Source organism: Balaenoptera borealis, assembly GCF_965194805.1.
Source record: "Balaenoptera borealis genome assembly, chromosome: 11".
Taxonomy (NCBI): domain Eukaryota; kingdom Metazoa; phylum Chordata; class Mammalia; order Artiodactyla; family Balaenopteridae; genus Balaenoptera; species Balaenoptera borealis.
Window position 1 is genome coordinate 103,246,485 of NC_138868.1, and position 101,867 is coordinate 103,348,351.

Sequence of the window (101,867 nt, forward strand, 5' to 3'; positions counted from 1 at the left end):
GCACTGTCTGCTGAAAGCCTGCTGCCTGAAGCTGCCGCCTCCTGACTCCACTCTCCTGGGACCCCTCCTGCCACCCCCGTGCCCAAGCTCGGGGCATCATGTCGCTTGCACACACAGCTGCAGAGTACATGCTCTCGGATGCCCTGCTGCCCGACCGCAGGGGCCCCCGCCTCAAAGGACTGCGCCTGGAACTGCCCCTGGACCGCATGGTCAAGTTCGTAGCCGTGGGCTTCCCCTTGTTGCTGATGTCACTGGCATTTGCCCAGGAGTTCTCCTCTGGTAAGTGGCTTCCAAGACCCAGTGGGCCCTGAAGTGAGTCAGCCCCCACTGTCTAGATCGCATGACTCGGGCCGGGCATCACCCAAAAGGCAGACTATGCATCTGTTTGGGGCACCAGCAAAGCAGAGGTGTTAAAAAACTTTGAAAGTCATTTCTAAAATTTTCCAATAAGAAATATTTAGTCTTAATTTCAGTATTCATATGTTCTGTGTCATTGCAATGACTAAACTTTTATTTTGATTTTCATGTGGATGAAAGAGATTAGGATCCTATAATCTTTCCAGGACTTATGACCTCTAAAGGTCTTAATTAGCCAAGCTTCAGATAAATCTCCTATCTTCTTGGAGTCTTCTTCCTACTCCCCACCTCCAGGATTATTGACTTGAGAACATATTAAGTTAAGTGCCTGACAGAGTCTGGCGCATCACAGGTGCTGAATAAATCCACTCCTTCCTCTCCAAGAGCCCCAGCCCCGTGCACGAGCACTAACAAACACGTATACCCAGTGTTCTAGGTGCTAGATGAACACAGCAAATCTGCCACCTCTATTAAAGACAACGTGGACTTTCCCGAGAACTGGGATCGCTGGCTTTCTTTTCTGGCTGTGTGCTGAGCTCACCACCTTTCCCAGGGAGGTGTGTCAGCCTCCCACTGCCTCTTCGTTCACCCACAGTGCAGACCCAGAAACCTAGGGCCTGGGAAATGGCCAGAAAGCTCTTAGCTGCTTGTGCCCTGGATCCCCATTCCTCCACCCCCACTCAGGGCTGCCTCAAAGCTGTGTTCCTGTTCCAGGGTCTCCCATCAGCTGCTTCTGTCCCAGTAACTTCAGCATCCGGCAGGCTGCCTACGTGGACAGTTCCTGCTGGGACGCACTGGTTCACCATGAACAGGATGAGTCTGGCCAGTACAGGACGAAATCCCTCTGGCCTCACAAGGTAAAGCGGCAGGGGCTCTGTCAAGCCTGCCTCACGGCTGGGCGGAGGGGGGCAGAACTGCATCAAGAGGTTCTCTCCTGCCTGCCTCTGCTTTTTTATTTTGGTCATTGACTTTCACGTCTCAGGCATTCTTCAAATATCTGGTCATATTTGCTCACCCACTTTTATCTGATTGGAAGTTTTGTGCCTAGGGCTGAGGCTGTCAGTTCAAAGTAATCCCTTTGGGCCATTTCATTGGGAAAACCCCAGATATCAGCATCTGCAATCTGATATTCTGGGCTGGTCAGTTTTCCCAAGAAGAATCATTCAATCCCTAATTTGGGCGGAGGGGACAGCATGTGGTTGGTATCAAGCTCGTCTGCCAGCCCTCTGGGAACTCAGCCGTGGGTGTCAGCATTCACTACTCATTCAGCTCACCCCCGTTCTCAGTATGTTCCCCCTGCCCTCAATGGACCCAAGCGCAGAATCTGTCTGGTTTAACGTTTCCAAAGAATAAACCACAAGGGCGGTCGGCTGAGCGCACCATGTTTCAGAAAGGATCTGCGGGTCTGTTTTCTCGATATTCCTGTTTCCAGCCCCACCTGCAGCCCCATGTTCAGACGCACCTGGTACATCCCATCCCTGAGTCTTCCTGGTTCTGTGGTGAAAACAGCTTGGCTGTACCCACCTCAGCTCCTCATCCTCTCCGCGGGCTCGTACCTTCTATCACGCAGCGGCTTCCCAGCTTTCAGCACTTTGTTACTCTTGTCTCCTCTCCTGTTTCCTTTGTCCTTATAGGATTATGTCTTTTGGGTCCCTTTATTGTCATTCTAGTGGGGTTTCATGAGGGAGCAGAAGTAGTATGTATGTCCAAGGCGCAGTTTTAATCAGAAGTCACTCATAATGTTTTCTAGTTCTGTTCTAGTTCTAGTTTACAGGGCCTCAAAATGCCACAGTTCTAGGACCCAGACAAAACCAGAGACTTAATGGAAAGAGTTCATGAGGTGTCTGTCCCTGGAAGTGTTCAAGCAGGATCTAGATGGTAACAAGTTCAAAGTACTGCAGAGGGGATTCATATGTCAGAAAAGAGTCAAATTGTCGATCATCAGATGGCCTGAGTGCTCTTTCAGCCCAGATTCTCTGGCTCTGCTTTAAGCCTACTGAAACGGAAGCTCTAGGGTGAAAAGTTCATTTTCAAGAAACATCATTTCTTAGACAGGAGTGAAAAGGTTCTCATTTGCTCTCGTGGTCTAATATATCTTTCCTAGCCTGTCTCTCGTTTAGTTCAGAAACACACACACACGCACAGACACACACACACAAATCAAATAGCCTCCCTCTCTCTTTTTCTTCAAACTCTCCTCTAAACTAAAAAGCATCTATGGTTCAGGAGAAGCTATAGTCCAGCATTTCTTAAGGGAATAAGCCCCCAAATTGGACTGGCTGGTGCCAAACCCTGCTCACTCACCTGCTAGACACGTAGCCCTGTATCGGGCGCTTAACATTTTCATGCTTCAGTTTCTTGGTCTGTAAAACAGAGATACTGATAGTACCTGACTAAGAATGAATAATGCATGTTCAGTACCCAGCAAAAATGTAGCTTAACTGAGCCTCTACGAGTAGAGTTTTTACTGTGGGCAAAACAGTGGGTCCAACCTGTTAGGTGTGGTGAGTATGATAAGGAAACATAAGGAAAAGTCCTTTATCTAAGGTAGCAAATAGTGTAGTGGAGGACACCAGCTTTATGCATACCTCAATGTCAGCTTATACACATACAGACCAGAAACAGCCCCCAAGGATTCCAAGACAGTGCCTGATGGCGTAGTTTGGTCTTACCAAGAATCCAAAGATGAGAAAAGGCCATTGCCCATGAGAGAAGGCAGGGCAGGCTACGTGGAGGAAATGGGACCTGACCTCCTCTCTGGAGGGTCGCAGTAAAAGTCAGCCATGCCGGGGCCCCTGGCAGGACTTGGAAAGCTAATGGACTCTGGATGCCTGGAGCAGTCAGAGAAAGAAAAGTGGAAGATTGAGAATGAAGATGCTCTCCCCTAGGATGCCATGACCACCATTGGCCATGATCTCTAGTTAGCTACCCAGGCTAACATGCATGGAGAATGGGGACAGGTAGCTAGCGCTCCCTCTTGCTCTCTTTCTTTTCCTTCTTTCCTTCCTTCCTGTCTCTGTCTGTCTGTCTCTGTCTGTCTGTCTCTGTCTGTCTCTCTCTCTCTCGCTCTCTGCCCTCCCCTTCTGAGGCAGGAACCGGGGAATGAGAGCCCCTCACTCAGCACTCTGTCTGCAAGGTTGCAAGGTCTGGGCGCCCTGGGCCTCCCTCCTCAGCTCGCTCTCACCCTGCAGGCCCTCCCCTACTCCCTGCTGGCCCTGGCCGTGGCCATGTACCTGCCGGCTCTGCTGTGGCAGTACGCAGCCGTGCCGGCCCTCAGCTCAGATCTGCGGTTCATCATCAGCGAGCTGGACAAATCCTACAACCGCGCCATCCGCCTGGTGCAGCACATGCTGAAGATCTGGCAGGAGGACTCGGACCCGCATGCGTTCTGGGATGAGCTGGAGAAGTGAGTTGTCTCCTCCACTGCTTTCTGAAAGACTCGGTCGAGCCCTAAAATGGGAGCTTGCAGAGTAATCTTTAAACTATCCTCTGCGCCATGCTTCTCGAGAATTCAACGTTCTTAACACGTCACCGCATTGACTTTCTATCACCTCTGTACAGGGAGAGGGAAAGGACTCTGCCTCCAGTTTATAGGTGACTCCACTGAGTCACAGAGGGGTTAGCCTCTGAAAGACCACTTTTTCAGAACCCTGAATAGCTCCTCCCAGGCCTACAGAAAAAACATCCCAATTCTCCCAAATACTTTTCCTAGGCCCTCCACACACTGTCATCAACTACTTCCTCAGACTCCTGTCGAACAACTAAATGACAGAAACCTTCCACTCCACCTAGGCAGTCTCCTGCTTTCCTCCTGAACAAGCCATTCATTCATTTAAGCATTCATCTGTCATTTAGGAGCACCAGACACAGCTCTGGGTGCTGTGGACACGGGTGTGTGTGTGTGTGTGTGTGTGTGTGTGTGTGTGTGTGATGGGGGCGGGAGCTTATATTCTATTGAGGAAAAACAATCAGTGAATTAGCATAACACGTAAGTAAATTATATGGTAGAGGATAAGTGATATAAAGAAAACTAAGACAGGGGAAGGGGCTCAGGAAAGCTGGGAGGCGGAGGGGGGTGCAGTTTTAAATAGGGTGGCCAGGGCAGGCCCCCTCAGAGCACAGCTGAGCTAAGGTTAGAAACCATATTCTGCCTCAGGTTTGTGTACGTCTCTATCCTCTGAAAAGCTCCTCTCCTGTCTATCTTTCTGAACGCTGTCTACCTTTGGAAGGCCAATCTAAGACAATATTCTCTATAGAGGTTTCTGAACACTCCAGCTCACACTGTATGTCTGTCTCCTAACTTTTACAACTACCATGGTTTGTATCCATCATTTTAGCAACAGAACGAGCATTATTTTTATTTCCTATTTGCATGTTTCATCTGCCCCTTCCCTACAAGCCAGACTGCAAGCTTCTTCAGGGCAGAGACTGGATTACATCTACCTGAACACCACAGCTCTCAACGAACACTTGTTAGCAGATTTATTTCTATAAAATGAATGAACTGGCCTAAAAAAAAATCATACACAAAGGAAACAGACCAAGAACCAGAACGTGGTTATTTAGAATCCCAGTCCAGTGCTAAGTTAATAAGTCTTAATGCTTCTTAAGGATCCTGCTTCAGCTTAGAGATTTAGTCTGCCTTGCCAGGCAGAAATCCAGAGTGATCATTCATTATTCACTGATCATTCACTGGGTTTACTGCATTGCACTCATGTCTTGGAGAATTAAGATACACTCACACACCTCTTTTTGGGGAAAGGAGGGGTTATGCTCAAAGAAGGCAGATATTCCTGTGAGCCAATAATGTCGTGTTGCATACACAGATGCTGTTACTTCCCCACGTGGCTCTCTCAGGATACAGTTCTAAATGGTCCCTCCTAATCTTGCCTCCTTTCTTCCCCTGCCCAGGGCTCGGAAAGAACGATACTTTGAATTCCCCTTGCTAGAGCGGTACCTGGCCTGTAAGCAGCGCTCACACTCACTAGTGGCCGCCTACCTCCTGAGGAACTCCCTCTTGCTCTTCTTCACCTCGGCCACCTACCTATACCTTGGCCACTTCCACCTGGATGTCTTCTTCCAAGAGGAATTCAGCTGTTCCATCAAGACAGGGCTGCTACGTGGTGAGACCCACATCCCCGATCTGATCACATGCAGGCTGACCTCTTTGTCTGTCTTCCAGATTGTTAGTCTCTCCAGTGTAGCAATATACACCCTGTTGGTTCCAGTGATCATATACAACCTCACGCGGCTGTGTCGGTGGGACAAACGGCTCCTATCCATCTATGAGATGCTCCCGGCTTTTGACCTCCTCAGCAGAAAGATGCTGGGATGTCCCATCAATGATCTCAATGTGATCCTTCTTTTCCTCCGAGCCAACGTCTCTGAGCTCATCTCTTTTAGCTGGTTGAGTGTCCTGTGTGCGCTGAAGGACACAACCACCCAGAAGCACAACATTGACACAGTGGTGGATTTCATGACTTTATTGGCTGGCTTAGAACCCTCAAAACCTAAACATCTCACCCACGGGATGTGTGATGAAAATCCATAGTTAAGAAACCATGAAGCAAGAAGTTTTATGGAAAGTAAAAATCTCTCCCCTTCTTCACAAGTCTCACGCACTAATATACAAAAACACCCACTTTAGGATTGCTAAACTTGCATTTAGCTGAATCGAACATCCTGTATTATGTTATCCCAAAGGTGAGAAGATATAATCAATACATGGAAACAAATCTGAAAGTTGGAGCTGATGAGTCCAAAAGCTAAAAAAAATTAGATCTAGAGCTTAATATGAAGACAGAAGAAAAACTAAGACTAAAATTAAAATCTAGGGACTTCCCTGGCGGTCCAGTGGTTAAGACTCCGCACTCCCAATGCAGGGGGCATGGGTTCAATCCCTCGTCGGGGAACTAAGATCCCTCATGCTGCACAGCATGGCCAAAAAATAAAAAATTTAAAAATAAAAGTTACCATTATTTTTAAAAATTCAAAAAAATTAAAATCTAGACATTGTACAAAGGGAGAGGTTTCTACAGGCTATTAAATGGAGGAAGTTTCTTCTCACTGTATTTACGCCATGGCCTTCGTAGGATACACACTCAGTTTAGAGCAAGTGGGGTAATCTGGTAAGAGAATAAAGATATGAAATCCCTGGGAACCCTGTGGTGTGGCCTCAAACCCTAGGAATTCGCCCAGCTTGTTTTGTGGAAGTCACCAACTGTGCCCAGGGACCCTGTGGCCTGCAAGATGGGCCAAGAGATGCTGATGGCAGGAATTTGCCGTCTGCTCTTGGGGCTTAAGGAGAGCATAGAACAAGGCCAGGGCCGTGCATCAGCTGTGGGTGGAGCCTTGAGGTGTACAGATACGCTTTTTCATTGTGTAAACCAGGGACTCACTTCACCAAGGGCTGGGATTATGGGCTGCAGACTCCGTAATTCTTGATGGGCCCAGATATGCTTCTAATACCCCAGGGGATGCTCTACCTTCACTTACAGCCAATCACTGATAGCAACCATTTAGAACTAACCAGGATAAACAGTAAAGTGCTGTTGGGCCCCAACTCTCTCTTACCCATCTTAGCTTCTAACTCCCATTGCTATGCTTGGAACCTTGATCTGACTCCAAAGGCCATGCTTGGACCACAATACCATGCTGTCTCTCATTTGCTATTTCTTTGTAGAGCTGCACATTATGTATTTCTTCAGAGAATTTTTGCATAAGTCATTTAGACCCCTCTTCATATAGATAATTAGAAAAGTTAGACAAATTCAGATAAGTTTACCTAAAACAAGCAAAGGGGTCGATATACAGACATTCATCAATGGCTTCCTGTTGTCACCTGGTAAAAGCCTCACTCTTCAGTTGGTACACAAGACCTTCACAATCCAAGTCCTGCCTGCTCCTTCAGTTTCTCCTCTTGCCTCTGTCCACATACATCTTTCACTCTGATCAACAGCTTGCAGTTCCCACACTTCTCATGATGCTGAGCCTGTGAATATGCTGTCCCCACTGCCCAAGATGCCCTCCTCTGTCCTTCACTGGGCCGGCTGCTAGCTCTCCTTCAGAATCTGCCCAGGCATATTTCCTTCAGGAAGCCTTCCCAATCTCCCTCCTTCCCTAACTAGGTGCTGCCATATCATCCAATACCTACCTCTGAGATAAAACTTATTACACTTAATAATAATATTAATATAGCCCATGTATTTGTCTTTTCCTCTTAAATAAGTTTCCTAAAGGCTGTGTCATCATAGGCACTAATAAATAAATATTCTTCTGAATACATAGTGAATGAGTTGCTCAGGAACATTACATTGTCTGGAGAACACAAAACCAGCCACTAAAATACCCTGTATTGAAAAAGCTTTGTGCACAAACATGCACTTCACAGCAATTGATGACCAAAAAGTCAAACATGGAAATAAATAATTATGTAAAATTATTATGCCATAACTGCAATATTAAGCAGCCATCTAAAATAACATTTATAAAGAACTTATAATAGCACTACACAATGACTATGATAATGGTAAGTGAACAAATGAGGAAACATTCTGTTTGGTATGATCTAACCTATATAAAATGCGTTAAAATATTAAACATACAAACTACTACATATAAAATAGATAAGCAACAAGGATATATTGTCTAGCACAGGGAATCGTAGCCATTATCTTGTAATAACTTTGAATGGAGTATAATCTGCAAAAATACTGAATCACTATGCCCTACACCTGAAATTAATATTGTAAATCAACCATACTTCAATAAAAAACATACATGTTAAAAGTGATTCACTTCGTGTGGCAGCATTATGAATTTTAAAAAATCTTCTTTGCACTGTATTTTCTAAATTTCTAAATTTTGCATGAAATGTTTTAGAAATTGTGAGGAAATGTTTCTAATGAAATAAAGCCTGCAAGGACAAAATACAGCTGAACAGCAAATAAATCAGGCAGTTAGCAAATAAGGGTTAAAAAAAGAAGAAGAAGAAAGAAAGAAAATCTGTTAATCAGAACTACCTATATTTGGTTCCAAGGTAAAGTGCCAATCTATAGTATGAAAGGCATGATTATGGATATTTTGTAAACAAAGTATTCCTGGCAGTTTCCAAAAATGAATCTATATGGCTGCCTTGAGTATGTTTGTAAAAGCATACGGGAACCGTGAGTTCCAAAAGGACAGCTTTCAATATGAATGGACAAAAAGGACTCTCGTAATCTTTCTCTCTGTGTTAAAACCATTTTGTCAAGACTCTTGTCACTATTCTTACAATTCCAGAAATGAAGTACCTGGGTTATCGATTCTAAACCTCTTTTTTTGAACTGATTGTAAGTTACTTATTTTAGCGTTAGTTTTTTCTCCAGTAACTTACTGAACTTAGTGTTTTAACTCTGTACATATTTTCCTTAATTTCCGTATACAATTCTCGAAGTCTAAAATTTGAGTATATACAACAGTAATTATATATCAGTAGAGTACCTTTCAGTTTATAACTATCCACCTCATTATTCTAAAGACTATATTCAGTTTTGAGAGGAAAAACCTGTGACCCAGAGGCTCACTCAACTAGTTAGTGGCATTGCTGGGAGAAAAATGAATACTACAAGCCTCTGCCTTCCAGCCCAGCTCATTTACCAATACTGCATTCTAAAGAACTATTTATTTGATGATTAGACAGACCTTGGTTATAAAGTTAGAGCTATATACATATAAGTTTAGGTACAGAAACATATTTTTGGTTTCATTAGTCAAACATTTACTTGGTGCCTACTTAGTGCAAGCATGTTATTAAAAGTGCCGGTTAAATATTCCATCTTCCCTATTAAATCCTAATCTGAGAGCAGAGGATTTTTTTCTATTCACCACTGTAATCCCAGCTCCCAGTAAAAGGACAGCGTAACAGGCCCTCAAGAAACATCCATGCGAGCTGTACAAAGAAAGTAGGGAAAGCAGCAGTCCCAGCAATGCGTTGGAGTGCATCCTACAGTCGGGAAGGCCAGTCTGTAGCAAGTGCGTAAAAGTGGTGCTGAAACGCAGTGGGTGGGCTTCGGAAGCGTGTATGAGATTGGCTTCGGAAAGATTTTTGTGCGTTCCTCTTTAGCTCAACAATAACACGCCTCAGCTAAGCACACACACGCGAGTCTCAAGGAGTCGTTTCCAGCCGCCCTCCTCCTCACCAGGTTCTCCCCTTCCCCTCCCCTTCCTTTTCCCCTTCCCTTTCCCCTCCCATTCCCTTTCCCTCCCCTTTCTCCTCCCCTCCCCTTTCCCCTCCCCTTTCCTCCCCTTCCCCTCCCCTTTCCCCTCCCCTTCCCTCTCCCCTCCCCTTCCCTCTCCCCTCCCCTCCCCTCTCCCCTCCCCTTCCTTTTACCCTTTCCCCTCCCCTTTCCTTTACCCTTTCCCTCCCCTCCCCTTTCCCTCCCCTCCCCCCTTCCCCTCCCTCCCCTTTCCCCTCCCCTTTCCTTTACCCTTTCCCTCCCCTTCTCTTTCCCCTTCCCTCCCCTCTTCCCGAGCGGAGGATCGGCCGGACCGAGGGGACCCAGCTCCCAGCCCCGGAAGTTACGCGCGGCCGGCACCGTGACGTAAGTTCCGGTCACGGCTGACTTCCGAGGCAGACGCGGAAGTGCAGGGAGGCACCGGGAGCCGGGTTCAGTTGCAGGATTTCTGGCCCAGCCCTGCGCCTCGTGAATGTTCTAGAGAGGTCGATTCCTAGAGGCCCGCTTCCACCAGCCAAGACCACACAAAGCCGGCGCTAGGGGCCACTCCTCGGCCGAGGAGCTGATGCCGGCCGCTCCCTGGAGCCCCCGTAGCGGGGCCGGACCATGAGCCTGCTGGGCGGCCTGGCCTCCTCGCCGCGGGCCCCGCTGCAGTCCAGCAAGGCCAGGATGAAAAAGCTCCCGAAGAAGAGCCAGAACGAGAAGTACCGGCTCAAGTACCTGCGGCTGCGCAAAGCGGCCAAAGCCACGGTGTTTGTGAGTGTGACCGGCGCTCAGCCCCTCTCAGCCTCGAGCCTCTCCTAACTCGCGAAATCTTTCCCCGAACTGTTCCCCTTCCCAGAGTGACAGTATTAATATAGTGTTAGGTTTTACATTGTACATTACTTCTTGTTAGCCTCGTGCTTTGGACAAATTACGTAATTCCTGTAATCCTGTTTCCGCATCTGCAAATGAGAGCTAATAACTGCCTTGCAGACTTAATGAAGATTAAATGAGGAAAGTAAAGCGCTCGGTACCTAGAAGCTGTGCTAATAAGTTTTAGTCATTATCGTTATTACCGCAGAACTCTTGGAAATGCCTTTGAGCCTCCAGAGAAACCTGAGAATGAGGCTATTTTTAAAATAGCAGCACGGAAGCCCCGAGAGATGATTTGCTCGAGGGCACTATGTCAGAGCCCTGGCTCCAACTCAAACACCTGATTCTAGTTTCTTTAGTACTTCCATTACGCAGCCTGTTTCCCAAGCACCCCGCATACCCGTAACTGACCCCTTCCATGAACAGGCACATGAAGCTTTCAGTAATCCCCCTTTCTAACCTCTTTTGAGTCTTCCCGATCTTTTATTGTAGAGGCACTGGGTTTACTGAATGAATGAATGAAATGGTTTTCCAGCCGCAACTAAGTGTTATAATATTCTGGCTTGCTCAAGCTCACCTCAATGCTTGGAAGTAGCAGGTGTCTCAAATATCTCCCCACATCTGAATCACCACTACCATACCTCTTCTTCTACCAAAAGCTAGAACATCCCTCAGCTTTCTTGGAAGCATAAGGAAAGCTTTGGGAATCAGAGCATTCATTCCGAAAACATTTATTTGGCACTTGCCATGTACACTGGAGAGAAATAAGAAAAGCAGAATTGAGAGGATTTAGTATCTAATTATGTTACCTTTTATTCCCTAAATGTCAAAGGTACCTACAGCTTGGCACCTATGTTGTTAGGATACTGGTTCCACCAAGTCTAGGAAGAAGGTTTTGTGAAGAACAAGGATATTGTTTTGATCATTCAGAGTTTGAGGTCCCCACTCTGGCACATCCAGTTTGGAGCAGCCCCCTCAGGACTCATGCTTGGGAAATAGATTGAATCGTCAGTAGAGAAAGCTGATGCTTGAGTACACATAAATAGGTTATGAAATTTAAGAATTTTGTAGACTAGACTTGATTTTGTTCCATCCATATTTTCTCTTTAAGGTTCATACTGCATGGGATGCTTTGGGTTAGGTTCGCTTTGTAAGCTCCCCAAGAGTCAAGGCACTTGGGAATGGACCTTCCCCATATTTACAAGGGTTGAGTTTAAGCATCTATAATTTGAGCAGTATGCCCTTTTCTCTGCTAAAGGCTACCCTAATGAAGGTGACCATATGTCTTGGTTTGCCTAGGACAGCCCTACTTTGCCATATTGTTCTGGAAAAATCATTAATAGCTCCCCCTTTTCACTCGAAGGTGCACCAGTTTCTATAAATTATCTAATTACTCTGCCCACATTAGAACTTGACCCTACCTTTACTTATAGGTTTGTTTACAGTTTGTCTGCAAGGTAGACTAGCTCTTCCTTCTCACCCAGCAACACAGACTTCTTTGGTTTGGAATATAGCTCCTCTTCTCAGCATAATACTTTGATCTTTTATTCATTTTGTGTGACTATATTCAAAATTTTCTTCAAGGAAAATGCTGCTATTTGTGATGAAATTGCTCGTCTTGAGGAAAAATTTCTTAAAGCTAAAGAAGAAAGACGGTGAGCTGGTTCATGTTGTGTTCAGAATTACATTTTTTGGTGATTGATATGGTGTTACTGCTCCTAAGAATTTTCCTCCATCGGGATTTTTGTACTTTGCACAGCCCACTGGCCACTAATCTGGTACAGAGAAAGTCACAACCTATGGTACTGGTTCCTGTTTACCCAGGTCGTGTTGGACCATGATGATGAAACAGCTCTATTCATCTCTCTGACAAAACCCTCTTGCCACATCTTATAAGTAATTTTATTATAACTCTGCAGTTATAAAAGCCCAGGGATAAAAGAAACTGCATTTCATTCTACAGATGTTTATTCCATATGTAGTTCTCCGTGAGTATATGTACATGTGCAGTTCATGGTACGTGCCCTTCAGAAGCCTAACACCTTCCAACATCCAGTTAGAAGAGCTCTCCAGATGCAAAAGAGATATGCTATAATCTTTTATCCTTAGCTTTTTGAACTATTATTCTCTGGAGCTTCGTTTATCCCAGGGTCCAATAAGAACCTTATTTTTGTGAATGCAATAATCTTTGTATATAGTTCTGGCTTTTCGCAGTACTTGAATAAAATATGGAATTGTGATAAAACGGAAGCTCATACCTCTGCTCCCTTTCCTTCCCGACCTCAGGTACTTGCTAAAGAAGCTCCTCCAGCTCCAGGCTCTAACTGAAGGGGAAGCACAGGTTGCAGCTCCTTCCCACAGCTCCAGTTTGCCCCTGACTTACGGTGTGGCCAGCTCTGTGGGAACTATCCAGGGAGCTGGGCCGATTTCTGGGCCTAGCACTGGAGCTGAGGAACCATTTGGGAAGAAATCCAAGAAGGAGAAAAAAGAAAAAGGCAAAGAGAACAACAAACTGGAAGGTACCTTGGGGAGAGGATATCAGTTTCCCCAGTGGCTCAACGACTAATGATGAAGACCTGGTACTAACTGGTAGACACTCGGCCACAGAGATGACTTAAACTCTCACCCGGTCCTTAAGCAGCCCTGGTAGCCCTTGAAAACCAAGTGTCTTAAAGCCACTCCAGGTGGAGGAATTGCAGTTAGACCTGGTTAAACGTGATGGGAGCAGGCCAAGGCCTCCCCCTTCTCCTACACACCCGACTCTCTGGGTGCCTTCAGTTCAGTCTTTCCTAGAGGCAGGGAAATGGGCTTGGTGGCCTTTTGAGCACATAGATGACTTGGGAAATTGCTGACCTTATAAATGAAGTCAGAGGCTTTAAAAAAGTATAAGGCTTTTAGATACTAAGCACTGATACCAAAATTGGTTGCTGCCAGGTGGGGGGTTAGAAGGCTACTCAGGGCTTTGGGGAGAAGTCCCGTGCGCCCATTCAGTGAGTGTGTAGAGCCAGGATTGGCTTATTGCTCTTAGCATCGTGCAGAGTTTTCCCTTCCCCTCAACGCTGGGAAGGGCCTAAAGTGGGTGACCCCAGATTTGCGTTTCAGTTCTGAAGAAAACATCCAAGAAAAAGAAAATGGAGGCAGGTGCTCGCAAGCTGGTTCAGCCCATTGCCCTGGATCCCTCAGGACGGCCTGTGTTCCCCATCGGACTGGGGGGTCTAACAGTATATAGCCTGGGGGAGGTGAGTGAGACCAGCGATAAAGAGAGAGGAGAATCAGAAATACGGGAGTGGGGTTGAGCCTTCCCTCCCTGTTCCCGTTAGCAGCAGCCCCTTGCTGATCCAGACCCCAGAAAATCTCCAGTCCCTAGGAAACCAGGTCAGTTTTGTCTGCTACACATCCTACGCTCTTTCTCTCTCTGATTTGAGTCACTCTTTGCAGCCCCAAGGTGGTTCTAAAGGCTACCACAGTACCCTGGACTTCTACATTCTCTGGTGACCTCAGTGGCAGGTTGGGGGAATCTTTTTTTATAGATCATCACCGACCGACCTGGCTTCCATGACGAGGGTGCCATCTACCCTGTGGGCTACTGCAGTACTCGGGTATACGCCAGCATGAAGACCCCAGACCAGGAGTGTCTCTACACTTGTCAGATCAAGGACGGTGGCACACAGCCTCAGGTACCCACTCTAAGAATAACTGCTGGTTTTCTTTTTTTTTTTTTTTTGAGAACCTTCTCTGTGACACGCATTTAATATATATTACCTATTCAGACACTTTACAAGGTAGATAGTGTATAAGATGCAGAAAGTGATTGGCCCTCAGTCACACCTCTACTAATAAGTGATTTGAGCTGGGATGTAAATCTGCATTTGTGTGATTGTCCTACTGACACCCATTCCCTTGAACCGTGCTGGTGCTAATGTCAATATGGTGACCACATGAGGCCTGATCAAGCTGCTTGTTTGTAAAGTGCAGGCCTACATTCAGGGAAGATTAGTTTGACACTCTGCCAATTCAAGTGGGACCAAGATGGAGACAGCAGAGAAACCGCGTATTAGTTTCTGACTGCACGTAGTCTTGAGGACCTGGGAGACCTGAATCCTAGTTGTATTAAGTATCTTTGTTCATCCTTCTCAGTGCTGTGGTTCAAGACAGTTCACTTTCCCAGTCTCCTCTGATCATTGGGGGAAAATAGACCATTTTCAGAGTTCCAGGCTTCACTGTCTGATGATGTTACAGATCGCTAGAAAATGGGGTGGAAGGAGATAGAAGCAAGGGAAGGAACCTTTGAGCAGAAGCTGAGAGCCTGCCTGACACACGTGGACAGTATTGCATCACTCCTATCCTGGTTAGAACGCTGTCGGATGCAGCTGAGAGTTCGGATGACCTTGGCCATGCAGCATTTCTCTTTAGAAAGTGCTCTAACAGACAGACTCGATATTGTAGCAATAATTATAACAAATCTATACGTTCAAGGAAGATCTAATCAAAATCCTAATAGAATGTAAATGGTAATTGACAAGCTAGTCCTTAATTTCCTCTGAAAGACAAATTGCTAAAATATTAAAAAAAAAAAGTCTGTGGGGTTTTTTTTGTTTCCTTTATTAAGCCACTAACCCATCCAGACATTATTTTCAGGTACACATTGTGAGCTTTAATTTTTTTCCCCTAACATCAAGTGACACATTTAGTATATATTAAATACATATAATACTTGAGTATGTTTCCAGACGATTCTGTTTTATCTATTTGTCTATAAATGCCAGTATGACTTTTAATTGCTTTAGCTTTATAAAATGTTTTATACTATAAATATGTTAAAAAAATATAGAACAATGTATTTATAATCCTAGGGTGAGGTGAAAAGGTTTTCCTTAGCAAGATGTGAAAAGTAGAAGCCATAATGGAAAGTAGTAACAGATTTGACTATTAAAAATTTAAACACTTCTGAATGACAAAAACCACCATAATCAAAGTTAAAAGCGACAAACAAGAAGAAAATATGTAACAGTGGATTAATATCCAGATAAAGTGCTCTTATGGTCTAAGATAAAAAAGCAATCAGACGGGCTTCCCTGGTGGCGCAGTGGTTGAGAGTCTGCCTGCCAATGCAGGGGACGCGGGTTCAAGCCCTGGTCTGGGGGGATCCCACATGCCGCGGAGCAGCTGGGCCCGTGAGCCACAATTGCTGAGCCTGCGCATCTGGAGCCTGTGCTCCGCAACAAGAGAGGCCGTGATAGTGAGAGGCCCGTGCACCGCGATGAAGAGTGGCCCCCACTTGCCACAACTAGAGAAGGCCCTAGCACAGAAACGAAGACCCAACACAGCCATAAATAAATAAATAAATAAATTTTTAAAAAAATAAAAAATTAAAATTAAAAAAAAAAAAGCAATCAGATAAAACAGGCATTTCACAGAAACAGTGCAGATGGTCGATGAGAGCAGACCTTACTAGTAGTTAGGGAGATGCAAATAAAACAGATCTTATTTTTTCTCATAGGCAAATATAAGATAGATAATAGCAAATGTTGGCCAGCATGTAGGAAAATAAGTACAAATGGCATTAGTAGGAGGGAAAATTTGTAAAGTTCCTTTTTTTGGAAGGCAGCTGGGCAATATCAACAATTTTAATGTGTGACTCCTTTGATCCAGAATACTTCTTGATATTCTAGTATGTCTTAGAGAAATGTGCAAATGTGAACAAAAGAGTTACATATAACAATGTAATTGTGGCATTGTTTGCAATAGCAAGAAGTTAAAAGTAATCTAAATACCCACCAATAGGAGAATGGTTAAAAGTTAAGATATATCCACCTTGTGTAATATTATACAGCAGTTAAAAGAATGAAGTAGGGAAAGATCCCAAAACCAAAATACTACATTTTGGCCTTTTAATTGCTCTTTGCTGAAATAGAATATATAGTTTACACACAATATAAAAAATTGGAATTGGCATGATCAATACCAAATAGAAGAGCAATCCTGAAATATTTAAAGATAATTGTTTATAGTTTTTTCATGAATTAGCTGAGAAATCAGTATAAACCATCACAATGTTAAACTTGCAACATGTCACTGAAGTAACAAAATCATTGACTAAAACTACTCACAAGATAATTTATTATTGACAAAATTGAAAGAGCTCTAAAATTGACACAGGAAAATTGAATCAAATGAAATAACCACAGAAGAAAACTAACAGCAGTAGAAACTGTACTCAGTAAGGTTTGCTTTTTGGATTCTAAAAAAATGATCAATAATGCACATCACTGGGGGGGGGAAAGAAAAAAAAAAATATATATATATATATATATATATATATACAGAAAATTAATTCTGTGTGGAATAATTTTATTAAACATTGAAAAACTGGAAACTGCTTAACTGAACTTTATAGAAAACTAGTTAAGGAATTTAACTGACTAAACAGAACCTGTTACAGAAATTTTTTTTTTTTTTTTTTTTTGCAAAACGTCGTGAACTTTATAGAAAACTGGTCAAGGAATTGAGTTGGGTAGATAGCACTTGTTACAAAAATGCTTTCTTGGCAAAAATTCCTCAGTATTAGTATAATTTTGATTTAACAGTTTCTTTTTATAAATAAGATATTTTACAACTCAAAAAGTAAAGTGAAATGGCGATTTGCAGTCAAAATGGCCTGTACTCTTCCTAGGCATTGTAAAGTAAATCTAAGATTATGTGGAGAATGATTTCATTTGTTTTTAAAATACCATTTGTATTTATACTTACAAATGTAAGTAAGTGGATAAGAAAGCATCTGGAAAGGTATATAAGAAATTAAGTGTTGGCCTCTGGAGAGGAGTCAAGCAAAGAGTATAGAATTAAACAGTCAAAAGACTTTCTCTGTTTTCTTGGCTTGGAATTTCTAACAGCCCTCTAGGAATGGTACCCACCTCCTACCTGGTATACTCAGCTTCAGGTTCCAGAGTGAAGAAAGAGTAATAGCGGTAGTTCTTCTCCTTGAAGACTGATCTCATTGCTCCTTTATATTTCTCAGTTTGAAGTTGTTCCTGAAGATGATCCCCAGAATGCCATTGTCAGCTCTTCTGCAGATGCCTGTCATGCAGAACTGCTCAGGACCATAAGTGCTGCTATGTAAGTTGACCAACAGCTTGGAGACAGGCTAAAAAGATCACTTTGGGTACAGTGAGGCCTTCTCTCTTGCTTTTAATGAGTAGAGATCCCTTATTTTATAGAAAGCTATCCTGTGTCCTTCGAATGCCTTAGCAGCTACAGTCTCCAGAGTATCCAAGTTTGGAAAGCTTATTCCGTGTGTTCATACCCACATTCTCATCTCCCTCTCAGCTCTCAAGCTAAAATTCTCCCTCTCCTATTTAGGGGGAAACTAATGCCTAGCATGCATCCATCTGGAGCTGACTTTTTTGGGTTTTCTCATCCAACCATCCACAACCTGATCCAGAGTTGTCCAGGAGCTCGAAAATGCGTCAAGTAAGTGGGGTCAAATCCATTCCCTTGAAAGAAGCTCCATGATCAGTGGGCCAGGGACCTAAACTGGCGGTCACTGCTCTGCTCATTCATCTGTTTCATGAGCTGCTTCTGTGCACACGGCACAGTGAGCAGGAGCCAGCACCCCACTGTACTGACGTTATCATCTGTGTGCACCATGACAGCAAATGGATTGGGAAGTCCTGCAGAATAAGTGTCACTAAAGAAGCCTGTCTGTGTGCTTTTCATTTTTGGTTAGTTAATATGTTTTTCAGATATATATGGGAGAGACCTAAAGAAAAAAGTACCTGATCCCTTTGGAGGGAAGAATGGGTTGTATGGCCAACAGACAACTCAGTAATGATCCCTTTGGTCCTGCAGTTACCAGTGGGTGAAGTTTGACGTGTGCAAACCTGGAGACAGTCTGCTGCCGCCCCAAGGACAGCTAGAGAATGATGCAGCTACAAGCTTTGAAGCCTTTCAGAGACAGACCTTCCATAAAGATCATAATGATCCCATTCTACAAGGTATCTTTTATTTTTCCCTTGTGGTTTGAAAATTGACCATTTTTAGGCAACCCTCCCCTCTTTGTTCATCGCTGAGTATCCCATATCTGGGCAGTGAGTGATAGAAGCTTTCCCTGCTCCGGCCATGGGCAGCCCTCGCAGAAGTCACAGGGCGTGGCTGAGATCATGGTGAGGCAGGGCTCACCGAGAAACTAGGGCGTCTCATTTTCTAACCTAAATAAGACCTAAGCAGAATACAAGGGAATGTTTACTGTGGGACTGAAATTTCAGATGTAGTAAAGGGGATCAAGTCATGGCCTTGTCCTGCCTATGTTCCGTGGATTCCCTCCCACAAATGAGCGGAGCGATCAGGGGATCCGGCATAGAAGTCCTATAGGGAGAGCTCTGGACTCGAAATAAGAAGATAGAATTAACTTCTCTGTCTCTGCCTACTGTGCTGTGTAACCCTAGGCAAGTCACTTGATCTAGTTCAGCCAGTTTTCTTTTTTTTAAAATATGTTATTGAAGTATAGCTGATTAACAATGTTGTGTTAACTTCTGCTGTACAGCAGCAATTCAGTTACACACATATACTTTTTCATATTCTTTTCCATTATGTTTTATCACAGGATATTGAATGTAGTTCCCTGTGCTGTACAGTAGGACCTTGTTGTTCATCCATCCTGTATATACTGGTTTGCATGTGCTAGTCCCAAACTCCCAATCCTTCCCTCCCCCTTGGCAACTACAGGTCTTTTCTCTATGTCCGTGAGTCTTTGTTTCATAGATATGTTCATTTGTGTCATATTTTATATTCCACATATAAGTGATATCACATGGTATTTGTCTTTATCTTTCTGACTTACTTTGCTTAGTGTGATAATCTCTATGTCCATCCATGTTGCTGCAAATGGCATTATTTCATTCTTTTTTATGGCTAATATTCCTGTGTGTGTGTATGTGTATATACTACATCTTCTTTATTAATTCATCTGTCAGTGGCTTGGCTATTGTAAATAGTGCTGCTATGAACATAGGGGTGCATGTATCTTTTCGGATTATAGTTTTGTCTGAGTAAATGCCCAGGAGTGGGATTGCTGGGTCATATGGTAACTCTAGTTTTAGTTTTTTAAGGAACCTCCATACTGTTCTCTATAGTAGCTGTATCAATTTACATTCCCCCAACAGTGCAAGAGGGTTCCCTTTTTTCCATATCCTCTCCATTATTTATTTATTTACTTATTTATTTATTTTTATTTATGGCTGTGCTGGGTCTTTGTTTCTGTGCGAGGGCTTTCTCTAGTTGTGGCAAGCGGGGGCCACTCTTCATCGCGGTGCGTGGGCCTCTCACTATCGCGGCCTCTCTTGTTGCGGAGCACAGGCTCCAGACGCGCAGGCTCAGTAATTGTGGCTCACGGGTCTAGTTGCTCTGCGGCATGTGGGATCCTCCCAGACCAGGGCTCGAACCCGTGTCCCTTGCATTGACAGGCGGATTCTCAACCACTGCGCCACCAGGGAAGCCCTCCATTATTTATTGTTTGTAGATTTTTTGATGATCCATTCTGACTGGTGTGAGGTGATACCTCATTGTAGTTTTGATTTGAATTTCTCTAATGATTAGTGATATTGAGCATCTTTTCATGTGCCTCTTGGCCATCTGTATGTCTTCTTTGGAGAAATGTCTATTTAGGTCTTCGGCCCATTTTTTGATTGGGTTGTTTTTTTGTTTTTGAGTTGTATGAGCTGTTTGTATATTTTGGAACCTAAGCCCTTGTCAGTCGCATCATTTTCAAATATTTTCTCCCAGTCCATAGGTTGTCTTTTCATTTTGTTTATGGTTTCCTTTGCTGTGCAAAAACTTATGTTTGATTAGGTCCCATTTGTTTATTTTTGCTTTCATTTCTATTGCCTTGGGAGACTGACCTAAGAAAACATTGGTACGATTTATGTCCGAGAATGTTTTGCCTATGTTCTCTTCTAGGAGTTTTATGGTGTCATGTCTTATAATAAGTCTTAAAGCCATTTTGAGTTTATTTTTGTATGTGGTGTGAGGGTGTGTTGTAACTTCACTGATTTACATATGGCTGTCCAATTTTTCCAGTACCACTTGCTGTATTTCAGCCACAGTTTTCTTCATTGTAAAAGTAAATATCTGTCCTGTCTTACCAAACAAGGGCAAAACTGGGCTGACAGATGCAAAAGAGTTGAAAGAATTAGAAGGACATGTATGTGTCTGATCAGGCCAGTCTCCTGAGATTCCCAGGCAGCAATGGAACTTAAGGAACTTTTTTTCTCCAGGATCTTTGGACCTCCCAGAGCTTCAGCCTACAGCCTTTGTGTCTTCTTATCAACCCATGTTCCTGACACATGAACCCTTGGTAGATACCCACCTACGGCACCTGAAGGCTCCGTCGCAGTGTAGCCCAGCTCAGTCTTCAGATTGAACAGGAAGGGATCGATAACCACATCATTTTCATCAGGATGGATTTTTTAACTTAAACTAAAACTTAAGACTATATGGAAGAAGGCAGCGACTCAAGTGAAGAAGATAGTAAATTAACACATTTTGTCGCGGAGGTTCCCATGGTGACAGCTTTCCTGGGAAAAACTCAGCTGCTTTATTTTTAGTAATAAATTTTTCTTGACAGTTCTGCTTATTTTCATCTTGTTGTAATCAGGATGTAATCTTCTGGCTTAGCTCTGCCTGAGGTAAACTTAAGTCCTTTCTAAACCAGAGGGAGAGATGGCTGCTGACTCATGAGGAAGGTAGTAAGATTCTGACAACCTTGCACCCTTGATTCTGATCTAGGTCAGTGAATACTAAGTCGCAGCCCTGACAGCCAGCTGCTGCTTTATTTTCATGGCAGCGTCACCACAATCAAATCCTGCTTATCCCCAAGCTGCAAGGTCCAGTCCCGGGCCCACTGTGCATCTTTTTCACATTTCACAAGGGGATCAAAAAATCCTCTCTAACCCTTCCTACATTCCCTTTGTGGCTCCTTATTGGAGAATGTGCTTTTAGCTAAACCACATGATAACACATTTAGATAGAACGTGATTGGTTCCCATCCTCCGTAACAAGACTCACCCCAGCAGTTCGTTAGTCGTGTAATGATGTAACTCCGCATTCTGTATAACTGAACTTTTTGGACTCTACTTACAGCATTAAGGTAGAGGCATACCACAACACCTAATCCCAGCCAGTACAACTCCACGGTGCCTTGTGGGATGCTTCGCTGCCCACCCAGCCCGGTACCAGGGCTGGCTGGAATGGGAAGGAACAAAAGGACCCCGGAAGTAGAAGAATGGGGAAGGCGGTGAGAACTGGATTGTCACTGTGCTACCGTCCATAGCTGCTGACGGGGGAGGAGACACATGGGCCTAGCATCTTACAGGACTGTATCTGGATGGCAGAGGGAGGGATCAGATGCAGCATTTAGAGCACATCACACTGACCACTGCAAAGTATCAGAAACTGAAGTAACTAACATTAATTTTATGATTCTTAATTATAGTCTTACAAGTTTATATAGCTTTTACAGTGCAAAAAGAATAGTAAAATTTGGATAATAGCAAATCAGGGATAGAAAGGAGATTACTCAAAACTGTTAATGTTTTTCTTTTTTCTTTTTTCTCTGCATAAGGTGCCTGAAGCCATTTGCACTTACACAGAAATGGTATATGCTGCTTTTATCACATAACCAATATCTTTCCATTCTGTTACAGCCTGAGTTAATCACGGATTCAAAGTGAGTGTCATTCTAAGAAAGACATTAAAAAAAATTTATGTAAGTTTGTGCGCGGTTTACTTTAATAAGTATTCATTTTGTAGCTTTCCTAGAACAGTGGTTTTTCAGACTACAAATCTCAACACACTAGTTGTTCTTAAACTTAGGCAATCAAGACCCACATCTTTTAAAATTAAATTAGAAGACAATTAGAACATATTGGAATGCATTGCATGTCGAAGGTTGAAACTGGTTTCAACTATGGTGTGTATATAGGTGTTTATATACTCTTCACGCAACACACATGGGGATACATGGAATGATGTGAAATGGTTTACTGTGGATCATCATTTTAAGTCACTTGAAAAACACTGCCCTAGCATACTTAAAAAATCTTTTCATCTACTGGATTGTTAAAGATTTCTTAGGTTTGACAACATCCAATGTCAGTGAAAATGAGGGGAAAAATGGGTTAAAGATTTCTTAAGTTTGACAACATCCAATGTCAGTGAAAATGAGGGTAAAAATGGGACTACGCCGTGGTGGAAATGTAAACTGTTGAACCCTTTGGGAAGGTTAAGCTGTAGGTATCAAAATGTTAAACATGTTTATCCTTAAACCCGTTATTCCATATTAAGGACCCTAAGGAATTAAGTGCAGTATGGTGTTTGCACGTAACAGTTATCACAGTATTTGTTTAAAACCCTCTATGTCCACTAATGGCAAATTGGTTAAAGAAAACATGGAGCTCTCACAAACTGAAACAAACTAAATCTGTTTTCACTTTACATAGGAAAATTATTTTGCTAGAATAAGTCAAAAACGCAGATTACAAAATAATATACCATGTAGTAGTATGTAAAATGTGACCTAAACAAATCAAGTGATGTTCACCAAGATATTAAGTGTCTCCAAATGATGAATTTTGTGGTGATTTTTACTTACTTAGACTTTTCTTTAGCATCCAAGTCTTCTATAGTGATTATGAATTCGATTTTTTCAAACAGTAAAAAGTTATTTTCATTTGGGAAATAAACTGAATTCCCACAGAATGTTTTAAATCATTCAACCATTAAAAATAAACTTTCATATGACTTTTCATTAAGATATCCATCCCCTAAACCTAACTTTTTACACTGTGTGCCCTAGCTTACTGGGGGTGAAGGGAACCTGGGCCTGGAGCGCTGAACTGTTTCTAGCTTCTTCCAAGTTAGAACAGCCGCCACGCGCATGAGTGTTGTGGTGAGGAGGAGTGGACAGTAGATTCGCTTTTTCTCAGGAGTCTGTGGTTCCCGTTAGGCCAGATGAGTAAGAGGCCAAGGTTTGGGTGTTAGGAGCCAACTGTGCGCTGGGAAGTCCTCGAAGGAGCAGAGTTCCTTGCAAGCTGTGTAGCTGTTTCGCTTTTTACTAAGATCCTGGCACTGACAAAGCATTCCTACTTTTCAGTTACACCAGGACCCCTTGGGGTACAGGTACGGAGAGAGTGATGCTTATGCTTTCGTTCTCATTTTTCACATTAAGGGAATGGAAACTACCCACAGATAAGTAAGTCTCACTCCTTTCTCAGCTTCAGAGGACAATTTGCAAGCCCATTCATAACCCAGTTTTGACTAGAGAGGAATTGTGTACACATGACTAATGATTATACTTTTATTTCCAGCTTCTTAGAGATTACAGACACTTGTCAAGTGCCTTTAACTGTTCTTAATCAATCAATCAATCAACCAATAAACAGCATTATGATTCTTAATAGTATACACAGAAGCCCTCTTTCACATTTGTCCCATCTAGATTATTTTTGTAAATGCTTATCGTGTAGCTTTACTTTCAGCCTCACGTTGTTCTTCCATCTGGATTGTCCTTTTCATAGTTAAACCTCTTACCTTTAAAGAGCCTGATATCTCTGTTTGCTTCTCAATGACCTCTGCAGTCACATGGCCTCCCCATGGGCTGCTCCACCTCGCCTGCCTTTCTCATCCCTCCTTGAGGCCGTCCCTTAGCGCCTCCCAAAATGCCTGCACATGATTCTGGTTTTTTTCTGTTAAACATTCACATTAGCATTATTTAGACTAAAGGAATAGAATTGCTTTCAGCTTGGAACAAAATAGGGCTGAAATCAGTTCTCTGAAAGATTGTTGTGTAGTGGAAGAAACATTTCAGTTCCACATGAGGAAAAACTGTTGGGAAGTTTAGAAGGGAAACTTTATACAGAAATTTGATAACCACCTCTCATATTTTATAGAAAAAAACATAAATGCTAGCCGGCCTGCATGGCCTTAAAATCTCTTCCAACCCTGAGTTTCCACGGTCTGGAGGTAAGGGGACAAAAGTGTTAAGACATTTCACTCCCAGTAATAAGGGAAGTGAATGACATTGAGATTCAAGTTGTTTGTAGTTTGGAATTAGTCTAATACAGATACCTGGCCCAACTGGAGGACAAATGACAAGCATGTCATTTGCCTACCAGCCCTGGCATCTCAGAATATGGAAACAGCCACGTGCTAGCCGGGCACTGTCGATGAGGCAGTTCTATTAATTTCCATTAAAAAGCAACAGCTGTCATTTAAACTCCTAAATGCCCAAATCTAAAGGATCCACACTTACGTCTAAGATGTGATCATACTGCAACGAAATCATTTAGCAACCTTGCTGCGATACCCGGGAATCTGGTTTGTAATGAAAGCAGTGAAGGGAGGGGCCGGCAGGGCACTGGTGGGGTGGTACAGGGGACACTGCTTATATTCACAAGGCCACGCGGTCCACGCATAGCGAACAGCAGCCAGGCTGTCACGACAAGACTTGACGTTCAGGGCCAGCGTCTGGGCGGAGAAAGTGTCCATGGGAGCTGGAAGCCACTTGCACTGATGGTCACTGCAACAGGAGATCTAACAGGAGAGTCATAAACAGGAACAGTTAGGACAGTCAGGAGGATATGCCAAGAGGCGGGACTGCTCTTCAGACAGACTGAAAGGGAAGTGGCCACTCGCAGCCACGGACACATTTCCTGCAGTGACCAGAGCAAACCTGAGTCCAGGTTGGGTCTGCTCAGCACAGCCACAGAGCCATAATAAAAGTTCACGTGCTAAAATAAATAGCTTAAATCAGTAAGTACAACATTAAATTACTGAGGGAGACAAGGCAGCGCAGTCATGACACATTGAGGGCAGGCTTCCCTGAACAACCTTCCTGCGATCCTCCGGCCAAACAGCAAAGCAGGCGGGAATCCGGGTGAAGCGAGCCACTGCTGTGCTGCGCTCCGGCTCCCAAAGGAGCTGGGGAATGAAGAAGGGGCACAAAGGAACTTTGGATGGTAAGCTGTTCTCAAGTCAGAAAGCAATCATCTATCTGGTGAAGGGAGCATAAAATACCCAGTTCCCAAGGTTCAGTGCTGTCCTGGTCCCAGCTAAGATTCCAGGCCCAGACGATGGGCAGGCTGCCAGCTGTGGACTAGAGAGGAGAACTCAACACAGACTCCTTGGAGCTAGGATTCGCCTACAACCCGGCGTGCAGAGAAGCTAGGCGGAGTGGGTGCTGAGGAAGCACCTGAGGCAGGTGGATGCTCTGCTTAGGGCTCCAGAGGAGGAACAGTCCTAGAGAAGCTCCTGTGCAATTAAAGTTTGTCTTCTACATTCTTTCATGCCCCCCTCCAATGCCCTCTTTTCACTCACCGCCCGCCACCGCCTAACGGCCTCAGGACTCCCAAAGACACTCATTTAAATGCTCCACCTGGGAATGCCTCCACCCCCAACCCCGACCTTAGAAAACTCCTAAATAAGCTGTTTAATCAATAGCCCCAGTTCCACAGTGGAATGATCCTCACCAGGTATTAGAAGCAAGTACAGAGTTCCGTTACAGTAATTCATACTAAGTTGCAAATCACCAAGCTTCAACCTCTTAGAGGAGAGACTCAACTCAAAAGAAAATCAGAATTTAGGATAGTGCGACAAAAAAAAGATGTCTAAGGATGAGGGAAACATTCTGGAGCAAGGGTCCTTTCAACAGGTGCCCACAGATAAAGCCACAGGCCCTTTCCACGCAAAGATGGTTGCTCTGGGAGGGAAAATGCAAAAGGAGTATCATTTCAACGTGGGCACGTCTTCCCTTCCTTGGTGGTCCCATCAAAATTGCCTCTAAGTGAATGAATCAGTAGCTGCTTTTTTGTTGCTCTGAGATAAACTCAGCCCCTGACCAACCAAAACCTGCCTCGTAGTCATGTTATAATTAGAGGTGGGCCTCGGCGTGGAGGAAATCCCAACCCCCCCCCCACAGGATGAGCCCCTGCTGTTTCTGCAGTTCTCACCTCAAATATCTTGTTGTGCCTCTGCACCTGGATTGGCTGGGAATATGTGAGGTTGAGCAGCCCCATGTCGCCCAGGAGTTCTATCTTCTGAGGCAGTGGTCCTTGAAAGGTCAACTTCGCCCCATAAGCCACGGCACGGGCCCCCAAGTGCAGCCTGTAGGCCACCGTCTGCTTATCTCGAGGGTGTGTGCTACAGGATAAAGAAGAGGTAGAGAACTTTGGGTTTGGGCTCAACAATAATCACATTTTTTAAAAAAGGAAATCTTATACAAAGCACCCTTTAAGAAGGTGAGAATAAAGTTGACTGAATCTAATAGCCAGTGATCTGTGGTGAGTCAGCCTAAGAGAAATGGTGAGTTGTAACCACAGATGGGGCTCTGGGCCTTCTATGGGTCAGAAACCTTGAAATAACTGAGGACTTGGAAGGAAGGAATAAAGGGAGGGAAGGTATTGGAACTAACCTAGGAGAGCTCTTGTAAGACTGCTGCAACCACTAAAAGTCCTGTGTTTCATGTGAATCAGCTGTTCATTAACTTGGTCCCCTCTAGGTTTTATTTGTTCATTCAATAAACATTCATTCATTCAAAACTAAATAAATATCCCTAGTGGTCCAGTGGTTAAGACTCCGCACTCCCAATGCAGGGGGCCCGGGTTCGATCTACGGTCAGGGAACTAAGATCCTACATACTGCAGCTAAGCCCGCATGCTGCAACTACCGAGCCCACGCGCGCTCTAGAGCCCGTGCACCACAACTAGAGAAGCCCGCGCGCCGCAACAAAGACCCAGCGCAGCTGAAAAAAATAAATAAATAAATAAATAAATAAATAAATAAATAAATAAAATTTAGAAAGAAAGAAATGTTCATTCAGGCTCCTACTATAATCCAGACACTCTGTGTTGGGCTCCATTTCACACTGAAATCCCCTGGTATCCTACAGCTAGCGGGTGGTAATCATAGGGGCTGTTTACATCAGGGTAGTCATCCAGATAGTCCCCCTCTGAGTCCATGGTAGAATTCCATTTCCTGCTCTCGCTGAAGACAGGCATGGCCGTGGGACTTGCTTTGGCCAGTGCAATGCGAGCAGAAGTGACTTGTGTTGCTCTGGGTGGAAGCATTTAATTGCCATCGTGAGACCGTAGGTGCATGTGGAAGCACAGATCACCCTGGAGCCTCTGTCGCTCTGGATCTGTGAATGACGATGAGAGCAAAGCCTCTCTGTTGACCTTATTTGGACATGGAGTGTGAACACACAATAAGGTTCCGTGGCATCAAGGCACTGGGATGGCGAGGGTTTTTGGTTACTGCAGCACATCCAGTGTGAATGACTGATAAATCATGCTTCTAATGTCCAATCCTCAGGCCCCCTCACAAGTGAACATCAGAGTGAAGGCCACAGACAAAGAACATATATTATTGTTCAAACAAAGCCCAAGAAGCACCCACCTGCCAAAAGGCGAATTCCTATCACAGAGATCCATAGCTACAGCCATGAAAGTGTTGGGCATCCTTAGGTTGGGGACATAGCCAAAGTCTGCTGTTTGATGCCAACGGATCTGGGGAAGTCCATCATTTGGGGTTGCACCAGACAAATATGAAGATAACTAGAAAGTAGACATTGTGCATCAGCATTTTATTTCATCAGAAACCTACACTGCAATAAAGCTGGAAAAACATTAAGAATTTTTAAAAAGAAACCTACACTAGAGTCTTTCACAAGAAGACCCTGCTTCTGCTTCACTCCCGTGCTCATCCAACACGTACTTACGGAGCCTCTCACCCCTGTGGCTGAACCTCTCATCCCCCTCGCCGCAATGGAACTCTGCCACCCCTCTCAGCAAGGGGTGGAGTCTGTTTCTCCTCTCGCTGAACCTGGGCTAAGCCTGTGATTTGCTCTGACAAACAATGCAGCAGAGGTGATGGTGTGCAGCTTCTGAGGCTTTGCCTCAAGAGCCCTTGCCTTCAGATTTCATTTTCTTGGAACCCTGAGATGGTCATGTAACCAAAGTCCAGCTGCCCTGCTGGAGAAATGTGGAGAGAGCAACCTTGGAAACTGGAAGGTCATGAGGAGAGAGGTGTTAATATCCCAGCCATCCCAGCTGAGGGGCCCATCATGTGAATTCTAGATCCTTCAGTTCAAACTGCAGCCACATGAGCAAGCCCGGCTGAAGTTACAGAGCAGAGACGAGCCACCCCAGCTGAGCCCTCCCTGCCTGGCCAACCCATGGCATCAGGAGCAAACACAGTGGCTGATGTGGTAAGCCCCGAAGTTCTGAGGTAGCTTGTTACAAAGCAGTAGGTCGGTCACCGACAACTCTGTGTACAGCCCAGGGCAAAGCGCTGTAGGGGAGCAGAGAGGAACCTGCCCTTGAGTGCCTGGCGGATTGCATCAGGGACCCCAGTTCTTCACACCTTCCAAGAGCCACACCCTCTTGCCATATGGCTCTGCGGTTTCTCCCGCTAAGAGAAGTACATTTCCCCACCACTTGATTCTTATTAAAATCTCTTATGCAAATTGGCTTTAACATATGAAATGATAAAAGACGCTGAAGCTGCACAATGAAATGTCATGAGAACTAGAAAACGGCAATAGAAAGATCCAGTAAGTGACCCTACTTCTTCCCACACAACAGCCAGAAGAAGAGTGAAAGTGGAGCCATGTTCACCAACCAGCGCCATGATGAGGATCGTGGCAACAAAGTCTAGGGTGAGTACTAACCTGAAGCGCTGAGGGAGAAACGCTACCGACAGCCACTCAGGCCTAGGAAGTTGTCTCAAAATGGCAGTTTGCTGAGAATTCCTGCAGTAATTCTCCAATTTCATCGGCTGCATTACTACACACTGGCCTCACGGGGGCACCAGCAGACTCCACACTCGCATGAAAGTCCTGTTTTTCCTGAGATAAAGCAGGGCACTTGCTCAGTCTCCTGCAGGGATTAGTAGAAATACTAATCACTGCTAAAGAAGGCATATAATAGCTGAAGAATATAAAAGTGGGCACACTTGGAGGACTTTACAATAGCATCTGCCGTCTGCAGTGCATGCTGCTGTTCCTCCAAAACCCTTTTTAAAAAGCACGCTCCTAGGGACTCCAGTCCCTAAACTCCGGCTCCTCTTTCTCTCTCCCCGGCTCCGCTCACCTCTCTACTCAGACACAGGTGTCTCGCCCTGCTCTCTCCACGGAGTTCGTGTCCTGCCTCTAACTGTGCTCTAGTTACTGCCACCACTGTTTCACACTCGGTCCTTCCATCAAGTCAATTCATCTTCCTTTACACACCAACTGTCCCTCCAGATTTTCTGACTTCTCTCATTAATAATAATAAACACTGACATTTTCTAGCTTGTGCCAGGCTTTACATGGACTAACTCATTTAATACTTAAAATAACAAAGAGGTTCAATATCTTGTTCGAAATCACATAGCTAAAGAAGCGCCAGAGCTGGGATTCGAATCCCCAGACCATGCTCTGAGCCATTATGTTGCAGAATTTGCCATTTCCCTTTGAAGTTAAACATTTATATTCCCAGTTTTCCACAACCAACCAACCAACATACTGTTGTTGATGATGATAAAGTTGACACCCAAGGCTAAGGGACTTCCGCTACACCACACGCACAAATGCAAGGACCAGGTCTCTCTGCTTCATGCTATATTTCTAGTACCTCACACAGTTTGCGGCATATAATAAGCATTTAAACATATTTTTGGCTTGCATCGGTTGAAGTCACATTCAAATCACCATGTACACAGGCTGAGAGACAAAAAAAATAGTTTCCACCAACAGTAATACAGACTGGTGACAGGAGTTGCTATTTTGAAAATGAGCAGAATATTCTCGTTCAAAGTCAAAACAAATGTTAGGAAGAAGAAAGAAAATGATTGTAAAGTAATTATAAGTGGAAAGAAGGTCTATAAAAATCTTTATCCAAAAAAAGGTACATGAAATGGGATGAGGTAGAGGAATAGGAGGATGGTGAGAGGAAAGCATCTGGGGGACACTCAGAGGCGGACGCCTGCAAGTAGGTGTGTCCAACTCAAACATTAAAGCCTATTTTGTGTTTATGCTGTGAGGTGGGCCTCGTTTTTGTAACATCTTACTTGTTTGATTCCTATGTTCTAGACAAGTCAGAACTACTACCCTGCTAAGACGTCTAGGTCTCGGAGGGGTCACGTGAACAGGTGAGACAAGGCAATTATGAACTTGGTTAAATATGTTTATTCCTTTTAGACAAGGCTGAGAGCAGAATCTTTCTGACGAGGTACCGCTAACTGAAAGTATGGTTTCTCTTGATATATTTTTTCATTTGTGTGTCGGGCCATATTTAATGAGTGCCGACCAATTAGGTGGTACTGGGGTTATAAATGTGATCCAGGAAAATGTGGTCATGTGCACAACGTACATACAAGTAAAAAGGGGAAGTGAACGGTACTAAGCAGTCACCCATATGGGGACAGACTCTGGGTAGTCGCAGAAGGCTTCCTAACTGATATCCAGGCTAACGGACGATAAAAGTTAGGTAGGAAAGTGTGGGAGAGAAAGATTGTTCCAGGCCGAGAGCATGCACAGTGGGCTGGGAGTGAGTGAAAGAGCGGAGTTCATTCTCAGGGCTGGGAAGGATAACAGCAAGTTCGGGAGGGTGTGGGGAGGTGGGCACTGTCACACACGGTTGCTAAGAGTATAACTGTATACAAATCGATACATTTCCACAGGAAAATTTAAGGACATGTTCAAAGCCTTAAAAAGTGTGCAATTTGGGGCTTCCCTGGTGGCCCAGTGGTTGAGAATCTGCCTGCCAATGCAGGGGACACGGGTTCGAGCCCTGGTCTAGGAAGATCCCACATGCCACGGAGCAACTGGGCCCGTGAGCCACAACTACTGAGCCTGCGTGTCTGGAGCCTGTGCTCCGCAACAAGAGAGGCCACGATAGTGAGAGGCCCGCGCACCGTGATGAAGAGTGGCCCCCGCTTGCCGCAACTAGAGGAAGCCCTTGCACAGAAACGAAGACCCAATACAGCCAAAAAAAAAAAAAATTTAAAAAATAAAAATAATTAATAAATAAAAAATTAAAAAAAAAACAAAAACATAAAATCTGGAAAAAAGTTGAACACCTATATACCCACTGCAGACTTTACAATTAGTATTTAAAAAAAAAAAAAGTGTGCAATTTAACCTAGTAATTTCATTTCTGGGAATTTATCTTATGGAAATAATTAGGCATGTGTGCAATGATTTAGCTAGAAGGAAAATAAACATGCCACTGCTTATAAAGGCAAAACGTTTAAAGCAACCTAAGAGCCTATCTATGGAAGACTAGTTAAATTACAATACAACCATATTTCTGAACACCCTCCAATCGTTGTAAACTGTGCTGAAGATTAATATTTATTGGCATGAAAAATGTTCACAATATGACGTTAAGAGAAAAAGCAAGATATGATACAGTATTATGGTATGGATCCTATTTCAAAAATATATGAGCAGAAAAGGTCTGCTTATTTCTGGATTGTGGAATTATAAGTGTTTTTAGCTTCTTTTTTTTTGCCTTTCTCTTTAATATTTCTTTAATGAACACGTAATGCTTTTTAATAAGACGAAATACTGGTTACTTATTAACTTTTTTTAAGATGTAATTGTCCCATCAGTAAACTGAGATGAATTAAGTTACATTCAGTTCGTGACCAGCTGGCAAGCTAGGAGAGCAAAAAAAGGAAGACGGATTCCAGGGAAGAGATCTCAACAGCACCTCCCCACACCAAAGCCCACGAACCCTCTTCCTCTCAGCACATACCTGGACAAATCCAAATGGGAAGAAGCGCTCTGTCTGCCCCTGGGAGCCATCGTGGAAGGTTTGGCGCCAGTCTTCAACGAGTGCAGGGAACGTACAATTGTACAGGTCCCTGTTAAAGTTTACATTGGACTCCCCTGAAAACAGTCCAAACCGTGAGAAGAGTCTGGGGTAGATGCAAAGGCAGCCGCACTGCTCCCCAACCTCTACGCATGCCCTTAGGTGGCGGGCCTTCCTGCGGTCTCCCTGGACTGGCCTTGTGGTTGCTCTGGCCAATGGGGCATCAGCAAACACGATGCAAGCAGAGGCTTGAAAAGCAATTCAGCTCTGTGGTTTGTTCTCTCCTGATACACCTGGAACCCTGACACTGCCATGTAAATGATAAATTAAGTCTGAACTAGCTTGCTGAAGGATGAGAGGCCACGTGAGAACCAGGAGGCCCCGGCAGACAGACGGCCCCAGTCAACAGACGTGAGGGAGAGGCCATGCTAGGTCATCCAGCCACCAGACAACCTGCCAGGTGGCCAAAGGCACATAAGAGATCCCAGCAGAAAGTAGCCAAAGCAGCCCAGACAGAAAAACTACCCCACTAACCCACAGAATAGTGAGCTCACTAACATTATTACTGTTGGAAGTCACTAAGTTCTGGGGTGGTTTCTTATGCAGCAACAGCTAACTGATACAATGGAAAACCAGCAAACTGAACACTCACCCTGGTACCATATCACCCCTTTCAGAGTCATATTACGGAGCGGATGGATCATGGCATTCCAGAGAACAGAGTATTCACTGGGACCAGTTTCCAGATCAGATGGCATGGACCTGAAATCAGTAAGACGCACAAGTGTCAAGAGAGAGCCAATAACTAATCACATGACGATCCCTGAGCTGGGCATCTATCCAGCTTCACTCGGGTCAAACTCCTGATGAAAGCAACACAGAGTTCAATTCAACCACTCTGTTTCCATGAAAACATGAGGACAGTCTCCAAATTTCACTCCAGGTTCTTCCCAGAATAACTGTCATCAGTCAGCTTTCTGTGAGTTCAGATGGGGCCATCCCGGTTTCTATCTAGTGATTAAGACCAGGGAGGAGGAGCGTTTTAATGAGTCTATCACACAGGCAATAAGTTTATTTAACTAGTACTCAATGCATGGACACTGAGATTGTGTTAAGCTCTTTGCTTTTATAAGCAATGCCATGATTATCTTCCTTAGAGCTAAATCATTGCATACAGTCTTAATTATTTCCTTAAGATAAATTCCCAGAAATGAGATTGCCAGGTCAAAAGGCACATTTTCTTAAGACTTTGAACATGTCCCTAAATTGTCTCTGTGCAATACTTGTATGAATTTACACTTGCAGCAGCTGCATATGAGAATGGCCACTTCCCCTTGCTATTGTCCCTGCCATGTCCCCAGAGATCTGGGAAGCCTGGCTTTAGATTCCTCCAACTCTACCGAAGGCAAATCTTTCTGTTCCAAAACTGGATAACTTCACTCCCCAACAGGCAGGCCTTTACCCAAGATATACCAAGAGCTCAAGTCCATGCTCTTCCCAGAACTGATGAGACAAGGTCTGTGAAAGCAGTTCACATATTGTTCATCTCTATTTTAACATTAGTGTCAAGATGTTTATTAACCAGCCTTTTCTCTCCGTTCCCCCACCCCCAAATATTCTTCCTGATCCAGCTTTTCCTGAGCATGCTTTCACCATCAGTCTTCTAATACACTTCTCTGATTACATGTGTACTTGTTCTTCCAAACTGTTAGACTGTGTTTATTCTCACAGGCAACACAGGACAGTGGTTAAGAGCACAGACATTGACACCAGACTTTATCACTTACTAGTCGTGTCCACAAGCAAGTCACTAAATCTCTCTCAGACTTAGTACCTTTTTCCATCATATGTTAATAATATCCACTTCAAGAAAGTGTTGTATTAAGTGAGTTAATATATATAAAGTGCTTACAACAGTATCCAGTATTTAGAAAGCTTCTATGAAGTATTAGCTATCACTATTATTAAGGAAAAGGGTCATAATTACTTCCTGACATATTCTCAGATGATTGTGGTGCTGATGACAGTGAAAATAATACCTGAATAAGTTTCACACATTTAATACATATTTGTACATTCAACACACTCTTGACTCCCCAAAGGAGACCATGATCCTTCTCTCTTACAAAATTTCCTGGCTGGCTTTCTCCCAGACCAGAGGATGCTTTCTTACCCTTGCCTCGGGACCCCACAGGCTTTCAGTGACCTTCCAGACGACCAGGCTTCAATGGGCGTCCCGGCCCACGAGGAGGAGAGCAGCCCCACGGGATACCGCAGAGTGTCATGCAGGTAACGCCCAAAGAGCCAGCACACTGCTGACATGTACGTGAAATTGCCATGGCCCAAGTTTTCTGTTCGGAGAGACAGTTAAAGAAAAACAGTCACGGAAAAAGTAGATGGATACGGACTGCAGCTCCTAGGTGGGTCTAGGTGAGAAGAATGGGTGTGGGTCAGGCCTTGCATTTTTTTCTGAGACTTTCCAAGAGCAGGATAAGATTGAGAGGCAGCTGTCTCGCTAGCAGAAAGCCAAAGGCTCTCTGGCCAGGCAAGCAGGCATCCCCCTGCTTCCCCACCATGTGCAGCGCCCTGAGAATCTAGGAAGATTAATGCTCCTCTGCAATAGGTGAGGGGCAGAAAGGCCGCTGGCCCCCATTCCACCCTCACCGACGTGCTCCTCTTTCCCAGCGTCCATCCCCACTCAGCTCTGTGGAAGGGAACAAGCAAGCATGGGGCAATGTCGAGAAGAAAGGTATATTTTTTCTGGGTAGTTTTATACCCATTTTTATAGCTATGGTAATGAAAACAAGAACAAACAAGTGATGGGGAGTTTGGCCAAAAGGGAATGTAACAGAAACCAAAACCAGTGTTTAAATGTTCAGCATCGGGACTTCCCTGGTAGTCCAGTGGTAAAGAATCCGCCTTACAATGCAGGGGACGGAGGTTTGATCCCTGGTCAGGGAACTAAGATCCCACATGCAGCGGGGCAACTAAGCCCACGTGCCACAACTACTGAGCTCGTGTGCCTCAACTAGAGAGCCTGTGTGCCGCAAACTACGGAGCCCATGTGCCCTGGAGCCCGCGCGCCACAACTAGAGAGAGAAAACCCACACACCACAACTAGAGAGAAGCCCGCATGCCACAACTAAGACCCAACAAATAAATAAATCTTTTAAAAATAAATAAATGTTCAGCATCATCTAGCTCATTCGTCCATACAGCCCTGTAACCGACACAGACCAGAAGAGGCAATTTCCATGTTAGAAGAAAGCTGGTGAAGAGGGGAACGTGAGGGGCTTCCCTGGTGGTGCAGTGGTTAAGAATCTGCCTGCCAATGCAAGGGACACGGGTTCGAGCCCTGGCCCGGGAAGATCCCACATGCCGTGGAGCAACTAAGCCCATGCACCACAACTACTGAGCCTGCGCTCAGGAGCCCGCAAGCCACAACTACTGAGCCCACGTGCCACAACTACTGAAGCCTGCGTGCCTAGAGCCCGTGCTCCGCAACAAGAGAAGCCACCGCAGTGAGAAGCCCATGCACCGCAACGAAGAGTAGCCCCCGCTCGCTGCAACTAGAGAAAGCCTGCCCACAGCAAAGATGACCCAACACAGCCAAAAAAAAAACCAAAACAAATAAATAAATTAATTAAAAAAAAAAAAAAGGAGGGGAACGTGAACACACGCAGCTGATAGGATCGATCCAATCCAACAGCTGTTAAAGAACCACCATGTGTAAATCACTGGCTTGGCATGTGAAAGATCAAAACTCAATACAGTTCGGCTCTCAAAACGTGGATAGCGTAATAGTAGGAATTGAAGTCAGTTTCAAATCAATTAAAATGGATTGAGCGCCCACCAGGTGCCAGGCGCTTCTAGATGATAGGGGTACAGTAATTAAAGGGACGTGGAGAGACATGGAACCTCTCCTCAGAGGTCTTATATTCTACAGAATAAGACAAATATTCAGCTGAGTAAAACAGATGGCAAAACATGGTTTAGTGCTTTAAGAGGTATAAACAAGTGTTAAGGGGTTTTAACAGCAGGAGAAAGAATATGAAATGAAAGGCAGATCATTAAATACCAGGTGAGGGCGGACCTCCTTCCCTGTGCTCCGGGCATACTCTGTGCCTGGTGTTACCCTCACCCCACTAAACCCTTAGGACTTCTATATTCTCCATGTCTGGCACCCAGTGCAGAGTCAGTGAACGTTCGTTGGCTGGTGCTGGGTAGCTGTGGGCAGCTGGAATAAAGGTGACTCACTGATGGGCAGGTAGAGGGAAGAGGTAATTAAGCGGGAAGGGGAGGGAGGTGGGGCGGCCCTGAAAGGCAGGAGTCCAGGAAGTACAGCTAGCATTCTAGGCAGAAGAAACAGTATGTACAAAGGCACGTAAAACTGGACAGTTTTTAAAGTATTTGCCTAGAGCATAGATTACAAAAGGAGAATGGTATAAGATAAAACTGGAGGGGGGGTTACAGGCACATCGTGGGGTAAAGGAAACGGAAGCCGCTTGCAAACGCACGAGAATGAGAATGTGTGGTGGACAGCACAACCCCCAGAGGTGTCCGGAGTCCAACGCCTGGAACCTGTGAATGAACCTTACGTGGCTAAAGGGACATCGCAGGTGTTTTCAAGAGCAAGGACTAGAGAGGGGGCGATTGTCCTGAATTATCTAGATAGGGCCAAGCTAATTCCAGGAGTCTTTAAAATCAGAGACCCTTCCCAGCTGCAGTCAGAGATATGAGGGCAGTAGAAGAGGCTGCAGAGACTGGAAATGTGAGAGGGGCTTGACCTACTAGGCTCTTCCCCACACACCTGCGTGGCCTCACCTCTGTCAGGTTATTACGGAAATGCTGCCTTTCTCAGCTGGGACCTCCGTGGCCACTCTAAGCTGGAAACCACCACCCCATCCCAGCCCCAGCAGTACTGCCCCCCTTCCCTGATGTATTTTATGTACTTATTTCTGTCTCAGCAAGCACCACCATCTAACCTATCCCTTGATGCTCAAAAATTTGAGTCTCTGAGTTCAGAGAGTGAAATGGAGCCGACAGCAAGGTATAATACCTTATCCAAATCTAATTGATTCCTGAGTTTTGGATGACATGCGTTAAGAGTTCACGGACCAAAGGATTCATTAAAAAATTTACCCAAATCTATTCAGTTCCTGAGTTCTTAAAGGGAAAGTTCTGACAGTGTGATACTGAATAGTATCAATACCTCGTATATAATTTACTAATTTTATTATTCGTTTTCTGTATTCCCTCACTAGACTGTAAGCTCCATCCAGGAGACCAGGCGTGCCTGCCTGCTTTATTCTCTGCTGTATCCCCAGCACTTAGAATAGCGCCTAGCTCATAGTGGGCATCCAAATATTGGCTGAATGAATTAATACTTGAAAATGTAGGAGCAATTGAGGTTACCAAGGTAAAGCATGTACAGGTGAAAGAGAAAACGGACCAGAAAGAGCACAAGCGACCACGTCTGGAGGAAGGGACTGAAGAAAGCAAACAAACAGGCAGGGAGAGGACAGAGAGGGCGAACGAAGGAAAGGAAGTACCGAGCAGGCTCAGAGGAAGGCGCAGCTTCTAAGAGCAGCAGTCAGCAGTGCCGATGCTACGGGGTGTCCAGAGTGCGTGGTGGAAGAACAGCAGTAACCCTGGGGGAACCAGTTGTTGACCTGGACGCAGAAGCCAGATTATGAAGGGTTAAAGAGTGAACACGTTGGAAGGCAATGAAAAGATGTTCTAAAAAGGTTTAACAGAGCAAAGGAGAGAGGTGAGGTACCAGGAGAAGGGTGTGTGTTATGCTTTGCTTCGCTTGGCTTTGTTAGAATAAAAGAAAAGCAGAGCTCTGAGGGCGGGGGGTTGTGTCTGCCCCGATCACAGCTGCACCCTCGGGGCCTAGATCAGAGCCTGACGCAGAGCAGCCTGAACTAAAGATTTCGCGCAGACTGGACGGTGGGGTAAAAGGACAGAGCCTGAGGGATAAGAGGAGGCCCTGGAGAAGGTAAGAGCCCGCATCAGAGGCAGACCTGAAAGGAAACCGTCAGCTGTGTTCAGACACAGAAACAAAGGAAGAAAGAGAAGAGAAGAGAGCGTCAGGCGCTGAAGAGATGCTGGCGGAGCTTGTGCTGAGTGGCCTCAATGGGACTGACGAAGTTGGAGGAAGCGCCATCTCCTCAGAGCAAGGGGGCAAGAGTCACTGTGGAGTCTTGGGAAGAAATGTATGAAACAGGTGCCATCAGGAATGGGGGAGGGGTTGACAAGAAATGAATAAAAGGATGAAATAGATCAGAACCTAATTCAGGATCACAGATTGCAAGCAGGGCACCAGCCCCTCACAGAAGAGATGGCACGCGTTCCAGCGACCACTTACCCAAGGTGGGCTTGGACCACCGCAAATCAACCTCGGCAAGGTCCTCCAGCTCCTGCTGAGCCTGGTTGAGAGACACGGAGAGGATGTGGACAGACTGATAGGCAGCTGTGTTCGACAGCTCGCTTGTGGCATTAAATATCTGGAAAAGAAGCAGGAACGTCATTTCCGACACCGACCTAGCGGATGGTCAACGATGCTACTGCCTCCTGGTACACACCAACCCTCCGAGCTCCTTCTGAGCCTTTAGGATACCCAAACCAAATGACTAATCAGAACCAGTGGTGGGCTGGTCCGGATCGCCTTGATCCACAGAGACCATGATAAATCATGTCCCCAAAGAAGGTGGGAACACAATGAAATCTGAGATCTCAAAGACAAGTCTGTGTTAGATGAGAGGAGCTGTGGATGGGTTTAGGCTAAAGAAGGCCGATATCTTGAACGAAAATACTTCTATTAAGAAAAAGTATTTGCTAACATAAAGCCATGGCATTAACTTTTTTTTTAAATGGAGCCCAAAAGGCCGTGGGGAGGTAAGTTTATGTAATCCATAGGCCATGAGAGATGTATATTCAAAAGAAACACACCTGAGAAACGATTTTTGAACTCCTGAAACATCCTGAAATCAGCCTTAAGATGCTTATCTCCTCATCTCAGTCCTGGAAAATCACCCAGGAAAAACACGGGAGGCCTGGCAGTGTGAAAGGTGGTGTTCAGGGTGATTGCTGACAACAGTCCCAAGAAACCAGACAAAGAAAAGGGTCCGTCCAAAGACACAGCACTTTTTCCCAAAGCACTTTTTGAAACCTCACCAGTTGCCAAGAGCGTGACAGGACTGGCTTAGGGTTCTTCTGGACACGAATGTGTGTGCTACACCGACTGGTTTCATTGTTAGTCCTATGAAGCATCATTCCTCTCTGGGCTTACATGTAAGTGCTATCTCCTTCAATCCTGATTTTTCAGTAGTTATGTTTCTCTTTATTTTAAAAAGAATGTATCATAAATATATTGTTTTGCTTTCTAATTAGTGTTTGTTTTTTCTGGTCTTCTCTCCATCCCCCTGGACAGTCTGGTCTTCCCAAAACAAAGGCCTAACAGGAGCCTCCAGAAGGCCAGTTATCACTGGCCTCCGGGAACAAGAGCTCCAGCTGAGACAGGACTGCCACAGCGAGAGGCACAGGAGTCTGGGCCGCTTTCCATTGGCCGCTGGCCACAGAGTGTGCAGCTGGCTGGCTTTGCCTCCCACCCGCCACAGAGAATGCAGCTGGCCTCGCCGCTGCAGTGTAGGAGAAGCCAGAGCGCCTCCACAGAGCATTTCATTGAAATGCGCTGCCCCCTGAATCGCCTTTTGACTTGCCGCTGAGCCTGCTGTGGCCAATAAGACGGCCAGATGCAAAAGAAATGGCTCTTTAGGTCCCAGTGGGAGCCGCAGCCTGAAATGCTCCCTGGGTAATGGCAGCTCTAGGCTGTCAGGGTTACTGGTCTTTCCACACATGGTCTCAGGAAAATTCCATAGGAAATCCAGACCTGCTTGTTCAGGATCTTCCCTGGCAAGTTTCATGTAAAATAAACATTAAAGACTAAGAAGAGACTAATGCACTCACAGTATATTTTGGCAGGGAAGTTATTTTTCAGCAGCCAGTACCTGTAAAAAGTCGTCTCCCTTGAAATTCAGTTCTGCACCAAGCACTAAGGATCGTATGTTGCTTCCATGGAAACAGGGGATGAAACTGCTTCTCTCCACCCACACCAGCTTCTGCACCGACTGGGAACTCCAGTGCCTCCTCGCAATGAGACGCTAGTTTCAGGGGGCAGTGCAGGGAACATGCGTCTTGTCTTTTAGACCCGTTGCTAACACTGTAGAGTATCGCAAGGCCAACAGAACTGGGGGGAGCGGGGCAGGGCGGGGGTTGGCATCCTCCTCTATTGTTACCAGCACACAGAACTGGATCCAAAGCATTGGCTGGAAAACTTCCATTTTCAAACTCACATTTGTGTATTATTTCAAGCCAAAGCTCGAAAGCCACAGACAGTGTTAGCAAAAATGGGGGTGGGGGGAAATTCTTCCTGCATCTGATGACAATTATTTCTGAAATTGGTATCCTGTCCCAATATCACCAAGCCTTTTTGATGGAAGGATTTCCTTGGGGATACTGGCAGCAAACTTAGGAATAAAGAGATTTCAGGAAGATTTTCATTTAAATGACACTTGGTTTCCCTGCTGATGAGAGGGGAAGCCTTACTCCATCTGCTGAGATCAAATTTCATCTCATCAAACACCTCAGTGTAATTATTTTTCTACCAAGTATTGAAATGAGGATGTAAATGAATACCAAGGTATTTGAAGTCATTAAGGCTGCAGCAACTGGGAGAGCCCTACCACCTCTCTGGGGACCCGCAGTTCACCATCAAAGCAGCTGCTCACTGGTGTTCATTTTGTAACCTTTATACTACATTCTTGAATTAATGAAGAAACGTCAAGAATCTATTTCCTCAGAGAATCTTGGCATGGGGTCTGCACAGGGGAGCAAGGCATGTGTGTGAATGTGTGTGTGTATGTGCACACAAGTGCACGCACTGACGGACACAGGGAAACTTTACTTAAAAGAATTTGGATCCTGTATGTTACTTTACCTTCTACCACAGTACAATATAGCAGATTTAGTTCAGAGAATAACTACAAATAAGCCAGTCATCACAACTCCTATGAATCTGGTATTGTAATGTGGCACCAGCCCTTCTCTTCTGGATTTTAATTCCCCTATTTGTAAAGCAGGAATGTGGGGATTGCTGAGATATTGAAAAATGGGCTTTCTATCTAATGTTGGCCATCTTCTTCCGAGCTAACTACAAATATCCAAGTCTTAAGACATACCCTGACTTAGGAGGTGACAGATGAACATTTAGACTTTCCTCCATTTATAAACATCTCACTCAGTGTTATAAATAACACTTGATTTTAAAATTCCACTTTACCCTAACAACAAGATGGGCATACAATCTGCCATTTCGCTCATTTGACTGTGAAGAGTGGTTGGTTATAGTGGAAATCTTATCTCCTCAGAAAAGTCACATGGAGGGAGAGAAGGAGAAAGACAGAGACTCTATGTGTGTACACGCGCGTGTGTGTTGGGAGTCTTCAGGGGGAAAGGAGCAAGTGGAATCAAAGAGGAGTCATGTGAAGCATCCTTTTGATCAAAAAATAAAGTTCTACCGAGGGTTAAGAGACTAGAAAACTTGCCTTTTGGTACTGTCAGCCCCTAAAATTCAGTCTTGCAGACTAAGTGCGTGATTTAAAACAAACAAAAAAAATTAACACTTGTCTTTTTCAGATGGAATCTTTTTTCTATTTCCCTGTATCTCAGAGCTTGTAGCCCTAGTTTAATACAGAATATGCTTAAGAGTAAATTCCAGGCAGAAAGAATGTGTTCTGTCTTAACAATCAAAATCTGATTAAGCCTGACAGAAAATGGGATGAGATCCCCTGGCACAGATTGCGGCTGAAAACCTGACTGTACAGATACAAATAGATCTGGTCCATGCCTTTCTGTGCAAACAGAGAACTGTAATTAAAGCATTAAGGAAAATACTGTTTTCCTTAATGAGTTAACAGCAATCCCACTTCTATATAAAACCATGCTTTCTATCAAGAGATAAAACTTCAATTTTGCTTCTATTCACTTATGTTAAAAGGGAGCCCAGTTAAAGCCCAGTTAAAGTCCAGTTTAATAAACATTTAAATTCAAAAGGTTTCCGTATACTTAAGTAGGGCAGGAAGCAAGACTAAGAAAAATATTGGTTAGGAAGATATAAATGCAAGAATTTAGATTTTTAAATTAGAAAACTAATAATGAAAGGAAGTAGATATGTCCAGAATAGAATCTTTTTAGGAGCATTATTTATTAATTGGTTAAAAAAAGGAAAAAATAAAAAAGGAAGAAACCATAAGGGGTAGAAGCTATAGAAGCAAAACAAGAAATCATAAGTATACGCAAGGACTCAATTTTATAAATTTTTTTAAAAAGATTAATTGAGATCATGGTCTAGCTGCAGAGGTTTTTAAATCTCAAATTTAAATATTTCTCAAAGATGGAGAAGTAGATAATGGAAAAAAGGCAAGGAAATAAAAATCAACTTGAGGAGGAACTGAGTTTTAGAGAAAGAGCTAGGGAAGACAATCTTTTCGAGATCTTAACCTATTAAAGGAAACAAATGAAAGTACACATCAAAGTATATAAACATATTAGTTCTGATGAATAATGCAAATTAAATCATTTATTCCTAAGATTCTTATTTATATAATGTGCCTCTTTATTGTAAACTGAGCCTTTGATAGATATTTAAGATATCAGTTAGGTGAATATCAATTTCTTGATTTTTTAACTTGCTCTTAAAAATTATAGTTATTTCATGCTCATTATAGAAAAATCAAAAAATACAGACAAGCAAAGAAAACTAATTCCAATTTCAAATGTGCCAAAGAATTTAACTCACACTAACTTCTCTGGATGTCTGATACTGAGTGAAAAATATTTACTCATCTTTCAGCAATATTTTAAGCTGATAATCTTTAAATATGTCTATGAACTTGCTACTGTCCAGCCCTTATCCTAATATAAATGAAACAGCAATGGTCTCGCTTACTTTTATTTTGAAATCAGATAGATTCCACTAAACAAAGCAATGACAATTCTGAGGCCCAAAAGCAATAACCCCATCACACCGTACCTAGAAATCCACTCTCTTTATTCTAGACTGTTTTTGTGCTCAATTAGAAGGTGGAGTTGTTTTTAAAAAGAAATCTCAGTGCTAAAGACATTTAGCACCAAGGCTTTTGTTCTACCACCATTGTCTTGCTAGGATACCAATTAACAATTAAGAAACTTTCTCCCTTGATAACTCTTTCAATGTCCTTTTTATCCAGCGTTACTTAAGAGACCTCACTCATCGTGTGTCAGAGGGGCTCTATCCTCTAATAGCAAAGGGGACAGGAACACTTCAAGATGAGTTTCATCACTGACAACGTATTGGCAGGTCGGCATTCCCTTGTTCTGTCCCACTTGATTCTCCAGGTACTGTATATGCCCCATCCCCTACCTGGGAGCTCATGTAGTGCTCTTCCTCCCGACATTCTATCAGTGTAAACAAGAGCCCAGTGAAGTCTCTCTATAGCTACAATAAGGGAGAAAAAAATGCTAGTTCTCAAAATTTAAGAAAAATTAATCTTCAAAGGCCATGACTGAAACAGAGAAAAAAACTGACACTAACAAAAGAAATCCTAGGCTATGAAAAAGTTGAGCAAAAAGAGTCATTAATGGCTCTTATTTCTGTGTAAAAAAATATATATATATTAATTTGATATATGAATATATATATCAATTTGACACATGACCCCTAACTGAAGTATCAAGGTGTCTGCGTGCGGCTTACCTTGGGATGGTTCAACAATAACAACAACAAACAGATAAATCAAATATGGCAAAATACTTACAACTGTCGATCTAGGTGATGGATATATAGGTCTTTATAAGTCTCTTAACTTTTGTGTGTGTTTGATGTTTTTACAATAAAAAGCTTTTTAAAATAATGACATCTTATATTTAGACATTACTTTTCAATTTATAAGGGCCTTTTAGAGACAAACAAAATAGTTTAATCTTCATAATGGCCCAGTTAGTTAGGCCAGATATAGTTGTAGTACAGTCATTAAAACTAAGCCTGAGACATTTAACAAAATTCAACAAACTTTCATGATAAAAACTCTAAGACAAGTAGGAATAGAGGGAAATTTTCTCAATATGATAAAAGGCATTTATGAAAAACCCACAGGTCACATCATAGAAAGACTGAAAGCTTCCTCCCTAAGACCAAGAACAAGACAAGGATGTCTGTTTTCATCACTGCTAGTCAACATTGTACTGGAAGTTCTAGCCAGAGCTGTTAGACAAGATAAAAGAAATAAAAGCATCCAAATTGCAAAACAAAAAAGGTAAAACTATTTCTAACTTCAGATAATATGCTCCTATACATAGAAAATCCCAAAGAACCTATAAGAAAGCTACTAGAGCTAATAAACAAATTCAGCAAAGTTTCAGGGTACAACATCAAAATGCAAAAATCATTTGTTCTATAAATGAGCAATGAACAATCCTAAAAGGAAATTAAGAAAGAAGTTCTATTTATAATAGTATGTAAAAGAAAAATACTTCAGAATAAATCTACCCAAGCAGGTAAAAGACTTGTACACTGAAAAACTATAAAATATTACTGAAAAAAAAAATAAGGATGATCTAAATTAATAGAAAAACATTCTATGTTCATGGATAGGAAGACTTAACATTGTTAAAATGTCAGTACTACCCAAAGCAATCTACAAATTCAACACAATACCTATCAAAATTCCAACAACCTTTTTTGCAGAAATGGAAAATCATATCCTCACATTTATATGGAATTACAAGGGATCTTGAATAGCCAAAACAATCTTGAAAAAGAAGAATAAAGTTGGAGCAGTCACATGTCTCAACTTTGAAACTTACTACAAAGCTACAGTAATTAAAACAGTATGGTACTGCCATAAGAAGAGACATATAGACAAATGGAATAGACTAGAAAGCCGAGAAATAAACCCTCATATATATGACCAATGGATTTTTGAAAAAAGTGCCAAGACCATTCAATAGAGGAAGGACAGTGTTTTCAACAATTGATGCTGGGAGAACTGGATAGCCACTTGCAAAAGAATGAAGTTAGACCCTCACCTTACACTATATACAAAAAAGTGATTAAAACGGATCAAAGACCTAAACTTAAGAGATAAAACTAAAAAACTCTTAGAAGAAACATTGGGAAAATCTTCATGTCATTGGACTTGGCAACAATTTCAAGAAGATGATACTAAAAGCATAGACAACAAAAGAAAACATAGATAAATTGAACTTCATAAAAATTAAAAACTTTTACGTATCAAAGGACACTCTCAAAAAAGTGAAATGACAAACTAAGAATGAGACAAAATATTTACAGATCGTGTATCTGACAAGCGATTAATACCTAGAAGATACAAATAATTCCTACAATTTAACAACAAGCAACCAATTCAAAAATGGGCAAAGGGCCAAAGTAAACAATTTTCCAAATAAGACATACAAATGGCCAATAAATACATGAGATAATACTCAACATCACAAGTCATTAGAGAATGCAAATCAAAACCACATTAAGATACCACTGCACACCTACTAGTGTGGCTATAATCAAGAAAATGGAAAGTAACACGTGTTAGAATGCAGTGAAATTAGAACCTTTGTATATTGCTGGTAGGAATGTAAAATGGTACAGCCACTGTGGAAATGGTTTGGTGGTTCCTCAAAAGTTAAATATAGAACTAATCCAGCAATTCCACTCATAGGCCTGTATCCAAAAGAATTGAAAGCAGGAACTGGAACAGATATCTGTACATCAATGTTCATAGCAGCATTACTCACAATAGCCAAAAGGTGGAAACAACCCAGGTGTTCATCAATAAATGAATGGATAAGCAAAATGTGGCATATACAATGGAATACAATTCAACCATAAAAAGGGATAAAAGTTTGATATATGCTACATGGATGGACCTTGAAAGCATGATCCTTAGCAAGATAAGTCAGACACAGAAGAACAAGTATTGTATGGTTCCACTTATATGAGGTACCTAGAAGAGGCAAATTCATAGAGAGAAAGCAGAATAGAGGTTACCAGGAGGCAGGAGGAAGGGGAAGGGGGGATTTATTGTTTAATGGGTACAGAGTATACATTGGGGATGATGAAAAAGTTTTGAGGATAGATAGTGGTGATGGGTACACACAGCACTGTGAATATATTTAATGCCACTGAATTGTACACTTACCAACAATGATACATATTATGTTATATTCATTTTAACCATAATTTTTTAAAAGCATGTTTTACAAAGTTTCATAAACACCAAGTGATTTGCTCCAAGCCATACAACTAGTAAGAGGCAAAGCCAACATTCACTCTCAATTTTTAAATCTCCATGAAAACAAAAGACAGAGTATGTTAGCTGCCCAGCATCCAAACAAAATCTAATTGTTTTGATTTCCTAGGCTCTCTCCAGAAGCTCATCTTCTAAGACCAATCAAAAAGAAGAGTAATCTACTTTGCCTTCAATTTGATATGAAATCTCCATTACCATCAAATACTCTGTAGCTTCTGCCTTTAGCCCAGGAAGGTGAGAAAATAGTGCCCCACACACTGACACACTAGCCGTGACTAAGAAAGCAGGCTCTGGGGTCGCATTCATATCCTGGCTCCACAATTACACTGTGACCTTAGGCAGGGAACTTAACCTCAGATGGGCCAGTTTCCTCATCTGTGAGATAGGAATATCTTATAAGTACTTACCACGTAAAGTTGTTAATCAAATTAATTAACACATGCAAAGAAAGCACTTAGAACAGATCTTGGCACATGGTAGAAAAAGAAGGCTTCTACCTCCTTCTCCTCCTTGCCCCTTTCCTCTTCCTCGTTTATCTTCCTCGTATCAACATTATTAACACTGAGACTCTGCAAATTACCTGTGAAACAGTCATCTGCATGTTACTTTGCCCACTGCAAAGCCAGACATCTCCAAATAAGACATCATGAATTCTCAGGGTGAAGTTCTTCCTCCCAAGAATCTGCTGTGCCATCACTTCATAAGGTCCACCAGGCTTCACAGGATCCAGTACCACCATCCAGCTATTAGAGTGTGCTGAAATAATAATAAGGCTCCAAGAATTAATCAATCAATCAACTAAAGTGAAATTAAAACCCAATCCTGTCATGCATCAGACTCATTTGTGGCGATTCCCAGCTTCTGTGATGAACTGGATTCAAAGCTATGAAGATTGGCCAAATTTCAGACAGGTCAACAGAAATAACAAAAGCAGCAGTGTAGCTATCTTTAATCTGTACCAATCCCTCCTTACTTTTAATCAAAGCATTTACAAGAAAAATAAATCACCCAGTTATAGTCCTAAACGAGGCTAGACAAAAATACACAGAGATTAAAATTCAAGGGAGTTTAATACAAGAACATAAAATAGAAATTCTTCCTATACCATCCAACTATCAATATTAACATAATCCTAATCTAACAGATTTACCCAGTGCCCCAAACTAACTTGTGAGCACAGGTTAGAGAAAATTACTTATCCTCTGAAACTGACTTGATGGTATCATCCTTGTCATCAACCCCCCAACTCCTCCCCCTGTTGCTCTCAGGGATTAATACCACCAGTGGTTCTGGGCTCTCTTATCAACAGTTAAACAGGTGACACATAAAGAAGTAGTAGGAGGCACATAAATTAATCTCTCTTTGAAGAAGATATTGAGACTTGCCCAATTAATTATTTTCACAGAGTTATTTACCAGACTTAAGGTTTTTGAACGCAGTTTGGGAGATGAAAAGCTATCCAAGACCCTATTTCAGAAATTCATAGCATATTCCTTAGCAACCACCCCCCTACCACCTTCCCACCTCTCACCCACGCACACCACCACCGCTGCCAACATCATACTCGGAGACTTAAGAAAAATATCTTCCAAGCGGCAAAATTATGCCTAGGAGAACCAAACAACAGGAACAAAGTTGAAGAAACGAGAGGGAGAAAACAGACAAAATAGAGAGATGATTGTTTTAAAATAAATATTCTTGGACTTCCCTGGTGGCGCAGTGGTTAAGAATCTGCCTGCCAATGCAGGAAACACGGGTTCGAGCCCTGGTCCGGGAAGATCCCACATGCCACGGAGCAACTAAGCCCGTGTGCCACAACTACTGAGCCTGTGCTCTAGAGCTTGCGAGCCACAACTGCTGAGCCCGCGGGCCACAACTACTGAAGCCCACGTGCCTAGAGCCCATGCTCCGCAACGAGAAGCCACCACAATGAGAAGTCCGCACACCGCAACGAAGAGTAGCCCCCGCTCGCCACAACTAGAGAAAGCCCACGCGCAGCAACGAAGACCCAACGCAGCCAAAAATAAATAAATTAAATAAATAAATTTTTAAGAGAAGAAATTTATTAAAAAAATAAATATTCTTGGCATAATGCTGAAGAATATGGACTGATTTATAATTTGTGTCCATCGTATCAATGTAAATTCAAAGGGAAAGAATGGCAAGAGCTAGAAACAAGGCATCCTTAGGTTATTACACCAACCGGAAAAAATTAATTATAAAAAAACTAGCCAAGTGCCTACTCGTGCCAGACACTGTGCTAAGTTCCTCTTAATCAGTAAGAGCTAAGAAGAGAAGTCCAGCCTCACGGCAGGAGATTGGTAAAGGCTCAAACCATAAAGGATTACTCAGAGTCCTGTGGGAAGCATGCAAACCCCTCAGGCATCAGTGAAAGGGCACAGGTCGCTCCTCTCAGAAGCGCGCGACTGACTGAGCCTGCTACTCTCACCCCTGCGAGGTCAATTAAGCCCAGGACCAAACGTTCGCTATTGCTTTTAACACCACCAATAGTCACAGACATCAACATATTAAATGCAGAATTCACCTAACACAGAAAAATCACTGTTTTGGAAACAGTGGGCAGCTAGTACAGATTGTGTCGCACAGGTGTGATGTGCTCCGTATGGCTCTCTCGTCTGAGCAGGCAGACTCTCCAATCTGTCCCAACCGCAGCCTTGCCAAGGTCTTTCCAGACTTCTTGCACTGACGTTGCTTACTGGAGCTCTGTCCTCCTGCCACCAACATTACTCATTTGTGATGATGAGGTCAATCCCTAGAAAACCCAGGACAGGACTATTTTTGAGCCTTCTACTACTGTACAAGCTATTCCTAGTCCCTGCTGTTAATTAGGTATCTACATTTAGTCTCTATCCAGGCAATATGGCTGGTGTGGAAAAGCGCCTTCACCAGAGCTTCTGAAAGGCTTTGCTGCCCAGCAATAAAAAGACAAAGACGGAAAGGGGGGGATATTGGGGCAAAACAGGGCAACACCATCCTACACCCGGAGGATGAGCTCCCTCTAGAGCCTAAAGCGTCTGAAGAGAACTAGGCATGGAGATCTGAGCCTTGTTCCCCAGGACTGCTCCCCCCCAGGAAACTGCTCGACTTCCACAAAGACCTTGCAGAACTTCCTTCTGTTCTAGTCCTCGAGTTCTTTTAGTTTCTAGCTCTTTTCCTCTCCCACTTCGTAAGAGAAAAACTCTGACACAAGAATGAGTGTTAAGTAAAGTTAACTGCCACGCAAGGCAGGGGAAACCAGCTCCACTACAGAGGGGTTATTAATGGTCAAAGTAACTCAGAAATAATTTGTTTAAAACAATGTGGATTTACTGCCATGTAAGTATCGATATATACAAAAGAGAGCGGCCCTTGTGAAGACTGTTTCTTAGACTCAAGGCAAGGGTGGGACGTTTCACAAGGAGAATTGATTAGGCCTTGGCCTGTCCATTAAGGACCGGTTGATGAAAGTGCAGCTGACCACAGGCCAGTGAAGTCCAGTTATAGATTTCAGAAACTGTGTTGACCCACCAAGTCCATTAGGTTGAGTCCAAGCAATAAAATTGAGTGATGGGACTTCCCTGGTGGCACAGTGGTTAAGAATCCGCCTGCCCATGCAGGGGACACGGGTTCGAGCCCTGGTCTGGGAAGATCCCACATGCCGCGGAGCAACTAAGCCTGTGTGCCACAACTCCTGAGCCTGCGCTCTAGAGCCTGCGAGCCACAACTACTGAGCCCGCGCACCACAACTACTGAAGCCCGCGCGCCTAAAGCCCGTGCTCCACAACAAGAGAAGATACCGCAATGAGAAGCCCATGCACCGCAAGAAAGAGTAGCCCCCACTCGCCACAACTAGAGAAAAGCCCGAGAGCAGCAACAAAGACCCAATGCAGCCAAACATACATACATACACAGATAATAAATAAATAAATAAATATTTTTAAAAAAAATTGAGTGACAAACCACAAAGAGTTGAAGTTCACCATCCAGCTGGCTTTTGCTGAGCTTGATGGGCTTTCTGAGCAACAGTTGCTCTGGTTCCTTCCTCTGGGCCCCAATCACTTGCTATCTTGCGACATCTCTTACCAAACCGGGCTCAGGTTTCTGTAAATGCTCATTTTTGTTGCATTCAAATCTCTGCTTCCTCCCATTCTTTCTTCTTCTATCTAGGAAGATTCATGCCCTTCCTTCATTGTACAGCTACTGACAGAGTTTACTGGGTGCCAGGCACTCCATCAAGTAAATGGCAGAGAGTAAACCCCAGTCCTCCTGGGTTATACTGACAAGAAAGCCACGCAAACTGACTGGGGCTTTGTGTTTTCCGGCCAATGGTTAGCGTATCTGGTGGCCTATTTCTCACTGTCCCTCTTCTCTTCCTCTTCCAGCCAAGAGCATAAGTAAAGAACTCTCTCCATGTTCTCTCCATCTCCCTGACCAACCCCACCTCAAAATGGGAATAATAAACAATCAAAGCCAAAAAATTAAAAGAATTTGTCTAGAGACATGATTAGTCATGAAGTGCATCTTGCTATATTTTCTCTTTGCTATTCACATCAGATGTTAATTGTTTTTCAGGTTATTGTGCCAAATCTCAGAAACCAAGAAGAGAAAAAGGAAAATTATCCAACAACCTTTCCCTTCCCAAGAGGGAGAACCTAGAGCTGGAAGCAGCCCTAATCACCTCTTCCCCCACAGAAGCCTGGCACTTCACCAGGTGCAAACGGGTCCACTCGTTTGTGGAAGTGACCTGGAGCTAAAGAAGGCCTTACTGCCCAAACCGCCCCTGCCTGACCTGCATTATTCTGTATAAAGTTCATCTCCACCACCACCAAATATGAATGTAAAAAAAAAAAAGCTTAACTATTTTTCTATCAATAAAACTGTTGATGCAAGTTACTTAAACTATAGCTTGCTATGGCAGACACACCCTAAGGTGACCCCCCAGTGAGTCACACCCTTGTACAGTCCCTCCCCTCAAGTGCAGGCAGAATATATGATTTGCTTCCAATCAACAGAAAATGGCAAACGGGATAAGATGCCATTCTCATGATTAAGTTACATTACATGGAAAAGATGAAGGGGTCTTGCAGATATAATTAAAGTCCCTAATCAGTTGGCTTTAAATTAATCCAAAGGGAGATTATCCTGGGTGGGCCTGACCTAAATAAGGTGAGCCCTTTAAATAGGGTCTAGAGGTCAGAGATTTGAAGCAGCAGAAATGCTGCCATGAATTCTACAGGCACAAGGAAGTGAATCTGCCAGCAACCTAAGGGTGCTTGGAAGCGAATCGTCCCCTAGTCGAGCCTCTGGATGAGAATGTAGCCCAGCCAACACCTTGATTTCAGCCTTCTGAAACTCTGAGTAGAGAACCCAGATAAATGATGGTCAGGCTTCAGATCTACAGAAATTGTGAGATAGTAAAAGTGTGTTGTTTTAAGCACCTATGTTTGTGGTAACTTATTATGTGGCATAGAAAACTAGCACGCACGTTAACACTGCAACCAGGAGATTTTTAATTTTCTAAGAGGTTTAGGCCTTTTGTATTTTCTATTTACCTCAATCATGACAAATTCAGGCAGATACACCTTCAGTTTATCACCTACATATGCATCCCCCATGTGTGTCAAAGTGAGAGGATATAGACTATTTGCCCCAGTTTTACTCCTTGTGTCTGAGAGAACCATCATGCATCACTTGACAACATGTCTTGAACAGGCCCAGAACCTGACCATATTCCAAGTCATCCCTCAGGTTTTAATTTTCCCAATGCTTAAGTGTCAGTCTGCTGGACAAAAACCTTTACGTTGTTAAATTCCACTTTGCTGTGGGCACCTAGGGGATTATAGGTAATAAGTTAAATATTAACAGAGATAGAGAGTCTGGCTGAAAATCCCAGAGTCATCATCAAAATTTAAATAGAAGTCAACCCTTCAATATGTCCTATAGTATCTCCTTTGAGAAACATTTTCTTCGCTGCCCTGTGAAATTTCTTACATGTCTATCTCTTTTATTCCAAATAACATTTTATCCATTTTGCTTCATGGGCAGGACAGAGCACGCTGTCCACGGAAGTAGGTTTGTGGATCTGTATAAACCACGATACCTTTCTTCTCTCCCAAGCCAGTGTGGAGAGCCTAACAAATAGATCTACCCGCCACCCCACCAATAACAATCTCTTTTCCTGTAAAATTACCTCAAGAGTCCATGAATCACTTGGCTCCCTTAAGCTGCTACTGGATATTTTAACTCCAAACGAAGCATCACTTTGCAGTGAAGCAACTGAAGCATTACTTGAACCTAAATTGCTAAATGTGGAAGGACAGCATGAGACAGTGAGTTCTTGGAGGGTGGGCACATTCTTCTTTGTATTTTCTAGGGTTGCTAGCTCAGTGTTTTATACATAATAAGCCTTCGGTTGATGTTTATAGAATTGAACTCAAAATAAGTGAGCAGGTTCACTATCACAGTAAAGGAGAAGAGGGGCTCATCCCCTAATTATTACCTTTTATTCCTTCTCGTCACCACCTACCCTCCTGTCTCGTCTCTGGACACTCCAAATATTGGCCCTGCAACAGCCATGAAGGGGAAAAAACTAAAAATAATGCATAAGAACATTTTTAAAAACTGAAATGCTATGTATTATGTGCTTTCTCTATTTCTACGGCACTGTACAGTCTCTGTCTCCTAAATATTTACTGGTAATGTTATTTTTTAGCACTAAGGAAATCCTATTTATTGTTTTCAAACAATTACATCAATTCTTTAGATCTCTAAATCAATGTCTTTTCACTGAGAGTACCACTATCTGTACTCCGTACTGCTCATTTCTGAGATGGATGCAACACAAAAAGAAAGCACTGCTAGTCTCCTGAATTCTTCATTTTCGGTATATCCTACAAGTCACCAATAGCATTTAAATCTAACAGAGAACAACTTCTCAATCAGCTTAAGCTTCCCTTCCGGTCTCTGAATTTCACCCAATAAGCTTCTTACCTTAAAAAGTCTTAAAACCCAAGAACTAGAAGCACTTACCTTGCATCTATGCCTGGCACTTAGTATTTCTTAATGTTTGCTGAATGGAAATGAATTATTAAAAGTCTGCACCAGCATCTGGATCGCTCTGGATTGGATATCGGTCCCGTATATTGACAAAACTAATCAGGTAATCCTTGTTTTCAGGGGCCAATAAAATTTCCACAAGCTTCGCTGTCACATATATATTCAAGTCCCCTCTCAAACCACCAGCCTCCACATTAACTCCACCCCCCCAGAGAAGCCTCCTCACCTGACTCTCACCTCAACATCCCATAGCTCCGTAGTTACCTCTAACTAAGATACAACCAGGTCTCCACTTGACCCAGCCCTGAGCACACCTTCCTGCATCCGGTAACTCTGAGCTCCTCCGCATGCTATCTTATACATCTTTATCTCTCTCTCTTTTTTTTTTTTTTTTTTTTTACATCTTTATCTCTTCTAGACGGAGACTCCTTTTAGGACGTCTCTTCGTGAAGCCTGCTAATTGCTAATTCTCACCTATTTGAGAATTAGCCACTATTTGGGGTCAAGCCTTCAATGTCTATTGCCTAAATATCATAACAGCCTGCTAGCAGGTCCCACCACCTTTAGTCTCATGCATCTCCAATCCTTCTTCCACAGTGATGCCAGAGTAATCTTTCTAAAATACAAATCGGACTGTGTTATTTTGCTGCTTAAAATCCATCTATCCAAAGTACAGTGTACGCTCCATAGCAACGACAAACAAGCCTCCCTACGTTTCCAACCTTATCTCCTGCCATCCACCACCGGTCACACACCCCAGTGGTCCGGACAAACCAACCTGCCTGCCATTCCTCCAGTGACCCAGGCTCACTCACGCCTCCATGCCTTTGCCCAGGCTATTCCCTCTACCTGGCTTGCCCTGCTCATCTTTCAAAATAAGCCTTAGACTAAGTTAATTTTCCCTCTTAAGCACTCCCATAGCACTCTATACTTCCCCATTGTGGCACTTACTACACTTAACTGTAATTGCTTCTTATTTTTCTGTCTCTCCTCAAATCCATAAGCTTCATTAGGGGAGAGACCACATCTGTTTTGCTCATCACTGCCTAACCAGTACCTGGCACGGTATCTGGCACTTAGTAGGCACTCAGTAAATATTTGAGTGACTGACTAAATATTATAATAATAATAGTAACAAAAATAACAACAGCTAACACTTCTTCAGTACTTATTGTGTGCCGGGCACTGTTCTAAGTACTTTAGATATGTTCATTCATTTAACCCTCACAATAATCCTAAATATTATTATCACTGCTATACAAATAAAGAAATTGTGACAGAGAGATGTTAAATTACATGTCCAAGGTTATATTGCCATTAAGTGACAGAGTCAGGGTCTGAATGGGGATGGTGAATTCCAGAGCCTAGGTTCTTAACCCCTCCTCAATACTACCTCTCTTTTATATATGATTCAGTTCAAATGTCACCTTCAGTGGAAACCTTCCCTTACCATCCAATCTGAGTTAGATGTTTCTCTTCTGTAACCCATGATACCCCATATCCACCTCCACCAGAGCACCTATCACACCGCACTACACGGCTTGGTGTCCATTCCCATTATTCCATGAGCTCCTTGAGGACAGGGACTTTGACTTGGTCTTATTTTTCTTTGTATCCTCAGTGCACATGGTAAATACTCAAAGAACTTTTATGGATGGATCGATGGATGGTTCGATGGATGGATGGATAACCTGAGCTGGACTCTTAGCATTCATTTTCAGATCATCCAGCAGGTGGCAGAAGAAGACAAAAGCTGAGCGGAGGATGGCCTGTCTTACCTTTCACACTGGTCACTTTCTTCATGATGGTTTCTTGATCTTGGCACAGAGTCACTGTCACTGTGGCTCCGGATACTCCATAGCCCCAAATCACTGCCCCTGCAGGCTCCTTCTGCAGCACCATGTAATCATCGATGTAGGAAGCAAAGCGAAAACCAACATCTAAAAAATTTAGCAAACACTTAGGAGAGCATCGTTGGAGAGATTCATCACCAGATTGAATCTGGTTAAATGGCAAGGAACATACAGTCTTAATACATGAGAATTTGAAGATAACCAGTCCTTTTAATTTTCTAAAATGAGAGCTTATTCCTCCTGATTAGCTAAGCAACATAACAAGAACAGTTTCCAGCAATATGCATCACAGTACAAGATGACCAATAAGGAAAACTCACAAAGCCTAGGGCAACCCATTTACCACAAGCCTCCTCCCCTTCAAAGCTCTTCATCTTCCTTTCCTCTCAGGCTTGGCCCAAACGCTTGACTCTCTCCCCCCAAAATCACCAAAATGCTCTTTTTATGCACCTCACAGATGGTATTTATGAGAAAAATAAAACGACTTCCTTTCCCTACTTCCCATTACCACTCCCACTCCTCATAGCTGGGAATAAAGAAGGCTGTCTCTCTTCAACACAGCCTTTTCTAAACTTTTTCCCCACTCTTTATCTCCCCCCTTCCATCCTCTCAGTGTCAATTTCCCTCAGATAATTCTCCTTATCGTGTTATTTGACAACCCACTGAAAATTCTAAATAAACATTTATGAATATCTGCAACCAGTCTGCTTCCTTCTAAGGTAAATTCAGATAAAATTAAGATGCAAAAAATAAGGTCAGTGAGAGACAGAAGGTCAAAGTGTCTGAACAAAAGGTCTTTTGTTGCAATTCACCCATTTCACAAGCTAAATTATACAAAACGAGAACGAGCACTTGAAACTGTGGATTCTATTCTAGACAGTCACTAACAAGACTGAATAAGAATTCACTTTAACGATATCATTCCTATTTTTAACATCCAGCCTATATCGAAGTATTTTATTAATAACAAGCATCTATCCAAATTATCTCAGTGGGTTCCTCATCAAAACTTCATAAGGGGGAAAAAAAACTTTTTTAAGTTACATCCCAATTTGTCTGAACAAAACAGACAAAACTCCCTAGAAGAAAATAATTAACAAAATTAAGATTTTTTTAAAGGGTTTTAAACAAAAATGATAGGCAGGAAAGAGAATCAGAACTAACAAAGTTGACATTTTCCCCCCTGGAAGCTACAATGATGACAGCCCCTTAGGCTATACTTAACAGGGCAGCACAGCTAATGGGGTCTCCTACACAGACTTGGTGGCCTATTTGTCCTGCACTTCGAATAACAACCGAGTCCCTAGACATCCTCAGCTCTCTCTTAGGAGTTTGTTGCAGCATAAAACCTACATGACAATCAAAGATCATCCAGAAGACCCACTGGGCTGGAGATGCACAGCTACCAGGAGCAAAACACTCTGCGAAGAGACTACAACAGCCCAGAATTGCATAAGCACGCTGGAGGGAAGGGAAGAGGCTCATGTGTGGGAAGGCCTTGTCTTGGGTAAGTGTTTTATATGGAACGAAACCTGAAAACCAAAGGCCTAAGAGCTGAGCAGAAAGAGGATGGGGTGGGGAAGGGATTGAAGAAAACTGGCTGCTGCAGGCATGAGCCCAGGCAAATAAGGGGCTCTGGAGGTGTGCAGCCTCCTTCTCAAATGTTGGGGAAAATAGTTTTCCCGGTCAGTCTGTTTTCGACAACACACATTCACTGAACCTCTTGGTGCATGGCTCTATTCTGAGTTAAAGAATTTTAGAGGTGGAAAGAATCTTTTACACCCTGGGGTATAATCACGTTATTTACTGATCAACAGACTGAGACCCAAGTAGATTAGGTAATTTTTTAAAATAGCTTGCATATTAATTCATTCAACAAATACTTAAAGATGCCTACTGTGTGCCAGGCACGATTTTAAGCACTGAGGATGTAACAGTGAAAGAAAGAAAAAAAAAAGCAGGCAAAAATCTTTGCCAGCAGGGAGCTTACATTCTACTGGGGAGAGTAACTGTGTCAGGCAGAAAGCTGAACACAGTACAGATGTTAAACTTCTTTGGCCTCAAATCACATAGGTAGTTTAAGACAGGACAAGAAATCAAGCCACCTGATTCCAAAGTCACTGAAATTTCCACTCTGCCACAGTTAGATACTGGTGGTAATCAAAAGACAAGTCATATTCCCTGTTCGTATAAAGCTCACATTCCAAGCTGATAAGAATAGACAGTGGAACATTACCAAGGAATTGAGCAATGGACAAAACAGGAGAACAAGAAAGGAGGTGGGACTGGTAATTGTGTTTGTCAAATAAAAGACACAACATTTGAATTTTTTTAGGTCTTCAATGTTTTCTTTGGGTGTTGGAGTAGAAAAACAGGAATTAGTGTTCTGGGAAGTTAAAAGTAGACTTCACAAAATTAGGACAGTGGTTACCTCTGGTGAGGAACTGGTGGATGCACGAGGGAGGAATATCCATGGAGTCTCAATAAAACTGGCAACGTTCTAGTTCTTAAGTTGGGTGAAGCGCCTCTGGGTGTTCATTTTATCATTGCTACATACATGTTTGCACATTTCAACTATTACGTGATAAACATGAGCACAGGGGGAATGATTTGAAGGAAAGAAGTCAGGATATGCAACCAAATAAGGGAAGAAAATTAGGAGCATTAATAAATTAAAAAATAAAGTCATTGTTAATGAAGGTGATGTAACAATATGACCCAAAGGCAAAGATAAAATAGTGATGTTAAAGTTAACAGCCTTTAACAGAAAAGTTAATAGAATAATGGCCCTATTCTCCTCTTTCCCTTCTCCCCACCTCATATACTGGACTCAAAGGTCACTGAGTGGGGATGAGTCAGGAAATGATATAAAGTGCTGCTAGTTTACACTTTTGTTAAACCCTGAAAAACCACTTAAGGGTTGCAGTTTGTCTGCATCTGGGTACTTTGCAGGTTCTTAGGCAGTGCAGTCATTTTTCTGCACTGTCTGTTCTCCCACCTCAACTTTCATTTCTTTTCTGTGACCCAGCATCCAGTCTGGGGTATTCAAATGACACGATATGACCTGGACAATAGTCACAGTGAGTCATCCCCCTCCCCCATGCCACGCATATTATCCCACCACCAGTGTCTGCGAGCTGCAGCAGGAATCAAAGCTGAGTCTTACATACTCTGAGCTAGTGAGGGGGTTGTATGTCTTAGCCCTAATCACCACTTAAATTAGGAAAATTTAATTCCCCCAAGCAACCCAGCCTGAAGCAAACCCTCCCCAGGGGCACCACTGAGGGGGCAGCACTGAAATGTTTTGGATGACTCAGTCACCAGTTTCCAAATATTATCTAACTAGCTTCGCCCCCTCCCCTTCGAGTTCCCCTGCAATTATTCAGACACTGAGCGCCTCGGTCTGGGCACATTTGGGCCTCCCCTCCTTAGATAAACCCAACTCGCCCGCTGCCCCACATGCTGCATCACAGGGGAGGTGGAAGGGAGTGGAGGAAGCGGACAGGCCGGGGCTCCTGCCCAGCGGACACCCGCAACCGAGGCCTGGGTGGTGGAACCCGGCTCCTACCCGGGCTTCCTTCCCGGAGCTAGAGAGGAGGGCGCGGGGGGCGGTCCTGCGGAGGACGCGGGACCTCGGAGCCCGCGCAGGCTGACGGACGGGCAGGGGTCGGGCCGAGCCCGGCCGCCTCACCTGCACTTGCGTCGGCCCGCAGGAGTAACGGCAGCACGAGCCCAAACACAAATCCCGGCGCGACCATGTTTGAGAAGAGCCCTCACCCCGGCGCGGGCCTCGGGGCGGGAACGCCAGCGGGGGCGGGGCCGTTGGGGCGGGGCCTGCTCAGGGCGGAAAAGGCCTGACTCCGCCCTTCCCAGGCCATTCAGTCCGCGAAGCTGTCCGCGGCCTCCGGGAGGGCCCGTGCCTCTCCTCGGCCGCCGTAGTTGAATGGAAAAAAACAAAACAAAACCCGGTTTCCCGGCAACGAGAAAACACAACCTGAACCATCGGCTCCAGCTCTGAGAGACCTAAGAGGTGAGGCGGTTTACCCCATTTGCTTTCCGAAATCGAGACCTCGCCTTTTCCCTTCGCCTCTCGTATTCTCTCAGGATCCCCGCCGCATTCTGGGAAGCCTAGGGCCGACTGGGAGCCGAGCAGCGAGTCCGAAATCCCAGATCCTCGACGTGCCGCCCCCGACTAGACCTGTGTTCCCCTTCCGACCGCCCTCCGCTCCCCACGTTAGTTCAGAGTCTTTTCTTTTTCACAACCCTAGAATGACTCAATGCCTCATTTCCTGTTCCCTCAAAAAAAGAAGAAAAACTCTATAGATTCGGCCTCATTAAACCGACTAGTCCCCCACCTAGACCCCTACCACGGCTTCCGGCCTTATTCGGCATTGACACTCTCACAAACAGGCCAGGTCCCTGAGTGTTGTTTGCAGACTCAGTAGCCCAACCCGCTGCTTAGCAGCTATCCTTATCTGACCCTTGTATTCCAAGACAGGAAGAGAACACCTGGTCGAGACAAAACCAGAAAATGTAAGAATCCCCAAACTTTGCAGGCTGGAATTGCAGAATCATGACCTTGCCCCCAGCCGCTCTGTCCCCGCTGCCCCTTCCAGAGTATATAGATGCTTCAATGAGGCATTGTAGGTCATGCTTCAGAAGTGGAAGCTAAGGGAACGACTAAGTGTGAAACTTATTCATTAGACAAATTAATTTCTATAACAAGGACTAGTTTTTTTTTCTCTCTTTTTTTAATTTTAGACCTTAAACAGGGTCTTTTCGGCAATTTAAGATGAATTTTTAACAATCATTCTCTCTAAATTCCTGTGGGATAGCAAAAATTACCATTTTAAAGACAAAGAGGGAGAGGAAAAAGTACTTAGTATCACAGTGAAAAATCTGTGATTTTTGTAATTTTTTAAAAATAATTTCACCTATTAAATATTTTTAATATTCTAATAATGGAAAATTTCAAAACTCTTTGGAAGAAATGGATGGACTTGGGCTGTGTTGGGGAAAAAAAGGACTGAAGTCCAGAAATTTGGAGTCTCAGAAGTAATTTGTTGTCATAGTTGTGATTATATAAGTAAAATCAGACAAATTTAAAGACAGTACTCTTTAATGAATCTCTAGGTACAATAGGCAGTTCCTCCCAAGGAGATGTCGATTCCATTCTCCAGCACCCACTACCGAATTCCACAAGGATTTGGGAATCTTCTTGAAGGGCTCACACGTGAGATTCTGAGGGAGCAACCAGACAATATACCAGCTTTTGCAGCAGCATATTTTGAGAATCTTCTAGAGAAAAGAGAGAGTAAGCTTTTTTAAAATCGGCATTTTTTAAAAAAAAATAAGAGACTAAGCATTTGATTATGGTGAGACCTGCTTAAGACCATTCCTATTCCACAGAAAGCCTTTATGGGGCAGGTATCTTCAACTAATAGTTCTTGCTATTTGAAACAGCATGTGCCTTTTTGACAGGCTCTCTTAAATCACATTATTTCACATTATTGAAGATTACCTGTTTATCACTCAGACCGTCTTCTTTGTATTTCTCATGGACACGTGGGGGGAAGGGGAGCTCAGGAGAGCACCCACTCTAGCTATCTGTTTTCCAGCATGCTGTTCCTATGCTTCCCAGGCAGTTGCCTGTCTATTCTTCCTGGGAGGAGAGTTTATGGTTTTCTTTACATTTTGACTCTTCTTACTTGAAAGTATTATTAAGTGTTGTAAAAAAATAATTCTATACTCCTTAGATTCAATAAGTTGGTATTCACAGGGGTATATGAAACTGTTCCTCAATAAAGATACAGAGAAAAACTGCTTTGAAAAGTGAACTTCCAGCTTGGGAAGGTAATTTATATTCTTTTTCTATATTTCCAAGGTCCCATCCTGTCCAGAGACTAAGATTCCTGCCAACAGTGACCCTTTGGTTGAGAGCCAAAGCAGAGTTTCTTCACTTCCATAAATAAAATTTCCAAATTCCCAGCCTTGAAGGTTCATGACAATCAAGACCTGACCCACTGGTCAAAATGAGAATTATTACAGCTATAAGTTTCTATTAAAAGCCCTGACGAGAACAACCATTTTGTTTAAGCTGTCATCATTACTTTTGATTACAGTTTTCCAACAGAGTAGTAAAGGTGACTAGAAATAGTCACAAGCAAATAAACATTCCATTTTTAATCATTTTACAATTTATTGTTACTTGAGGAAGCAACCCAAATATTCATCATAGAGGATTTTTTGAATAAACTTGAGTACATCTACACTACTGATTAATGTATAGATGTAAACAAACAGACAAAAATGGAATGAGGAAGATCTCTATGATGTTATGCAGTGACCCTCAGGATATATTCAGTGAAAAAAGTAAGGTGGAAAAAAAATGTATTTAGTATGCTACCAATTATCTAACAAAGAGGTGTTGATATGAATACATAACCGTTCATTTATATTTTTTAAATGGAAGAATAAATCTTTAAAAAATTAACATTTACCTCTAAAAAAAAAAAAAGCAAAAAAACATTTACCTCTAGCAGGAGAAGGAACAGAGAGCAGAGGGAACAGGACAGAAGCTAGACTTGTCTGAATACATCTTAAATTCAAAATCATATATGTTTCACATAGTTATAAAATAGAATTAAAATTTTAAATTGTTAAGCAATTTCTAAATTTAGAAGCAAAGTGAAACAAATGAACCTAACTAGTATTAAATGGGTAACATAACCGCACAAAAAAGAATTATTTCAAGAGACTTTATAACACAGTACTTTGTGCATTCCTGGTGGATATAGCCTAAAAACAAAATGAAGTTTTAAAAAAAAATCTTAAATTGTTTTCAGTTATCACTGGAAATAATAATATTTCATAATATTATAGTGCAGTTATTCTGTAATTTTTTATATATTGTAGAACATAGCAAATAAGTAACTATCCTACTGTTATTAGGAATAGAATTTTTAGTGTAAGAAAAATGACATACAAATATAAAAATGAAAGAAGTTAATAAAATCCCATAACTCTAAATTTGAATTGAAAAATATCATCAGACTTCATGATCTATTTTCTCTTTGAAAAGTGAAAGTATTATTTTCTAGCTCTCTGTATTTTTTAAAGGCCTCAAAACAATGACCAACCCACTACCAGTGAGCACCTAGTCCCTAGACTTTGGCCTCCAGCTACCATCTTCCAGGAACCAGAGCTTCTTGGAGAACTAACCAATCCCATAAACTGGGCAGGAAATATGCAAGATGACCCTCAACACCTTGCCATACCAGAAAATAAGAAAACTATCAAAGATTATTAAAGTTGTTTCCAAAGGGCTCAGGAACATCTGAGCACCTGAATAAGCTCCTACTGGCCAATTTTGGACAATTAGAGCATCTATAAGATTAATAAATGCAGTGGATTGAAATTCATTCAATTTGTTAAATATTCATTAGTTCATTATTATTTACTAAAAAAACACCAAGAAAACTTGTCGAGAGGATCCTAAGGAACCAACTGATTAATCTGAAAACTGGTAAATAAAGGAAAAGAATCAAACCTTTAACCTGCCTTTTATGTAAGAACTCTATTTCAGGGTAACCAAACAGGGAAAGTATTTTTTATTGAGTACTCCAGAAATAAAGAAGTAATGATCAAATTAGAACATTGCCATTTTGCAACCCCTAAAGAAATTATCTAAGCAGTCATCATCAATGGGCCCATAAAAATTGTATAAAGAGAAACAACCAGATATTATATATCCCCTGGCAGAATTATACCGCACTACCTATGAAGTATTCTTGAAAAAAAAAATCAAACCTGAATCAGATAAGACCTATAGATCTAACTAGCAATCTACAGGAAATTCAAAGGCAGAGGAACTTGGTAAAAAATCATAGTGGGAATGAAATCAGAAATACCTAAACTGTGGAAAACTCCAAAGGAAAAATGACTCAATTTCCTCAACAAATAAATTGCAAGGAAAAAAATGTGGGGTGGGAGGTAGGGATGTTTCAATTATAAGAAATTTAAAAGACATAACAAAAGGCTGTGTGTGCCCATTGTTTGGGTCCTGATTTGAACAAATCAACAGTAAAAAAAAAATAAACAAAAATATATTAGACAATGGGAGAAATTTGGATAGTTGATGATATTAAGGAATTATTGTTAGTAGTTTTAGGTGTGATAATGGTATTGTGGCTTTATATCTTAGAGGTGCATACTGAAGCAAGTATTTGTAGATAAGATAGTAAGATGCCTGGGATTGGCTTGAAAATAATCAGAAGAAAGGGCAGGAAAGTGAGTGAAGTTCCAAATAAAATAAGATCAATCATGAGATTATAATTGTTGAATCTGAGTAATGTGCTCATGGAAATTTGTTATATTATTGTCTCTGCTTTCTAAGTCTGAAATTCTTCATAATGAAAAGTTAAAGAAAAATTCTGTTTAAATACTTCTATGTCAACTGACTACATAATATGCCTAATTTTTAAAAACTTCTCCCATCCTTCACTTTTCCAAACTTCCTTACTATTTAACATTTATTTTTTTTACATTTTCCCCCATGTTTGCTAATACATAATAAGTTTCCATAACTATATAATGATAAATTTCTATACTTATATTTAAGTATTAGCATTTGTTCTCTATCTCTCCCATTTTACTGTAAACTCTGAAAGCAGCAATTAGGTTTTTTAACTGCCTTTCTAAATATCCTCAAGGATTCATCTAATGTTTAATTCATCATCATATATTTAATAATCACTGGTTATATCTACAGCAGTAGGCTGTGTACAGCGTCAATAAAATTTTCGACTGGCAGTAAAGGACCTATAATTTGAAAAAGAAAACATTTTATGTTACTAGTCTACATTTACTTTAATGAACTCAAAGTAAGTCTGAAATTATTATATTTTTGTTATTTAGAAACCAACTTTGATCCAGCAGAATGGGGGACTAAGGTAGATGACCGCTTCTATAACAACCATGCATTCAAGGTATGGTCCCGTGAAGCTATTGGATTTGGTTAATTCTTCTCCCTGTCTCCAATACAGAGATTATTGGGATGTCCCAAAATCATGAATATTGTGAGAGGCATCACAAATATCTTATGAAACCTTTTTAATTGTGCTGTTCTTTCTGGCAAGAAATTCTTTTCTAAGATATCTGAATCGTGTACAGTACTTAGCTTAAATTTAAAGATGATCAACAGGAAGCATGTACTTGAAAGTGATAGAATAATTACTTTCATTTGTTGTTCCAATGTTATTGAGTACCACAGTGCTTATCAATAGCAGATACACAATAAATATTGGTTGAATTAATGAATGATATTTCATAAAATAAAACGCTGTTTGTCCAATTATTTCATTATCATTGACGTCTTACAAAAGACTGATTAGAATTAAAGATGGTAATGGTATAGAGTCTTCTCTATTACGCCAATCTGTTCAGAGAAAGAATCCATCTTCTCTTTAGCAGCATTCTCAGAACCAGTCTTTCTCAACCAAGACGCCTCAAAATAATTAAGCCCTAAGCCTAAGGCATCCATTGCACGTAAGGAATCAATGTCTCTTCTTTGTATCTAGAATGATTCTATTTATGTACCGTCCTTTGGAAAATTGAGAAAAATAATCACTTCAAGAATTCTGTGTTCTATGATCCCAATGAGGAACACCGGTTGAGAAAGGCTGTGTGTGATCCAGCGTCATTGCCTCCAACTGGCAACTTGGTGGAAATTCAATCTCAGGCTCTACCCCAGGTCTACAAATCAGAGGTTAAATTTTAACAAGATCCACAAAGTAACCTGTAGTACATTAAAGTCTGAGAAGCACTACTCTAGGCAAGTATGATAATACATTAGCCATGAAGCAGCAGCAGATATTAGAATTAAAAGGAGTCAACAAAGGTCAAATTTTGATGGTGTTGCACAGTAGATTTGGGGGATTTCCTGAGGAAATCCCCCTGTCACTTATTCCATGAGTTCAAAAGTGAAGTTCCATCCATCTGTGCCTGCCAGATATGGGGGTGTTCTGTTTATTTCCATTTAACTAGATTCTGTGTGTTCATGTTTTATTGAAATCAAAGGAATAATGTTGAAAAATTTTAAATCTTATTCACATAGCAATTTTAGAGTGGTTTTTCTTCTCTTTTGAATTCTAAAGGCTTTATTTGATTAGCTTATATGTCCTTAAATTTATGTTTTATGAATTTAAGAAGCTCTTCCCATAAGGTTTTGAATTAACCATGCTTCTATTCTGGAGTAAGATTTCAGTAACCATGTCAAAATAGACGGAGCTGGTTTCCCTTTTTTCTATTTAAATCCTTCCCCACAGCAAAACTTACTTCTTTGACTCAGTTTTTAATCTACAAACGTCATTAAAAAGTCAACTTGACCTCATACTATGGAATACAATAGCATTTATTTCATTCCTGTTTGAGAAACTATTGGCACCTCTTTTTTATTCCTTGTTCAGGATTCATTACAGCATCATATCAACTTTTAGTATAAGACAATGGTTTGTTTTTAATATAAAACAATATTATACACATTCCAAAAGCAAAAGATCAAACTTTTTTTAACCAATTCCTTGGTCTTTAACATTTGTTTATGCATATTTCCTTGAGAGTTTTCTTTTATCCCTTTTCCCAACCTACTTTCCTTGTTAAAAAATATGTGTTTAATTCCCACCACTTATCAATAACTTAAAGTAATATTTAATTACCTTTAAGCAGTTTGATCCAAGACTTTACTGTTTTGGAAACATTCCCTATTTGGCCCTCTCCCCTCTAGGAGCAAGAACCACTGGAGAAATGTGAGCCTGGAAAAGAAAAGTCTCAGACATCTATGAAAGAGGTGACAGCCTTAGTAAGTTATATTTTCCATGTACTATTGGATTCCTACAAAGAATGACATCCCTCAATTTAAAATTATCCTCCAAATATGAATCCAGTCTGTTATCCATATTGCTAAAATCATGATTTTGCTTTTTAGATAACTAGCACCAGTGATATACTAACTGGTGGATCAGTTTTAGCCATGCCTCTTATAAAGGAAAACTCATTCTTCCCCTTAAAAATAAAATCTTATTTTCCAAGATTATGGAAGAAGATTATGGATGGGAAAATCTCCCCAAGGGGAAGAACAGACAAAAATCACAGCCTCAGTCTTTTTTTTTAAATTTTTTATTGAGGCAAAGTTGCTTTACAATGTTGTGTTAGTTTCTGCTGTACAGTGAAGTGAATCAGCTATATGTATACATATATCCCCTCTGTTTTGGATTTCCTTCCCATTTAGGTCACCACAGAGCATTGAGTAGAGTTCCCTGTGCTATACAATAGGTTCTCATTAGTCATCTATTTTATACACAGTGGTGTATATATGTCAATCCCAATCTCCCAGTTCATCCCACCCCTTCCCCCCGCTGGTGTCCATACATTTGTTCTCCACGTCTGTGTCTCTATTTCTGCTTTGCAAATAGGTTCATCTGTACCATTTTTCTAGGTTCCACATATATGCATTAATATGCGATATTTGTTTTTCTCTTTCTGACTTACTTCACTCTGTATGACAGTCTCTAGGTACATCCACGTCTCTACAAATGACCCAATTTTGTTCCTTTTTATGGCTGAGCAATTTTCCATTGTATATATGTGCCACATCTTTATCCGTTCATCTGTTGATGGACATTTAGGTTGCTTCCATGACCTGGCTACTGTAAATAGTGCTGCAGTGAACACTGGGGGTGCATGTGTCTTTTTGAATTATGGTTTTCTCAGGGTATACAGCCTCAGTCTTGATCCTTCGGATTCACCTTCCACTTCAGGAACTTCTCACTAATTGATGCTGTCATCACCACACAGTGGTAAATGTTCAGACATAACAAAAGGAAGCTCATGGGGAATTGCATACAGCCAAATAAAATGGCTTTACACAATGAGTCCTACTCATCTTCCATGCATTTCGCTCTACAAAAATGACTTCCTGCCTGACAGCCTACATCCAAGCAACAGTGGGTTAGGCTCGGTCCACTCTCAAAGATGCCTGTATTCAGTGGTGTGCTAAAGCCAGCTCTTAAGAGACAATCGTGCACATATGTACACAACCCCATGTTCAGTAATATCACTTTGATAGCTTGAAATCAGCCACAGTGGGAGTATTAAGATCATGATAAATACTACAAATCAGGACCAATACTACATGATAAATACTACAAATCAGGACCAATTTTTTTTTTCTGGAGAGCCAGTTGTTAAACATTTACCAGCATGTCACTGCCTATATGCTTCGTAGTCCAGATTCAAGAGGACCAAACCTAGTGAGAAAGAAGAACTCACAGTCTACAGTGTTGAAGGCCAAACTGCTGAGTTTCTTTTCATGTATTAATGTCCCAGTTAGTTACACAATAATTGACACCCAAAATGGGCAATCCCCCTCCAGGAATACCTTACTTCCTACCCAGTGGGTCATAAGTTTACCTTATAACCTTTGTAAGTCATCTCAGAATTATATCAGTGCAACTCAATCAGCCTAACATTAGCATAAGATGCAGTGGGAGGACAGGAAAGAAGGAAGGTAGTGTCATTTCCTTACATCTTTAATAGGTGCCCTTACACAGGTTTTTATGACTTTGAATTGAGAGCCCATTGATTTCCAACTTCAGCATAATTCATTTGCCCACATTAGGGTATCATCTCAGAGGATTTTATACCAATCTGTTTGCATATTAAAGTTTAAGAGCTAGATTTGCCTCTTTGTCATGGGGGGAGGGGGGGATTTGAACAACCCAAAGGTCCATTAGTAGGAGAATGAGTAAATAAATCAAAGTATATCAGTACAATGGACTACAATGGTGTCATAAAAAAAAATAGGAATGGGCAGAATTATATACTGAATAACATAGAAAAAGGGAAAAAGGGAACCAAGATACATTGTGACATGGAAAAAGTAGCTGCAGAACATTGTGATTAGCATGATCTCATTTTTTTAATAAAAAGGCAAATATATACCCATATGGATACATTTGTATATAGAGAAATTTTAGAAGGATATATATACTCAATCCATAATGATGGGTTACCTTTTAGGTATAGGATTTGGGAAGATGGAGAAAACTTTCACTACCAGTGGTATTTAAGTTTTTAAATGTATATGTATCACTTTTATAATTTAAAAAATATATTAAAAGCTATATATCTATTGACCTGTACACTTAAGATCTGTGCATTTCACTATCTGTAAATTATATCTAAATTTTTTTTAAAAAGGAAGCTGTGTACAAAAATTCAACCAACCATGTTAAAACTGATTTTATTGGACTAAATGGATTTCTCTTTGGCATTTCACTTTAAATGTATGATTTTAATTAGCTCATCATTGAGAAATTAAAAATAATCCATTTTGTGTAATCATGATTATTTTGAAACAGCACATTTACTATTCTTCTTGGCATTTTTACCCTGCTTCAAGGATTCTCACTAATTTCCCCCAAAAAAATGTTAAATAGGAAGCTGTTAAATAGGAGCTGTTTTGCGGGGAAGAAGTTGGCAATGATCTTTTATTGCAGAGACATATCAAAGCGTGACAAAACAAAATGTCTGATATTTTGGCATTCACTACTTGGTACATATACAACGTGATGATATATAAAATTCCTTCAGGAAGCAACCCATCTCGATTGTTACATCCCTAAGTTGATTAAGTTTATGCACTTATTTTTATAGCATCAAAATATGAGATGCCTAAGAAGTCTCTTACTTTTTCTCCTTTCTGAGAATGAATCTTCTGAAGAAGACAAGGACATGGAGGAAAATGCTGCTCTCAAAATCCAAGCAGCCTTCCGGGGACACTTAGCCAGAGAGGAGGTAAAGAAAATGAAATCGAGTGATCTTCAAGAAAAAACAGAGGAAAACGAGTGAGGAGACTGGCTTTACCCCCCAGAAAACACGAAAAAATCCAAATCCATCAACCTTGTTGTGACTGTCTTTTTTTCTTAATAAGTGAGATTTGATGTAGTGAAATAACATTTGTTGCCATTGTGAAAATCTGTCGTGAGCATTTGTTTAATAAACATGCCATTGAACAGATGCCTCTTGAAGACTTCTCTGAGATCATGAGTCTTATTTATGCTTCTCCCAAGTCTATGTCTAGAGACCCTTGGATTTAGAGTTACAAAGCTGGAGTATCTGAGTTTTCAGAGATCTCAGAGGCTGTGTGATTTAACCATTATCTAATGAATAACTCCTCTCTATCACATCCCTGAAAAATAGTCCTTTGGCTCCTCTTTCACTCCCAGTAGTAGAGAATTCCACTGCTTTTCCAGGATAGTCCATTTAGTTTTTGAATAACTCAAATTATTAGAAAGATAAGTTGAGTCAAAAATCTGTCTCCCTGTAAGTTTCACCCATTGGTTTTCATTTGTCATGTATGCAATCTTTTATTGAAAAAAAATGTATTACGCACAATTCATGTGCTGGGATTTAGTAGTAAATATCTGCTCTTACACTCATGCAGCTGACAGTTTTCTTTTTTTTTATTGTCTTGCTCTCCAGAACCACACAGAATAAGATTAATGCGTAACATTTGCAAAAAACAAAAGTTATCATAACATCATAAATGCTCTCTTCTTTAGCTAAAACTTCCCAAGTTTCTTTAATGTGTAAATGATAATACCTATTTCACAAATTCAGGAGCCTATGTCTTTTTTTTTTTTTTTTCAATGAACCATTCAAGCTGCCAGTGCCTTATTTTTAGAAAGTTCAGTTTTCCCTTTCTGAGGCTTCCCCACCCTAGAATATCCAAGAAACTGCAGGGTTCATGTCTTAGACCAAAAGATGCAGTTCCCTTCCCAAAACAAAATGGAGAGAAAGTGGAGTCTTAACATTTAATTAATGTTGTTGCCTTCTACGAGCAGCAGACTGAGGTAATGTCCTGGCTGGTTAATATTCCTGTCTGGTTAATATTCCTGTCTGCACCACAATGGATGTCCCAGGCTTTGGTTCTAGGGTGACACCTCTCTTAGTTCACAGTCACACAGCCATTATTTCCCAAAGCTCAATAACATGCTTGGGCGGCTCAGACTTGAAGAGCTTCTAAAACCAGCCATATGTTATGCACATCAACTGCATACACTGAGATCCTTGTCTTAAGCTCAGACATTCTCTTTTTGCAAAGCAGAAAGGTACCCCATTTGAGTTACCCGATTGCCCTTTCCTATCAGAGTCTTTATTAGGCTCTACAACAGAAGTTCACCCAAGTGATCTTCTCCACCCAAATACAGATGACTTATGCCAATGATTTCAACGTTGTGACATTCATCCTCTAATCACTCACCTCCAGGCAGCCATCCCTCTTCCAAGGTCTTACTGCCAATAGAGAGCTATGTGCTAGCTAAACACAAGTCTCTAATACCCAATGGACCCCTTCCACCCATCCTTAACCCCCTTCTCCCAGGCTTAGAGAGAAAAAAATCAACTGTCTTCCAGGATTCCAGCTGTTCATTCCCTCATTCCATTCAAAGCACCTATTCCAATCCAACCCCTTTCCACCCCAAACAAAGTCATCCCGCTTGGGAGATTATCAAGGGGACTCCAAATTAAGGCAAAAACTTGACTTCCCTGTCCTGGAGAGAAGACCAGAAGAGAAAAAGTGTTTTTCCCAGTGAATATATAGCGGGGCAAAAAAAGATACCAGTTAACTTTTTCAATAATTCTAATATACATGTGAAGTGATTAAAACTGTGCCTTCCATATAGTCAGTATACACACACACACACAAATCTAGGGATGGTGATATTTTTGCTTCATGTGTCCTGTTCAGAACCCATGCTGAAAATGCTACCCGGGGCATGACCATGGTGGTCACAGAAGCACAAGCAGGAAAAGCCAACATAGGAGAATATTTCAAGCTTTTGCTCCTAACACTTCCACTAACATCCCATTGACCAAACAAAGTCATTTGACCGAGCCCAAAGTCAAGAGGTGAGGAAATACACTGCTTACCATGAAACCGTGGCAAAGGCCTCGTGTATGCGTAGTACTACTATGAAGAGGTAGTGAAGAGTTGTGAGGAACCAATAACTCAATCTACCACAGTCTGCACTCTTGGTTATAAATATTCACATCCTTTTGACATGCAAAATACATTTATTCCTATCCCACGGCCCCTAAAAGATCCATCAAATCCTTGAAGTCCAGGATCCACATCAGGTCCTGATATGGCTCTTCTTGATGTAGAGACCTATGAATTAAAAGAGCAAGTGTCTTGGGAATTCTCTGGCAGTCCAGTGGTTTCACTGCCGAGGGCATGGGTTCGATCCCTGGTCAGGAAACTAAGATCCTACAAGCTGTGTGGCGTGGCCAAAAAAAGAAAAAAAAAAAGTGTCTTCTCATACGCCCAACATACCACAAATAATGGACAGGGATAACATACCCACTAAAAAGTACTCTCATTTATAAAGGAGAACAATGGAAGCAAATAGCAGTCACTGGTCCAAACCAATTATAAAATCCCACTGAGCAAAGGTCCTCAGGTTCCTCTATTTGGGGAGGGGAGATAATGTTTCATGATTAAGCGCTGATTCTGCTCCCTAAGAATGACTGTCCAGTCTAGTCTCCATAGCTCTTATTTCTACAATCTAGGCAATCATTCTTTTTCCATCATCTTCCACACATCTTTCCTTGGAAAGGGTATTGGAAAATTACCCTTTTGGGTGGATGTGTCTCAACCTGATTCCTGTCTGTAGAAAACCGAGAGTACAAAGATGTTTACATCTCGCACACCCTCAGCCTCTTTTAGTTGTTGGTAATGCTTTGCCAATAAACTTTTCCAAGAAACTTTGTGGGTTTTCTGTGTGTTTGACTCTAGTCAGCTCCATGTGTCAAAAGCTGCACTCACAATTTCTTTATAGATATGCTTCCCTCTCTCTCTAGATTTAATTCTATTGAGGAGTGAAGAATTGGAACCAATATTTCAATAAACTACAGCCTCGTAGCTGTCATAACTGATTTCCCCGCCTCCATTCTTTTCCCCTTTCAACACAGAGGCCAGAATGTCCTGTTATAGTTTACGTCATATCATGTGACTGCTCTTCCTAAAACCCCCAGTGGTTTCTCATCTCACTCCGAGTCAAAGCTAAAGTCTTGATAACGGTCTACAGAGTTCTATGCAGATCTTGCCTCCCATTACCTCTCTAACCACTTTTCCTTATCTTTTTAGTTTTTCTCCTTGTTTCCGAACACCATTCCATCCAACCTGTTTACTGCCTGTTTCCTGCTGCTGGAACGAATGCTCTTGGAGGATAGGGATTTGCTACTTTGTTCACAGCCTTTTTAACATGCACCCAGAAAGGGTGACTTATTTCTGGTGGCTTAAACAGAAGTGGGAGAAGTCCTAACAAATATCTCTTCTGTCAAATTATCTTTTTTTTTTTTAACCAGTCATCAATTTTATACACATGAGTGTATACATGTCAATCCCAATCACCCAATTCAGCACACCACCATTCCTACCCCACCACGGTTTTCCCCCCTTGGTGTCCATACGTTTGTTCTCTACATCTGTGTCTCAACTTCTGCCCTGCAAACCGGTTCATCTGTACCATTTTTCTAGGTTCCACATACATGCGTTAATATACGATATTTGTTTTTCTCTTTCTGACTTACTTCACTCTGTATGACAGTCTCTAGATCCATCCACGTCTCAACAAATGACTCAGTTTCGTTCCTTTTTATGGCTGAGTAATATTCCATTGTATATATGTACCACAACTTCTTTATCCATTCGTCTGTCAATGGGCATTTAGGTTGCTTCCATGACCTGGCTATTGTAAATAGTGCTGCAATGAACATTGGAGTGCATGTGTCTTTTTGAATTATCTTTGTTTGGGTTATACATCCATCCCTGAATATCATTGAGGACTGGGGAAAAGAATATGCTAATTGGAGTACACCGATCACTGTCAGATCCCACCCCTGGAGTAAGGGGTCAGCTGGGTGAAAGTCAAGGCAATTTGAAGTTCCTTGTAGGAAACAGAGTAATGTCAGGAGGAAGGGATAATGGATGTTGGGCAGCAAAACAACAAATACCCATCACAGTACTTTAATCCACATGGCTTCTCACTACACTGCACCGTTTATTAAATTTTTTGTCAAAACCAAAGGCTAGGGAAGCATCGAGAAAAAAGGAAATAGTTAAAACAGTGAAGGAGGGGTTAACAAACACAGGCATATAGAGATTTAAGTCGCCTGCCATAGAAATTGCAATGTGAACGGTGTTTCTTGGAGCTGTGCAATGCAAACAGGGGAATCTCCCAAAAGAAAGAGCTTTGGAGTCTAGGAGAATATGAAAATTGTGTGAGAGAGAAAACACAGAAACCATTTTCAAAATACATGCAAAATGTCGCTCTATGAGCAGCCACGTGTGAGAGTTCGTGAACATGAATTTTTCATAAAACGTTCGTATGAGCACTGTACCTAGAGGAAAGCAACCTTCTATCAAGATCGTCAATCAGTCCTCTTTAATAAATATAAGTCCAGTATAATCTGGAGGGACATGCTCTCTGTTGCACTGTGTACGGAGCTCGATCCGTGTCTCTGTGAGTGAGAGACGAGGCCCAGATAAGAATCTGATTATTACTGTCATTCCGCCTCTAAACATATATCATTCACTTCTTTTTTTAAATCAGAGTAGATTTTCTTTAACAAAATATGTTTACCTTTTCATACATTTATTCTAGTCCAAAACACTTTATTTTAATTTAAAAAAAATTTTTTTTCTTTTTCTTTTTTTTTTTTTTTTGGCCGCGCCATGCAGCAGGTGGGATCCTAGTTCCCCGACCAGGGATTGAACCCATGACCCCTGCGGTGGAAGCACGGAATCTTAACCACTGGACCATCAAGGAAGTCCCCGTAACACTTTATTTTAAAATAATCTTCATCTTAAAGTACTGCATTTAAAAAAATATTTTAGAACATGGGTCAATGTCAAAATTTGCTAATTAAGCAAACATTTCTTTCAATGTTTAATAATTTTCCATACTTAATAATATCATTCACTTTTGTTGTTGTTTTAAAGCAAATGAAACACTGACTTCCCTAATTTCTCAATAAAATTAACCCAGTAGTTCCTCTCTATACCTCAAAACAACTTGAGTTTGAGTTTCCTAACATCTGAAAACATTTCAGCAGGTACCATATTTTCTTCAACTGCGGGTTTTCTCCCATGAAATTCTTCCCATGATTTTATTTTATGGGAAGGAGGGGAGATTATACAGGAGCCAGGTACTAATTTCCCACCTGCAGCTCTCTTGGCCTGAGGATATTTCTAAAGTGCAGTTTACAAACATAGGACTAGCACTTCGGCTCTTCATTTTTAGTCCTCTTTTCCCTCTCCCATCTATCTCTAAGGAGCGTATAATGACGACCCATTTTGTATCAATTTATGATGTTAATAAACTCATTTCCAATCTGAAGTGCTTTAGACAAATAGCGCTACTGGGATTGACAGTTATTTATGCCTGTGAGGCTCTCAGAAGAGACTGAACATGCAAAATACAATATTTCACAATGTGAAATTATTTTCGTGAATGAAATGTGCTTGGGAGTAACCAGTCTCTGTTGTGTAGAGCAAAAAAGCAAACCCCTGCCAGGTGACAATGTCACTGTAACTAAAATCTCAAGAGCCACCACACTCATTACCAAACACCGTGGCAGAGGATGGTCAACACTCCAAGACCAAGAAATCACCAGCAGAAGTGTATAAACACACTACCCCAAGGGGGTCAGATATAATGGAGAAGGTGTGAACATTGGCCATCATTCTCTCCCTGAAGACACCTGTCTCAGAGGTTTCTGACCAAGAACCAAGGCATTTTATTCCAGTGAAATTACATACTAAGAAGTAGGGCTCAGTTTGATAAAGCAGGCATTAAACCGATTTTGGAAGCTATCAGAAAAACCTGTTTTTGAAACAATAGAAAGCATGCTTGGCTGGAGACCTAACATGCGATTGGTAGGGAAACATGATCACTACAGTGTAATCCTGACGATGAGTTTAGAGTCACTTGCTTTCAGATTGCTTGGCTAACGTAAGCCTAGGGTGTGCTGCCCAGACCTGCCTCCACCCCACCCCACTTTTTCAGCACTGAAGGCTACTTCCTTTCTAGGAATTGCCTTCAGTGTTTCGGAGCTGCTTCAGCCTAGATTGCACCCTCCCTGGAGGCGGCTTGCATCTAATGACTAGCCACTGCAGTGGTACAAGGGCTGGGCCCTTTGCCTCAAACTGAGGCAACCCTGAAGGGCCAGCCCAGCTCTCAGCCAGCCATAGGACTGGCTGAGGCTGTGTTGCAACTTTATCACATTTCAACTTGGTCTCCTATCCAGTCCTGCTTCCCTACCATCCTTACAGGTGTTGGTCCTGAATACACTCTCCTATCAATCACTTCTACTCAAACTCTCTAAACTGTTGGTCCAAAAAAGCCATTCCCAGGGGACCCAACCTATGGTAGGTAAGGTGATAATCTCTGACATACCTGCACATTTAAAAAGTCCTTTTTTTCCTTTTTAAAAAAAAATTTTTTAACGCTGTTTTTAAAGTTTTTTTTTTTTTTGATATGGACCATTTATAAAGTCTTTGCTGAATTTGCTACAATATTGCTTCTGTTTTATGTTTTGGTTTTTTGGCCGCAAGGCATGTGGGATCTTAGGTCCCCCACCAGGGATCGAACCTGTGCCCCCTGCATTGGAAGGCAAAGTCTTAACCACTGGACTGCCAGGGAAGTCCCTAAAAAGTCTTTTCTTCATCTAATGTCATCTGCATAAAAATTCAATGATGGGCATACCTGCTGATCAGGGGCTAATCTATAACAGAAGAATATATATTTCTATTTATTCTCTAAATGAATTCTAATTACCAAAATTCCAAATAGTAGTACTATGTACTGAATTGCATCCCCTCCAAAATTCATATGTTGCGGCCCTAACCCCCAGTGTGATTTATTTGGGGCCTTTGGGAGATAATTATGTTTAGATGAGGTAATGGGGGGGTTTCCTTATGATGAAATTAGTGCTCTTATGAAAAAAAACACCAGATCTCTCTCTCTCTTCCTCTCTCTCTGTCTCTCTCTCTCTCTCTTTGTCTCTCTCTCTCTCTCCCTCCCTCCCTCCTTCCCTCTCTTTCTATAATAATGGAAGAGCTAATGGTGAGAGCTTAGCTTTGACTGACTATCGAATATTAAAATGGGAAAGAGTAGAAAGGGTCACTTAGCTATCACTTTGGGCTTCACATCAGATTTTTCTGGGGGTGGCCATTTCTTGACTATCCAGTATCACTTCCACCGTCCCCCTTTCTACTAGTACCTAGATTTTCCCTTTAGTTTCTGCCCTTCATCAACAGAGACCAAAAGTTGAGCCAGCTCTAGAAATAAATCCAGATCAGCTTAAGCCAATTAGCACCTTCATCCCTCAGCCAGCTCTCATTATTCCAAGACCAGACATGCGATTTAAGCTTATCTAATTAGGATAGAAGCTCTCAACCAGGGGTGATTTCACCCCCAGGAGACATCTGACAATGTCTGGAGCTATTTGCTTGTCACAACTCAGGGTGGGGAGGAGGAATGCTATTCGTATCTAATGGGTAGAGCCCAGGGATGCGTCTTACCATCCTCAATGCTCAGGACAGACCCCCACCCCCAAAATTATCCAGCCCAAATGTGACTAGTGTCAAGATCAAGAAATCCTGAATTAGGCATAAAAATGTCACGTGGCTGCGAGGGAGAACAAGCTTTAGAATAAAGCTGACCCGGTAAGAAGTAGGGCAAAAAGAAAGACATCGTACCTGTTCCTTTAGTGATCATGTCAAGGACCTGCTGAATCAAAGCTGAAGTCCGAGGACTTTCCACTTGTATGAGCCAATTAATCCCCTTTATTTTTAATAGTTTTCAGCTGCAACTGATATTCTTCTAAACTTGTGAGTCCTGTGTAAAAGAATGAGAAGGAGAAATGTAGATATGAAAAAAAAAAAAAAGGAAAAGAAAGGAAAGGACCCAAGATAGTGACTATAGAGGGCAGCAGCTACAGCCTGATCTGCAGAGAAAGACAACAAGCTACTGTCCACCAATCAGGTCTTTGTGACCTACCAGTTGCAAGTTACAGGAATTAACAACGTAGAGGATGAAAGAAGTACAAAAATCATGAGTCTTTCTTTCCTCAAGGGACCATAGACATTCATCAAGGAGAGAAAACATACATCCACAAAAAGAATACAGGAAAGATAGAGAAAGGATTTTTAAGACATAACACAAAAAGCACAAACCATAAAGGAAACATCTGATAAACATGATCACATTAAAATTTAAAACTTTCAAATATCAAAAAACACCATAAGCAAAGTGAAAAACACAGCGCAGAACGAGAGGAGATATTTGTAGTTCAAAACGCATAAAATTAACAAAGATTAGTATCCAGAATATAACTCCTACTCAGTATAAAAACTATGCATGAGAATGATAAACACTAAATTCATGATAGTGATTACTGTGGGAGGAATGGAGGGGAGTAGGATTGGAGAAGGGAACCAAAAGGATCTCAAGTGTATACAGTTGTCCCTCAGTATCCATGGGGGGTTGGTTACAGGACTCCCCCATGGATGCAGAGTGCCCATTGTGGATGTTTCTTGTTTTTTTTTTTAATCTGAAGCAAATAAGGCAATGAATGAAAACAAATAAGACAATTTAATGAAGCTGGGTGATGGAAACATGAATTTTTAAATATTATCCTCTATTCTTATTTGTATGTTTCAAATATGTTTTACCAAAAAAGTTTTATGAATTCCTGCAAATCATTAAGAAGAAAAAAATTAGACAAATAGACAAAAAATAAGAGCAGAAGAGGAAACCCAAGTCCAATAAGCAAACAGCAAAAACATGTTCAGCCTCCCCAGTAAGGAAAATGTAAATTAAACAATAATGAGATACAATTTCTGATTCATAAATTGGCAAAATTTAAGTCTGACAATACTAAGTGGATGATGTGGAACAGCCGGAACTCACTTATACTGCTCTTGGGAATGAATGTAAATTGGCACAGTAGCTGATAGACTTGTTGACAATAAGCATACCTGTTAGTGTTTAAGAAGGTCAGTATATAATACCCCTCTCTTCCCACCCCAAATTCTGAACCAACTGAGGGAAAGTAAGGAGGAAAACTGGGATCAAAAGATAGTGTTTATTTTTTGATGATGGCCATTCTGACCGGTGTGAAGTGATACCTCATTGTAGTTTTGATTTGCATTTCTCTAATAATTAGTGATGTTGAGCATCTTTTCATGTGTTTGTTGGCCATCTGTATGTCTTCTTTGAAGAAATGTCTATTTAGATCTTCCACCCATTTTTTGATTGGGTTGTTTGTTTTTTTGGTATTGAGCTGCATGAGCTGTTTGTATATTTTGGAGATTAATCCTTTGTCCGTTGCTTCATTTGCAAATATTTTCTCCCGTTCTGTGGGTTGTCTTTTCGTCTTGTTTATACAGAGTGAGGTAAGTCAGAAAGAGAAAAACAAATATCATACATTAATGTACATATGTGGAATCTGAAAAAAATGGTATAGACGATCTTATTTACAAAGCAGAAATAGAGACACAGACATAGAGAATAAATGTATGAATACCAAGGGGGAAAGGGGTGGTGGTGGGATGAATTGGGAGATTGGGATTGACATACATACACTATTGATGCTATGTATAAAATAGATAACTAATGAGAACCTACGGTATAGCACAGGGAACTCTACTCAATGCTCTGTGGTGACCTAACTGGGAAGGAAATCCAAAAAAAGAGGGGCTTTATGTATACGTATAGCTGATTCAATTTGCAGTACAGTTGAAACTAACACAACATTGTAAAGCAACTATACGCCAATAAAAATTAAACAAAAAAAAGATAGTGTTTAGAAACAGAATATTTGTACGGGACTATGACTGAATTTGATCAGTAATTAATGCAGCTCAGGAATAGTGAGACCATCTCCCACATCTGGATACTGTTGCTATTTGGACATTGTGTCTCCTCATTTAGTGAGAGAGTGAGAATGCTTTTGTGAGAAGGTGGAAGCACAGAGTGGATTTTGTCGTTTTAGGCACGCTCAGGTAGGCTTAGGGGGATGCATGCATACCCAAGTACCCAAAAGAATAGATCATACTAGTTACTAAGCTAAGGTCCCTCAGCTTCAAGGCAGCCTTCCGGTTGGCTTTGTGATGCTGGGATTGGGCACCACACACCACACCTCTCCTTTGCGAGCTGGACCTCCTTTAGGCATTGGCAATAGGCCGTTAGGGAGACACTTCCAGGCTGGAGGAGGAGAATAGCACGTGCGCATTTCTCTCCACTTCCTGTGGGCTTCCTCTGCCTGTCGGTGTCACGTTGCGTCTTCCTCACCCCAGAGCAGTGTCCAGCCCAGAAGCAGCTGAGTCCAGCTTTCCAGCAGCCACAGCCGGCCTCAGCCACCCTTGGAGACACCAGCCCCAGCCAAGCTCCTCAGAGGTCTGAGTTACAGCTGTGTGAGGCCCTTTCACTATGTTTCTAAGTTCTAATAACTCCAATTTCTTCTCTTTGTTCCTCCAGGCCTAAGGGTGGTAGCTGCTTCGTGCAATTTCTATCTCCATAACAGCTGAGATTCCTCTGTTAGCTTTTTCAGTCACTGTGTTAACAATTCTTTACACCTGATTAACAATTCTTTATGCTATACTCTGTCTATTAAGATAACTATAGCGGGTTTTGTTGTCTGATTACATGGTGTCTAATTCAGATGGGAATCAAAATATCAGATTTTTTTTCACTTAGAAGGGTGGAGTGCAGACTGCTGGATGAAGAGGGAAGACTGAACACATGCATCTAATTCTGTATCCTCCAGAAACCCCATGAAAACAACAGCAAATGGATTTTTTTAACATGCAAATATGAAATGAGGCAAAATCAACAAGTTTTGGAAGCTGGAAACTAGATTCAGCTGAACCGAGAAAGCCAAATCCCAAGCCCATGCGAGAAAGGCTGAGAATCAACACAATTTGCACCGCAGCATTGGCAGGAATAGGCAGTACCAGTTAGTGAAAAGGGGGAGGCGACATAAAAGAAAATGGGGTAAAAGCTGCTTGAACAGCAGTTAGATCCTTAGATTCCTTTTCCCAGTCCGTGCCACTGGGAACCTGCGCCCCACATCCTAGCAGAAATCTGGAGGTTTACATTCCAGAGAGAATAGAATAGCCCCTAGACTGAGAGATACAGCCCCACTGGAGGACAGAACCACCATGCCCAAAGAAGAATGTGGTGTGACCATGAGCACTCTGAATCGTGAGCCCAGAGACATCCAGCCCTCTTTCCCATTCATCCCCCAGAGCACAGGTAGAAGGATCCTAACCTTCCAGATGAGAGATTGGAAGGCCCTTCTCTGAAGAATCTGACCTAAATAACTAACATTAGGGGTTCTCAACAAACAGCCCATCAACTCACTTTGAAACTCAAAGTCAACAAGACTACCCACATGAGAGTGAGCGTGATCCAATCAGCTTTTTGGTTCTTTACTCTTGAATAAAATCGCTCTTGATAGGCCAAGGATTTTGAGACATAAACATTTGGGCAAAGCCTCTAACATAGAAAACAGAGATTTTTTTTTTTTTTTTTTTTAGTTTGAAACAACAGAAATTTATTCTCTCACAGTTCTGGAGGCTAGAAGTCCAAAATCAAGGTGTTGGCAGGGTTGGTTCCTTCTGGAGGCTCTGAGGGAGAATCTGTTCCATACGGCTCTCCTTCTGGTGGTTGCTGGCAATCCCTGGCATTCTTTGGCTTGTAGACACATTACTCCATCATCACATGGCCTTTTCCCTGTGTCTGTGTCCAAACCTCCCTCTTCTTATATGGACACCAGTCATTAGATAAGGGTCCACCCTCATCCAGTATGACCTCATCTTAACTTGATTACATCTGCTAAGACCCTATTTCCAAATAAGGTCACATTCACAGAGAGGTTGCTGGGAGAATAAACACCCAGACTTTACTCTGTTCTATCTCTCATCTCTAGCCAAATGGTAGAACCCAAGTGGAAGCCAGAGGGCAAGGAAGCCTGTGATGGAGACCATACACATTATCCTCTGGGAGCACTGAGCCAGGTGAGGAATGGAGTTGTAAGAGCAAAAGGAAGCTATCTAAAACACTGGATATTTATTTAGTGTCATGAATGTTTGCATGAAAACAGAGATTTTTATCAGCTTTTTTAAAAAAAATTAATTAATTTATTTAATTTATTTACTTTTGGCTGCTTTGTTTCTTTGTTGCTGTGCGCGGCTTTCTCTAGTTGCGGTGATCGGGGGCCACTCTTCGTTGTGGTGCGCCGGCTTCTCATTGCGGTGGCTTCTCTTGTTGCGGAGCACAGGCTCTAGGCATGGAGGCTTCAGTAGTTATGGCACGCGGGCTCAGTAGCTGTGGCTCGCAGGCTCTAGAGCGCAGGCTCAGCAGCTGTGGCTCACGAGCTTAGTTGCTCGAAGCATGCGGGATCTTCCCGGACCAGGGCTCAAACCCGTGTCCCTTGCACTGGCAGGCAGATTCTTAACCACTGCACCACCAGGGAAGCCCAACAGAGATTTTAAAAAGGTAAATTAAATTAGCTTCATGAGACAGACTGTACAGAGAGAAGAAATCTTTTTTTAAAATTTCATTGATATCCTCAGAGAGGAGAGATATTACATTCAATTTTTTAAAAGGATAAACACTCAGGAAATGAAAAGAAGAGCTCTGAGAAATGTCAAAATTGGTAGCAGAACTTTAAAACTCAATAGAGTTTGGCAGTTCCTGAAAAAGTTAAACATAGAATTGCCATATGACCCAGCGATTCCACTTCTAGGTGTACACCCAAGAGAATTGAAAACATATGTTTATACAAAATTGGTACATGAATGTTCATAGCAGCATTATTCATAATAGCCAAATGTTCATCAACTGATGAATGGGTAAAAAAGATGTGGTATATCTATACAGTTGACCTTTGAACAACAGAGGTCTGAATTGCAGGGGTTCACTTACACCTGGATTCTTTTTCAATAAATACACAGTCAGCCCTTCGTATCTGTGGGGTTTGCATCCTCAGATATGGAGGGTCGACTGTATTCTACACCATTTTATATAAGGGACTTGAGCATTTGTGGATTTTGGTATACACGGGGACTTCTGGAACCAATCCCCCACAGACAGCGAGGGACAACTGTACAACAGAATATTATTCTGCCGTAAAAAGGAATGAAATATTGTTAAATGCTAGAACATGGTGAACCTTTAAAACACTATGCCAGGACTTCCCTGGTGGTGCAGTGGTTAAGAATCCGCCTGCCAGTGCAGGGGACACGGGTTTGAGCCCTGGTCCAGGAAGATCCCACATGCCACAGAGCAGCTAAGCCTGGGCGCCACAACTACTGAGCCTGTGCTCTAGAGCCTGTGAGCCACAACTACTGAGCTCGTGCTCCTAGATCCCGTGCTCCACAACAAGAGAATCCACGGCAATGAGAAGCCCATGCGCCGCAACGAAGAGCAGCCCCCGCTTGCCACAACTAGAGAAAGCCCACATGCAGCAATGAAGACCCAACGCAGCCAAAAATAAATTAATTAATTAATTAAAAAGAAAAAACACTATGCCAAGTGAAAGAAGCCAGACACAAAAGTCCACATGTTGTATGATTCCATTTTTATGAAATGTCCAGAATACGTGAATCCATAGAGACAGAAAATAGATTAGTGTTTTCTAGGGGATGGGAGTGGAGGGAATTGGGATTAAATGCTAATAGGTACAGAGCTTCTTATGGGGATGTTAGAAATGTTTTGGAATTTAATAGTGATGATGGTTGCACAACATATGAATAGACAAAACCACTGAAGTGTACACTTTAAAGTTGTATGTTTTATGAGGCCCAATTTAAAAATGTTATTAAAATAAACCTCAGTAGAATTGAAGGGAAAAGTTGAGGAAATCTCCCAGAAAGGAGAGTAAAAAGAAAAAGGTGGAAAATAGGAGAGAGAAAATTAGAAATTTAGAGAGAGCAAGAAAAGAGAATAGGGTAAATTATCAATGAAATAATTCTAGAAACCCTTCCAGAACTGAAGGACATAGGTTTCCAGATTGAAAGGACCCTACAAGTGTCTAGAACAATGACTGAAAGTAAATCCACTGCAAGGCACATGGAGAAAATTTGCAAATATTTGGGACAACAAGAAGATTCTACTCATTTCAAGAGAGAGAGAAGCAACAGGTCACACACATAGGATAAGAGATCAGAAGAATTTCAAACCTCTCAATAGCTACACTACACTGGAAAATCCTTCAAACTTCTAGAGGAAATTATTTCAAACCTAGAATTCTATACTGCACCCACCAAACTATCATACAAGTATGAGGGTAAACAAAGACATTTTCAGACATACAAAGTATGTTGGATATTTTCCGTTGTCCCTTCCAGGCCTTCATCCTGCTTTATGCACTAAGAAAAAATTTTTAATGGCCTGCACCAGTGGGCTCCCTTGCCTTCTAGTTTTGGTAATAAGAGACACCAGGAGGAGGTCAGAAGACAGGAGGAAAGTGAAGGGATAAAATTTATTCCCCTTGCTTGGCTTCTATGGATTGTCTACATCCCTCTATCAAAGGCCACAGCTCTTGTCAAACATTTTCTCCTTCAGCTACTCTCATTAGGTTCTAGTAACTTCTTCCTCCCCTTGATCCTTTAAGCCTACCATCAGCATCTCTGGGGTTCTGCCCCATCTCTTACTGTTTTTATTTATTCTCATGTATCTGCTAGCTATTGCTACACCAGTGCTGCATTTCCACCACTCCAAAGTCCAATGTCTGAAAGCAACCATTTGTTCTGATAGATCTGCAGGTCAGCTAGAACTTGGGTGACATAGGCTGGGCTCAGTTGGGCATCTTTACTTCATGTTTTGGTAGCTACAGCAGCTATGCTTCTCACTGGAGGCCTATGGGGTAGCAGGAGAAACTCTGCTCCACATGCTTCTCACCCTCTTTGGACCAGTAGGTATGCTTCTCTCATGGTGGTGGCAGAGCCTCAAAAGAGCAAACAAAAACATGTGATTACTCTTAAGGCCTAAGCTTGGAACTGGTGTGGTCTCACTTCTACCCACATGCCATTGGCCAAAAAGTCATATGACTAAGCCCAAAGAAGTGAGACAAGGAAGTACACTCCACCCATAACAAGAACATGTAAGGATATGGATAAAGGCAGGGTTGAAGAACTGAAGTCAGTTATTCAATCTACCATCACTATCTTCATTTTTATAAATAGCCCCTTTATTAAATCTACCTCAATTACATTGAGTGTGCTATGTGTTGGCTTCCAGTCTCTAGACTAAGGGTAAGAATAGCTATCAGAAAGGACCCAAGAAAACAGTCCCCTAAAATGGGATTCTAATATTCTATTGCTCTCATATTTAAGAAGCACACAGCTAACCTCCTTACCAAGAGAAAATGGGGTACTGGTAATGCATGGCACTCAGTGGCATCACAGTGACAATTTATCATTAGTGGTTGCAAGGAATGAAGTTCAGGTGGTGGGCAATAGAAACAAAGTGACTGTGGTACTTAGTCACCATGGTGACAATAGTTATTATAAAGACCGTAGAGTCAGCTGGCTGCTTCTGATGGCTCCAAAGAGAGTTAACAGGGAAAAGGACCTATTGAGAGCCTTGAATATCCAACTCAGAGCCAGGTGGAAAATTGGGAATTGTCCTAAGGACTCCTCCTCCTGTAGTCTCTGGACCATATGGATGAGGATAAAGCTTAGAAAATGATTTTAATGTTGCAGAGTTGCAAACCCAATTAAATAGTCAAACCCTTCAGTTTAAGTCTCTTACAATAGGCTGAGGGTACTGATGGGAAAGAAGTGAGACCCTAAGATATGGGATGGAGACATTTGTGCAGACACAGATGAGACTGAGATCTTGAATGCTCAAATCCTCCTAAACCTCCCGGAGTATCCTGCAACCCCATTTCCCGAAGGTTGAATTAAAACCTTTCAAGGACCACACCAAGAAAATTTGATTTTCTCCAGGATCCACATCCATTATGCTCACTGCTTCCAGATCCTCAAGGAGGGTTAAATGGCAGCATAGTTCCAATTGTAAAGTACAAGACCTGGGCCTGGAGGAGACAGACTATTTGCCCAAACAATTGCAGGACTTCATTAACTTACACCAACAGGAGTCTGGGGAACATGTATTTAACTAGATTCTAAGGTTGTTAGACAAAGGAGAACATAACCTAAGGCTTGATTAGCTAAAATCTTTTGAAATGGGTGCACAACTGGGAACTGGGATTTAATGTCATGGTTTGAGCACTTGGGAAGAGGCATTAAGGGTCAACTAGGTTGGCCAATCTCGACAGTAGGCTATAGCCAGTAAGACTGAAATGTCAGGACTTCCCTGGCATTCTGTAGTTATAGAGGAATCTGTCTAAATGCTAAAGACCATGAAAATGCTAAAAAGGATCTATTATACGCGACCTGCTCAACCACCCAGCAGCCATATTCCCTCAAGAGTTCCCAGAGGATGCTCCATTCTTCAGGGCATTAAGAAATGAATTGAACTGACCCTACTCCTAAAACCTGAAATCCCACCTTGGTTCACTAGTCAGAGTGTGCTTATGAAAGTCAGGTAAAAGATGAAGCTTCCATCCAAACTCAGTGGGACCATGGATCTATTTCATGGTTCCCAGTCTCAGAAAATATATTTGGAACAGATATAGTTAGTAACAGGAAAAATCTTCGTATTGATTCCCTGACCCACAGAGTGAGGTCTATTATGGACAGAAAGGAGGGCCAAGGAGAAGGCCCTAGAACTGCCCTACCCCAGCCCAGTCCCCTCTGCTGAGCTAGTAACCCAAAAGCAAGCTAGAAACCATCCCAGAAGAATCACAGTTAGTGTCACCATTAAAGACTTGAAAGAGGCAGAGGTGTGATTCCAAACACATCCCCATTTAACTTCCTTTTCTGGCTCTTTCAAAAACCAGATGGTCTTGGAGAATGGCTGTAGATTATCACACACTTAATCAGTGATGCCATTTGCAGCTGATTCTGGATGTGATAACTTTGCTGGAGCAAAACAACAGAGCCCTTGGAAGCTGGTATGTGGATATTAGCCTAACAAATTCTCCCCCCACTCCCCATTCTTATCACCAAAGATAATCAGAAGCAATTTGACTTCAGGTGGCAGGGACAACAGTATCCTTCACTGTTAAATCTCCCGCTCTTTGTCATAACATGGTCTGGAGAGACCTTGATTGTCTTGATACCCTAAGAACATCATACTAGTCCATTACATTGGTATCATGATAGAAAGCTCAAGGACTTGCCACATCAGTGACATTCCTAAGGATCTAGTGGTCTAGTTCATGTCATGATATATTCTCTAAAGTAAAAGACAGTTGGTTCCATCTATCAACAAAAAAGAGGCACAATGCTTGGCAAGACTCTTCGGATTTTAGAGGCAACATATACCACATATGAGCGTGTTGCTTCTACCTGTATATCAGGAAACTCCTAATAAGGCTGTCAGATCAACGGTGAGTGGGTCAGGTAGTGCATTCTCCATAAGAATTAGTTCACACAGGAAAATAACAGGTCAAGGAAAGCTTCTTGGAAGAAGAGGTATGGGATCATATGTTGGAAAGGAAAGATGAGTCCCTTCCAGTCAGGGAAAACCGCTAAAAGACTCATGCGTTTCCATTCAGCTTTGTTTCTAAAACCCCAGGCTCAGGAAGAAGTATCAGTCTTATTAGAGAGATCACATGAAACTCAGAGCTTCGGGTCCTATGGTGACACAACCGGGATTAGGGACCATGGGCTTGCTTCTACCCAGGTTCTTCAACTCCAAACCCCAAGGTAATAGTCTTTGCCACCAGTGCCATAGCTGGCTAAAATGATATTGGGAGGTGATCCAAAACGGGGTAAAAGAATGTGGTACCCCTGGGCAAATCTGCACGGTGTTGTGCTATGGCCACATTTATCTGCTATATCCAAGGATGATTTTTTTTTAATTGTTTTCATTCTATAACAAACACAGTCCCTTGAAGGACAGGCTCCTTCTTAGGAGCAGACCATGGCTGTCCTTGAGGTGGTTTCCCTCTGGGACTCTTGCCTAAGGATCTCCAAATCCACACTCAGAGGCCAGAGGGAGGGGAAGAGTGGGAAAGGGTACCCTGCCTAGTTTTGCCTTCCCTTTGACTTAGGCGAGGTTGCAAATAAGTGGCACCCTGCACCCATCTCCCCGACAGCTGGGAAAAGGCAGGAGCCAGAGGAGACCAGCGAACGGTCGGTGTGTCATGGGTCTCGTTTGTGAGGCCAGCAGAAAGGAATCCTGAGCTGCAGGCTGGAGTACGTCCCGCGCACACCGCGCCTGCCCTGGTCCCCATCTCTCCGGGAGAGAAATGGTATCAGAAGCCAGCGTCCGCCGGTCAGGGTCCAGCGGGGACTGAGGAGGCGGGGCCGAGAGCGTAGTGAGGATTTGGCGAAGTTGGCAGGCTTGGGGAGGGGGGATGGAGAGAGTGACATGAAGGCCCAGGCAACCCGAGCACGATTCTTGCTTCTCCTCCCGAGGAAGAGAAACAGGCTTTCAGATACCCGCCTGCAGAGGGTCAGCTCTCCGCCTTCCCTGACGGCGCTCCCAGCATCTGGCAGTGGGGCCGCCGCCCTGCAGGAGCAGAAGTGCGGGGCGTGGGGACGACCGGGGCGGGAGTGGCTGCATCGTGTCAGCAGTCGGGCCGCGGGGGGCGGGCAGCGGCGCCCTCGGTGCGGGGGGCTGCTCTGGGGCTGAGAGGCTGCAGGGGGAGTTTCAGGCGGCATAATGATTTGTCTCTCCTCCGCCACACTGTTCCAGCGGCGGTGTTTTTATTGTCGTGGTTTAGCCCTCGGCAGCGCCTCGCCTCCCTCCACCGTGCCCAGGGCTCTCCCGCCATCCCCTCCCACAGCCCACCCAGGACCGGGGCCTCCTGCTCGGTCTCCCCTCCGCATCCCCAGCCCGGGAAGTGTGCGGCTAGGGAGGGGACAGACGCGATGCTAAGGTACTAGCTGTATACACGAGAATGGCAAACACACGTCCTTTCCATCTGGCAGCACAAAAGAAGAGACCGTTGGGATGCAATTACCCACTAAGGAGAGAGTAAAATATTTGTCAGGTTTCGCAATGAAATTAATATCCCCAGTTACCAGAACCTCGCCAATGAGATGAATGCAGATTGCCTTTCCTGGTTGCAAGAGGAAGAACCGGTGGCATACAATCCAAAAGGTCATTTTTATCTCAGGAATCTCTGCCACTGAGACAGGCATTTTCCTTGTTTGAGGATTCAGGGTAGCAGAGCTGATGTTCCGATCGTTGGTGACGCACACCCTGACATTACAAACTGAGGCTGTGTGTGTAGGACTGTCCGTCTGGAGCTGGGCTCCCGGGACTCCAGGGGGCTCTGGACAATCCCCAACCCGCATGACAAGATGGCCAAGGACCCCACGAACCCCCAGATGCCCAATCACTGTTCCCAGGTCACCTATGCAGCCTTCCAAGTCTCCTGCAGCAAGTGGTTGTAGCCCACTTTGGGCCAGACATTTCTGCAATTTCCAACTTTTTTTTTTTTTTTCCTTCATGAAATTTGTATATAGCAGAAGCTGGGTTTGCTTTAGGCAGAGCATATGCTTCCTATTTATTGGAATAAGTTTTCTAGTTCCTTAGCATTCTGTTCACTGATATTCCGTATGGTAAAAATATCTCTGCTTTTCCCCCTGATACTCAGTAGTAGGCAGCTACAGTTTTCGTCTATAGCTTTTCTGGGTAGAAACCAGAACCTGCTCTCCACAGCCTGGGGGAGTATTCTATACCTTTGGAGAGGATGACCTGATTTCCTACTCATGAAGAGAAAGACGATTTTCTTACTTTCCACCAGTGTCATGGATGATGATATCAGGCGGCCTGGTTCTAGGGAGCAAAGACCCTTATTTTAGAAAGAAAAAAGCTAAGGCTAAAGACTTTGTCTCTCACTTAGGGATTCTGTCCTCTTGCAGGTCTATAATGTGTTCGGTAGAGGAAGCAAAAAAGAAGAGAATCTGAACACTCCTATGAGTCTGCCATTCAAGGTGATTGCAGATAAGCTCAGCGGGTCCACACTTCCCGGGAGGAGTGGGTGATAATCCCCTCAGGACCTCACATGCTGAGCCCACAGCTGTAACAGCCTCTGTGATTTCCCAGAGGTCCAATGGGAGGGTCTTTGTTCCTGCTGATCCCCTAAGAGACACAGGGAGCTACTATCTCAGCAATGGGAAATTGATTTTTATGACAAGTCCAGCAACAAGAGAATAATGAATAAGCTGCCACTATCCACATTTGAAAAACGGAAGTTGGAGTTAAAATGGTAGAATCAATATCCAAACTCGTGTGTGTGTGTGTGTGTGTGTGTGTGAGAGAGAGAGAGAGAGAGAGAGAGGAGAGACAGTCAGAGAGAGAGAAAAGAGAGAGGAAAAAAACAAAGAGAGAGAGAATGACAGAGGGACTGAGACAGTGGGGTTGGGTGGGAGAGATGTTTACAACTAAGAGGGAAGAGCAAACCCCTCCTTGGAGGAGACCACAGCTGCATATGCCCCTCATCTGCTGGAAGAGTAGGATGGAGGATGGAGTTGCCAAGGCCAAGGCCAAGGCTTACGATCCACTTTACTGACCCCAACTGCCCATCAGAGATCTCCTGGGAAGACCCGCCCCCTCATAAACCATTTATATGAATCACTGCAGTTTGCTGTCTTGTCTGAGCCAGGAAACTGTCCGGAGCTGGGCTACAGGTCATGGTTTGGTAAACCCACTAGCAGATCAGGTGCCCCGACCCTGGACCCCGACCTGTCTTCTCTGGGCCTGGCCTCAAAGAGATTCTGTAAGCAGACCAAATCTATGAACTCCTTATGCTTCAAATATTCTTTTGTAAGCTGTCTATCTTGAATTTAAAATGCCTTTTCTCACATAAACAATACATTGGTTCATTCAGTCAACAATTGTTTATTGAGTACCAGGTGCTGGGGACACAGTGGTGAAAAACCGACATAGATGTTATGTTCCCAGATCTATCGGTGAAAACCCATTTAATCAATAATAAAGGCAAGTTAATTTGTATGTGTGGGAGAATTCCATTCTGAGCTCCATCTCGGGCTACCTGGAAAATAGCATTCCCTGCCTTGGCAATAGCAGTCGAAACTCCCACCTGGTCCCTGAGCAACTGCAACAAGTAAGAGGTGCAGAAACCAATATCTGTTGAGTGCCTACTGTATGTCTGGCTGTGCTAGTGCTTCACATACCTCTATGAGATATGACTCTATGAGACAGACACAATTGCTCTCATTTTGCAGGTAAAGAATCCAATTCTCAGAAGCTAAGTAAGTTGCTTAAGGTCAAACAGTTAGTGACTAAGCTAGAATTTGAGCTCAGGATGCGGACACCAAAGCCCATATTCTTTCTTCTGTTCATCAACTGACTGCCTCAGTTTGGGCTTTGGCCCAGAAGGGTGGGGCAGCTTGGAAAGGTGAGGACTGAGCTTTTGAAAGGGGTGCCCCAGGGTCACGGAGAAGTGAAGTATGCAGATGCGTAGGTCATTCCTAGATGATGGTTCTGAATTCAAGTTCTGAGTACACCAGCCATTTCCCCCACATGGCCTCTTGCTCTCGTCCGCCCTGTTACCTAGCCTGGAACCCTCATGACTGACCATGTACTCAAGTAGCCAAGACTCGGCTAGAACTAAGAACACTTTGCTTGCACTGCGTTTTCTGGGGGAGAGGCTATAGGAGACTTGCAGGAGGAAGCCAGGGCGTGAGTAATAAAGGAGTTGCTATGTAAAAGGAAACTACACTGTCTAGGACACATGGGCCTCTCCAGGAGCCCGGGAGCCAGGAGTCCAGCGCTCTGTTCCAAGTTCTACCACTCTTGGATCTGACCCCTTGAGCAAGTCACACCCAACTTCTCCAGTTTCCTCCCACGTCACCCTGAAGTGGTGCTCTTCCTCCCCTTTCCCACTGAGAGACCCCCACGGAATGCCTGTGCGTGGCGGCCACCAGGCGCTGGGTGGCACCCAGCCGATGCCGCCCTCATTTTCAGGGGCTCACTTTTCCGTGGCACTCCAAGGGGGCTGTGGTCCTCATTTGTCTCTCAAATGTCTCTAGAGTTATTTGATGTGCCTAAGAGGACTGGATTTCTTATCCAGGGGCCCAGCAAGGTTATCATGGCTTCTAATAGTCTAGCTGTGTGCAGAGGAGGGCCAACAGCAGCTTCAACTTAAAATAGAATGAGTCTCGGCCTGGTTACCTGTTTTCTAGTTCTACCTCTGCCACTAATTAGATCCGTGTCCCAGGAAAAGTCATTTACCTCTCTGGACCTCAGTTTCTGCGTTTGTAACGGAAGGGGATTAAACCAGGTATCTCTAAGAGTCTTTGTAGTTTCCTGATTTTGGTCCCCTTACCTACACATCTGAGGCATCTTCTACTTCCCTGTATTTCATAACCTTAGGAATGGCAAGGCTTGTGGGTTGATTCAAATGGACACATGGAAACATGCCCACAGATCAAGACCTTTCCCAATCACGCACCTAGTTAGACCCCCTAATGCCCGGTTCTGAGATGCCATTTCAGCCACTGCCGTCAGGCAATATCTTAAATAAACCACGGCTCCTGCTGTCTCCCTACCCTCGCGCCATCTCCCCAGTACACGATCCTTTGCCTCAGTCCAGTTCATGGAGGGTTTCTTTGCACAGCAGGTGGTTGCCCACCAGACAGCCCCTCTCTGCAGTTAGAGGGGCGAGGCTCTAAGAGCAGACTTGTTCCTCGCCCCAGCCACACGCCTCTCAGCCTGGGGACAGTTTTCTCTGCTCCACACGCCCTGTGTGGGTTGGCTCTTGTTGCTAGGAGAACCTGACCATTTGCATTTCCTGCTGTTTTTATTTTAGATTAGCAGCGGCACTGCTGCAGAAACACAAGGTATTTTAAGAAAGACAGAAAAAGGAAGGACAAGGGAAGGACCTAGCATGGGATCTCCTTCCCAAAGGCCTGCAAAACACTCAGACCAAGGTGCCACCCATCCCAGCCCCCAGCCCCACCCTGGCCTCTCGCCTCCTCTCCCTGAACAGCACCATCTCCCAGTCCCAACACCTTCACAAGCACTTTCAAGCTACACAAGAACAAAACACAGTTTCCTTCCAGAAAAAAAGTTGAGTCTTGTACTCAACCTAACGTACAGAGAGCATAGTTTCCCCATGTTAGAACAAACAAACAAATAGAAACACTTCTAGATTCCCAAAGGAATTCTCCAACCCTGCCAAAACACCTGATCTCCAAAGATTATGTTTTCTCCTCTTTCTTGCCCCTTCTCTCCCAGCCACTGCCCTAAAGATGGGGGCTTGATTTTTCCTTAAGGCTTCACACAAATCAGTGTTACCTTCCCAGATTCCTCTCCCTTCTACTAATCTCTCCCTCCCTGTTCTAAAAACACCTGCATAGTATCACCATTACCTTTGCTTTTGATCGGTAATCTGTTCTTCTGTCTTCCCCACTAGACTGTGGACTCCTAGAAGCCAGTGTCCATGTAATTTTTATTTTTTAATCCCCTTATTACCTCTAGAATATTTTGCTCACCATAGAGGCCCATTAACACCTTTTAAAATTGGTTCATCCCCATCAAACATGCATTGAGCCCGACCAAGAGTTGTCTACCTTAGATGATCATGAAACATTATCAAGAAGGAGCTCTTAGCCCAGTGGAGGAAGACAAGGGAACAGTTCTAAACAATGTGACCAATGTTGTAACAAAGATACGTTCAAAACTGCAACCAGTTTCCTGCGGCAGCTGTGGTGGTGAGGTAGAGCCAGAGACACGAGGAACGGTGTCATGGAGCTGACTCTTGAAAAGGGATTGAAAGTCCACCATGGGATGACCACACTGATCAGATGGAACAGCCCGTGCAAAGGCACAAAGACCCGACCCGAGAGAAATGGAATTGAATCTACCACCCAGGTCCTTCACAAGTGGACTCTTACTCTGGTCCAGTTCACCTCTCTGACACCCACACCCCAAACCTGCCCCCATTTGTGTCTTTCTTAAGAAGTAAAAATGTCTTCTCTCTCCTTGGTCACCTATTCCAGGCTGTGCTGCCAGGAGGAAGATGATGAAGACAGACCAAACAAAGCCGCTCCTCGACACACATCACAAAGTCCCCTCATTCCTCAATGGAACAAGCACCCATTTATTTAGCATCCTTTCAGATAACGACCCTTGTCAGAGGCTAAACCTGCCAACCTCACTTGGGAGGACCAGCCTCTGAAGACCTAGTGTGAACTCAGGAGTGGCTGACGGGTCCCCAAGACAAAGTAGGCACTTTGATGCTCGGCCTTTGTCTTCAGTCAGCTTTGCCTGGGCAGTGGGCATGGAAATCACAGAGAGATGTAATATCTCCTCCCTCGAATCCGAGACTCTTGACCTTCGGTGAGACAGAGACTGCAGCAGAAATTCTTGATTATCTGTCATTCTCTCTCTTTTCTTATTAATAGAAACACATTTTACATGGAGTTACAACCCGCTCAGCCGAGAGACCATATTTCCCAGCCTGTCTTGAGGGTGGGTGTGGGCAGGAAGATGGAAGTGGATTTCTGGGACAGCCCATTAATAGGGGGACAGAACACTGGAGTGGAGCTTTTTTTGCCCTCCCCTCCCCAGGGGTGGAGCTTTTTTTGCCCTCCCCTCCCCATCGCACTGTTCTCCTGCTTCCTTTCTAGAAGACAGATGTTCAGCTAAGGCTCTAGCAGCCATCTTGAACCATGAGATGGGTACCACATGCTGAGGACCACCCTGTGGAACACCACACCCGCTCTGAGGGAAATTCATAACTCTCCCCCGAAAGCTGCCTATGTGCACACACATAGTTTTGCAAACAGCTTCCAGTTTCCTGAGCCCTGAAACCAATGCACGGACCCCAGGTTAAGAACCCTGCCTTAGAGATGTGGGGAGAGCCAGCTCTACCCCAGCTTCTTAAATCACCATGTTAAAGTGGGGAGAGTCTAGGATTGTCTTGTGACCACATCCTCTGTAACCTGACAGCCCTCTTCTCCCCCGCTCCCTCGCCTCATTCCTCTTAAAGGTTCTGAAGCTGGGCTGCCCATCTCTCCTCTCCTCACCTCCTCTCCTTCCCTCTCCCCAGCTATTCTCCCTGGACTGCCAATCCCGCTCCAAAGTCACTTTATACCAGGAAGGAAATTAGCATTTGTGTTGGGACAGAAAGCGACACTGCTCAGCTCTCACTGTCATTCTGCTCTTAATTAATATTTAACCTCAGAGAGATTGTGCAGCAGACGGAAGAGGCTGATGGGAGAACAAAGTTGGAGCTGGCTCTCCTTTTCAGCACTGCCTCTCCCACTTCCAGCTTCTCTCCCTGTACCTTCGGGCCCTGAAGGACGCAGAGGGTCCAACGGGAAGTGAGGAGGGGAGGCAGAGGAAGCCCCTGAGGACCCTCGGTTGTACTTTTTGGTTTTGCTCGCTCAAATCTCTTGTCTAGAGAACCCTTCTGCAACAAGATGAGCGCAGCTGGAGCTCAGAACCCAATCCCCAGGGCGCAGAGCTAGACCCGGGCCTGGCCTGCCCAGAAGGATAAAGAGACCGGAGGGGGAAAGAAAAGCAATGCAAATGTGCCCCTCCACAGATTATATTTAATGCACTATTTTTAGTTGCCTTCAATCCCTCGGGGCTGTCAGGGCGCATGCAGCCCCACTCCCCCGGGAGAGGAAATGACAGGCATTATTACCCAGCCCAGAACACTGGTGCAGTGCGTGATGGGTGGGGGAGGTGCTGCCTTGCCGGCTCCAAAATGGGGGAACTTAGTTTCCAACGGGAAATTGAGGACACCGAGAAAGATCAGGCCACGGACAGAAGGTCCACAGGACCCCCCTCCCCCGTTCCCCGCCAGCCTGCCAGACCGTCCCCAAATCCAGTCCACTGGGCGGGGACCAGGAGTGTGGGAGTCTCCTCCGTCCCCCAAGTGTCTGTAAAGTAGGTTATACAACATCCCTCCTGCCAAATTCTTCCCTCTCTCTAATCTTAGCCCTGCCTTCGGTCTAAGCCCATTTCCCCTTGCTCCGCATGCAGAGGCAAAGGAGGACAGCTGGTCACCACCCCCCAGCAAGAGAGCCCTTCTTTGTCTTGAAGAAGATGATTCAGTTTCCTCTCGGCCTTCTCTTCTCCAACCTGAGTCATTCTGGTTCTTTTAACCTTTCCACACATGTCATGTTTTTTAGCTCATCTCCTTGTCACTCTTCTAACTCCGCTCTGAATATATCCCCAGGTTCCTCCTTGGAACCTCAGCAGACGCTGGGCCTTCTCCAGGGAGCACCTGAGCACCCATCTGAATGGCGGAACTTATCCTGCACTGCCTTGGAGAGGTTTTCTAATTGTCTTAGTTGTCCTGCCTCCGCAGGACCAAACTCGCCTTACAGATCACATCCTCTCCCTCTGCATCGTCCCTCACCCTCCTCTACACAAGCTAAGTGCAAGGCTTCTAAGTAGTGGTACATGCATTTTCATTGTGTTTAGGTTTAAATGAGATGCAGATATAAAATTTTTCAGCAAAGTAGTTATCATTTACTTTGTAAATTATACAATGGCATCTAAGTGGTAGCTTTTATTATTGTGGTGCCCGCCAGACCTCTGGAGAATGTTTGTTTTCTTAACCATAGCATTGCAAACCATAGCATTATCCTGTATTATATTCATTTGATAAATATTTATTGAGTTCCTATATGTCAGGCACTATGCTAGATGCTGAGATGTCAAAATGAAAGACCGATCCTGGCTCCACAGGCATTCACAGCCTAGTGGGGAAGATAAGATGTAAACAATTACTAGGCAGGGTTGTAACTGTTAATAAAGTGCTAGCGGAACATTGAGAAGGAGGAGACTGACCACAGCTCTTCACTCTATGATTCTGCCTTGGTAGGGGTTGATATGGATGTGTTTATGGCTGCCAGCATCCCGTCCTAGGCTTGGTCCAGTCTGTGTTGTCCTGGAGTGTTTGTCAGTAATGTGGACAAATACCCATGAAGGGCTGAGCAGAACGCTTTCAAAAATGTGGTGTATGGGGGCTTCCCTGGTGGCGCAGTGGTTGAGAATCTGCCTGCCAATGCAGGGGACAAGGGTTCGAGCCCTGGTCTGGGAAGATCCCTCATGCCGCGGAGCAACTAGGCCCGTGAGCCACAACTACTGAGCCTGCGCGTCTGGAGCCTGTGCTCCGCAGCAAAAGAGGCCGTGATGGTGAGAGGCCCGCGCACCGCGCTGAAGAGTGGCCCCCGCTTGCCACAACTAGAGAAAGCCCTCACATGAAACGAAGACCCAACACAGCCAAAAATAAATTTTTTTAAAAAATGTGGTATATGGATACATACAGAGAGATGGTCTCTCGTTTTTTTTTTTTCAGTTTGGGCCTAACTGCAGCCTTCTCACCAATGCGAGGGTAAATCTAATACAGAGAGACTCTGAGGGAAGCACTGCTGAAAATGGCAAGGGAAACAGAGACCTGACAACACCATCCTAAGCCCCTGGGTCCAGCCATGCCAACCCAGTTAAGTGGCCCAAGAAATTCTTGGTTTTGTTTAAACTAGTAATTCCAGAAGGAAGCAGAAACCTGACAAGAGCCCTCAATACCAAGACCCTTTCCTAGAGGGAAGCAGAAGCTGGTTGCCTAACGTGCCAATTTAGTGTAATTTGTCTTTATGGCCCCATGACTCTAAGATACATGGATTGAGGAGAAATTCATCCAGGCAGGAGAAGTGGCAAGGTAATGGAGGAGCTTTGGGGTTAAACAGACTTGAGTGGAATCCCAGCTCTGCTGCTTCCCAGCTGTGTGACTTTGTTCAAGTTACCTAACCTCTCTTTTTCCCCACATGTTCCTTGCTGGTAAAACATGGATAATACTATTTGCGTCATTGGGCTACTGTGAGCATTATAGGACATAATGTACTGAGAATGGACATGCATTACTCAGTCAGTCCCGTCCGGAACAACCCCCTTTCTTTTGGGGAACTGCTCTTCCCACACTCTAACCAAATGGTTCTGGAGGGCACTGCCAATCATACGATCCAGCTGGCGACACAGTTGTGCCACAGGCTGGGTTACTTATAATACTTTAGTCCTTCTAGCCACAGGGATTGGTGCAGGGGTGGGCAGGCGACCCAAGTCAGGTTTATCAGAGACCACTCCTGGGAATTTTACAATTATTATTAATGAAGCTGGGATTGAAGAAAGACATTTCCTCTTTGTTCCCAAGGCTATAATGGTTTAAGTCCAGTGATACCTGCAGCCACAATTCTAGTATTATGGGGGTGGCAGCGTTAAGCAGAAGGAAGCAGAGACAAGAGATTAAAAAGGCAAGAAGAGAGTTTTGGTTAAGATTTTGTATTCCTGCATCTGGTTGTTTGTGAAGCTCCTCCTCTGCCCTTGCAGTGTATTGATGCTTACGTTGATGTAAGTTGGGTTTCTATCCCTTACAACCAAGAGACTCTTGATCAATACAATATGTGATGCCCCTAATGTAAGGCAGATGGCACATAATAAATGCTCACAATAAATATTTGGCATATTTGAAAGTGCTCCCAGGAAAACGGTTTGAGATCTTTCAGACTTATGAAATTTTTACTTTAGTTTAAGGTAAATTCAGAAGTCCTTGTATATACATATGTGTGTACAACAATAATAATGTCTACTAATAAGTGCCGTCCCAGTGTCCCAGAGATTTCTGCTTATAGGTACAAGCCATTCCCATGTAGTGCTTAAAAGTAATGCCTATTTTAAAGGAGACAAGTCTACTTTACCCAAAGAACTGGTAAGGAATATTTGTCCTAAGGACATCTGATTAACCCTTCAGAATATCAGCACAGATTGACACATATACACTAATATGTATAAAATAGATAACTAGTAAGAACCTGCTGTATAAAAAAATAAATAAAATAGAATAAAATTCAAAACAAAAACATATCAGCACAACTAGACTGGCAACTGCATGTGGACGTACTGTCCTCAGGAGTGGTGGGGGAGAGGAGACGTGCCCTGGAGGATCTCTTAAAGGCTCTACAAACAAGAGATTCGGGATGAATATCTGCTCTGCTTGAATCTGTCTCCTTTCAGTGCTAACCTTGGAGGGTTTTATTTTTAGTAAAAGAGGTGGGAACTTTCTTCACTGGGTGGTCTGATATGGTTGATCCCAATTTGAAGAAGTTTGTATGTTGATGACTTCTCTCTACCAAGCCTGTTGGGTGGATAAAGACCAGCCTGTCACTGCCAATTATAAGGAATTACGGGTCTCCCACCTATCACTTTTTTTAAAACAATAAAGATCAGCCATCTGACTGGAGAAAAAAATGCCCAAATCCACCCAGCCCTCATCTATCTCTGGGCTCTCTTCTCTGTCTTAAAGGAATTTTCCTTACTCGCCAGTAAGTCTAAGTATAGCAAGCCCACACACCAGACATGGGACAAGGGTGAGGGGTTGATGTGATAGAAATGATGAGAGAGGGACTTCCCTGGTGGCGCAGTGGTTAATCTGCCTGGCAATGCAGGGGACACGTGTTCGATCCCTGGTCCGGGAAGATCCCACATGCTGCGGAGCAACTAAGCCCATGCACCACAACTACTGAGCCTGCGCTCTAGAGCCCACGAGCCACAACTACTGAGCCCGTGTGCCACAACTACTGAAGTCCACGCACCTAGAGCCCATGGTCCGCAACAAGAGAAGCCACCGCAATGAGAAGCCCGCGCACCGCAACGAAGAGTAGGCCCCTCTCGCCGCAACTAGAGAAAGCCTGCACGCAGCAACGAAGACCCAACGCAACCAAAAATAAAAAATAAATAAATTTATTAAAAAAAAGAAGAAAGAAAGAAATGCTGAGAGAGACCAGGGGGCCAAGGCTTTGAGTGTGACTACAGGAACTATAAATGGTCACCCAGAATCCTACAATGGTTCCTCAACTAAGCAGAGCCAGTCCAGGACAACCAATTAAGAGGCCAAGCTGCACGAGATCGCATAAACTCATGTCTGAAGCGATAGCTGTTCGAACTTAGAATTTTCAGGGTCTGTCATCAAAGAATCCCTGGAAATAACTTGCACATGCTGCCCCCGTCCTGTCACAATGCTGGGTACATTGATCTGAGGCACTCAAACATCTCTTGTATTATTATGGCATATTAGGGATTCCTTCGTGTAAATCTTCCAGAAAGCCTGAATGATACTGGCTTAAATATATAGGCAGTTGTTTCTTCATGATTTTAGCATTTGACTTGTTGCCTTCTGGTCAAAAGACAGCTGATGCAGCTCTAAACTTCAGGTCTGTATTCAAGGCAGAAAGGAGAGGGACAGGTGGTGACAGCTGCCTTTGCCTCCTCCTATCTGGAGAGCAAGAGTTTCCCAGAAGATTTCTCAGCAGAAATCTGCTTCTGTCTTATTGGTCATATCTGGGCCGTGTGATCAGCCCTAGCTGTCATAAAAGCTGCGAAAGTGGAAACAGGCTTAGACTGATTATGACGCATTCTCAGGCCCGGACCCATGACAGGCTCCAACAAAACTGCAGTTCTGTTAGGAAGCAAGTAGGGGGAATGCATGGATGTTGGCTAGGTAACCAACAGTGTCTGCCATGATGGTTTTATTAAGATCTACACATCCTCACACAGTATCCCAAACATGGAACTTTCCCGTTGTTATGATCTGACATATGTTTAGCAAATTATAACATAGCTCAGCTCCACCATCCGGTTCCCAGTAGAACAGAAAGTGCTCTCTCTTCTTTAAGAGCCAAACTTTAAATTATTAGAGGAATGCAAATCAAAACTGCAATGAGGTATCACCTCATACCAGTCAGAATGGCCATGATTAAAATGTCCACAAACAATAAATGCTGGAGAGGGTGTGGAGAAAAGGGAACCTTTGTACACTGTTGGTGGGAATGTAAATTGGTGCAGCCACTATGGAAAAGAGTATGGAGTTTCCTCAAAAAACTGAAAATAGAGCTACCATATGATCCAGCAATCCAACTCCTGGGAATATATCTGGACAAAACTATAATTCAAAAAAATACATGCACCCCTATGTTCATAGCAGCACTATTCACAATAGCCAAGACATGGAAACAACCTAAATGTCCATCGACAGATGACTGGATAAAGAGGATGTGGTACATATATACAATGAAATACTACTCAGCCATAAAAAAGAATGAAATAATGCCATTTGCAGCAACATGGATGGACCTAGAGATTATCATACTAAGTGAAATAAGTCAGAAAGAGAAAGACAAATACCATATGATATCACTTGTATGTGGAATTTAAAATTGACACAGATGGACTTATCTATAAAACAGAAGCAGACTCACAAACATAGAGAACAGACTTGTGGTTGCCAAAGGGGAGGGCAGGGGGCGGGGGAGGGATGGGTTGGGAGTTTGGGATTAGCAGATGCAAACTAGTATATAGAGGATGGATAAACAACAAGGTCCTACTGTATAGCACCGGGAACTATATTCAGTATCCTGTAATAAATCATAATGGAAAATAATATGAAAAAGAATGTGTGTATACATATATATGTGTGTGTGTGTATATATGTGTGTATATATATATCTGAATCACTTTACTGTACACCAGAAACTAACACAACATTGTAAATCAACTATACTTCAATAAAATAAATTTAAAAAAAAAAGAACCAAGCTTTATACTCTTTCACTTCTGAGGAACATTTGTTATAGGATTGTGCCTACTGTACAGAGACTTGGTCTCCCACGTATGTGTGAACACTGAACACCTGTGGAAAGACTAAAGACCTTAAGGCTTCAGGGTCAAAGGGACAGAGTGGCTTTATCTAACATACTTTCTGTCTAAGCAGCAGGAACGTTTCCACTAACAACACAATCCAAAAACAGCTCATGTTCCAGCACTCCCCACCCTCACCCCACTCCAACACACGATCCCACGGCAGGCAAAGCAAAAATAACAAAAGTATATCAACCCAAATAACTATCAGTTCTTACCTCATTAAACGCAAACACTCCACCCAAGCTGCAGAATAACAAAAGCTTGTAGATAATAATCCTTTACTTTCCAGTGCTTCAGTATGACCAAAAAGGAAAAAAAAAAAGTCAAACCAAACAAACATCACTTCCCAAGGTTAGAGCCAGGGTTAATCTGAGTAGAACTTCCCCTCATTTTTACATAGGAAAATACATTTGACTGAATGACCAAA

At 42.9% G+C, this 101,867-nt stretch overlaps 4 protein-coding genes and 1 long non-coding RNA gene across 9 annotated transcripts in view; 4 read left to right on the forward strand and 1 right to left on the reverse strand.

Annotated features, from left to right (window-relative positions):
• PANX3 (pannexin 3) overlaps window positions 1-6,325 on the forward strand; it is an 11,677-nt gene extending 5,352 nt beyond the window's left edge. The window contains exons 1-4 of the mRNA XM_082342835.1: window positions 1-279; window positions 1,072-1,214; window positions 3,549-3,763; window positions 5,269-6,325. The exon at window positions 1-279 is cut by the window's left edge and continues 5,352 nt beyond it. Coding sequence (XP_082198961.1) covers window positions 99-279; window positions 1,072-1,214; window positions 3,549-3,763; window positions 5,269-5,908 — 1,179 coding nt within the window. The 5' untranslated portion in view covers window positions 1-98 and the 3' untranslated portion in view covers window positions 5,909-6,325. The remainder of the gene's footprint in view (window positions 280-1,071; window positions 1,215-3,548; window positions 3,764-5,268) is intronic.
• Window positions 6,326-9,878: 3,553 nt separating this feature from the next.
• Window positions 9,879-21,047, forward strand: TBRG1 (transforming growth factor beta regulator 1). The gene is made up of 9 exons (XM_082341840.1): window positions 9,879-10,328; window positions 12,012-12,082; window positions 12,714-12,946; window positions 13,530-13,666; window positions 13,958-14,104; window positions 17,446-17,543; window positions 17,787-17,897; window positions 18,276-18,421; window positions 20,699-21,047. Exons 1-9 carry the CDS (start codon window positions 10,179-10,181, stop codon window positions 20,842-20,844), a joined length of 1,239 nt encoding a protein of 412 aa, XP_082197966.1. The 5' UTR covers window positions 9,879-10,178; the 3' UTR covers window positions 20,845-21,047.
• Window positions 21,048-23,764: 2,717 nt separating this feature from the next.
• SIAE (sialic acid acetylesterase) lies at window positions 23,765-59,372 on the reverse strand. Of its 4 annotated transcripts, XM_082341834.1 has the most exons (10): window positions 59,242-59,372; window positions 55,476-55,637; window positions 47,222-47,397; window positions 38,643-38,781; window positions 34,446-34,623; window positions 32,925-33,034; window positions 32,216-32,349; window positions 27,873-28,030; window positions 26,429-26,618; window positions 23,765-25,013 (listed from the first exon to the last, which is right to left on the reverse strand). In XM_082341834.1, exons 1-10 carry the CDS (start codon window positions 59,306-59,308, stop codon window positions 24,762-24,764), a joined length of 1,566 nt encoding a protein of 521 aa, XP_082197960.1. In that variant the 5' UTR covers window positions 59,309-59,372; the 3' UTR covers window positions 23,765-24,761. The 4 variants fall into 4 exon arrangements, with proteins under 4 accessions (XP_082197960.1, XP_082197961.1, XP_082197962.1 ...); XM_082341835.1 differs by lacking the exon at window positions 55,476-55,637 and having other exon boundaries at window positions 59,242-59,368; XM_082341836.1 differs by lacking the exons at window positions 55,476-55,637; window positions 59,242-59,372 and adding an exon at window positions 53,141-53,204.
• A 70-nt stretch (window positions 59,373-59,442) lies between these two features.
• SPA17 (sperm autoantigenic protein 17) lies at window positions 59,443-69,635 on the forward strand. Of its 2 annotated transcripts, none has more exons than XM_082341846.1 (5): window positions 59,443-59,580; window positions 60,684-60,864; window positions 64,467-64,537; window positions 66,334-66,408; window positions 69,315-69,635. In XM_082341846.1, the coding sequence occupies exons 2-5, from the start codon at window positions 60,711-60,713 to the stop codon at window positions 69,456-69,458; spliced, it is 444 nt and encodes a 147-aa protein (XP_082197972.1). In that variant the 5' UTR covers window positions 59,443-59,580; window positions 60,684-60,710; the 3' UTR covers window positions 69,459-69,635. The 2 variants fall into 2 exon arrangements, with proteins under 2 accessions (XP_082197972.1, XP_082197973.1); XM_082341847.1 differs by lacking the exon at window positions 59,443-59,580 and adding an exon at window positions 59,623-59,783.
• Window positions 69,636-77,506: 7,871 nt separating this feature from the next.
• On the forward strand, window positions 77,507-94,296 carry LOC309605718. Its single transcript, XR_014231513.1, has 3 exons — window positions 77,507-81,696; window positions 89,629-89,700; window positions 93,733-94,296. It is a non-coding gene; the product is annotated as an uncharacterized lncRNA (long non-coding RNA).
• The last annotated feature ends 7,571 nt before the right edge of the window (window positions 94,297-101,867 follow it).

What these genes read in the sequence shown, in the direction of transcription:
- TBRG1 (XM_082341840.1), top strand. Translation starts at nt 10,179, where the DNA reads ATGAGCCTGCTGGGCGGCCTGGCCTCCTCGCCGCGGGCCCCGCTGCAG. An exon ending in CGGCCAAAGCCACGGTGTTT is followed by an intron (nt 10,329 to 12,011) that starts GTGAGTGTGACC and finishes ATTTTCTTCAAG; the next exon opens with GAAAATGCTGCTATTTGTGA. An exon ending in AAAGCTAAAGAAGAAAGACG is followed by an intron (nt 12,083 to 12,713) that starts GTGAGCTGGTTC and finishes TCCCGACCTCAG; the next exon opens with GTACTTGCTAAAGAAGCTCC.
- SIAE (XM_082341834.1), bottom strand. Translation starts at nt 59,308, where the DNA reads ATGGTCGCGCCGGGATTTGTGTTTGGGCTCGTGCTGCCGTTACTCCTG. An exon ending in TGCAGATGACTGTTTCACAG is followed by an intron (nt 38,782 to 47,221) that starts GTAATTTGCAGA and finishes CTTCTTTTCCAG; the next exon opens with ATATTTAATGCCACAAGCGA. An exon ending in GTGGTCCAAGCCCACCTTGG is followed by an intron (nt 34,624 to 38,642) that starts GTAAGTGGTCGC and finishes CTCTCCGAACAG; the next exon opens with AAAACTTGGGCCATGGCAAT.
- SPA17 (XM_082341846.1), top strand. Translation starts at nt 60,711, where the DNA reads ATGTCGATTCCATTCTCCAGCACCCACTACCGAATTCCACAAGGATTT. An exon ending in TCTTCTAGAGAAAAGAGAGA is followed by an intron (nt 60,865 to 64,466) that starts GTAAGCTTTTTT and finishes TTTGTTATTTAG; the next exon opens with AAACCAACTTTGATCCAGCA. An exon ending in TGAAAGAGGTGACAGCCTTA is followed by an intron (nt 66,409 to 69,314) that starts GTAAGTTATATT and finishes CTCCTTTCTGAG; the next exon opens with AATGAATCTTCTGAAGAAGA.